General features: G+C 42.6%; 5 protein-coding genes and 2 pseudogenes across 6 annotated transcripts; 5 read left to right on the top strand and 2 right to left on the bottom strand.

Moving 5' to 3' along the window:
* Positions 1-30,581: 30,581 nt before the first annotated feature.
* On the top strand, positions 30,582-33,423 carry LOC110521643 (proproteinase E). The gene is made up of 8 exons (XM_021599331.2): positions 30,582-30,730; positions 30,910-30,998; positions 31,098-31,195; positions 31,354-31,482; positions 31,705-31,841; positions 32,700-32,842; positions 33,016-33,168; positions 33,309-33,423. Exons 1-8 carry the CDS (start codon positions 30,688-30,690, stop codon positions 33,324-33,326), a joined length of 810 nt encoding a protein of 269 aa, XP_021455006.2. The 5' UTR covers positions 30,582-30,687; the 3' UTR covers positions 33,327-33,423.
* A 14,559-nt stretch (positions 33,424-47,982) lies between these two features.
* Positions 47,983-57,829, top strand: LOC100136211 (sodium-dependent phosphate transport protein 2B). 2 transcript variants are annotated; one of them, XM_036969314.1, is made up of 14 exons: positions 47,983-48,113; positions 48,942-48,991; positions 49,098-49,217; positions 49,387-49,515; positions 49,891-50,034; positions 50,140-50,251; positions 50,471-50,666; positions 50,920-51,015; positions 52,455-52,575; positions 54,080-54,247; positions 54,523-54,639; positions 54,779-54,903; positions 55,021-55,592; positions 57,573-57,829. In XM_036969314.1, exons 2-13 carry the CDS (start codon positions 48,946-48,948, stop codon positions 55,570-55,572), a joined length of 1,926 nt encoding a protein of 641 aa, XP_036825209.1. In that variant the 5' UTR covers positions 47,983-48,113; positions 48,942-48,945; the 3' UTR covers positions 55,573-55,592; positions 57,573-57,829. The 2 variants fall into 2 exon arrangements, with proteins under 2 accessions (XP_036825209.1, XP_021455004.2); XM_021599329.2 differs by lacking the exon at positions 57,573-57,829 and having other exon boundaries at positions 55,021-56,008.
* Positions 57,830-81,205: 23,376 nt separating this feature from the next.
* LOC110522773 lies at positions 81,206-84,887 on the top strand (annotated as a pseudogene).
* A 1,560-nt stretch (positions 84,888-86,447) lies between these two features.
* On the top strand, positions 86,448-96,764 carry LOC110521641 (proteasome subunit beta type-5). The gene is made up of 3 exons (XM_021599328.2): positions 86,448-86,788; positions 87,766-88,072; positions 96,209-96,764. The coding sequence occupies exons 1-3, from the start codon at positions 86,570-86,572 to the stop codon at positions 96,496-96,498; spliced, it is 816 nt and encodes a 271-aa protein (XP_021455003.1). The 5' UTR covers positions 86,448-86,569; the 3' UTR covers positions 96,499-96,764.
* A 5,748-nt stretch (positions 96,765-102,512) lies between these two features.
* On the top strand, positions 102,513-125,779 carry LOC110521640 (cadherin-24). Its single transcript, XM_021599327.2, has 14 exons — positions 102,513-103,077; positions 109,403-110,237; positions 117,453-117,747; positions 117,870-117,989; positions 118,506-118,673; positions 120,085-120,266; positions 121,040-121,296; positions 121,392-121,528; positions 121,709-121,830; positions 122,180-122,297; positions 122,555-122,863; positions 123,099-123,291; positions 123,398-123,848; positions 123,953-125,779. The coding sequence occupies exons 2-14, from the start codon at positions 109,620-109,622 to the stop codon at positions 124,829-124,831; spliced, it is 3,849 nt and encodes a 1,282-aa protein (XP_021455002.1). The 5' UTR covers positions 102,513-103,077; positions 109,403-109,619; the 3' UTR covers positions 124,832-125,779.
* An 876-nt stretch (positions 125,780-126,655) lies between these two features.
* LOC110522772 lies at positions 126,656-135,976 on the bottom strand (annotated as a pseudogene).
* A 1,463-nt stretch (positions 135,977-137,439) lies between these two features.
* On the bottom strand, positions 137,440-140,323 carry LOC110521639 (collectrin). Its single transcript, XM_021599326.2, has 6 exons — positions 140,052-140,323; positions 139,326-139,384; positions 139,123-139,208; positions 138,788-138,904; positions 138,161-138,355; positions 137,440-138,076 (listed from the first exon to the last, which is right to left on the bottom strand). The coding sequence occupies exons 1-6, from the start codon at positions 140,122-140,124 to the stop codon at positions 137,944-137,946; spliced, it is 663 nt and encodes a 220-aa protein (XP_021455001.1). The 5' UTR covers positions 140,125-140,323; the 3' UTR covers positions 137,440-137,943.
* Between the last annotated feature and the right edge of the window lie 3,856 nt (positions 140,324-144,179).

Here is a 144,179-nt window from a genome sequence, read left to right as displayed (position 1 = left end):
CATGTTAAACACTATTATTGCACACAGTGAGTCCATGTAACCTATTATGTAACTTGTTAAGCACATTTTTACTCCTGAAGTTATTCAGGCTTGCCTGTCAAAGGGGTTGAAAACTTATTGACTCAAGACATTTCAGCTTTTCCTTTTTTATGAATTTGTAAAACTGTCTTAAAACATAATTCCACTTTTGCAAAATCTAAATGTAATCCTTTTTAAATTCAGGCTGTAACACAACAAAATGTGGAAAAGGTCAAGGGGTCTGAATACTTTCTGAAGGCACTAAACATGAAAGAGATTGCTCATTGTACCAATTCCATTTGTGTGCATTTTTATAACTACAATATTGTTTTGGGATCACTTCTATCTCCTCTCCATGGCTCATATATCCCACTCTAATTCGTTATTTTGTACAGTGACTTGTTCAGCTGTCAAAAGGCATGTCATGAGAAGTCTTAGCCTCCTCAATGCTGGTTAATTGCTTTTCTTTGTCAAAATCAAATAGATGGAAAATCTCTCACTCTGCACGTTCTAGATAGCATCTTCTGTGTCTGCCTGCTGCCTCTCCTTCGCTCCTTCACAGGCTGATATTCTGCATATAAAGCTGACACTTTCTGGAATATTCTTTTATTTTTTATTAACAACAGGAATGTGAGAGAGCATCCCTAGGGCCATGAGACAGCGGGCCAACCAGCAACCATTAATAATATGGTAAACCACCAACAACTATAAATTAACAAGACCTGTCACGAATAGAGCGTGGAAAAAAGAAGTCCAGGGAATGTTGGGAACGAACCCAAACAATAACGAGCCTCCTCACCACCACCTGTCCTTAAAGAGGTGGTATGTTGAGCTTTGCTTCACACCTTATTTGTAGGGGAGAGTGGGGTAAGTTGTGCCAAAAGGTTAGTTAAGACACTTCATGTTTCTAGAAAACCATACAAAAATGAATAATGTTACCAAATATTTAGGGAGAGATCTTTAAAGGAAGAAACCACGTAAAAAAAAGTGGAAAGCAAATTAGGTCCAAAAAACAGATTTTCACGAAGTCAAGTTAATTTATTGTTATAGGTTACATGATGTTTTTATTTAAATCAAAGTAGCTAGACTGTTTTATACATCAGTTCGGGTCTGTATAAGATACAATATGAGGTCCTAAATCTAGCATGAATTTGCATCCTTGTAGCTGTGTGGGGTAATATTATCAAAGGGTTGCTTTGGGGTAAATTGTGCCATGTGGCAAGTTGAGTCAATGGCTCGTCAATATACCCCACACAAATTCTGATGACATTTTTTCAGTTTTATGCATAGTATTTTTAAGACACCTCGCATTAGTCAAGAACAAATGATGAAAAAATGCCTTCCTAAATTTGGTTCGCACCTCTATCTGCCACAGTTTTCTTCCCAGGCGTAATGCAAGGCATTATTGCTGGGATATGAGGTTACATTTTTTTAAGTGTTTATAAAAAAAGTACAAAGTGTGGGTCCCTGTGCTCAATTTACACAGGTAATCATTTACCCCATGCACTTCTTTTTGGACAAGCTATGTTCTCAAACCTGTTATGTTCACATGATTTTCTGATTATTTCCAGGGATACACAACATCCTAAAATATATTTATAAACTCAGCAAAGAAAGACACGTCACTGTCAACTGCGTTTATTTTCAGCAAACGTAACATATTTGTGTGAACGTAACAAGATTCAACAACTGAGACATGAACTGAACAAGTTCCACAGACATGTGACTAACAAAAATGGAATAATGTGTTCCTGAACAAAGGGGGGGGGGGGGGGGTGGCAAAAATCAAAAGTAAGATTCAGTATCTGGTGGCTAATTACTGCACTGCATTAAGTACTGCAGTGCATCTCCTCCTCATGGACTGCACCAGATTTGCCAGTTCTTGCTGTGAGATGTTATCCCACACTTCCACCAAGGCACCTGCAAGTTCCCGGACATTTCTGGGGAGAATGGCCCTAGCGCTAGCCCTCATCCTCCGATCCAACAGGTCCCGGACGTGCTCAATGGGATTGAGATCCAGGCTCTTCCCTGGCCATGTCAGAACACTGACATTCCTGTCTTGCAGAAAATCACGCACAGAACGAGCAGTATGGCTGGAGGGTCATGTCAGGATGAGCCTGCAGGATGAGCCTGTACCACATGAGGGAGTAGGAGGTCTTCCCTGTAACACACAGCGTTGAGATTGCCTGCAATGACAACAAGCTCAGTCCGATGATGCTGTGACACACCGCCCCAGACCAAGATGGACCCTCCACCTCCAAATCGATCCTGCTCCAGAGTACAGGCCTCGGTGTAACGCTCATTCCTTTGACAAATAAACACGAATCCGACCATCACCCCTGGTGAGACAAAACCGCGACTCCCAAGAAAATAGCACTTTTTGCCAGTCCTGTCTAGTCCAGCGCCGGTGGGTTTGTGCCCATAGGCGATGTTGTTGCCGGTGATGTCTGGTGAGGACCTGCCTTACAACAGGCCTACAAGCCCTCAGTCCAGCCTCTCTCGTGTTGTTACACGTGGTCTGCCACTGCGAGGACGATCAGCTGTCCGTCCTTTTCATTACTGTGACCTTAATTGCCTACCATCTGTAAGCTGTTAGTGTCTTAATGACCGTTCCACAGGTGCATGTTCATTAATTGTTCATAGTTCATTGAACAAGCATGGGAAACAGTTTTTAAATGTTTTTACGAATTATCTTTGAAAGACAGGGTCCTGAAAAAGGGACGTTTATTTTTTTGCTGAGTTTATATATTTGTTAGAAACAATACTATATTTCCCTTGATGTAGTGATGCTGAATGTAAAAAATGTCTCAACATACCCCACTCTCCCCTACAGTACCATGAGTCCAAGGGAGGAGCCTGAGTGTGACCTGAGCATGGGAGTGCCCTCTCCTGTTGCGTGTTCCTTCTACAGGAGGGTGTGCCTCTGTCTCTGAACTTACATAAGTTTCAGCTGCTGGGTCATTGGTATCATAAGCCCTCAATCATTGCCATTGCTAATCACGATCAACAATTTATTTGTGTTGCTATTTATGAAACAATGCATTAAGGCTTAGACGAGGAGGAGGAGGATGTGAGTGCAGAACGCTTGTCCTTCCAGAGGGGGAGAAAAGATGATGAGACTAATGTGACGTTCTCCTTCAGGGATAAACATAATTTATTACAGGAGCAGAACAGGACAAAGTCATGTTTTAATGAGGTTGCTTTGCAAACATGATGTGTGTGTGAGGTGTGGAAGAGTTTGAATTTGCTGATTCAAAAAGTGAGTGATGCTAACATGTTGCACATAGGCCTACTGTACGTGTAAACAGAAATATCACCGTTTTGTGGTTCATTCTCCATATATCCTTGTTTAAAGAGGCAGACCCAGACATACCTCTGTCTTAGCTCCCCAGGGAAACAGGGCAGTCTGGTCTCATAAAGTAAATATAACATAGTAAATGTATATCTGTGACCCTAAAATGGTTATGATATGTTACATTTGGTATGGTTCCGTAACACAGAACATTACTTAAGGCAAAAATGAAAGGATGGTGGATGGGTGGGTGTATAATGCGAACGTCTAACAACCCGAAGGTTGCATGTTCAAATCTAATCATGGACAACTTTAGCATTTTAGCTACCTATTTGCACAGAACATGTTGCATATTTGGCAAATTTGTAGCATATAACTTTTGCAAATTCGTAACATATCACATGAATTGTAATTCGTAAAATATCATATGAAATGGATATCCACAAACATTTTTATTTTATTTAACTAGGCAAGTCATTTAAGTTCTTATTTACAATGATGGCCTACCCCGACCAAACCCGGACAACGCTGGGCCAATTGTGTGCTGCTCTAGGGGACTCCCAATCACGGCTGGCTGTGATACAGCCTGGATTCAAAGCAGGTACTGTAGTGACGCCTCTTGCACTGAGTTGCTGTGCCTTAGACCGCTGCGCCACTCGGGAGCCCTGTAAATACAGACCATATTAAAACGTAACAAATATTCTTGAAGGAATGTCTCGGATTTACATACAGAATAACATCAAATTATTTGAGACCAGGTTGAACAGGGGCAGGTGGTTACTGCTCAGGTGTTTCAGGACAGGGGCACCAAGATAAATACACTATCAGTGCCAATGACAACAGGTGGGGGTCCAAGCCAATGATCAACCACTGCCAGTGCACCTGAAGCCACTTCATTGGCTTCATTAATGATTTACATGTAACCAATGTGCAATGGTAGTCTACTCATGTTTATTGCCCTGTGAACACCTGCTCTAATTGTCAGAAAACACACGCAGCAGCATACATGCAGAGCTCGGCAAAGTTCACCAGCCACTATTTAGACAAGTGTTCAGGATATTTATGACAGGGCAGCAACTAAACCGTGGTTTACCTTTGTGAGCCAGCCAGCCAGACCTCCCTGTTTAGTGAACAAACCTGCATATGTTCCAAGGGAGCAGGTCCTTGAATAGCACTCATAAGGGGAAGAGTTGTGCATATGGCTGTGCGTAGTAATAGATTTCAACAGAGGATTATAACTGGTCGGATTTCTAGGCCACGGCCCTTTGCATGAAACATACTGCAGTCACACACAATGATTGTGATGGGGATGGTTGAGCCTGGAGAGACAATGAAGGATATAATGGTGACAAGAGAGAAGCATGTCACATGCCTGGGTCATGGCCTCTAAGGTCTGGGTCACGCCCCCAGAGCTCTGCTCCAGATGACAGCAGAAGGGATGGAAGATTCTAACCTTCCAGAATTCCAAGAAAGACATTCCACACAGACATAGGGAACCATGCGGTGGGAGAAGTATCAGGCACATTAGTGTAGGATTAATTTCATCATCATTATCATCATCATCACCTCCCCTTTATGTTCACTTTCACTGTGAAAATGAAATCAACTTTTTGATTTGATTATCTGAGGTGGCTTTTACAATACTTCTTCACTGGTAAGTGTTACTAGAAACAACCATATTGGAGTGCATTTTTACACCTCTGGATAAATAATGGACTGCATTTTGTGGAGAGGGATGAAGAAGAGAAAGCTACCTCATGTTTTCCCTCTTTTCCCTCTCTCCTTCACCTTCTCACCACAACCATCACTCTTTCTCTCACCTTTATCATTTTCTCCATTCTTTCCGTCCCTCTCTGTTTCCCTGTCTGTCTTCCCCCTTCCCTCTGTTTTTCCCCTGCATCTCTCACTGGCTGGCTATCCGACTCTCTCTGCTCGTCTCCCGTCTCCTCTTCCCTCTCGGTCACTCTCCCTCCTTCTTTACAGGAAGAGCTTCTCCACTGCAGCCATATCAGCTAACACCAATGAGAGCTTTAATAATTGATGCAGGTGAAGAAAGGGATCACATCCAGTGGTGTGAGAGAGATATCTGCTGAGGGAGAGAGAAAGGAAAGAGAGAGAGAGAGAGAGAGAGAGAGCAAAAGTGATGAGTGTGTGCTGTATTCTCATTTATGAGCAGTAGTTACACACTCCCTCTGACACTGAATATGAAGTCATAACTCTCTACACCAAGCCATTCCTCCAAATACAACCCTTCAGCCAATTTGCAGACCGTGTTGTAAAATATGATTCCCTCTGACTCCCTTGCTTGTCCATAACTTTGTATTTGCAGAGAGTGGAAAGGTGCGGCGGTGGGCCAAGTGAGCCTCCCCGCGCGGCACTGAGGCGAGCGTGACGGTAAATGGCTGCTAATTGAGTTGGTGTCTGAGCGTAAGTATCCCCCAGTGCTAACGCCAGCAGCTAGCTCAGCTGGAGAGAGAGCAGAGCAGCGAGGGGCTCCAGGCTCCACCTCGCCTCGCTGCTGCTCCCGGGGTTGGGAACTGTTTACCAAGGCAAGCAAGCATAGGGCTCGGGTTCCGTGGAGAGTGGCCAGGCCTGGATGCCGCAGCACCAGAACCGGAGTAGTGCTTTCATACGCACCAGTCTAGTGGCCCCTGGGCTCTTGTAAAATTAATAGCAATTTGAAAGGCGATGCTTGCAGAGTGGTTATGTTGCGCCTGTGTGGTGGGGTTTTGGGTAACACCTGCCTCTTACTAAGGGTTGCCCAGACCAGAACGCTCTGTGATTCCACTGAAAACATGAGCTACTTTCCGTGTGTGTGTGTGTGTGTGTGTGTGTGTGTGTGTGTGTGTGTGTGTGTGTGTGTGTGTGTGTGTGTGTGTGTGTGTGTGTGTGTGTGTGTGTGTGTGTGTGTGTGTGTGTGTGTGTGTGTGTGTGTGTGTGTGTGTTCCCAAAACATACAGTAGAGAGAAGCCAGTTCATACAGGACCACTAAAGACACATAAATGACGAGTGGTGCCAATGATATTCACTCAGACATATCTTCTCATTTTCTATTGCTCATTGCTCCCTGCCTGTGCCAGTTAGAGTTCCACTGGGACCCTCCATTTAAAAGGGATAAGGAGTCTCAGGTCTAGAGTGGGTTACCAATTAAAGAGCAAATGAAGGCAATAAACAGCTTATCTGGTTGAAAACAACCCATATGTCCTCAATATTAGTCATAAACATTTATTCTAGTGTCAAAATGTATCATAAAGTCAGTCTCATCCAAACAGAGATTTGCAAGGGCAGAAAAAAATGATGTCACATAAATGAAGGGTACTGTCCTTATATTGGGTTTATTTCAATCCTGCCCACAGCTGGCAGCACCCAAGTATCTGACCCAGGTGCACCTGACCCAATCATAATGCCCATGGTCAATTTGGTTTGACATTTGATATCCCTATGGGGCTAGTTAGGGACCATCAGTAAATTATGCTATGTACGTAGGACATTATTTTAAAATGTCAATAGCTCCAAATTTCAATTACTTAACTTCAAACCAACTATTGTATACATTTTTTTAATTCATATACAAATGTTGAAAGCATTTAATGAGACAACTAAAATATGTGCAACATGAAAATATTGTCCCATTTAAATTGTGTAATTTGTTGATGGTCCCTAACTAGCCACAGAGATAGACTAGCCAAAGTCAAACAAACTTTGCCAAGATCGCACACCAGCTGGCTGAAGTTAATTGCTGAAAGAAGTTGGCTAGCTTGCCAGCTAGTCTAGGCTACTTCCAGACCCAATATCTGGTTAGACTGTTTGAAGTCATCTAGAAAGGTGTGTGAATGTAACTGTGTATTGTTTTGGAAGAGTGAAAGTACAAAAGCTTCCCACATTTGAACACGAGACATCCATATCAAAGCTCGCCTCCAAGACCCAAATCTCGTTCTCAGTCGCGTTTCCTAATGAGGAGAATTGAAACCTAGGCTAAATCGGAAACTTCAGCCGCCCTTTACACAAACAGTAACCACTGTAGCATTTCACTTCTGCCACCAAGCCAAAGGAAACATATAAAAGCTTTGACAAGACTACATAGACAATACATGAGACCTGAAAATGACTTTCCCATGCTACTCCATGTGATGAAGAATGCATGCTCAATGCACGTCCAACAGCTTGACAGTTTATAGTAAGACAAATGGGTGTACAGTTAACATGTACGAATGCCTGTGTGTGTTAGATAGAGATAATACAGTCTAAAATGATTCCAGAAGCATGGTAGACATCTGACCTTGCTGGATGATCGGGCTCTAGACAGTGGGACATGTTTTCATGTTGTTTGGCCTTCTTTAGCACCTTCCCATTTCATACTGATTGCTTTCATTATTTTAATTGTTGTGTCACCTTAGGGGAAAGGAACTCGGGAACATTAACTCCAAACACAAACATAGATATTGACATCTGCTGCATGCTGCAAAACGGTCCACTTGGCAACCGCCTTGATGACTAAAAGCTGTAACCAGCGCAGAAAATATTTAAAGCTCAATTTATGTCTGTTTTTCATGGGGGAGGTTGTGTTTTTTATGTCACATTCTTTCACAGAAAGTGAAAAGGTGGGAGTTTGGGAGTCCTTGCGTCCATTGAGCTGGGCATTACCATGTTCTTTGATGGACTACATTGGGCCCAAAGGAGAAGGACGTAACCCTGTTTATTTAAAAGCACCAGCTTTGTGGGACCTTAAATGCTGCTCTGTCTCTGTCCCTCCGTCACCCACCATCCATTCACACCCTAAAACAAAAACCTTTGACCCCTTTTGTCTGGTGGGCTGGTAGTCCATTTGATTGGGATCTCTTTTCCACCAGGGCATTTCTTAATTGAACAAATTTTGAAGGCAAACGAGGGATGTTTCTCCCCCGAACTTGTTCTGGATTTCTATGGCATTCCGGTGGGAATCAAGGCCTTAAAGCCCCGTTGCTGTAGAGTTCCGATGGGAATCCATCTGCTTAATAGATCTCAGGCTTTCTGATCACCCCCCACTCAGATTGTTACAATTAAAACCTGTTTTCAAAAACACCAAAACAGATTCTATTGCCAACCAGATGACTGACTGGTGACTGGAGCCTGTATAGCTGAACGTTCTTATTGTAGATAATGGTTCAGGATTAAACTCTGCTCGTTTTACACTGTTAAGTCTAACTCTTTAGCTCAGCCCCTATGACCTCAGCTCATTACAGTGTAGCTATATGGACGATGTCAATCTCCTCTTATTCTAAATCATGCTAATATCTCACATTTCTGGGGTTTTGTTTAATTTAACTTCAAAACTCTATTATATATTATTAACTTCTAAACTTTCCACTTTGCAGGGAGATAGTCAGTAATCTGAAAACTGGTCTAAAGATTACTTTTAAGGGCTAATTTACTGGACGACTTTAGCAATACTGGAGATATTCAGTTGTATCTTAAACCTGTCTGCTCAAGATACAAATCTCACCCTGTCTATACAACAGAGTGAAATGTAATGTATTTGAGTAAATAGCATTGCTGGTGTTATATGTATTGTTCTGTGCATTGAGGTGCTGTATATTGGGGCATGGCAGTCTCTGTTTGTGGCAGTTTATGAGCAGTTTTAAGAGGTAGTCACAGCTCTCCTGAGACAGAGTGAAGTAGAGGGTCTGAACAGTGCCATTGACTGGGGCTAACTGCAGCTCGTCTAGAGCCAGCAAAAGTCAACAGCAGAATTACACGCTGCGATGAAGACTGGCCAATAAAACACTTCTCTGAGAAACACTGTTTTGGGTTTTCCATTTGTGACTTTTTTCCTCCCAACATCGTTTTGAAAAATAAAATCAACCACTCAGAGTGCAGAGAAGTATAAACATCATAACTTATAGATGTATAAAGTACTCTGTTGATTTGATATGTAAAATCATGGTCCTTTGTAAATATGGATGGTGAGTGGTCTTTCTCACAGACAGTAGGGGCTATAGCGTCCTTCATTGTGTCTTTATGGTCTTTTACTCCTCAGGCCTCTTGCTGTGCGTATATAGGGGCCCCATACACTGTGGCTAGGTCCCTTCACTGTGCCTCTAAGAGCCTCAGTTCCTGCAGTTTGGGCCAACTCTTTGACTTAAGGAGCGTTACATCCTACATCCTTATGGCAATTCACAGCACATTTATGGACCTTACACGCCAGTTAGGTTTTTGGAAGAAAATACCATCTATTCAACATGAGTCACATTGTGACCCACCGCAGAGAGAAAGTGAAAAAGAAAGAGGCAAAGAAAGAGAGAGAAAGAACACTCGGTAATATGAGGTGTTTTAAAACACCATCTGGAATACCCTTGATAATCGTGAAATATTGCACCGGCGTTGGGACCAGGAACTTGGTCCTAGAGCTCCTGGGCAATGTTTCTCTTAACAAGATCATAAATTACTTTGGCAGTTTGGTTCTTAAACCGGGGGCCAAGCAAGGGTAAGGACTTAACCTGAGATTGTGGCTCCCTGTATTCACTCTTGGCACTAATTGGCCAACTCAATAGCTGCACTGTGAGGCCCAGTCTGGTGAGACTAGCTTCACAGTGAAGCCCAAGGTTAGACACGTCAGCTGCACCCAAGCTGGTGATGTACTGGCTACCAGTGGAGGCTGCTGAATGGAGGACTGCTCATAATAATGTCTGGAACGGAGCAAATGGAATGGCATCAAACACATGGGAACCATGTTTGATGTATTTGATACCATTCCACCTATTCCGCTCCACCATTTACAACGAGTCCCTCCTCCCCAATTAAGGTAACACCAACCTCCTGTGCTGGCTACACTTGGTGATTCTCTAGCTGCATGGTCAGGCCCAGTCAGACTTGTTGATAAGCGTAGAACAGGAATCATGATATACTGTACCACCGTAATAGGAACACTGTATTTAGAAAGTAAACATAAGAGGAATTAACTTTTGGGTAGGAAACGTAAATAATATGTAGACCTGGGGAAAGGCAAGATCCAGGCTTAACCCCAGGGAGAGACATGATTGGTCTGTCTTGGCAAATGGGTAAGCAGTGCTCAGCTAGGAGCCCAAAAAACCAACATGATTTATATAAAGAGAGGATCAGGTCAAAGCCCACATCTGAGTTACGCGTGTTCATCAGGGACCAGTATTCACACACAGAGGGAGGAACATCTCAGCACAGCCTACTACAGGGATCAGTGTTTTGGGTTAAACTGAATATAACCTTTTAGAAGATAGCTAGCTGAGCATTCGATTATTATTGTTAGATATGTAGCGGGCTTGACGGGATGGGCAGACAGACAGACAGTCCATATGGTGGGTGACTGGATGTCATTGCAGCGAGGTGGAGGGGGTCACTGTAAGGGCATCAGGTCTCTCCTGGTGGTCTACATTACAGACACTAGGGCTGACTGTTAGGAGTGGAGAGGAGGGGACCAATCACTGATCAGAACAGGGTTATCAAGGCTTGATCGCAACTCTGAGAGACCCTGGGTTACTGAGGATGTTATGGCTATAATTGACAGCATGTTTTAAACAAGTTCTATCAAATAAACATGTGTAATCATGCACTCTACAATATGAGCCAAATTAAATCTCTGCTTGGCTTGTTTTCTGCTTTACTCAGCTCTTGTTTTTTTGTTTTTTTACTGTAAGCATTACATGCAGAGGTAAATGATATCTGGGCTATTGGAATTAAGGGTATGAGCAATTTCATTATTCAATTGCCACATCTTAATCTACTGCACATAGGGCCTACTTTGCCACAATGCGCACGCACACACACACACACACGCACACGCACACACACGCACACGCACGCACACACACACACACACACACACACACACACTTGAGCAGACCCAAGTGGTTTTTCCCCAGTCTGTTGATTCCCTGGGATCCTTTTAAGTTGTTGGTTGAGTAAGAGAATGAGTCATTCCCCTGACACACAATGGCCGACAGTGACAGCCAGTCTTCCACAGAGCCCAGATAGAAGAAGACTTCCTCTCTAGAAAGGGTGTGCCGGGTGGTTTACATTGTCTCCACACTGAGGTCCTAACCCCCTGTGTTGGCCCCCTCACCTCTCACCTCCTGTCTTCTCTAATGTGCCTTTATTGACTGTGACACACTGGCCATGGAGACGATGACCCAACGATTAAAAGAGCCCCCAAAGGAAGGGCTATTAGATTCACAAGCCACCCCCCACCATCTACCAGGGTGCGTCATGTGTATGTGCATGTGTGTGTCCATTGTATGTGCATTGCGTGTGTGTTAGCGTGTAAAGCTGTTGATCGAAACTGTGGTGATAATACCCTAACAACAATGGACGGCTGAACTGCAACAATCCCTCCGGTCCCCCATTGGGCCATGAATATTAACCAACTTGGGTACTCAAATAATCAAAGACCTTTCTCTAAAGGGATAAAGAGCAAAAATCTCAGAATAAATTACGATGACTTTTAGTAGACTATGATCACTTTTAGTAGATTATGATCTACTTTTAGCAGATTATGATCACTTTTAATATATTATGATTACTTTTAATATATTATGATCACTTTTATTAGATTATGATATACTTTTATTAGATGATGATAATTTTTAATAGATTATGATCACTCTTAGAAGATTATGATCACTTTTATTAGATTATGATTACTTTTTGTAGATTATGATCACTTTTATTGGATTATGATAATTTTTAACAGAATATGATCACTTTCAGTAGATTATGATCATTTTGAATAGATTATGATTACTTTTATTAGATTATGATCACTTTTAGAAGATTATGATCACATTTAGCAGATTATGATCACTTTTATTAGATTATGATTACTTTTCGTAGATTATCATCACTTTTAGAAGATTATGAACACTTTCAGTAAGGAGTATGTTTAGCTGTGAGAAAGATTTCTTAGCAGCTAAGGCTCTGTAGGAACACATGCAAACGCACACAAAAACACACACGTATACACACACATGCGCAAGCACACACTCACACACACGCACACACATGCAGACAGTGCAGTTCTATAAAGCTACAGTGGTGCTTTGATTGCATCACTATAGAGCCTCCTATATGGCTGTACCTGTTTCTGCTACCACGGTAACAGTGCTGTTCTGTCTGTGGCATGGAAATGTGAAGTGAAGCCCTGTAATGAAGCTGCTAATGGTCTGGTTGACCTCTGACCTTGTGTCTCTGTCAGGGTCCTGCAGTGCAACGGCCACACAAGATAATCGCTTCCACGGAGGATTCCCGGGCCTTTCAAATGTGACTTTTAGCCCTGCTCAGGAGTAACATTTTGTGAAATGCAGCTAATGCTCGCCTGTCACTTGTCGTCAGGTTTGATTAGGTCCGTGAGACGTTGTTTGTCTCGCTTTATTAGATTTACGCTGCGATGAAACTATCTGTGTTTCATTAGGACCTCCTGGAAACAATCCTCTGTGTCATTTAGCTATGGGTTACACACACGTGGGTACACACATGCACAGGCACACACACTGGGGATGAGGGGGAGTATACTCTTTCTGTTCCAACAGACTATTCTGCAACCATATACTGTATCCTGTTTTGCACTCCATATTTATCATGTCATCAGAATGCGTAGTTTGGTACAATACCTTGATTTGAGCATGTTCACTTGGATGGACATTTACTGATCTGCTTAGTGATGTCATAGCAATTGGAGGCTACTCTGAACTTACTGTCAATGAAATCTGAAAGTCATTCAACTGGTACGGCCATATTTCTGTATGTCCATGTTGTAAAAACATTTTACAGACTGGTTTCCCATCAGAAGAGCTAGAGATGTACTTGATAAATCCCTACATCAACATCTGTTGGCATGCAGCAGCTATAATCAGTAAACTTGATCAGCGTTAAACTTTTACCAGATCCCCCCCCCCCCACTCAGTCCATAGCACTTAGCCCTTTTATCTTATTTGGGGAAAGTATCAGTGTGATTTTCTGAGCGTTTGAAGAAGATTGAACAAACATGACTCCTAACCTTAAAATGATGGTGAAACTTGGAGACATTTGGGGATCAAGTGGTTGAAAATCTTTCAGGAAGTCACAGAGGGTGCGTTGAATTTTGACACTTTAGTAAGTCTTTACTCATATTAAAAGTCGGATTTATTGAATTTTCCATGTGGTCTATATTGAAATAAACTTCATTGAATATAACAGGCTTTTAAAATTACGGCACTTCGTGGAACGACACCATTCCTCATACCTTTTGTATTTTCCACTCTTTTCGGCTTTTAACCAAGTCTAAAGCCCTAGTTATTTTGTTGCTTTGACAAAGTCATTTCTGAAGATTATTATTTAATTAATGTGATTAGTGATTCATTTTAAGGTAAAAACAAAAAAAAATTACTTTCGTTTTAATATATTATATATATATATATTTTTTTATAATCGAAAGAAACATTGCACATCTAATAGTCAAATCATAGTATAAAAGCAGGTGGGATGGTTCTACTCATTTTGGACATTTTCTGGTGTTTTGTGGTGGGAAACTGTGTGGGTCAAGCATACCAGTTCATACATTTTGGGCTCCCGGGGGGCGCAGCAGTTTAAGGCACTGCATCTCAGTGCTAAAGGCATCTTTACAGACCCTGGTTCAATTCCAGGCTTTATCAACTGTCCGTGAACGGGAGTACCATAGGCCGGCGCACAATTGGCCCAGTGTTAGGCCGGGGTAGGCTGTCATTGTAAGTTAGCATTTGTTCTTATCTGACTTGCCTAGTTAAATAAAGGTTAAAAAAATAGATAGACAGGCTCAAAAGGTTTGAACAATAAAACCAATTTTTGTGAAGCTTGCATTTAATTGGCCCCCCATGTTACACACAACAAGCTTCCCTTCCCCCTGTCACAAGGGGATGTAAGGCTGATTTAAGAGGAAATCGTCAACCCTGTTAGAGTCAACCCTGGTTCTTTTTTTGGCACTTAATAGACACTTACTATGGTCCTTTTTTTATTTAACCTCTTGAGATGGGAAAACATGTTTTTTATTAAGTTGAACAGGTGCTCTTTTATGACAGAATGGTAAAATTACAAAGTTACACATCTCACAAACAAGCTTAAGAAAACCTTTCTCTGTGGATTTGATTAATTTAAACAGACACCACAAGTGATGGTGTGTTTGTCTCTTAACTAGAACACATTCGGTGAGTATGGATCAGTTACGTCATTCTTTTCTCTTATCCTCCTTTCCTCAGCTTCTAAGCATCTTGCTTGTCTAGTGTTTGAGTAAGGGTTGTTCCCCTGTCACAGCCACAGACACATATTGTGTGGTTTACAGTTTCACTGGGCTAGGTTTCCCATTGATTCTTTCTAGTGTACTGCAGTTATTGAAAGAGAACTGCATCTCCACAATGTAAGGTTCTTCAGATGGTTCAGGAATATTGTGCCTCAGCTGTCCTGCAGTTACTATTTTCTGAAGACGATGTCTGCCATTTTGCCATGTTTATCTCTATGATATGCTACACTTTCTCATTTGAAAGCAGACCTCCATCCTTGTGCTGAGTCCCAAATGGCACCTTCAGGTGTAGGATTTCTCTTACTCTTTTGTTGCTGAGAATTTTCCTGCACAGCAGGATAAAATAAATATATTGTACCTTTATTTAACTAGGCAAGTCAGTTTAGAACAAATGTTTACTTTCAATGACAGCCTAGGAACAGTGGGTTAACTGCCTTCCTGTTCAGGGGCAGAATGACAGATTTTTACCTTGTCCGCTAGGGGATTAGGTCTTCCAACCTTTCAGTTACTAGCCCAAAGTTCTAACCACTAGGCTACCCTGCCGCCCGAAACGGCTACCCTGCCGCCCGAAACGGCTACCCTGCCGCCCGAAACGGCTACCCTGCCGCCCGAAAGTAGTGTAGTGTACTAAAGGTTGAAAAAGGCATCTACAGTTTGTCATTTCCTTTAAAATGTCAGACTTGATTTGCCTTAAGAGAATATCTATCGACCCCTAAACAAAATGTCCATTATTTACAATCCACAAAATAATTCACATTTCCTGTTCCTGCAAGATTATTTTCCTGTTGTAGCAAACTGGCTCAAATTAAGATCCTACACCTGTATATAGTGCACTACTTTTGTCAGAACCTCATGGGCCCTGATCAAAATGAATGCCCTATAAAGGGAATAGGGTTCAATTTGGGCCATATGCATGGGGATATAGACCCAATGTTTGGCGTGTCATCACCTCACCTCTAACAATAAAATACTGTGGGACAACACTAAAGTGTCACAAACAACACACCTTGCTCGTTTGACTCACCTTGTTAGACTACCATTGCTGAACTCACGTAATCTCTTGGTATGAACAGGAAATCTGTAATTTTCGTAACCCCTTAGAAAAATATGAAGAAGTCCAACTATCCTCTAATGTAGTGTAATACTACAGCACATTACCACTGTATGTACTCCTGGTGAGTTACCTACTACTGCCATCTGCAGGTGGCTACTGAAGCATTTCACGGGTCCAACAAACAGTTACCTCTGCTTTCTCACCTTCATGTAATACTATATAACTCTAAACAATGCTTTGGACCTCGACAACAATAGAGAGCTGTTCACATCGAACCCAATGTTCAACACATGTTCAAGAGAGTTATTCTCGTCCTTATACGCTCACAACACTGGTGCCAGAGTACCATTGGTCCACAAACCCAGCCCAGAAGGATACATCGACAGTAGTCACTAGCTCCAGAGAGGTCAGGGCAGACGGCTGCACATGGGGCCTTCTCCGGTTGCAGGTGCCATAAAACAGTAATACTGAAACTCTGTTTGAGCTCTGCTCTCATAAATAATCTCGAAATGATTCATCGCTGAAATGTCCCGGCCGACAAATCAGGCCTCAATGCTTGTAGCACCAGCAAGTAGGTTTTAAACATATATCCTCTCAAAGGGACTTCTTTCTGAAGGAGATTTAATGAGACTGAACCTCTGGGGCTTCTCTTATTGAGAGATGGTTTTATGGCCACTCATCCAGACACTGTGGACCAGTCAGAGACCCATAAAGAGAAATAAAATCTCACCCGTTTGGACCTCAGTCTAAACATTCAGGCCATTAGCTATGTTCTGCCTACAAACAGTATTTATTTATCCATTATTTTACCAGGTAAGTTGACTGAGAACACAACCTGGGGAATAGTTACAGGGGAGAAATGAGCCAAATGTAAACTGGGGAATCTTAGGTGACCATGATGGTTTGAGGGCCAGAATGGGAATTTAGCCAGGACACCAGGGTTAACAACCCTACTCTTACAATAAGTGCCATGGGAATTTTTAATGACCTCAGAGAGTCAGGATACCCATTTAACATCCCATCTGAAAGACAGCACCCTACACAGGGCAGTGTCACCACCCTCGGGCAATAGGATATTTTTCTTTAGACCAGAGGAAAGAGTGCCTCCTACTGGCCTTCCAACACCACTTCCAGCAGCATCTGGTCTCCCATCCAGGGGCTGACCAGGACCAACCCTGCTTAACTTCATAAGCAAACCAGTAGTGGTATACAGGGTGGTATGCTACTGGCTAAAATACAAGGTACACCATATGTTACTATGATTTGGATGGTGTGTAGTAATGTCAGAACATGGAGTAAATAACACAAGGTTTAAATGAACATCATATGTACATGTGCAAATCCATTTTTTCTCAGGCGCTGAGTTAAAAGGACAAATCTACTGCCACGACAAAGACCAGGCAATTGTTACAAATTCGGCCACGCAAACCTTGGGAACATAAATCAGAGTACAGTTGAAATACAAGTACAAAGTTATCACAAGGTATACAAGGCATTCATGTCAATACTGTTACTTTTTCATTTCTTTTTGGGTCTAATTATTTTCTCACCAAAGCAGTTTGTGATGCAGTGACATGTGGAACTAATGGAACAACCCTAATGCTTTTTGAGACAGTGTCACCTTCTGGAACTACATAGGGAACATGAAGCAGGGTGACACCTTACAGTAACCTAATACTGATTTCTAGCACGGGCTGTGTTGAGGTGCAGGCTGCTGATGATGCATGAAGTGTATTGATGGTTAGCATACTGTACTATGGCAGGTTTGTGTTATGCGAGGATGATGAAGGTTTGTGGCGTGTAACGGTGCCGAGGGCATGAGGCTGATGGTGTGTGGTGTATGGAGGGTGGAGGTGTTGTTGTTTTCAGTGTAAGGTTGGTGGTGTGCAGTGGGGTATGAGGATGAATAGTTATAGAGCTACGTAAGCCGTGCTAGCGGAGAGCGTGCTGTTCACACCTTTTCTCCTCGGCTCATTGAGCTGTGATTGATGTGGCTCATAACCCAACGCGGAACATCTGCGTATCGCCAGGAGAACGTTGATTCACTTCAGTCATATCATTCCCATATTACAATACACAACTACACTGTAACATTCCCTAATCAAACACCCTTAGGAACATCCACAGGGATTAGAAGATATTAAGGAACTGCCTAACCCCTACTCCCTCACTCCACCACTATGACCAAACCCCAGTGGAATGTCTGTCTGTCCGGAGAGGTTGGTTTCATAGAGATTAGCAGAGTGATGGCCATGGACAGAAGGTCCTGTGTGAAACCTTCATCCCTGTCTGGAAGAAAGGGGCCAGACACATCCAGACACACCCTGAACCAGGGGTCCTCACTACTGGGAATCTGCACCTGCTCTGACCAGTCGCAAGCCTGACAACCACATCTCATAGGTTGACCATTACCTCAACTATGGCCTATAAAATAAACATGCACCAGTATGAGAAAAATATTGGCGATAAAGTATGGCTGATAAAAATCCATTGGAACAATGAACCATGGAATCCATTAAGTTTACCCAGGACGAGACGCTCAGTTTTAAGTCTTGATATTGCATCATCTCTCAGAATGATAAGGTATGTGTATCAACGCACATTGTATTTTCCGATTATTATAAAATATATAAACTCCACAGGGCGGTGCTTACTCCCCTGGATGGGGGCCCATGGGCCTGTCCTCTAGATAACCTTCCCTCTGTCTGAGGGAAGGTTAGGGGGACAGCAGCCAATAAGCGACCACCATGACGTCTTTTCATCAACACACATCACAACCAATCACGTGTCTGAGTCCCTGTCCGGCATGAGCGGTGCCGGCACCAGGCAGTCCAAATATCTGAGCCTGTCATCCCGGTGCCGTATACATAGGAGAGTGGTAAAATCACTAGCACATGGTTCCTAACACACACCTTCTACTGTGTTTAGACAATCGGCATGCTCCACACTCCTGACCGCTGATGCACAGATCCGAATGCTCCTAAAGAATATAAATAAATCCACCTAGGAAACATGAGACGGTATCAGGAGAGATCCAGACGTTTGTGGAGTAGTAGGGGAGAGGCAATAAAGATATATGAACTAAGAGCCAGTGTATTCCAATAGCTGTATGTACTGTATATGCCCATACAAATACAGTATATGGACCTGTATGAACGCATGTAAACTCAGTAAAAAAAGAAACAGCCCTTTTTCTGGACACTGTCTTTCAAAGACAATTCTAAAAATCCAAATAACTACACAGATCTTCATTGTAAAGGGTTTAAACACTGTTTCCCATGCTTGTTCAATGAACCATAAACAATTAATGAACATGCACCTGTGGAACGGTCGTTAAGACACTAACAGCTTAAAGACAGTAGGCAATTAAGGTCACAGTTATGAAAACATAGGACACTAAAGAGACCAACAGACCAACAGACCAAATCTGGTGCAGTCCATGAGGAGGAGATGCACTGCAATACTTATTGCAGCTGGTGGCCACAACAGATACTGACTGTTACTTTTGATTTTGGCCCCCTCTTAGTTCAGGGACTCATTATTCCATTTCTGTTAGTCACATGTCTGTGGAACTTGTTCAGTTTATGTCTCAGTTGATGAATCTTGTTATGTTCATACAAATATTTACACGTTAAGTTTGCTGAAAATAAACGCAGTTGACAGTGAGAGGACGTTTCTTTTTTGCTGAGTTTATGTATGTAATATGTATGTATGTATGTGTGCCTTGTATCATGCTTAATTTTCATTGTACTGTGTGTGTGTGTGTGTGTGTGTGTGTGTGTGTGTGTGTGTGTGTGTGTGTGTGTGTGTGTGTGTGTGTGTGCACAGTAGGCTCTTTATGTATTCGTCTAAACTTCAGGAGGGAAAAGCACTCAGCGTGCTCCAACTTTATGTCAACATATTTGTGACAATGTTTATATAACATTTACATAAAACTATAAATATGGAGGTGTATTTACCTGCTGAGACAGGAGAACGACCTTTCCCTGTGTATGCTGTGAGAGTGGGCTCTGTGCAAACGGTGTTCGACACATCGGAGTAGTGATTTGTATGTGTTTGTTTAAGGTTCAGGTTCCAGGTTGAGCTGAGTATGTGCTGCTTTCATTAACACGTTGGACGTGATGGCCGTGTGACTGACTGCATCTTCAGCTAAGGTTTCAGACTTCTACATTACGGTTAACAAACTGTTTTCATTTCACATTCAACACGTTTCCCCCCTGTCATTCCACAGTGATGGAAATTAGGGATTTTTTCCCTCCTAAAGGATCTCATTACCAGGATGGTCTGCTCTCTCTGTAGTTAAATCAAATTAAATTGTATTTGTCACATTTGCTGAATGCAGCACGTGTCGACCTTACCATGAAATGCTTAATTACAAGCTCTTAACCAACAATGCAGTTCAAGAAATAGGGTTAAGAGTGATGGAAAAGTGAGTGAAGGAAAAGCAACCAACAAGTGCTCTGCATATGTGGGAACTACTTCAAGACTGTTGGAAAAGCATTCCAGGTGAAGCTGGTTGAGAGAATGCCAAAAATGTGCAAAACTGTAATCAAGGCAAAAAAAAGGTGGCTACTTTGAAGAATCTGAAATCTAAAATATATTTTGACATATATTTTTTTGGTTAGTACATGATTCCATTTGTGTTATTTCATAGTGTTGATGTCTTCGCTATTATTCTGCAATCTAGAAAATAGTAAAAATATGGAAAAACCCTGGAATGAGTAGGTTTGTCCAAACTTTTGACTGGTACTGTAGGTCCTGGATGTCAGGAAGCTTGGTCCCAGTGATGTACTGGGCCGTACGCACTACACTCTGTATTACCTTACGGTCAGATGCCGAGCAGTTACCATACCAGGTGGTGATGCAACCGGTCAGGGTAATCTCGATGGTGCAGCTGTAGAATTTTTTGAGGATCTGGAAACCCATGCCAAATCTTTGTCGTGCTCTCTTCACAACTGTCTTGGTGTGTTTGGACAATGATAGTTTGTTGGTGATGTGGACACCAAGGAACTTGAATCTCTCGACCCTCTCCACTTCAGTCCTGTCGATATTAAAGGGGACCTGTTCGGCCCTCCTTTTCATATAGTCCACCATCTGTTCCTTTGTCTTGCTCACATTGAGGGAGAGGCACCACACTTCCAGGTCTCTGACCTCCTCCCTATAAGCTGTTTTGTCGGTGATCAGGCCTGTTGACACTGTTGTGTCATCAGCAAACTTAATGATGGTGTTGGAGTCGTGCTTGGCCACGTAGTCGTGGGTATACAGGCAGAACAGGAGGGGAATAACAACACACCTCTGAAGGGCCCCCGTGTTGAGGATCAGCGTGGAAGATGTGTTGCCTACCCTTACTACCTGGGGTGCGGTCCATCAGGAAGTCCAGGATCTAGTTGCAAAGGGAGGTGTTTAGTCCCACGGTCCTTTGCTTATTGATGAGCTATGAGGGCACTATGGTGTTGAACGCTGACCTGTAGTCAATGAACATCACTCTCACATAGGTGTTCCTTTTGTCCAGGTGGGAAAGGGCAGTGTGGAGTGTGATTGAGATTGCGTCATCTGTGGATCTGTTGGGGCCGTGCCATATGCGAATTGCAATGGGTCTAGGGTTTCTGGCATGATGGTGTTGATGTGAGCCATGACCAGCCTTTCAAAGCACTTCATGGCTACCGACGTGAGTGCCACAGGGCGGTAGACATTTAGGCAGGTTACCTTAGTGTACTTGGGCACAGGGACAATGGTGGTCCGTTTGAAACATATTGGTATTGCAGACTCAGTCAGGGACAGGCTGAAAATATCAGTGAAGACACTTGCAAGCTGGTCCGTGCATGCTTTGAGTACACGTGCTTTGAGTACACGTGATTTGAGTACACGTGCTTTGAGTACACGTGCTTTGAGTACACGTGCTTTGAGTACACGTGATTTGAGTACACGTGCTTTGAGTACACATGATTTGAGTACACATGCTTTGAGTACACGTGCTTTGAGTACACGTGCTTTGAGTACACGTGCTTTGAGTACACATGATTTGAGTACACGTGCTTTGATTACACGTGCTTTGAGTACACGTGATTTGAGTACATGTGATTTGAGTACACGTGCTTTGAGTACACGTGCTTTGAGTCCATTATTGATAGTCAGAAAATGTTTGCATGTCAGCAATCAAGTTTTCAATAATAATCACCAAAACAAATACAGATACAAACACAGCATCATATGATGCAGAATGCATCATATCGGCCGTATTTCTATATTTTGAAAGTTATATATCTTGGAAACTTGATTGCTGACATGTAAAACATTTTGGGACTATATCAACAATGGACTAATGAAACTAATACCAAAATATTATTTTGGGGTGGAGTTTTCCTTTAAGCATTGTGATGACACTTTGCGAAAACATTTAAATGAATCAGCGTTGGAGCAGCACAGCAGTGTTCCTCAGCCTGACCTGGATGGCTTCTCCCTTCCTGGTCTTAATGCTGTGGTATTAGCTCAGTTGTGGCTGATTTACGGACTCTTCACAGCACAGCATATTAAAGCGGCACAGCCTGCCAATTTGCTGGGGTGTTGCAGGTGTCACTGGGAGAGTGTGAGGTGAGCCGGAGCAGTTCAATGGCCCCATTATGAACCTAACACATGCACTGGAGAAGCACAAATATCCTGCTGAAAAAGAGCCTCTCTCGCTCGCTCTCTCCAGAACGCATCTGTTCAGTTCATAACACACAAACACACACGTTTTAGACAAGTGGGAGGGGATAGAATGAGAGAGAGAGAATGATGGTCAAAGATAAAAGTTAAAAAATGTACAAATAAAACATAATAAAAAGTCAGTTTGAATGACACTGAGGGGAAGTGTTTTTACAACTAATGTCGGTTTACCTGAGGCTGATGCCGTGCAGGTGTTTGTACATGTGCATATACACACACTCTCATTCAAATAAACACATACAAGAACACACACATACATGTAATAGTGCCAGACATGCACACAAACATATACAGTTGGCATTGCTGTTATGATTTTAGTTGTCCTTGATGTCCTTTGTTTTTATTTTATTTTGTGTTTGTTTATTTTTTAAATATATTTTATTTGCATTGTTGTTTACTGTTTTCTTCTGTCTTTTTCTTTTTTCTCTTTAGTTCTTTCTCTTGGTTGTTGGTGCATTAGGGGGTTCTTGGGGGTGGGGAATGGAATGAATTGTATTTTTTATTTTTCCACACGTTCACATGGCACTCTAACCGCTGCATAGCCTCTGCCGAGTCCCCGTCAAACCAGATGTTCCGGTTTTCAGGGGAAATGGAAAGAGAACTTCCGCTTTTGGACGTTAACAAGACGACATTCCATCTTAACTCCATATTTACTGGATTGGTTGAACAGTGCAGAAGAGATCCCCCCCCGACAGGTTTTTAAAATTCTCTTCAAGACAAGTACGTAAGGGATATAGTTTCAGGTGTTTCTTTTACGCCTGCTATGTTAGGTTAACTGCTGCCTAAGAGACTGACAAATTGAAATCGGGCTCTTTTTAAATACTACAACACAAAAGCACGTACTGGTAATGTACATACTGGGAGAATCTTTCCACAAATACACAATTGTCCTGCATACAGACAGGCACAGTCACGAAGCACCCACGCGCATACACACACACAGGCATGTACTCACGCACATACACAGATGGAGCAACAAAGTCACAGCTGGAGTGTTAATATTGTTAAGGCAGCTGTCATTTAGGAAAGAACGGCAATCAGCCATTTTGTTTGAGGAGTCATTCTGGAAACATGTTTCAGACGTCCATGCTGCTTTTACAGTATTCCCCAAATATTTACATTTGGCTTTGGATAGAAGCACCAAGGGAATTAGGACAAGAAACACAGGCGGAGCTGAGCTGTGCTGCGCGGTGAGGTTTCAAGACACTTGGCACACTGGAATTTGGTTAAATATAAACTGAATTCACAGAGGTTAAATAAGCATGTTTAAGTCCTTCTCTTCCTCTTGGCCAATGTGTATACAGTCAAACAGAGACAGGGATATAGTGCAAAAGAGCGCATGGTAAAGGTAAGGAGAAAAACAGAGAGGAAGGAGAGGCATGCTTTTGGACTGCTTTATTGTTATAACCACTGTCCCGTTCAAGGACTTCTGTCCTCCATAGGATGGAGAGAACTGGAGTTTCAGAGTAAAGGGAAGGGTGGATGGAGAGACCGATGGACGGAGAGACTGTCCATCACCTATACAATATGCAGCTTCTACATGGGTCTGTCGTGGTAAACATGTGAGAAGAGTCATATATTACCAGCCGGTCATCAGCCACCAGACCACACCATCTGTGAATCATATCAATCGTGGATCACACAGCACCTCTACTGCTCTGGTTTGGTGTCACACTGTAGGACCATCAAGGCCACACACTGATACACTGTCACCTAGAAAAAGATCGATGCTCAACATCCCCACCATCAACTTCAACATGTCACATATTTCTTCCCTGCGTGTGAAATTCCAGGGTTTTTCTTTATTTTTACAATTTTCTACATTGTAGAATAATAGTGACGACATCAAAACTATAAAATAACGTATGGAATCATGTAGTAACCACAAAATTGTTAGACAAAACAAAACATATATTTTATTTTAGATTATTCAGAGTAGCCACCCTTTGCCTTGATGACAGCTTTGCACGCTCGGGCATTTTTTTTTTTTTTTTTTAATTTAATCTTTATTTAACTAGGCAAGTCAGTTAAGAACTTAAGAACAAATTCTTATTTACAATGACGGCCTACCAAAAGGCAAAAGGCCTCCTGTGGGGACAGGGGGCTGAGATTTAAAACCCTTTTTGTAAAATTAAAATACAGGACAAAACACATGTCACGACAATAGAGACACCACAACACCACACAAAGAGAGACCTTAGACAACAACTTAGCATGGCAGGAAGACATGACAACACAGCATGGTAGCAACACAACATGACAACAACATGGTAGCAATACAGCATTGCAGCAGCACAACATGGTAGCAGCACAAAACATGGTACAAACATTATTGGGCACAGACAACAGCACAAAGGGAAAGAAGGTAGAGACATCAACAGCCACAAATGTCAGTAAGAGTGTCCATGATTGAGTTTTTGAATTAAGAGATTAAGATAAAAATGTCCAGTTTGAGTGTTTGTTGCAGCTCGTTCCAGTTGCTAGCTGCAGCGAACTAAAAAGACGAGCTACCCAGGGATGCGTGTGCTTTGGGGACCTTTAACAGAATGTGACTGACAGAACGGGTGTTGTATGTGGAGGATGAGGGCTGCAGAAGATATCTCAGATAGGGGGGAGTGAGGCCTAAGCGGGTTTTATAATTAAGCATCAACCAGTGGGTCTTGTGAAGGGTTTACAGAGATGACCAGTTTACAGAGGAGTACAGAGTGCAGTGATGTGTCCTATAAGGAGCATTGGTGGCAAATCTGATGGCTGAATGGTAAAGAACATCTAGCCGCTCGAGAGCACCCTTACCTGCCGATCTATAATCCGTAATCTAGCATGGGTAGGATTGTCATCTGAATCAGGGCTAGTTTGGCAGCTGGGGTGAAAGAGGAGGGATCACGATAGAGGAAACCAAGTCTAGATTTATCTTTAGCCTGCAGCGTTGATATGTGCTGAGAGAAGGACAGTGTACCGCCATACTCCCAAGTACTTGTATGAGGTGACTAAACCCTCAGAGGTAGTAAACACACATTACCTTAGATTTGGAGGTGTTCAGAACATGGTTAAGGGCAGAGAAAGCTTGTTGTACACTAAGAAAGCTTTGTTGTAGAGCATTTAACACAAAATCAGGGGAAGGGCCAGCTGAGTATAAGACTGTATCATCTGCATATAAATGGATGAGAGAGCTTCCTACTGCCTGAGATATGTTGTTGATGTAAATTGAGAAGAGTGTGGGGCCTAGGATCGAACCTTGGGGTACTCCCTTGGTGACAGACAGTGGCTGGGACAGCAGATGTTCTGACTTTATACACTGCACTCTTTGAGAGAGGTAGTTAGCAAACCAGGCCAAAGACCCCTCTGAGACACCCTTACCTCTTATCTGGCCCACAAGAATGGAATGGTCTACAGTATCAACAGCTTTGGCCAAGTCAAAAGAAATAGCAGCACAACATTGTTTAGAATCAAAGGCAATGGTGACATCATTGAGTTTAAGGAGCTCCTTTAGAACCTCGGACTCAGTGACCGCCTGCAGGGAGAAACTTTGTAGCGGGGCAGGGGAAAAAAAAAAAAAGATTTAGGGAGTCCCATTGCTTTAGGACTTGGTCAGGTGGTTTAAGCATGTCCCACTTTAGGCCACCTAGCAAGACAAATTCAGACTTAGTGTAAGGGGCTAGGAGAGAGCTTAGGGCAGGTAGGGTACAGGCCGGTGCTGATGGAGGACGATAACACCCAGCAACACTCAACAAAGAGCTATTTGAAAGTTTAATGCTTAAAACCAGAAATCTAATTGTTTGGGGACAGACTTGGTGGAGACAACTGAGCACTGAAGGTGATCCTTGGTATCCTTGCCCCTCCGCCGCCTTTGGAAGACCTGTCTTGCCGAAAAAGGTTATAACCAAAAAGGTTAACATCAGTGTTCAAAACACTCTTTCTTAACCACGTCTCAGTAATGACCAACACATCTGGATTGGAGCTGTGAACCCACACTTTCAACTGATCCATTTTAGGTAATAAGCTTCCAGTATTAACGTGCAGAAAACCTAGGCTTTTTCGAGAGCAGAAATCAGTGAAGCAGATATCAGAGCACACATCAGAATTGGGGCTAGCAACAGTAGATGGGCCAGTAATATAATAAGGGCACGGCAGAGGACAGGGAGAGCTTTGCAGTAATAATGTATGACATTTGAATGTGCATTAGATGGCAACAAGATCATGTTGTACAGAAATGTCATCAGGTAACATGAATACAAAGCCAGCGATAGGTGGTTAGAATAGGATGGCCAAGAGGCCGAGAGTCCATGTAACCAGTAGAGAGTCAGAGTCCCGAGTGTGGTTACAAACATAGTCTGTCCCACAGTTAGGTAAATAAGAAAGTTTATTATCAACAAAGCATGCAGGAGTCATGAGGCAAATAACATAAAGCACAAGAAAAAAATATAACGACTTGGGGGTAGCCATTGTAAGTTCAGAGTCACTCGTCTCAACAGTGCCTGTGTGCTGGAGGCGAGTGAAAACTCGGGAAAGAGGGGGGAGTGTGGCGGGGGTACCTGTACCAGACAGGGGGAGACAGGCCAGGGCAGGAAGTGAACAAAAGCGCCAGGTGGAATCCAAGCAGCAGTGCAGCAGGCAACGGGAGTAGGTGTCACACCCACTAGGGTGAAGATTTTTTCTGAAGTCAGATTTCTTATGACCACTCTGCAGATCTGCAAGATTCATGACAAAAAAAAACACTAACCAGCGCTGTTAATTACACTACTCTCTCAACTTTTAGCAGAATCTAGCCAAATACTGATGTGTTTGTCACTAACTTGCAAACTGCTCAGTCTTTATACAAAGGACTCTGTCATCTTGGTTAGATTGTGTTTGATTGGTTAGTATACGAGGGAATTTCTTCCTTCCACTCTCTCTGTCCCGGTAGGTAGAGCTGAAACACCTTCTGGCATCTCAGGGCCGGGGGCTAAACCCAGGTTTGATTTGCGAGTTAAAAGAGCAGAGATAATCACAGGGCTTCTGTCTTAAATGACCAAAGCACTTTGTGTTTATGGGTTCATTTTGCAAGCCAGAGACCCAGACTAAACCGTTTTTTAATTTGTCCAACAAGGTTTTCGTTAAGGCTCCACAGAAGATAGGGGAGAGAGGAAAGAGAGGAGGGGGGTAGAGGGGGGAGAGGGGAGGGCAATTAATCAAGCTGAAAAGTGTAGCCACAGGAGCCTCAAGGTGCCCAAATGGAGCCAGATATGAGTGAAAACACCCATTTCAGACCAGCCCAGTGGGGGACATTAACTGGGAAAGGTGCAGGGTGGAGTGGTTGTGTTGTCAGCCACAGGGGGGCCAAAAGAAAAGAGAGAGAGAGAGAGAGCACTTTGAATTTAATTTGAATGGAGAGAGGTGTATAGAAAGCCGAACTGTAGAGGTGAAGCTCCCACTTGTAGGCCCAGAGGGAGGGTGTGTTTATTTGGGTCTGTGTTTCCTTTCCTTCATGTATCCGTGCCAACTATCAAACGAGGGCATGATGGGTTTGTTATTTTCTTATAGTTCTTGTTTACTTGGCTTGAAAGCCCATGACAGACAACATTTCCCCACTTTCTTTGTAGTCTTTTCTGCCTGCCTCCCGATGACCTCACCACAGAGCTGCAATCAGAACAAGACATAAGAAAACAAAATACATTTCAGGGGGAAAAAGGCATTGAGGCAAGATAAGGCAATTAACCTGTGTTTGTTTTAGCTCTAGTGCGGATAGCTCTCCAGTTGGGATTTCCTTAAGTACACTCTTAGAAAAAAAGGGTTCCAAAAGGGTGTTCCCATAGGAGAACCCTTTTTGGTTCCAGATAGAACCATTTTGGATTCCATGTAGCACCCTCTGTAGAAAGGGCACTTCATGGAACCCAAAAGGGTTCTACCTGGAACCAAAAAGGGTCCTTCAAATGGTTCTTCTATAGGGACAGCCGAATAACCCTTAGGTTCAAGATGGCACCTTTTTTTCTAAGAGTGTATTTCAGATCCACTCATTGATAACCTCAAGCCAACGTTGGTGGTAGTAATTAGAAATAATAAGTTCCATGTTTGGCAAGTGTAGTGTAGTGGGCGTCAAGAGAAGAGGAGCCGGGACTGGAGTGGGCTCAGGTTGCACAGAACCAAACCTGACGGATCAATTCAGACTTTCCAAAACTCTGAGCTCTCGATAACCAGGAACAGGAGAGGGGGAGAGAGAAGGAGAGGGGGAGAGAAATAGAGCGAGAAGAGGGGGGGGGGATTAAATGTAAAAAAAAAAATGTGATCGGAAAACTGTTGGCAAGCCTGACAGGTGTGATTCACAAAGCCTCAACTAGACATAACACACTCTGACTGGAGCCGTCATGATGGTGCTGCCATCTTACTCTGCTTTTCCATCCACACAGACCCGTAGCCTGGTGGTGCTCATCAGAGAGCTACTGTAGACATACACAGATATAGACACAGACAAATGGAGGGGATGGTGGCAAAGCTACAAATGAATCAATTTGTCTCTATAAAAAAGGCAGGATGAAACCCTTCATGTGAAATGGGGCTGATTGTGTTTATATCTGAAATATCTGCAGTAAGCTAAGGCGTTCCTGAAGATGGACGGTGATGGATTGATGTAAGGAGGAGAAGATGTTAAGTGTAAAAAGTTGAATTCACCACTTTATTTAATTGAGTCATCCATCATGTTGAAATATATTCTGTGTACATTACAGCATACCTGAAACAGGACATTAAGGATACCAAGGATCCAGTTATAAACATGAATTTATGCCTATGAGTCATGATTAGAAGATATGGGCCCAAATCCTGTAAAATGTATCTTAAACACATAACCATGGTTGAATTTGTCCCTGTTGCCAAATATAATTACCAATCCTTCTTAAACAAGAATTTGATGTATCACCCCTTTCCTCTCCGGGGCAAACGTCTGTTGTTTTACGCATTACTTAATGAGTTTATTCCCTATACCATGTTCTAGCCTTACAATAATGACTGATATCCCTCATGTAAATAACAGGAAACAGGACATTCACCAGTTTATCTGATTTATGGATCAAAGCTGTCCATTTGAAATGATTTCCCATGCAGTCTCTGGGCTCCTAACTGCATATTCCTGTCATATCTGAAAAACTTATCAGATATACTTGGTCAGTTGGCCTTACACTGTGAAGGTTGAAGGCAGATAATTTATTTCTGTCTTAAATTACGGGTGGACATCGATCAGACAAGCTACTGCGGCTAGCCGGCTAACTGTTTCTCTCCTAGGACGCTTTGATTTACAAAGTATTTCTGAAGGTCGCCCTAATAGAGGGAAAAAATCTGAAGGTCATTTCAGCACTGCTACTTTCTGATGAAAGTCAGATGGAACTCTTGAGCAAATGTACAGTCTAATATATGGAGAATAGACAGGTAGCATGTCCCACACAGACACACACACACAGAGAGAGAGAGAGAGAGAGAGAGAGAGAGAGAGAGAGAGAGAGAGAGAGAGAGAGAGAGAGAGAGAGAGAGAGAGAGAGAGAGAGAGACAGAAGGGAGCTATCATCAATCATAAGTCTGACAAATGTTTCCCTATCGTCTATACCTGCCTAATGTGCCTAACATTAACAGAACATGTACATTAGAAAATACACCTTTCTTATTTTATATGTCTGCTCCATATATCAGTGAACAAAATATCTGACTTGGAGAATTATTATAACGCAGCGAGAAAACAAACAGAACCTTTTAGCTGTTCAGGCCAATATGGATTTGCTCTGCTTCTTTTAAAGGGGAAATGTATGGATGTGTGCTGTCCCCTCTAGAGAACACTGCTAATTCCCCCAAGGAGGAAAATATACTGTCTGGGAGAGGTGTAAAGAGGTGGCTCCAGATTCACCGGGAGCGCGGCCCGACTTACACATATTCCACGTTTTTTTATTAAAGAAAGATAAGGTTGTTACACGATTGTTTCTCTTGTATTGTACTTGGTCAATGACAGGTATCTACAGCATATGCCAGTTACAGTGTATATATCCCTGTTACCAACCTCTGGTAAACTGTGTAAACTTTTTGACAAGAGTTTGTCCCCCTCACATTAACCTCTCTCTGCTATGACCTGTCCCCCTAAATCAATTTTTCCATTCTCCTTTGCCCTGTCAGCCTTTTCTGTTTGTAACTCCAGTACAGTACAGTACAGGTTAGTGCCAGGTGAGCATCTGGGGAACAGGAGGTTCTTCCCAGCTAATATTGGCAACATGACATGATAAGTGCTCCACAGACAGCCTGGGCTGGTCACAGTGTCTGGAGCTGAGCCTGACAGTGACAAACAGACAGGACTATAAGAGCTCACTGCTGTGGGTCAGCGCTCCACATTACTGACAGACTGCCACCATGCTGGAGAGACTGGTATTCCTGCTGCTGCTGGCAGCCTACGGTGAGTAACACACTTGCCTCTGAGCACTAAGGACAGCATAATGCTAACAACCACATCATCATCACTTCTGACATGGCCATTTATGTCCATTTACGTTTGTTTCACTGTAGGATAAAAGTCACAAAAACATTTGTGTGCAAATATATCATGCTTCTAACCGTGGACTGCATGTTTCTCAGCATATGGTTGTGGTACTCCCACCTTCGAGCCCAACACCAACAGGATTGTGAATGGAGAGGATGCCCGCGCCCATAGCTGGCCATGGCAGGTGAAAACAGTGAATTACTTCCCTGCATAAGTCCATTGAACCATACATTCATCATGTTTGTCTTTACCTGTTTTACTGTCTGTGCATCTGTATCCTTAGATTTCAATGCAGGTGAAGCATGGCAGCCGTTGGCATCACACCTGTGGGGGCACTCTGATTGGCTCTCGCTGGGTCCTGACTGCTGGACACTGCGTATGGTGAGTGCCAGAATGGAAGAGTGAGGTATTACTAGAGAATGTGAGTAAAAAGAGGTCGTTGAGGTCACGAATGTGAAGCAGAATATCGGGAAAGTATAGATGTCATTAAAGAGAACTTAATGTTTCTCTGTGATGTTTGGCGTGTTCTCCCCATGCAGGCCTGGAGATGTGTACCGCGTGGTGATGGGAGAGCATGACCAGAGTGTACAGGAGGGAACTGAGCAGATCAGAGACGTGCTGCGTATCCTGGTTCATCCCGACTGGGACATCAACATGGTCGCCGCTGGGTGAGTGTCCATCTGATAGACCAAAACAATGCTGATGACACAGCAACAGCTAGCTCTTACTATTACCATCACTACCACAACTAAAACTAATGCCACTATTACCACAACCACCAATAGCAACATTATGTCTTCAAGAACAACATAGGATATTGCAACTGCAACCATAATATGCAAACTAGCATGAATGTGGATGACTACAACAACTTGGTTTTTTTCTCACAGAAATGATCTTGCCCTGCTGAAACTGGACAAGGCTCCCATCATGAATGAGAACGTTGGTCTGGCTTGCCTTCCTGAGGCAGGAGAGATCCCTGCTCATGGAGACGCATGCTTCATCTCTGGCTGGGGAAACCTCTACAGTAAGATATCACATACATCATTCTTCTCTGGTGTTACACATGATGAGAGAGAGAGCGAGAGTCCTGTGTGGTAGAGCATTGTGCTCGCAACTGCAGGATCGTGGGTTTGATTGCTGCTGGGACCACCCATATGAAAAATATATGAATGCACTAGTGTAAGTTGCTTTGGATAAAAGTCTCTGGTAAATGTTTTTTTTTTTAAATATGTTTGGCTGTGTGGATACTGTGGGCTTGTGGCATGTGAAGTTTCATTTAATGCTATATTGGCCTGTTTATGTTAAGCCACACAACACGACTTACCCAGATTCAGATGAATTCATGGATTCCGTTTTTAGATCTCATCATACAACATGACGATAGTTAGCAATGGCTCACGAAAATACCTACAACTTCCCTCAAACTGCATGCAGAGATATCCATGAGTAAGTAGAAAAAGCGTTTAGTTGCCAAAATCTCACACTATCCCTTTAAGATATATGGGGTGTGGATATATACAATATAAGGCTGTTAGTGAATATGATACATCGACATAATGTACTGTATACAGATATACGTAGGGTCATAATTTGGGCCAGTTTGCTACAGCAGGAAAATAATCCTGCAGCAACAGTAAATGTGAATTATTATGTGAATAATAATGATTGGACATATTTTTGTAGGTGTTGACATTTTAAAGTGGAATTTACAAACTTTATAAGCCTTTTTAAACCTCGAATACACTACAAGTTTGGATTTTCTGCTGTGCAGGAAAATAATTCACAGCAACAAAAGTGTGATCAAGTTAAGATCCTACATCCGAGGCCTGTGTTTATGTTCCAGTGTATAGTGTGTAACTGTACCCTCCCTGTCCTGTTCTAGCCCATGGTCCCATGCCTGATAAGCTGCAGCAGGCTCTTCTGCCCGTGGTGGGGAACAGTGTGTGTAGGCAGAGTGACTGGTGGGGAATGGTGGTGAAGGACACCATGATCTGTGCTGGAGGGGGTGAAGTGTCAGGATGCAACGTGAGTGAGGCAACAACACATCTTGAGATCATATTCATATGATAATACAGTAATATAACTGTCACCATAACCTGTATGACATAATAACCAATGTTTGTAAAACACTTTCTGTCTCTCGCCTTATCCCCCTCTCTCTCTTCCCCTCCCCCCCATGCCCTTATCTCTGTCTGCAGGGGGACTCTGGAGGTCCTCTAAACTGTAAGGGTGCTGATGGTAAGTGGTACGTACAGGGCGTGACCAGCTTTGTGTCCTCTCGTGTCTGCAACGAGGTGAAGAAACCAACCGTCTTCACCCGCATCTCAGCCTTTACTGACTGGCTCAGCAATGTAAGTCATGTAACAATACAGTTCCCTCTCACCTCTGACCTATAACATGCTCAACCACTGTTCTCAGATCTGTGTAACGCACAGCAAAGTTACACATGATTTGTAACACACAAAACATGTTTTTCCTGTCTCCTCCTCAGACAATGCTTTACTATTAAGGATCCTACTGTATCTCGGAGGCTGGCAGATGACCATCTTGTAATAACGCCATGAATACATTTTGCCCAATAAATCATATGCCCATGGTTCAGATTCTGTACCGCTTCTGTGTTCTTTATAAATTGGGGCAGGAGTCTGAGCCTGGTTGGTAGAGGAATAGTAGACTTTAGTGGCTATATCTGTGGTGAGGAATATTTTGGAGGGGGGAAATAGGTCATGTGAAAATAATGATGACCTTGTGGTCACATGCTGGGGTTAGTTAATATTTTGCTACCTTAGGCTTTTAGATATAGTAGTCTAAATTGCACGTTTTCTTCCTCAATATTTGAGTGTAGCCTATTACGAAATCCTTCATCAGCAGGGCCATAACCAGGGTCAAAGTTTTAGGTCCATCTAATAAATGTTAAGGAAGTTGAAGCCCATTCACTGCACTTCCATACAACTCTAAAAAAATGCATTATCACATTGGTTACTGTATCTTAATTCACCTCAGTCAATCTACGAACACAACCTATTAGCTATACAATTAGCATGAACATGAACTCACATTAACCAGGATTAAAAACTATAATTTAATGCGTACAGAGGGATTAAATTATAGATCTGTTGGGAGAAAAAATATTTTACTATGAAAAAGTTAACAAATTAGTTTGCAAAAAAGTTTCACAGCGAATTTCCTATAATTCTACACATTTGCCATGGGGTGGGGAGAGATGTTTGCAGTTTAAAATACAGATGTCCTGCAATTCTACACATTTTGCCATGTTAATATGATATCTGAGTAAGAGTGGCTAACAAAATTAGGTCAGGGCTCCTGGGCGCATGCCCTGTGTGCCCTGTTGGTAACTCGGCCATGATTTGGCTACTACAAGTTTAGATAGCTGGCTAACTATTTACCCATCAAATTATTGTTTTACTGACATGGGCTAATTGAGTGACTGTCAGTGAGCGACATATGACAAGAGGAAAACTGCTGATGCACAACCAAGTTTCGAAACTGCACCTTGTGTTTTCTACTCTTCTGACTCTCAACAGTAAGTTGAGACCCCACAATTACTGAGGTCCGGCCCTCGGTGTCCTCATATGCAGGCTTAGTTATGGCACTGTTCATCAGTAGGTTTACTGGAGATTAGCACGTATTCACACTCCATGAACATTTGCAATCACACTTTTAATGTGAATGTATCAAGAAACAGTAACCTGTCAGCGTTACTTTTGTCTGATTAAACTCAATTTGTGTTTTTTGCATTCCTGGAGGAGAAGTGACCCGAGTGGGCTCCCAAGTGGCACAGCGGTCAAAGGCACTGCGTCTCAGTGCTACAGGTGTCACTACAGACCTTGGTTTGAGTCCAGGCTGTATCACACCTGGCCGTGATTGGGTGTCCCATAGGGAGGCGCACAATTGTCCCAGCGTCATCTGTGTTAGGGTTTGGTCAGGGTAGGCCATCATTGTAAATAAGAATTTGTTTTTAACTACCTGCCTAGTTAAATAAATATTAAATAAAAAAAGTGGAAGTGGTGAATGACTGGCCCCCCTTCAGGGGTCACGGCTTCATTCCTCATTTTCTGCGTGATCTGAGATAAACAAGCGGCCGTCCATATAGAGCGCCTTCGAGGGAGCATTGCTGATAAATCACCGCCGAGGCCGGAGAAGTGGCAGCGTCGGCACCCTGCCATAGAGCGGGCGGGAAAAGAGCAGAGTCGGGGAGTATGGGAGGGGGCCAGTGGCGGGGGGAAGTGGATAAATTGGTGGTGATGGCTAACCTTGACTTTAAATTGCTACGACTCGCCACTGGTTGGATCAAACATGGGATGATGTGGAAAATATACACCCCCCGGCCCCACCCCTTCCCGTTTATTTTTTTCTCTGCCATTATATTACATTTTTCTAAAGCGTTGCTGTGCAGGCCTATGTGAATTGTGTGAAACGATTACCGTCAAAAGGCCTTCTGTTTTCCAGTCAGCAGTTTTCTACTCAGGCAGAACCCTGTGATCAGGACCAAGCGTTAACCGCGATGTGGTGATGTCACTTTAATTAAACCTTTGCCTCTGTGCAACCTGCAGTGCTCCCAGCACTATTATGCTACATGGCCTGATCCATGCAGGATTATATTTGGGATAACAATGGCCTATTACAGTAATTTATATTCCTAGTAGCTAGCCTATATTGTTTTTTTCTGTGGTAACCTTTTAGCATTACTTTCCTGGAGATAAACTCAAAAGTATAGGCTACATACATAACTACAACAGTATACAGTACAGTACGCCCACTTCCACATGGAAAACATTTTATCATTGGATGGAAACTTGAAACATGCCCTGAGGTGTCATGTGACAGCTGGTTGGGATATAGGTCTACACACAATGGGACTGACATAGAATTAATAGGATCTCTATGGGGATTGATCTGGGGAGAATTTCTGCTGGTTGAAGCAATGCCTAGAGTTTCTCATAGCCTGTCCTCAACCATGCTTGCGGATTGTGTGTGTATGCAGATGTCTGGATGAGTTTGGGCTGGGGGGGGGGGGGGGGGGGGGGGGGGGGGGGTAATATACTGTACCTTGTGGGGATGCAGCCTGCTGCTGGGACAAAAGGAGCTAGGCTGCACAATGCCAGGGCTGTTCTCAGAACACTATGATTTAACTGGACAAACAAGGAGAAATGTTAGTCCTAACTTGTAACTGCTATACTGTGCTCTTGCTAGGCTAAATTATGTTATTTTGTTATGAGAGAAAGTAAAGTCACCTCTATCTACCAGATGTACCACATCTCGGAAATGTGAATATATAGTATGTTAACGTTTTGCAGTGAGTCTGATTTGTGTTTTTACCAGTCATTCATCACCCTCTGCTGGTGATCACCAGCTGCTGCTATCACCAGCTCCAGCTCTAGTCAAAAAGTACAGACTAGAACGCCATGATGGCGTGATGACGGTTCTGCCCTCATATATATATATATATATATATATATATATACACTACCGTTCAAAAGTTTAAGAACACCTACTCATTCAAATATTTTTCTTTATTTTTAGTGAAGACATCAAAACCATGAAATATGGAATCATGGAGTAACCCCCAAAAATTGTTAAACAAATCAAAATATATTTTATATTTGAGATTCTTCAAATACCCACCTTTTGCCTTGATGACAGCTTTGCACATTCTTGGCATTCTATCAACCAGCTTCAACTGGAATGCTTTTGCAAGGTTCCCACATATACTGAGCACTTTTCCAACAGTCTTGAAGGATATGCTGAGCACTTGTTGACTGCTTTTCCTTCACTCTGCGGTCCAACTCATCCCAAACCATCTCAGTTTGGTTGAGGTTGGGGGATTGTGGAGGCCAGGTCATCTGATGCAGCACTCCATCACTCTCCTTCTTGGTAAAACACAAGAAACACAAGCAATGGAAATTAGACCGGCGGAAATTTCAACATCATACTTTCAAAATCTTAGCTAGCAGTCATCATCATGAATCAAGTCGACAATTTACTGGCAAATCCTTTTTTTATCCTTGTCATATGAAGATAAATAATGAAGAGAAATTATAAATAAAACGTATCAGTCATCAGCCATTGGACATATACATTACACAACAGGTTGGAAATCGCAAATTCAACAATAAGTGGTTTGGAAGGCTAACTGTAAGCATTGAAAAGCAATCACTAGCCTGCTATTCAGTGGAGTGGCTGTGTGATCCCGAATCTGGGATTAAAGGACTCTTTTCCAAGTTTAAAATGATAAACATTCAACATTGGCCATGCTGTCAATGAAGCATGTTTTGTGCGGTGCTCTAAAACAACTTTTAACTCGGAACTTGATTTCAGTGAGTTCAAGACAACTGGGAATTCCGGGAAAAACTAGTTCCGACTGGGAAATACGTTTTGAATGGTCATCCAACTCGGAATTGTAAGTCGGGAACTTGAGCTTCTTTCTACAACCTGAAGATCAATGACGTCATCATGATTCAACCTTGTTTTTTTCCCCAGAGTTCCCAGTTGTCTTGAAAGCACGATAAATCCAAAGAATCCCAGACTTTGATGACAAAATTTGCCCACAAAGGACCGCCGTGCAACCTTCCTGTTCAAGTGAGCACAACATGAGTCCAAAAATGTATTGTATGCTGCTGCATAAATTATTTGGTAAGCCAGGGAGATATACTGTATCTAAGAAAGTAATACTAAGTGTATTTTGTGTAGTAAGCTGTTAGTAGCCCATGTGCCTAACCCAAATCATTTGGTCTATCTACCCCTCTTAATTTCACTTACTGTTCTGACTTGGTGGTGCACATGTAGCCTATAACCTGTTCTGGAGAAACGTAATCATAACACTTTATAAGAGCTTTCATTGTCTGTTGATATGCCCCCTTTATTTATCAAACGGTTCTGACTTGGTGTATAGGGAGAATACTGTAAGAATGGTCCATGTTCTGAATTCTGTCGCTGTACATTTCAAAAGTGCTAAAGAAATGCTAAAATCTAAGCTAGATGCCCTGAATCTCACACAAATGATCAAGGAACCCACCAGGTACAACCCTAAATCCATAAACATGGGCACCCTCATAGATACAGTATTATCCTGACCATCTTGCCCGCCAAATACACCTCTGCTGTTTTCAATCAGGATCTCAGCTGGGTCCGCAGTCAAGCGACCACCCCTCATCACTGTGAAACGCTCCCTTAAACACTTCTGCGAACAGGCTTTTCTAATCGACCTGGCATGGGTAATCTGGAAGGATATTGACCTCATGCCATCAGTAGAGGATGCCTGGTTGTTCTTTAAAAATAATTTCCTCACCATCTTAAATAAGCATGCCGCTTTCAAAAAATCTAGAACTAAAAACAGATATAGCCCTTGGTTCACTCCAGACCTGACTGCCCTCAACATGACAAAAACATCCTGTGGCGTACTGCACTAGCATCGAATAGTCCCCATGATATGCAACTTTTCAGGGAAGTCAGGAACCAATACACATTGTCAGTGAGGAAAGCAAAGGCTAGCTTTTCAAACAGATTTTTTCATCCTGCAGCTCTAACTGCAAAACGTTCTGGGACAATGTAAATTCCATGGAGAATAAGTGCACCTCCTCCCAGCTGCCCACTGTACTGAGGCTAGGAAACACTGTCACCACTGATAAATCCACGATATCGAGATTTTCAATAAGCATTTCTCTATGGCTGCCCATGATTTCCTCCTGGCTACTCCAACCCCGGCCAACAGCTTTGCATCCCCTGCAGCTACTTGCCCAAGTCTCCCCAGCTTCTCCTTCACCCAAATCCAGATAGCAGATATTCTGGAAGAGCTGCAAAAACTGGAACCGTACAACTCAGCTGGGCTAGACAATTTGCATCCTCTCTTTCTAAAATGATCTGCCGCCATTGTTGCAACCCCTAATACTAGTCTGTTCAACCTCTCTTTCATATCATACGGGATTCCTAAAGATTGGAAAGCTGCCGCAGTCATCCCCATCTTCAAAGGGGTTGACACTCTAGACCCAAAATGTTACAGACCCATATCCATCCTGCCCTGCCTTCCCAAAGTCTTCGAAAGCCAAGTTAACAAACAGATTACTGACCATTTCGAATCCCACCGTACCTTCTCCGCTATGCAATCTGGTTTCCGAGCTGGTCACAGGTGCACATCAGCCACGCTCAAGGTACTAAACGATATCATAACCGCCATCGATAAAAGACAGTACTGTGCAGACATCAGCCGTCTTCATCGACCTTGCCAAGGCTCTCGACTCTGTCAATCACCGTGATTCTTATCGGCAGACTCAACAGCCTTGGTTTCTCAAATGACTGCCTCGCCTGGTTCACCAACTACTTCTCAGATAGAGTTCAGTGTGTCAAATTGGAGGGCCTGTTGTCCAGACCTCTGGCAGTCTCTATGGGGGTACCACAGGGTTCAATTCTCGGGCCGACTCTTTTCTCTGTATATATCAACGATGTTGCTCTTGCTGTGGCTGATTTCTTGATTCACCTCTATGCAGATGACACCATTCTCTAAACATCTGATCCTTCTTTGGACACTGTGTTAACAAACCTCCAAATGAACTTCAATTCCATACAACACTCCTTCCGTGGTCTCCAACTGCTCTTAAATGCTAGCAAAACTAAATGCATGCTCTTCAACCAATTGCTGACCGCAGCTGCCCGCCCAACTAGCATCACTGCTCTGGACGGATCTGACTTAGAATATGTGGACAACTACAAATACCTAGGTGTCTGGCTAGACTGTAAACTCTCCTTCCAGACTCATATTAAGCATCTCAAATCCAAAATTAAATCTAGAATCTGCTTCCTATTTTGTAACAAAGCCTCCTTCACTCACGCTGCCAAACATACCCTCGTAAAACTGACTATCCTACTGGTCCTCGACTTCGGCGATGTCATTTACAAAATAGCGTCCAACACTTTACTCAGCAAACTGGATGCAGTCTATCACAGTGCCATCTGTTTTGTCACCAAAGCCCCATATACCACCTACCACTGCGACCTGTATGCTCTCGTCGGCTGGCCCTCTCTACATATTCGTCGCCAGACCCACTGGCTCCAGGTCATCTATAAGTCATAGCTAGGTAAAGCGCCGCCTTATCTCAGCTCACTGGTCACCATAACAACACTCACCCGAAGCATGTGTTCCAGCAGGTATATCTCACTGGTCATCCCCAAAGCCAACACCTCCTCCTCCTTTGGCCGCCTTTCCTTACAGTTTTCTGCTGCCAATGACTGGAATGAATTGCAAAAATCACTGAAGTTAGAGACTTAAATCTACCTCACTAACTTTAAGCATCAGCTATCTGAGCCCATCCAACTACCTACCTCATCCCCATATTGTTTTTATTTACTTTTTTGCTCTTTTGCACACCAGTATGTCACTCCCTGATCATAGAAAGCTGTTTATTCTCTATGTTGGTTGGGGCATGATAGTGACTAGGGTGGGACATCTCGGTGAATTATATTTCTATGGTGGCCTTATATGGTTCCCAATCAGACGCAGCTGTTTATTGTTGTCTCTGATTGGGGATCATATTTAGGTAGCCATTTTCCCCATTGTTAGTTGTGGGATCCTGTCTACAGATAGTTGCCTGTATGCACACCAGTAGCCTCACGTTTCGTTTGGTATTTTGTTGTTTTTGTTCTGTGTTCATTTAATAAAGTAAAATGTATGCCTCTCACGCTGCACCTTGGTCCACTCATTATAACGATCGTGACACAGTATTTCTACTTGCACATCATCATCTGCACATTTATCACTCCAGTGTTAATTTGCTAAATTGTAATTACTTTGCTACTATGGCCTATTTTTTGCCTTACCTTCTTACGCCATTTGCACACACTGTATATTGATTTTTCGATTGTTATTGACTGTACTTTTGTTTATCCCATGTGTAACTCTGTGTTATTGTTTTTTTGTCGCACTGCTTTGCTTTATCTTGGCCAGGCTGCAGTTGTAAATAATAATTTGTTCTCAACTCGCCTACCTGGTAAAATAAAGGTGAAATAACAAAATTAAAAATAGTTATATTGACTACGTCATTAATATCTTAATCGAAATTACAGATGGCCTCTTATCCGCTTGTCATCCCCTTATGCCATAGTTTGTACATCTAAATTGTCATTAGAAACCACATCTGCTTCAGTAAGTCAACCATATCAGCTATGTTTTTTTTAAAGGCAGTAAATGAGACTAAATGAACTGTTTTGCTTCCAGACAAGCCTCCGCCGATAGTCAGGTGTAGCAGTGGTAAGATGTTGGGACTGCTGTTGGGACAGCTTTATGTAGGCCCTGACAGTTTGTGGGCACCATTTGTCACCGTTATAGTGCAATTCATGTGTTGTTTAGTGTTGTGTTGTGTAGTGGCTTTGCTGGCATCCCACTTCTTATAATATCTTTGCCCCACCAAGATTTACATGCCAAAATCACCACTGCTCTCAGAACATTTTGATTCAAAAAAGTGTTAAGGACTGTAATCCGTATGAGACTGGCAAGTACTGTGATAGTGGTGTAAATAGTTAACCTAGTAAACTACTTTCACCATGTGGGGACTCCCTACTGTTTAGGATGATGCTGTCAGTCCACAGTTTGAAATTGTCACAGCCCATCCAATAGACTGCATGAATGAGAGTGCATGAACAACATGAATGTTAGCTCAACTTCACATTCAGTATATTAATATAGTACATAAGGCTTTTCATAAACCTTGAAGGGAGGATGCACTTCCTGATTTGGACAAGTTTTTAAGATTGCTCATTAAGAAATGCTAGTGGCCATGACAGAAATCAAACAAGAGTTGTCTTGGGGATGTGGTATAATGTGGGAGTGTTATGTTGTTTGTCCCTCCTGAGTCACCATAGTAACAAAATAGCCACTTCCTTAAAATAGTCAGAATTAATCTGATAAATCAAGAAATCTGTCCTTAATATAGACGTTTTTGCTGAGTAGGTCTTAGTTGCACAAATGTACATCTAGCTAAGGTGTTTGGTGCTGTATTTCTCAAGTAAAAACATGTGCATTAAAAACTAGTCAGTGCACTGAATACAGTCTATCTAGCCGGGAAGGTCTGGCTGCGCGTTCAGGACTGATTTCTGAGAATAATAACATGTCTACAACTTCGTCATCTGCAAACTGTCAAACTATCGTAAATTTACACACTGTTTATCAGTGCCCAAAATCACTTGCTAGCTAGCGAAGTTCCAACTCTGTGTTTGTCAATGAAGCTAGAAAGTAGTAGCTAGCAGGCACATTGCGCAGCCAAGCCACAATCAGCTCATGAAGTGTCTGATGAGTGGCAACGTTTGTGCTTCTGTGACGTTTTTGTGCTTCGGTGACCTTTTTCACAGGTCGAGGGGGACACAAATGCTTGTGAATGGGTTTGGAATATTGAAAAGTTGCAGTTGGTATACAAGTGTGCTCTAATCCTCTCGAGCCTCCATTTTCCCCAAAAAGTGGCAGACTCGAGTGATTGACACTATCAAGCACATCAGCAAGCTTCCACTCCATAGAGGGCTTAAAGCCAAGGGTTATTTCAATATAACATTAGCGACAAGTCTGAGGCACAGCATAATGTGAAGATCTGTCTCACTGTCTGGAGGTTCTGGCTGCTATGATTGGATAGTGCGCAAGCAGCTGATGGAGTGCAATCTGCACAGCTGCTTCTCTCCTGTTAGTGGGCAATGGGCAAGGAAGTGGGCATCATCTTAATCCATACCGAACCCTCCAGTAAGTCTTGACGAACTCACTTACAAGACTGACCAAAACTATCCTATTTACACTTCGTAGTCAAATTCTGACACAATTTCTGACTCAAATCCATGCCACATAGGCCATTTCAAACCAGAGAAGTTGGTTCTAAGAGGCAGTTGACCTTTAATCCCAAACCTGAAAAGGTAAATGAAGAGGGAGGAATTCTGTCGAGTTCACAGAGTGACTGTGCGTGCTGATACGGCTAAATTGTTTTCCATCATTCCAAGGCAGTGTGGTAGGCCTTCACGGTGACCTTGACTGCAGATACTGCCTTTCTTTCCACAGCCTCTCAGGGTGAACTAGTTGAGACACTGAGAGTGTTTATGGCTTTATAGACAACTAATGGGGTACTATAGGGCTTGGTGGCCCCTGGTGATAAGGAGGCAAACTCTCTCACCCTGCCTGGACTACAGTGCCAGTGCAGCAAACATAACTACGCAGTGTCAACTCAAAGGCCCTCTGGGCAATCATTAACCACCATTCCATAATAGTACATTACCGGATAAATTAAATAAGACCATTTCAGATAGAATGCTATTTTGAGTATATAATTTCATAAGACCATTACATGCCAAAAATGTTGAGCAAGGTAACGTTTCAGCACACTTTATTGTAAATTATCATATAGTAATCTCAGTTTTAATCCTTTCAAATAAAGATTTTATTAGAGCGTGGGTGGAGGGCCAATCCATGAAGGGTAAAGGTTATGCCACAGCTCAGCTGTACCTCCCACAGAATGTGGGACTCCTTAAGTCATATGGAGAAAACTAATTGCATCAGTATCAATGGTTAATAAATGACTGAATGAATTGTAAAACACTCACATGGAAAGGTTTCTGTAGTACTTGATGTTACCTGTTCGTCATTAACCCTGTGTAAAAGTGTGTGTATTATAGGGTAGCAGACACTCAACCTCCCTTCACACTTCACATGTTGCAATATGTAGAGTGTGTAACATTCTTTTTAAAGTGGTCCTTGAAGTGGTCCTTGAAATTCTCAGAAGAGTGCAAGGACATTTATCGTGGGACAGTCTACAAACATTTGAATACTGTACATTGCATGGAGGATTGACACTGAGAGGGCACCTCAAAAGAATCCCTCCCTAGTCATACAACTTGCCACTTGTGTCACGCCTGCTCCCGCTCTTCCCCCCTGGCGCCAGGCTCCCCAGCATTCCGCACTCCTGCCATCATCATCACACACATCTGCCTTCCCTCCGTCATGCGCATCAGCGATTATTGGACTCACCTGGACTCAATCACCTCTGTCATTACCTCCCCTATATCTGTCTGGTTCCCCGTTCTGTTCCCTGCTGCAGCATTAATTGTCATATGTCCTTGGTTACCCGTAGGCTGACACTGTTCCTGTCTTGCTCTATGTCTGTTCCCGATTAAATGTTTGACTCCCCGTACCTGCTTCTGCATTACAGAATGCAGAAGCCATCTTACGAAGCATCAGGGAGTGCTGACGTTGGGTCCGGGCCCGACGCGTAAGCCAGCTCACGCCTCTGCCGGTTCGTTGGAGATTCAGTCCCAGCCGGCTTGTCCAGCACCCGTGCCTCGGACGGCCCATCAGGCTCGCCCAGGTGGGATGCCGAGTGGTGCCCCTAGGGGGGGGGGGGGGGGGGGGGGTGCAGTACACACCTGCTCCCGCTCTTCCCCCCTGGCGCTTGAGGGCTCCAGGCTCCCCAGCATTGCGCACTCTTACAATCATCATTACACACACCTGCCTTTCCCCGTCACGTGCATCAGCGATTATTGGACTCACCTGGACTCAATCACCTCTGTCATTACCTGCTTCTCATCTCCGTTGTCGTCGGTCCTTACAACTTCACTTTAAAGCTTTAATTGTGTCATAATCAAACTAAGAGGTGTATCCTTTACCTTGTATGTAGTCAAAAATACATTTGCAACCAATAAAGTTCAAACACTATCGTTTTTGATAGAACAGGATCTGGGGTGGGATAAGTCTGACGGTGCCAGACCTTAACATAGAAGGTACATTTAAAAAAGATACTGACAAAGTGAAAGTCTTACTGATTGAGTCATTTTAACCTCATTCGAATCAAGCTCAAAGGTAACTGTCACACTTACATTAGGCATATCTGGTCATTATTCCCCACATAGGAGCATATATAGGAGGTGAACGCCGCAACACTAATCACCTGTAATGGAAGATAAACTATCAACCCTACCAGGGGCAATTATCATACCGGTATCTGTTTGTATTATTTGCGTTGTGGAGTAATAGTAATAATCTGTGAGATAGTGATTAAACTATTGTGATAAGCTGTATTTATTTAAGACATTCTCATCAGTGGGCAATGGGCATCACCATGACATCATGATAAGATCATTAGATACTGTCCTAGCCACTGTATGATGTCATCGGACTACAGATATGAAAGTCTGAGGCAATATTTGTTGTGCTTCGTCCCCGTAAATCTAAGATTTGGAGGTAAATGTTGCCGTTGCTTATGATACTGTACAGTCAAGCATTAAAATGTTAAAGTTACATAATTAACAAGCCAGAGCAATATTTTGGGGCAAGAGCATCAGCAAAAGCTTCAGCAGATGACCTTGTGTTTTGCTAATTCAATTTCAGATGTCAGATCAAAACAGATAACGGTATGCTGTCCAACCAAAAATGCTTGCTATTAGAGTCAAAATCGTTGTTAATACCATGATTTAAGACATTTTCAATTGTCTTTACTATTTAACACTATATATAGAAAATAACATTATCAAAAGCAACTGGGAATAACCTTGATTGAGCATTTTCAATTGATTGGGAGTTGGCTGGTTGTGTGGCTAGGAATTACAATAGCCATTAATCACAAATCAGTCACCAATGAATTGTGTGGCATGTAGCCTTGAACTGAACTATACTTGTATGGACTCTACAAAGCATGGACACTACAAAGTTTAGAAAGTGTTCCACAAGGATGCTGGCCCATGTTGGCTCCAATGCTTCCCACATTTGTGTCATGTTGGCTGAATGTCTTTTGAGTGGTGGACCATTCTTGATAAACACGGGGAACTGTGTAGCGTTAAAAACCCAGCAGCGTTGCATTTCTTGACACAAACCTCTGCGCCTGGGACCTACTACCATAGCCCATTCAAAGGCACTTAAATATTTTGTCTTGCCCATTCACCCTCTGAATGGCACACATACACAATCCATGTCCTAATTGTCTCAAGGCTTAAACATCCTTCTTTAACTGTTCTCCTCCCCTTCATCTACACTGATTGGAGTGGATTTAACAAGTGACATCAATAAGGGATCATAGCTTTCCCCTGGAATGTCATGGAAAGAGCAGGTGTTAATGTTTTGTATACTAAGTGTATGATGGCACAAACAAGGACATGGATACCTTATCATAAATACATTATAGCCTTCCTCTCTGCAACATCCAGTAATAAACAAATGTTTTTCCAATTTTTACTTAGATTTCATCAAAAATCAACAATTGATGCAAGGGACCATCTGCTACTTAATGACATGTCAATCAAATAACATATATTGAATGTTGATTTGATATGTGTTTGTTTATTTTAATTTTAATTAAATTAAACAGGCAGGAAAATGTAGCTACAGTTCTCTTTTCATATCCCTAGTCTTAAGTCCAATGTGGGTGGTTTTCGGTGATCAAAATGCAAATTCTTAGATGATAGTTTGGTGCCCTTTCCACAAACCCAATGAACCTGTTTACATGCTGGCACACCATTTTTATGGCATCATTTTATTGCTCTCTAAGAATAACAATGAATTATGATGATATCTGTATAATCATTTACCAAGACACAAAATAATATTTGTTCCTTTACTTTCAAAAGTAATATGCTGTGTTATCTGTATCATAAAGATACAGTAGATTGGTCGAAGTGTGCGCATGTGAGCGTGGATGAGTACGTGTGTGTATATGTGTGTGTGTGTGTGTGTGTGTGTGTGTTTTAGTTTTACTATCCTGGTGGTAAAACAATGAACATTAGATAAGTGGGAACACTTCACCGATCCCCACAAGGACTATTATAGGCTCAGAGGTTAGGGTTAGGGTTACAATTATGGTTAGAATAAGAGTTAGGGTTAGATTTAGGGTTAGGGGTTAAGGTTGGTTAAGGGCTAGGGGTTAGGGAAAATAGGATTTTGAATGGGAATCAATTATTTGGTCCCCACAAGTATAGGAAAACAAATGTTTGTGTGTGTAAGTGTGAGTGAGTGAGTGAGTGAGTGAGTGAGTGAGTGAGTGAGTGAGTGAGTGAGTGAGTGAGTGAGTGAGTGAGTGAGTGAGTGAGTGAGAGAGAGAGAGAGAGAGAGAGAGAGAGAGAGAGAGAGAGAGAGAGAGAGAGAGAGAGAGAGAGAGAGAGAGAGAGAGAGAGAGAGAGGGGGAGATTTGATTAGCCAACTTGTATTCATAGTCTATGGCATAATATATTCAATTTGTCCATAAAGAGGTATTGTAAGAATATAATGTCTCCTCAGTTGTGTTAGACTGTTATAACCATGTGATAATGACAGTTAAACCCTTCACTCCTGTATGATTCAGGTTATTCAACTGTCACATACTGTCAGAGCCATAATAAGTGTCACCATGATAGTAGTGTCTATCTTATAGTCATGAACAAGCTAAGCCATAACAAAAATGAATTAGATGATAGGCCTATCTATGATATATTAAAGTGTATTGCCTATGGACCTGTGGTTGAAAACATGATAAAGTAGGCCTATGTCGATCTTAGGCACAACACATTATACTGTTGTTCTTTTCTATAATAGTCGTTAATGATTTGGCTTAACCCACAGAGACTTCTTACTGGACACTAGGTAGCCTATAGACGTTCCACAAGCTACCACCAGAGAGCAGCTTTCCTCCATTCAGAAGAGAAATAGAGACCATTACGCACAAATGTGCCAACTGACCCCCTCAACTGATTTAAAAACAAAATACATTCTGGATAGGCTACACCTGTATAAGGTTTGAATTAAATTTGCAAAGCATTTGTGAAAACTTCTACCATTTCCGTTATTTGAATAGGCCGACCCTAGTCTATTCTCAATCAAAGTGCAAATATTCTAATAGACTGGCCTTATTTATTCTAATAGACAGGCCAAAAACATTTTGAAATCATCAAGGTTATTTGGTTAGGCCTAGTTAATTTGCTATTTTTCTTTTTGGCCTGTCCTGAGATTGACGGAGGCTACTCTAAACCAGCAAAAAAACAAACAGTTTATGACAGTCATTAGCCTACTTTTTACCTAGTGAAAAAAACATTTTAAAAACCCATGCCAGAGTAGTAATATTCCGTCATACACTGATCATTTGATGTTGCCTGGCCTACATTCACTGTGGATGCTAAGGTAAGCTCACTTACTGTCAGAGAGCCCTTTTTGCTACGGACTTTGAACAGTCAGGTTGAGGTTTTCCCGCCCCAGCGCTATATAAGCAGCATGCAGGACCTCTCCAGGTAGCCAGATAGCTCAGGTGAATTCCCCTTTTCATAAGGACTGCTGCAAAAGCCAACTCCTCCACTTCAGGTGCGTATTACTACCCTCGATACTCCACATTAGAAACAAGAACAATTCAAGTAATATAGCAATAAAAAACGAATTCACAACAAACAAAGATATGTTAGGAATTGTTACCTAAAGCTGTATGTGCTTTTAGCCTCAATGCGTATTATTTTGGTTGACACTCAGCTTCACACACAGTTTGGTGCCAATGACTGGCCGAGCTTGTTCTCAAGGGTGCCATTTTTGACCGTTTTTACCTGCTTTCTTTTTTTTGTCAAATGTTGCCCAGATAACGATGATAATAACTTGTTTTGTTATTATTAGAATAATTGGTATTCATTGTATTAGTTAGCCTAGTAGTATGCCACTATTGTAGCCTATTGTTGTTTGAGAGAACTCAATTTGATCCTTGGAAAAGGAGGACTTGGAGAGCTTTACTGATTACACTTCTCTTGTGGTTTTCTTGAGGATAGTAGGCCCCTAGCCGACAGTCATATTTGTATGTCTCTGTGGACGTTATCGATGTGGACGTGAAAAGCAACATCACAATGAGTTATTCCCATGGAATAATTGACCATAATTGAAAGGAGAAATTATCCTATTTTGTAACATCTTGTGACAGGCACAAGATTGCTTGGCTATGCATTGGAGGATGAACAAATAAACATTTCAGGAACTCTTTAATAGAGGATTAAATATAAAAAGGACTGTGTTTTTGTTTTGTTTTTTTAATAACAATAGATTAATTCAAGTTAAAACTGTTTAGCCTTATTCCGATATACTTTGATGGTTTGCCACAGTACATGTTCTTCATGGTTTACCTCAAAGTAAAGTACATCATATTTGCCGTAGGGCAATGGCTCCTCGTCCAGAAGTCAGAGATACCTCGTCTCCCACTCTTGGTATGTACAGTTGGCTACTCCTTACTATCTATGACATCCACACCTCATCACCAGGCAGCACCACACACAGAGGCAACATCCACTCACAATTCTCCTAATCCCACAGATGATGCACATACGGCACCCAAAGACTCAGTCATCCTGCCAGCATATTCTACAGAGGACAAGTATGAGGATGACCCCTGGAACCTCCCTGAACTGCAGGACAATGGACTCAAGTGGTCAGGTGAGATAGATTATGGTTGTTTCTCAAATGGCACCCTATTCCTAACAAAGTGCACTTCTTTACCCTTCACTGAGATAAACATTTAGATGTTTTAAGTGAGAACCTGTGTGACTACACCAACCAAAATCTGGTTCCTCATTCAGTCTCATATCTCTCTCTTTGGAAACAGAGTTGGATACCAAAGGGAAGGTTTTGCGGGTTCTGACTGCGAGTGTCAAGTTCATTCTGCTGGTTGGATTTCTCTACATGTTCGTTTGCTCTCTAGATGTCCTGAGCTCTGCTTTCCAGCTAGTTGGAGGTAACATTAAACCCTGCTCTCTCTCTCTCTCTGTCAGAGTTGACAAAATTAATATTATGGTTTCATATCTTACTGAATCTTTGTTGATGCACGTAATCCAATCCAATCATATGATGTAATATAGAGTCAAAATCAAATCAAAGTATAAAAGCGTATGTTTGTTTTCAACCAGGTCCTGATAAGGACCGACTGTATTTGTCACTTCTTAGGTTTTAACTCTACTAATTTGATGATACTCTAATTATTATTCTCAATTACAATTGTCCTGTCATTCCATAACAAAATATCTAAATATGGGATGTTTATGGATATGAAAGTGTTTATGGAACGTTTTCATGATGAATTTGGCCTTACCTTTAAGCTGTGTCTGCATAGGTAAGGCAGCTGGGGACATCTTCCAGGACAATGCGGTGCTGTCCAACCCTGTGGCTGGCCTGGTGATTGGAGTGCTGGTCACATTGTTAGTCCAGAGTTCTAGCACGTCCTCCTCTATTGTGGTCAGCATGGTGTCTTCTGGATGTGAGTATACACACACATACAAGTACACATGGGACACACACACACACACACACACACACAAACACACACACACACACACACACACACTCTGTATCTTTATCATAGTGCTGGAGGTCCAGTCTGCAGTGCCAGTCATTATGGGAGCCAACATTGGAACCTCAGTCACCAACACCATTGTGGCCATGATGCAGGCAGGGGACAGAAATGAGTTCCGCAGGTACATCTAACTGAATCACTTTCTAAAGATTCATAACACTACAGGTGCTTGAATTCAGGCATTATATTTACTGGTAGTTACTGATCATATATTTAAATGATTTATTTAATTGGATTCTTATTGAGCAGCTATAAATATATACATTTTATTGCTGTACGATAAAGAATGTGACCTACACACTAAATTGTGAGCTGTGTAACCTAGTGTTATTTCCTCCAGGGCGTTTGCTGGTGCCACAGTGCATGACTTCTTCAACTGGCTGTCTGTGCTAATCCTGCTGCCTCTGGAGGCAGCTACTGGTGTCCTGTACAAACTCACCAAGATCATCATCGACTCCTTCAACATCCAGGGGGGAAACAACGCCCCTGACCTGCTCAACGTCATCACCGACCCTCTCACCGATGCCATCATAGAGGTAGGATCAGCGTTTTACCATCGCAATTCATGTGATTAATCTAATTTCACCTTATAAAGCAAAATACGCAATATGAGAAGTGAAAGTTATTAGAATGTATTTATATAGCTAGCAAGATACAGTACCTATACAACCCTGAAACATGTCTGAAACATTTATAAAAGATCTGTTTAATATTACATTTGAGATGATGAAGAAGTTTAGTAGGTTTTAAATCATCTTTAACTAGTCTGAAACCTTTATTTTCCTCTAGCTGGACAAAAATGTAATCAGTGACATTGCCACCGGCGACCCAGCAGCCAGAAACAAGAGTTTGATCAAAATCTGGTGCAAAACAGAGAAAATCACGGTAAGATGTTTAGATTAACGATGACCCTGTCACCAGTGTTGGGGAAAATATACTTTACCGAGATGCCAATTACTTCACACTGGAAGAAGTTACGCTACATTAAAGCTACCCTTATGAAAAATATAGTTTGCTGAAGTAAATGTACTTTGGAAATTACTTATTGACAAATTATTATATGTAAATCTCTACAAATTGCAGGACAGATCACTTTGGGGTCATAATAACAGAATGTGTAATTTAGCCTATTGAACACAAAGATATGTTTCATGTGAGAATTAGAGAGGTTTGATGCCGAAAATGAAAGGAAATTATTGCGTACTTCACTTTATTTTCTTTTAGCAAAAAAAGTAGTGGTAAGTTCCAGTAGCTAGTTACACAGTTACACGGCAATAAAGTAATTATCTACAGAAAACAATACCTAGATTTGAATATAGTTCTACTACCACCAAGCTACTGCAAAATGTAATTCAATTATTTGTTGAACTACATGTAGTTCACTACTCCCTAACACTGCCTGTCACACCAGCAACACAGGAGGTTGGTGGCACCTTAATTGGGGAGGACGGGCTCGTGGTAATGGCTGGAGTGGAATGGTATCAAATGCATGCCATTCCATAAGCTCGGTTCCAGCCATTATAATGAGTCGTCCTCCCCTCAGCAGCCTCCACTGACCTGCAATTACTAATCAGATAAGTCAAACAAGGGGCTATTTTTATACGTTTGTGATGATTGATGATTTACGAGTTTTCCGACAGTAAAAACAAGATAACGTTGTAGTATACGTGAGAGTGCTATCTCAGAAGCTCTCTTCTCAGGGTTAATGTTTGATAGATCTTCAAGTTTGGCCAGAGTGATTCTACTTATAAGTTTCAGTGCCTTACTGATACTATATCATGTCATCATGAAGGTGGTCTTTTCTTAATACAATTCTGCTTCTTTACTAGTCATGATGTCATTAAGGTCATTGTTTCCATAGGTTTTAATGACTTAGTGATAGCCATAATTACTGTGCCTTTTATCTGTATTGGCTTGTGTTTTATCAGAGAGGGAGAGGCGAAGCGAGAGGGTTTACTCTGTCCAAAATTTGTCCATGAAAATAAGGAATTTTTGTATGGAGATCAATGAGAGAGGGTTGAAAAAGTCATTGCTAATTTGCTACGTGAGGCTTATTTGATCAAATACACGTTTCGTAATGGTTAGGTTGTTACGAATACACTTATATAAGTGGACACCTGCGGCATTTCAGCAACCTTGAAAAAAAACGACTTTATATCGGAGTTGTGTCTGTTGTTCACATGCGTAACTGCCCTCTCATAAGCTAGAATGGTCTCACAAGATCGCGCCTGCTCCTGCCTGCCTTCCATCTCTGAGGAGGTGTATTTTCATTGTTAGAGCGGTCACTGGACCGTCATCTTTGTTTTTATTCTCTTCTGTTTTAGACTCTTGTGAATATAACAGTTCCCTCAGATGCCAATTGCACGACCGGTGCCCTCTGTTGGGTGGAAGGCAACAAGACATTGACCCAGATAAATGTCACTGAAACAATCAATCTAGAGAGATGTAAGTACAGCACAATCACTGAACAGCCCATGACCCTACAAAGGTCTCTACAGAGCAATTTGAATTGCCAGATACGCTAAACCAAAATTCTGTGAAACCTGAGAACCCCCCCCCCCCACTGCCAGACAAGACCACATGATACAAGGACAATGACTTCCATTCAGTCTATAAAGTGACTCGGCACATATCCTCATCTCACCCCCTCTACCTGCTCAAATACCCTACCCCACCCTCTCCACCTGCTCAAAAGGCCCATTCATCCTGGCCAGCTGAAGCACCTGAGTGGCCCAAGGCCAAATGACGGGCCAGCGCTCCCAAGTCTAACACAGCCAATCAAAATTAATACCTGTGCGCTTGGATCTGAAATCAGCCAATCAAAACAAGGGAAAGGGTCACTGCTCTCATTATGACTTGGACCAAATCCTGTTGTAATGTAACCCCCTACATTGGGTCACCACACGTCAGGGCTACGTGTAGAAGCTATGGGGGGAAAACCTGTTGACTAATCAAATCAAGCTTTATTTTTCACATGCACCGAATACAACAACTGTAGACTTTACCGTGAAATGCTTACTTACAAGCCCCTAACCAACAGTGCAGTTCAAGAAGAAGAAAAGATTTACCAAGTAGGCTAAAATAAAAAGTAATAATAAAAAGTAACAATATAAGTATAACAATAACGATACTATATACAGGGGGTACCGAGTCCGTGTGCGGGAGTACAGGATAGTTGAGGTAATCTGTACATGTAGGTGGGGGCGAAATGACTATGCATAGGTAACAACCAAACAGTGAGTAGCAGCAGTGCACAAAAGGGAGGGGCTGGGGTGCCAATGTAAATTGTCCAGTGGCGATTTTATGAATTGTTCAGCAGTCTTATGGCTTGGGCGTAGAAGCTGTTGAGGAGCCTTTTGGTCCTAGACATGGTGCTCAGGTACCACTTGCCGTGCGTTAGCAGAGAGTCTATAACAGTCCATAACAATTTTATGGGCTTTCCTCTGAGACTGCCTATTATATGGGTTCTGGATGGCAGGAAGCTTGGCCCCGGTGATGTATTGGGCCTTCACACTACCTTCTGTAGATGCAGAGCAGTTGCCATACCAGGCGGTGATGCAACCGGTCAGGATGCAGAGTTGCAGAGGGAGGTGTTTAGTCCCAGAGTCCTTAGCTTAGTGATGAGCTTCATGGGCACTGTGGTGTTGAACGCTGAGCTGTAGTCAATGAACAGCATTCTCACATAGGTGTTCCTTTTGTCCAGGTGAGAAAGGGCAGTGTGGAGTGCAATTACCATTCTTCCTATCTATTCCATAAAAACTGTGGAAGTCATGTCAGGACCGAAAAATTACCTTTTCACTAATCATATGACCTTCTCTCTAAAATCACTACATTTATTACCGTCTTTCTAATCTCACTAAAGTTGAATGACCTTCTCTCTAATCTTTCATTGTTATCACCCCTTTGTCCCATTTAAATCTTCAATAATATTTGTCATCTTCCCATGCAGGCAACCATATCTTTGTTTTTGCTAACCTGCCTGACCTGGCTGTGGGCCTCATTCTGCTGGCCCTATCCCTGCTCATCCTCTGTACCTGCCTCATCCTCATTGTCAAGCTGCTCAACTCCATGCTTAAGGGACAGGTGGCTGTGGTCATCAAGAAGGTGCTCAACACAGGTGAGCAGACATTTGGCTATCTTCTCAATCTACTCAGAATGCTGGTAGAACATACATCCTGTTTGATAGTCAGCAGTGGTACATCTTGATGTTTGATGAGCCACACTGGTACAGACACGCTGCAGCTTGAAGGTCACCTCAGGTGCTCTGAACCAAGATCAGGTACAACTATGCTGTGATCCATATAGTCACTTTGATGTTGATGTTGAAAGTAATCCTAACGTTCACTGTGGTCGCCAAGCAAATGCTTAACCTGCTGTGTCTTGTCTGTTCAGACTTCCCTTTCCCCTTTGGCTGGGTCACTGGTTACATTGCCATCATGGTCGGAGCAGGAATGACCTTCATTGTCCAGAGCAGCTCTGTCTTCACCTCTGCAATCACTCCCCTTGTTGGTGAGTAGTTTTGTAGCTTCTATCTATCCACTTACCTTTAGCTGTCTCCAATTGCATCCAGACCTACTGACTAATGTAGAGAGCACATACTCAAGTATTATTTCAGTATCATGTAATCGTTCTCCCAATTACCCAACAGGTATTGGTGTTATTAGCCTTGAGAGAGCTTATCCTCTGACATTGGGCTCAAATATCGGCACAACTACCACTGCAATTCTTGCTGCTATGGCTGCTCCTGGAGAAACACTGGCCAACTCACTGCAGGTTTGTTGTAGTAATGGTTTATTTTCATGTCAGTTTCATATTGCTCTCTGTCCACTCTCTCTATGCATCAGTGTTATTGAAGTCTTACTCACCCTGTTTGCATCTCCTCCTCTCCAGGTTGCACTGTGCCATTTCTTCTTCAACATAGCGGGGATTCTGCTGTGGTACCCCATCCCCTTCACTCGGATCCCCATCCGCTTGGCCAGAGCCCTGGGGAACCGCACAGCAAAGTACCGTTGGTTCGCAGCGCTCTACCTCTTACTCTGCTTCCTCCTCATGCCCTTGACTATCCTGGGGCTCTCCCTGGCCGGCTGGCAAGTCCTGGTTGGGGTGGCCGTACCCATCGTTGTCCTCGCCATCTTCATCATCGTTGTTAACCTGATGCAGGCACGTTGTCCTCAGTACCTGCCCAGCGGGCTGCGTGACTGGGACTTCCTGCCCCGCCCCCTGCACTCCATGGCCCCCTGGGACCGTGTGGTGACTTCAGGCATGGCCTTCTGCGGCGCTCGCTGCTGCTGCTGCTGCAAGTGCTGCCAGAGTACTGACGATGAAGAGAAGGGTTTGCAGGAGAGGAAGAAGAGTCTGGAGATATATGATAACCCAGTCCTAACCAGAGACGATGAGCCGCAAGAGACCTCCAAGGAAACTATGAAAGCCACACAGCTCTAACACAGTTAACATATCCATCTGTAAGACATATATAACCTATTTGTAACATGTATGTAATTCTCCAAGTTTGCTTTGGCTTTATGGAGTTAACCAGTCTCTGTTTCGGTGATACTGTATCATGTGGTGTAAGCCTGCACATCTTGTAGGAAAACATCACCAAAACGTCCACTGTATATACACTGAGTATACTAAACAATAGGAACACCTCCCTAATATTGAATTGCACCCCCTACCCCCCTGCTCTTTATGACATAGACTGACCAGGTGAATCCAGGTGTAAGTTATGATCTCTTATTAATATCACTTGTTAAGTCCACTACAATCAGTGTAGATGAAGGGGAGGTTGACAGGTTAAAGAAGGATTTGAAGCCTTGAGACAATTGAGACATGGGTGAATGGGAAAGACAAAATATTCAAATGCCTTTGAACGGGGTATGCTAGTAGGTGCCAGGCACAATGGTTTGTGTCAAGAACTGCAACGCTACTATGTTAGTCACACTCAACAGTTTGCCGTGGGTAGCAAGAATGGTCCACCACCCAAAGCACACCCAGCAAACTTGGCACAACTGTGGGAAGCATTGGAGTCAACATGGGCCAGCATCCCTGTGGAACCATTTGACACCTTGTAGAGTCCATGTCCCGACGAATTGAGGTTGCTCCGAGGGCAAAAGGGGTGGGGGGGAATGCAACTCAATACCTGGTCATTACGTTTAGCAGCTGCTCTTATCCACAGCGACTTACAAGAGCAATTACTGTTAGGTACTCAAGGGCACATCAACAGATGTTTCTATAGTTGGCTCGGGGATTCAAACCAGAGAACTTTCGGTGTCTGGCCCAATGCTCATAAGCACTAGGTTACCTGCTGCCCTGTTATTGATAACGCATAAATGTAAGCTAAAGGTACAGTAGATTGGTCTCCCCTGGAGGGTTGTGCTCTTTTGCTGTAGCTAGTTTATGGGAGGTTGTATAAATATATACAGTACCAATCAAACGTTTGGACAAACCTACTCAATCAAAGGTTTTTCTTTATTTTTACTATTTTCCACATTGTAGAATCATAATGAAGACATCAAAACTATTAAATAACACATATGGAATCACGTAGTAACCAAAAAAGTTAATATTTGAGATTCTTCAAAGTAGCCACCCTTTACCTTGACAACAGCTTTGCACACTTCTCTCAACCAGCTTCATGAGGTAGTCACCTGGAATGAATTTCAATTAACAGGTGTGCCTTGTTAAAAGTTATTTTGTGGAATTTATTTCCTTCTTAATGTGTTTGAGCCAATCGGTTGTGTTGTGACAAGGTGGGGTGGTGTACAGGAGATGGCCCTAAAACTTTAAGACATGATTACTTTGAGACATGAAGGTCAATGAATAAAGGATCATTTCATAACAATAACATTTCTTCAAGTGTGGTTGCATAAACCATCAATCACTGTGATGAAACTGGCTCTCATGAGGACCCCACAGGAAAGAAAGACCCAGAGTTACCTCTGCTGCAGAGGATAAGTTCATTAGAGTTACCAGCCTCGGAAATTGCAGCCCAAATAAATGCTTAATGGAGTTCAAGCAACAGACATCAGACAAACATCTCAACATCAATTGTTCAGAGGAGACTGCATGAATCAGGCATTCATGGTTGAATTGCTGCAAAGAAACCACTACTAAAGGACACCAATAAGAAGAAGAGACTTGCTTGGGCCAAAAAACACAAGCAATGGACTTGACCAGTGGAAATCTGTCCTTTGGTCTGATGAGTCCAAATTTGAGATTTTTGGTTCTTTGTGAGACGGATGATCTCCTCATGTGAGGTTCCCGCCGAGAAGCATGAGGGAAGATGTGTGATGGTGTGGGGGGGTGCTTTGCTGGATGATACTGTCAGTGATTTATTTATAATTCAAGGCACACTCAACCAGCATGGCTACCACAACATTCGGCAGCAATACACCATCCCATCTGGTTTGGGCTTAATGGGACTATCATTTGTTTTTCAACAGGACAATGACCCAGCACACCTACAGGCAGTGTAAGGGCTATTTGACCAAGAAGGAGTTACAGAGTGCTGCATCAGATGACCTGTCCTCCACAATCACCTGACAGCAGCCCAATTGAGATTATTTGAGATGAGTTGGAGTGAAAGAAAATCAGCCAACAAGTGCTCATCATATGTGGGAACTCCTTCAAGACTGTTGGAACAGTATTCCAGGTGAAGCTGGTTGAGAGAATGCCAAGAGTGTGCAAAGCTGTCATCAAGGCAAAGGGTGGCTACATTGAAGAAGGCTACTTTTAAGACTTTTTTTAGTTACTACATGATTCCATATGTGTTATTTCATAGTTTTGATGTCTTCACTATTATTCTACAACGTAGAAAATAGTCATAATAAAGAAGAACCACTGAATGATTAGGTGTGTCCAAACTTTGACTGGTACTGTACTACTGATAGTAATATGTGAAATGTATCTGATGTGCTTTTAGACAGTAGCCACCTGGGCAGGACTTTGCCCTGCATCCTTTGACCCATAGATATTTCACCTGGGAGACCAGTCCTGATTATGGTGCTCAAGCCAAGGTGCACTTCATGAGTGACTCATGGTGATAGCACTTTATAGTTAACTACTAAATCAATTGCTACAAATGGCAGCAGATCAGAAAACCAAATACAAGGTTATCATTGTTATGTTTTCTCAAATAGGCCATTTGCACGTTACCAATTCAATCTATAATTTCAGACTATGTGTTTATCGCTAAAAACAGGTCAGGTGGGCTTTTGCCTTCTAGTTTGGGGTAGATAATTAATACATAATAATCCATACTGGTCTCATAGACCAAAAAATGTATACGTACCATACGAAACATAACATATCATACTAAATGGAGTGTCTCGGATTTACTTACAGAATAATATAAAATGCTCTGAGACCACATTGCAGAATTGGAAAATTGTTATAATGGGTAGCTGATACTGTATCTAATGAGTTGATAACAGAGACTTTGGGCTTTATTCAGTCGCTTAAGCGTTACAAATTGTGTGATAGAAATGTAAAGGTCATTTCCCATTGAGGATGTATGCAGCGTTTACCGTGAATGCAGTGTCCGAGAATGCAGGAACATTGCCTTTAAATTTCAATCACGCTGTACACTGATAGGGACTGAATAGAGCTCTTTGACACTTTTATTTCTGAGAGTTCTGGCACTGGTGATAACATTGGATAGAGAGTTAAATACTCCGCTGTTTCAAATAATAGCAATAATCTTGAAATAATATGGCAATCACATGTACTATTTTTTTAATGAAAGGACAGTTTACAGGCTATGGTTTAATGCATAGCTTAGACCACGCATTGACTCAATCTTTGGTTACAATGGTTGCCCGTGGGAATATTAAGAGGGTTTGACTAAACACAAATATTATTACAAGGTGTAGGGTTGAGAGCAATTCAAAATGTCACATTTATTACTCTGGTCACAGTGCTTGTTGGCAATGAAGTACCAAGGGGGGAGGGGAGAAATACTAGAAATTATACTGCTGTTTAGTTCCTATAAATTACCCAACATAGTACCAGCTCTAACGTCACCATAACACGATGTCCTTATCTGAAAATCAGAGAGCAACAGTGAAGTACTGTATCTACATGTTCATCACAGTATGGTCGGGCATTAGTTTGTTTCACAGAACACAATCATATCTGCCTCATTCACACACATACAATACATGACCAAAGGTATGTGGACACCTGCTATTTCATAATCTCATTCCAAAATCATGGGCATTAATATGGAGTAGGTCACCCCTTTGCTGCTATAACAGCCTCCACTTTTCTGGGAAGGCTTTCCACTAGATGTTAGAACATTGTTGGATGGACTTGCTTCAATTCAGCCACAAGAGCATTAGTGAAGTCGATCACTGATGTTGGGCGATTAGACCTGGCTCGCAGTCGGTGTTCCAATTCAATTCATCCCAAAGGTGTTCAATAGGGTTGAGGTCAGGGATCTGCGCAGACCAGTCAAGTTCTTCCACACCGATCTCGACAAACCATTTCTGTATGGACCTTGCTTTATGCACAGGGGCATAGTCATGCTGAAACAGGAAAGGGCCTTCCCCAAACTGTTGCCACAAAGTTGGAAGAACAGAATCGTCTAGTATGTCATTGTATGCTGTAGCTCTAATATTACCCATCATTGGAACAAAGGGGCCTAGCGCGAACCATGAAAAAAAGTTGCAGACCAATATTCCTCCTCCACCAGACTTTACAGTTGAAGTACTACTTATGTAGATTTTTGGGGTATCTGCACTTTACTTGACTATTTATATTTTTGACAACTTTTACTCCACTACATTCCTAAAGAAAATATGTGCATTTCGAATACTCAGGCAGGACAGCAATATGGTCCAATTCACACACCTATTAATATAACACATTGTCATCTCTACTGTCTCTGATCTGGTGGACTCAATAAACAGAAATACTGCATTTGTAAATTAAGTCTTGAGTGTTGGAGTGTGCCTTCTGGTTTGCTTAATGAATTTGATGTATAGCATTTACTTTTTACTTTTACTCAAGTATGACAATTGAGTATATTTTCCACCACCATAAGTTAACCAGCATAAGCCAGTCCATATGATCGGCCTTGGACAGACAGACATTTAGGAGGGGCCCCGAAAGGAGAGATCTGTTCTAGTAGTAGCTCTTCTTTGGGGGACTCCCAAGTGGCCCAGCTGCCTAAGGCACTACATCGCAGTGCTAGAGGCGTCACTACAGATTCAGTTCGATCCTGAGCTGTAAAACAACAGGCCGTAATTGGCCCAGCGTCGTCCAGGTTAGGGGAGGGTTTGGCTTGGGGTGCTTTATTTGTCTCAGTGTACTCTAGAGACTCCTTATGGCAGGCCAGGCACCTGCAGGCTGACCTCAGTCATCAGGTAAACGGTGTTTCCTCCGACACATTGGTGCAGCAGGCAAGTGGGTGTTAAGAAGCAAGGCACTCACAGCCAAGGTAAAAATCCACGATTCCAACATGGATTGTCTACTCAGGGAAAACAGGGTGATGAAGGAGTAGACATACAAAGTCGTAGCATGTGTGAAAATATTTTTTTTTCTGGGATTCCTGAGGATGCAACTAATAATCCAGAGGGCGCGATCAGAGAATTCATGCAATCCACCTTGAAACTTCCTATAGAGACTGTAAACAAGGTGGCTTTCCACCGAGTACACAGACTTGGAGCTTATAGTGACAAGACCAAGGGTCCCCGAACGATTATCGCAAAATTTGCTAAATTTGAACACTACCAACAAAAGGAGCTGATCAAAAGCAGGGGAAGGGAGCTTAAAGGGACCAAATTCGGGCTCAATTACAAATTTCCAAGGAAGATAAACGAACGTCGTAAGAGACTGTATCCGGTACAAAGGCAACAAAGGGAGAAGGGTAAGCGTGCCTTTCTCATTCTGGACAAACTCTTTATAGATGGACAGCTATTCCGAGACAGCTCCATAACACCATGGCTGTACTAAATTCTACAGGGACTTCAGGTTACGAAAAAAAGAAAGTATGGGAACTGTAAAAATATCTGAACACTATGAAGTGGATATGAACACACACATACTCAATTACATGCTCGCTTACAAATACATACACACACACACACACACCTGATCTCGCTCTCTTCTCTCTCTCTCTCTTTCTCACTTTTCTCTTCTCTTCTCTCCCTCTCTCTCTATTGTCGAGAACTGTTTTATAATATAATATGTTTATTGTTTGTCTATCTTTTGTTATGTATTTGTCTACAAGTTGATATATGTTTACAACAAGCAAGGGAAAGATAGCAGAATTGGAGGATTTGCTGAATAATAACATATTGTATGGAATACATTTGTACTGTAGTGAAGCCGTCTCTACAGTAATGCAAGGTATCTTTCATGATCATGTGAAACATCAATTGCTATGGAAATGCAAAGATGTGTTTTTCAATGATGTTAATAGATCGTAGATCCTTTTGAATATGAAAGTGGACGAAAAAAAGAGATTTGGCTCATTAATCTATATGGTCCAAATCAGGATGATACATACGTCTTCAAAAACATTTATACCAATTTATTGAACTTACAGGCAACAAGTTATCAAATCATTATGGTAGGAGACTATAACACAGTGTTAAGTACCTCAATGGACCGTAAAGGTAATCACTCTACAAACTATCATCACCGTGGCCTTAAGGAAATCACAAATATTATGAACACATTAGAAATAGTAGATATTTGGAGACTAAAAAAACTTGACTTAGTGAGATATACATGGGTGAGACTTAATTAAGCTAGTTTTCTTGACTAATTTCTTGTCTCTTTCTCACTTGCATCAAAGGTTAAAATAGTTTTAATAGGAGACAGAATGCGATTGGATCCTCATCTAATTGGCATTCACATAACTCTTATAGATTTTCCACATGGACGCGGATATTTGACATTTTATCAAAGTTTACTGGAGGACAACTTATTTTTAAATAAGACAAAACAATTTATAACTGCATTTTCCCAGTATAATATAGGTCCAGCAAATCCCCTCATTGTTTGGGATACCTTTAAATGTACCTTCAGAGGTCATTCAATTCAATATTCATCAATAATTTTAAAAAAGCAGTTTCTGGCTAAAGAGACAAGACTAACAATGGAAATCCATGAATTAATAGTACAGGTAGATATCATTAAAACAATACTACAGAGATACAAAATAAGTTAGAGGAAAAACAAAAAGAACTTGAGGAACTTATTCAAGAACAATCTAATGTAATCTATTACAAAAATAAAGCAAACTGGATGGAATATGGAGAAAAATGCACAAAATTATTCCTGAATCTCCAAAACAGGAACGGTAACAAAAATTATTTGCAGAAACTCGTTACTGAAGATGGAGTCACCTATGATTCTCCGAATGATATTTTAAAAGAGGAAGCTATTTTCCCTCTCATCCTCTCCCACTGAATGAAGATTACGGTAAGGAATTATTTCTAAATAATATACAAAATGGAAAATTAACAAATGTACAGAAAGATCAGTACGAAGGCCAAATTACAGAGGAAGAACTTTTGAGGCTATTAAATCCTATCAGTCTGGAAGAACCCCAGGGCTTGATGGCATACCGGTAGAGGTATATCAAGCCTTTTTTGATATACTAAAAGCTCCATTGTTAGATTGTTTTAACTACGCCTATAGAAATGGTAGTCTGTCAGGTACTCAGCAGGAAGGTTTGATTTCTCTATTATTAAAACAACCCAGATGGCAAATATAAAGACCCAGTCTATCTAAAAAACTGGAGGCCCATTACACTTTAATGTATGATGCAAAAATAGTAGCGAAATGCATAGCACTCAGAATTCAAATGGTTTTACCAGGTATTGTTCCTCCTGATCAGACAGGTTTTTTTACATGGACAATACATTGGAGATAATATACGACAACTACTAGAAATAATAGAACATCATGAAACATCTAAGAAGCCAGGCCTGGTATTTATAATGGATTTTGAAAAGACATTTGATAAAGTAAGACAGAATTTTATTTATAAATGCCTGGATCTTTTCAATTTCGGTAATTCCTTAATGAAATGGGTAAAAAATAATGTATAGCAACCCCAGGTGTAAAATTGTAAATAACGGCTACTTCTCATAGAGTTTTGAATTGTCAAGAGGAGTTAAACAAGGGTGTCCAACTGTCACCATATCTATTTCGTTATGGCCAACAAAATGCTAGCTATTAAAATCAGATCTAATAACAACATTAGAGGATTAGGAATCCAAGGCCTAAAAACAAAGGTGTCCATGTATGCCGATGACTCAAGTTTTATATTAAGTCCACAAGCTAGATCCTTGCAATGTCTCATTGAAGATATACAGTGAGGGAAACATTTTTGGATCCCCTGCTGATTTTGTACATTTGCCCACTGACAAAGAAATTATCAGTCTATAATTTGAAATGGTAGGTTTATTTGAACAGTGAGAGACAGAATAACAACAACAAAATCCAGAAAAACGCATGTCAAAATGTTTATAAATTGATTTGCATTTTAATGACGGAAATAAGTATTTGACCCCTCTGCAAAACATGACTTAGTACTTGGTGGCAAAACCCTTGTTGGCAATCACAGAGGTCAGACGTTTCTTGTAGTTGGCCACCAGGTTTGCACACATCTCAGGAGGGATATTGTCCCACTCCTCTTTGCAGATCTTCTCCAAGTCATTAAGGTTTCGAGGCTGACGTTTGGCAACTCGAACCTTCAGCTCCCTCCACAGATTTTCTATGGGATTAAGGTCTGGAGACTGGCTAGGCCACTCCAGGACCTTAATGTGCTTCTTCTTGAGCCACTCCTTTGTTCCCTTGGCCGTGTGTTTTGGGTCATTGTCATGCTGGAATACCCATCCACGACCCATTTCAATGCCATGGCTGAGGGAAGGAGGTTCTCACCCAAGATTTGACGGTACATGGCCCTGTCCATTGTCCCTTTGATGCAGTGAAGTGAGGTCCTGTCCCCTTAGCAGAAAAACACCCCCAAAGCATCATGTTTCCACCTCCATGTTTGACAGTGGGGATGGTATTCTTGGGGTCATAGGCAGCATTCCTCCTCCTCCAAGCACGACGAGTTGAGTTGAAGCAAAAGAGCTCAATTTTGGTCTCATCTGACCACAACCCAGTTGTCCTCTGAATCATTTAGATGTTCATTGGCAGACTTCAGACGGGCATGTATATGTGCTTTCTTGAGCTGGGGGACCGTGCGGGTGCTGCAGGATTTCAGTCCTTCACGGCGTAGTGTTACCAATTGTTTTCTTGGTGACTATGGTCCCAGCTGCCAGCTGCCAGCTGCCGTGTAGTTCTGGGTTGATTCCTCACCGTTCTCATGATCATTGCAACTCCACGAGGTGAGATTTTGCATGGAGCCCCAGGCCGAGGGAGATTGACAGTTATTTTGTGTTTCTTCCATTTGCGAATAATCTCACCAACCGTTGTCACCTTCTCACCAAGCTGCTTGGCGATGGTCTTGTAGCCCATTCCAGCCTTGTGTAGGTCTACAATCTTGTCCCTGACATCCTTGGTGAGCTCTTTGGTCTTGGCCATGGTGGAGAGTTTTGAATCTGATTGATTGAAGAATTCCTTTAAGAGTGTGCTCCTAATCTCAGCTCGACACCTGGGAGCCAGAAATCTTTCTGATTAAAATGCAAATCAATTTATAACATTTTTGACATGCGTTTTTCTGTATTTTTTTGTTGTTATTCTGTCTCTCACTGTTCAAATAAACCTACCATTAAAATTATAGACTGATCATTTATTTGTCAGTGGGCAAACGTATAAAATCAGCAGGGGATCAAATACTTTTTTCCCTCACTGTAGATAACTTTTCTGTACTCTCTGGACTAAAACCTAATTATGATAAGTGTACAATATTACATATTGGATCTTAAAAAATACAACTTTTACATTACCCTGCAGTTTACCCATAAAATGGGCTGATGGTGAAGTAGACATACTTGGTATTCATATCCCAAAATATATAAATCATCTCTCCACAATGAATTTCAATAGAAAACTTGTAAATAGGTAAATAACTGTCTATTTACGGAAAAATTGCCTTGATTAACTCCTTAGTCATATCTCAGTTTACTCATTTACTTATGGCGCTGCCTACTCCTGATGATTCGTTTTTCAAATCAGATGAGAAAAAAATATTTAGCTTTATCTGGGGTTGCTATCGGCAACTAAAATGTGCCTGTCTATATAATGAATATGAATTGGGTGGGTTGAGATTATTAAATATAAAAGCACTAAATCTCAATCTAAAAGCTTCACCTTTACTTGAACCCCAAATGGTTCTCAAGTAGATTACTAAGAAAAGCTCATCCATTGTTTGTGCATATTGCCATGTCTCATTTTCGATTAATTGAAAATGATACTTTTTTCAAAGTATCTCTCTTTTTCAAACAAGCATTGCAGAGCTGGCTACAATTTCAATTTCATCCCCCTGAAAAGATATTACAACAAATTTTATGGCTGAACTCAAATGTGCTGGTTGATAAAATACCTGTATTTATGGGAAAGATGTTTGAGAAGTATAGTTTGTTCTTAAATTATATTGTAAATTGGAATGACAGAGATATGTCCTTCAATGGAGTTATCAGAATTGTACGGGAAGGTTGCTCAATCCAAGAGTACAACCAATTGATTACAGCACTACCCCAAAAATGGAGGAGGCAGGTGGCAGTGGGAGGAGGTAGGGAACTGGTCTGTCTGCCCAATACAAAGGATCAAAACTGGTGGAGGAATAAAAATAGCATAAATAGGAAAGTATACCAGTTTAATTTGAGGACCAGGATGTTGACAACTGTGCCATACAGATTGCAAAATAGTTGGGAAGAGTTTTTTGATGTACCGATTCCATGGTACAGGGTGTATGAGTTGATATATAAAACAACGCAAGATTCAAGACTTTGTGCTTTTCAGCTGAAAGTACTATATAGAATTCTTGCCACAAACAAAATATTGAATATTTGGGGCATAAAATCATCGAAACTCTGCATATTTTGTTGTGAGGATACAGAATAAATAGAACATTTATTTTTGGTATTGCCCTCAGGTAGCCTGTTTCTGGTCTCAGGTTCAGGAATGGCTGAAAATTCATAGAATTGATCTAAAATTGACCCTAGAAATAGTACTGTTAGGAGATCTGGAGAGACCGGGTCAGTCAATTACTAATATACTAATACTCTAAGTAATAGTATTTATCTTCAACTCGCAATCTGTTCAAATCAAATCAAATGTACTTATAAAGCCCTTCTTACATCAGCTGATATCTCAAAGTGCTGTACAGAAACCCAGCCTAAAACCCCAAACAGCAAGCAATGCAGGTGTAGAAGCGCGGTGGCTAGGAAAAACTCCCTAGAAAGGCCAGAACCTAGGAAGAAACCTAGAGAACCAGGCTATGAGGGGTGGCCAGTCCTCTTCTGGCTGTGCTAGGTGGAGATTATAACAGAACATGGCCAAGATGTTCAAATGTTCATAGGTGACCAGCAGGGTCAAATAATAATAATCACAGTGGTTGTCGAGGGTGCAACAGGTCAGCACCGCAGGAGTAAATGTCAGCTGGCTTTTCATAGCCGATCACTCAGAGTATCTCTACCGCTCCTGCTGTCTCTAGAGAGTTGAAAACAGCAGGTCTGGGACAGGTAGCACAATCGGTGAACAGGTCAGGGTTCCATAGTCGCAGGCAGAACAGTTGAAACTGGAGCAGGGGACTGGGGACAGCTAGGAGTCATCGGGCCAGGTAATCCTGAGACATGGTCCTAGGGCTCAGGTCCTCCGAGAGACAGAACGAAATAAAGAACGAAAGAGAGAAATCAAATCAAATCAAAGTTTATTTGTCATGTGCGCTAAATACAACAGGTGTAGACCTTACAGTGAAATGCTTACTTACAGGCTCTAACCAACAGTGCAAAAAGCTATTAGGTGAACAATAGGTATGTAAAGAAATAAAACAACAGTAAAAAGACAGGCTATATACAGTAGCGAGGCTACATACAGACACCGGTTAGTCAGGCTGATTGAGGTAGTATGTACATGTAGATATGGTTAAAGGGACTATGCATATATGATGAACAGAGAGTCGCAGTGGCATAAAAGAGGGGTTGGCGGGTGGTGGGTGGGACACAATGCAGACAGCCCGGTTAGCCAATTTTTTATTTTATTTTTTTATTTAACCTTTATTTAACCAGGCAGGCTAGTTGAGAACAAGTTTTAATTTACAACTGCGACCTGGCCAAGATAAAGCATAGCAGTGTGAACAGACAACAACACAGAGTTACACATGGAGTAAACAATAAACAAGTCAATAACACAGTAGAAAAAAAGAAAAAAAAGAGTCTATATACATTGTGTGCAAAAGGCATGAGGAGGTAGGCGAATAATTACAATTTAGCAGCCGTCCAATGTACTGGAGCACTGGTTGGTCGGCCCAATTGAAGTAGTATGTACATGAATGTATAGTTAAAGTGACTATGCATATATGATAAACAGAGAGCAGCAGCAGCATAAAAAGAGGGGTTGGGGGGCAGATAATACAAATAGTCTAGGGAGCCATTTGATTACCTGTTCAGGAGTCTTATGGCTTGAGGGTAAAAACTGATGAGAAGCATTTTTGTCCTAGACTTGGCACTCCGGTACCGCTTGCCATGCGATAGTAGAGAGAACAGTCTATGACTGGGGTGGCTGGGGTCTTTGACAATTTTTAGGGCCTTCCTTCTACACCGCCTGGTGTAGAGGTCCTGGCAGCTTAGCACCAGTGATGTACTGGGCCGTACGCACTACTACTACACTACTCTGACCTTGCGGTCAGAGGCCAAGCAATTGCCGTACCAGGCAGTGATGTTGCAGATGTAGAACCTTCTGAGGATCTGAGGACCCATGCCAAATATTTTTAGTTTCCTGAGGGGGAATAGGCTTTGTCGTGCCCTCTTCACGACTGTCTTGGTGTGTTTGGACCATTCTAGTTTGTTGTTGATGTGGACACCAAGGAACTTGAAGCTCTGACCTGCTCCACTACAGCCCCGTCGATGAGAATGGGGGCGTGCTCGGTCCTCCTTTGCTGTTATGCATTGCTGTTATGATTTTAGTTGTCCTTGATGTCCTTTCTTTAAAAAAAAATTATATATATTTTTTTTGCATTGTTGTTTACTGTTTTCTTGTCTTTTTATTTTTTCTCTTTAGTTCTTTCTCTTGGTTGTTGGTGCATTAGGGGGTTATTGGGGGTGGGGAATGGAATTAATTGTATTTATTTTTTATTCTTGGGGGGGACTGTGGGAGGGGTCTCGAATGGTTGAGGGACAGCTATTCGAGAACTGTGGGGGGATCTTGGAGGGTTCGGGTTCACATTTTTTGACCTAGTGGGAGATCTGTCAATGTGCTCTTGAGCAAGGCATTGACCCTGGATGCTTCTGTGTATCGCTCTGAATGGGAATCTGTTGGATGACTGGTATGATGCAGTTGTTGAGCAGCATCACTGCAAGTATATTGTATGTTTCGGATATTCAATAAAATAATTGTAAAAAATGAAATACCCGCTGTTTGGCAGGTCATGTTTCGGAGGACGCATGAACCGACTTTCGCCTCCTGAGCCCGTTGGGGAGTTGCAGCGATGAGACAGGATCGAAATTGGGGAGAAAAAGGGGGTAAATATATATATTTTTAAACAGAGCTCTCCCTTTCTTACCAACCCGCTGAGGCTTTCACTTCAGGTCCTGTGGTTGTATCCACCAAGCCAATTGGTTATCTACTGATGTTTTTAATTACAGGGTCATTACTGTTGATATTAGAGCCCTACTGGACTGTTATGGAACATTCCAACCAATAAATTAATTAATTGGAATTATCTATTTTTAAGCATATTTTTTTGAAAAACAAGTGCATCACATTATTTCTCTGCGGTAACCTAAGCTTCAATTTCCTGTCTAGAAATACAGTGCCTTGCGAAAGTATTCGGCCCCCTTGAACTTTGCGACCTTTTGCCACATTTCAGGCTTCAAACATAAAGATATAAAACAAGTGGGACACAATCATGAAGTGGAACGACATTTATTGGATATTTCAAAGTTTTTTAACAAATCAAAAACTGAAAAATTGGGCGTGCAAAATTATTCAGCCCCCTTAAGTTAATACTTTGTAGCCCCACCTTTTGCTGTGATTACAGCTGTAAGTCGCTTGGGGCATGTCTCTATCAGTTTTGCACATCGAGAGACTGAAATTTTTTCCCATTCCTCCTTGCAAAACAGCTCGAGCTCAGTGAGGTTGGATGGAGAGCATTTGTGAACAGCAGTTTTCAGTTCTTTCCACAGATTCTCGATTGGATTCAGGTCTGGACTTTGACTTGGCCATTCTAACACCTGGATATGTTTATTTTTGAACCATTCCATTGTATCCCCGAGCCAGGTCAGCAGTCTCCAACACTCTGTGTTTATTTAACTAGGCAAGTCAGTTAAGAACAAATTTTTATTTACAGTTATGGCCTACCCTGGCACTGGGACAATTGTGCACTCGAACCAGGGACTGTAGTGACGTCTCTTGCACTAAGATGCAGTGCCTTACACTGCTGCACCGCTCGGGAGCCATGGAGCATACATAAAATGAATATACATTCTTAGAAAAAAAGGTGCTATCTAGAACCTAAAACGGTTCTTCGGCTGTCCCATACTAGAACCATTTTTGTTTCCATGTATAATCCTTTCCACAGAGGGTTCTACATGGAACTCAAAAGAGTTCTACCTGGAACCAAAAATGGTTCCACCTGAAACTAAAAAGGATTATCTTATTCTTCTAAGAGTGTAGACCCTGGGCCATTCTAACAGTTCTAGACATGTCTTCTCTTCTAATGGGATCATTCTGATCCTGCCGTCCACTTAACTTCTGCTTGAATGACAGGGGATGTCCCTGTCCTGTCCTTTACTGAACGGTCAGCAGTATGTCTACGTTGTCTAGGTGGGATGTCCACTTGGCGACACAGAATCAATTCACCAGTCATGAATAACAATAAATAAATATGTCAGGAGCAGAACGGCACAGTATTCCAGTGGTGGCTAGTGTCTTTTTAAATCGGAGGACAGGCTCATTTTAATGTCTGGAATGAAATAAATGGGACTTTATCAAACATATCAAACACATGGTTTCCAAGTCATTGATACGGTTCCATTGATTCCATTCCAGCCATTAATATGAGTCGTCCTCCCTTCACTAGCCTCCTCTGATGTATTCACCTTAAGGCTTTAGCTAGAACACAACTAGTTTGTGACAGATAATCAAGTTAGCCAATAGTACCACCTTGTGGCATAAATATGTAGATAACTCATACATACAGGGTCATAAGAGCTGGAGATGTGATCATTTCACGTGGACATCAAGACGATTCACTATTACATTGATATGTAAGGGATAATCAACGAGGGACTATGCGTTCTATGGAAAATAATGAATGACGTGGAAGGTGTTTCACGACGCGCTAGCGGAGTGGAACTGTCCTCCCAGGAGTGCGTGCTAAGTCCCCTCCTGTACTCCCTGTTCACCCATGACTGCGTGGCCAAACACATCTCCAACACCATCATTAAGTTTGCTGATGACACAACAGTGGTAGGCTTGATCACTGACAACGATGAGACAGCCTAAAGGGAGGAGGTCAGAGACCTGACAGTGTGGTGCCAGGACAACAACCTCTCCCTCAATGTGAGCAAGACAAAGGAGCTGATCGTGGACTACAGGAAAGGCGGGCCGAACACACCATGACAGTCGTGAAGAGGGCACAACCAAACCTTTCCCCTTCAAGAGACTGAAAATATTTGGCCTGTGTCCCCAGATCCTCAAAATGTTCTAAGCTGCACCTCCGAGAGCATCCTGACCGGTTTCATCACTGCCTGGTATGGTAACTGCTCAACGTTCGACTGTAAGGCGCAACAGAGGGTAATGCTTATGGCCCAGTACATCACTGGGGCCAAGCTTCCTGCCATCCAGGACCTATATACTAGGCAGTGTCAGAGGAAGGCCCAAAAAATTGCCAAAGACTCCAGTCACCCAAGTCATAGACTGTTCTCTCTACTACTGCATGGCAAATGGTACTGGAGCGCCAAGTCCAGGACCAAAAGGCTCCTTAACAGCTTCTGCCCCCAAGCCATAAGACTGCTGAACAATTAATCAAATGGCCACCCGGACTATTTACATTGACAACCCCCCGTACTGAAGAGCTCAGTGACTTTCAGCATCGCACCGTCATAGGATGCCACCTTTCCAACAAGTCAGTTCATCAAATGTCTGCCCTGCTAGAGCTTCCACAGTCAACTGTAAATGCTGTTATTGTGAAGTCTAAACGTCTAGGAGCAACAACGGCTTAGCTGCGAAATGGTAAGCGACACTAGCTCACAGAACGGGACCGCCAAGTGCTGAAGTGCGTAGCGCTTACAAATTGCCTTTTCCTTGGTTGCAACACCCACTACCGAGTTCCAAACTGCCTCTAGAAGCAACGTCAGAACAAGAACTGTTTGTCAGAGCTTTATGAAAAGGTTTTTATGGCCGAGCAGCCGCACACAAGCCTAAGATCACCATGTGCAATGCCTAGCATCGCATAGAGTGGTGTAAAGCTCGCCGCTATTGGACTCTGGAGCAGTGGAAACGTGCTCGCTGGAGAACACTACCTGCCCGAATGCATAGCGCCAACTGTAAAGTTTGGTGGAGAAGGAATAATCGCCTGGAGTCGTTTTTCATGGTTTGAGCTAGGGAAATCTTAAAGCTACAGCGTAAAATGACATTCTAGTGCTTCCAACTTTATGGCAAAGGTTTGCAGAATGCCCTTTCCTGTTTCAGCATGACAATGCCCCCATGCACAAAGCGAGGTCCATACATTTTGGTTTGTTGAGATCAGTGTGGAAGAACTTTCCTGGCCTGTACAAAGCCCTGACCTCAACTCCATCGAACACCTTTGGGATTAATTAGAATGTCAACTGCAAGCCAGGTCTAATCCCACAACATCAGTTTTTGATCTCACTAATATTTTTGATCTTACTATATATATTTGACCTTTATTTAACTAGGCAAGTCAGTTAAGAACAAATTCTTATTTAGAAAGACGGCAGAGGAACAGTGGGTGCCTTGTTCAGGTGCAGAATGTCAGATTTTTACCTCGTCAGCTCGGGGATTTGTTCTAGCAACCTTTCGGTTACTGTCCCAACACTCTAACCATTAGGCTACCTGCCGCCCCAATGGAATGGAACCAAGTCCCGAAACAAATGTTCCAACATCTAGTGGAAAGCCTTCCCAGAAGAGTGGAGGCTGTCATAGGAGCAAAAGGGGGACCAACACCATATTTATGCTCATGATTCTGGAATGAGATGTTCGACTTTTGGCCATGTAGTGTAGGTTTAATTGGTTTCTGATGATCAATGGGAAATCATATCCCTCCTCTGCCAAAACCACCAATTTATATATTCCCTGGGGATTCATGAGGAAAATAATGAGTATTGATCTGTACAACTTGTGATGGTTACTTTTACATAAGAGTAATTCTGAATTATAGAGGCTTGATCATAGCATACAGGAAATGACAGTCACCTGGGAACTGCCTGCAAGGGCTGATCTGTTGTACACTGATATGGCCTGATCAACAGTTCCAAGCATGCTGCTAGATTAGTAGTAGTCGACCATCTTCAGGAAACCTGGAAACAGAGAGATAGCCTGAGTGCCAGTCTGTGCCAACTCCTTGTCACCCCTGGTCATGCCAATGACATCAATGGAGTTTGCATGAGCCCAAACAGATATGGGACCAGGCTAACAGAGAGACAGGTGCTTTATGTAAACTAGCTTTTCCACTAGTGACTCTAGGATTTGTGATGACATTGTAGTCTGTAAGACAAAAACTCACCAGAGTCATGTGGGGCATAGTTCATTGTGGAATGGTTGTAATAGATCCATTGACAGTCATAGCTCTCCTTCATTTCCTGCAATTAAAAAAGAGTGGTAACTCAGGTGTAAGTGAAGGTATCATAATGGCTTATGGTCATTCACGTCCCTTTCTGTTAAGGCCTTGTATGTCTCAAATGAATGCGTCTCTACATCTGAACTAAATTATTTTAGAATAATATGAGAGATGATACTATGAGAGATGTAACTTTGCATAAGAAAATTGGATTTAAAATGCCAGACTCCTTACCTCACATAGGTAGGCAACATTATTCTGTGCCACAACCAGACCTGTTGCTGCTGCCAGAGCATACCTCACCAGAGCCTCAACCCTTTAGGAAGAATAATCACGCACACACACGCACATACACGTACACATATACACACACACAAACACACGCACACACCGAAACATTTGAGTCTATTTTGCTTCTCTCACCAGGGAGCACTGGAGGTAGGCTTGGAGAGCCTCCTTGACCACGTATCCCAGGTAACCATTCTGCTCGCAGGTCTGTTTTAGCGTGCTGGAGGACAGAACAGATAATAAATGATACATGAAAAACCTAATTGAACCACTAAGGAGGTTCATCACATATCGAAATCAGCTGAGTATTGTTATTACATTATCATTACACCATTATTACCATGACCTACAATAACCTCAGTGATTAAAGGTTTACTCTGGCATCAACTAACTCGTTACTCATTAGACTCTAAGAAAATGTGAGGGACACTAACTGCTTCATCTGGGGATTCATAAGACATGTGTGCCTCAACAATAAGCAGGGTCATTCTCTCTCTATGCCACATTGTGACATGGCACTTATTCTTAGATATGCAAATACCCAAGACCTGTCCTTGAATTAGCTCGGTGCAGTGGACCAAACAGGAGCTCTCTTCACTCACTGAGAGGATAAAATACTAATATCACAGCCCTCTTTGTGTCCTGGGAGACCCTGTCCAGGTTTCCTGTGGACAGGTACCAGGCTGCCTCCACCGCCCCGACCAAGTGGCCATACAGGGAGGAGTACAGGGAGTACAGGAAACACACTGATTATTAGACCTTTCATAAATCTGTCAAAGGTTTTCAAATTAAAACTCAAGTTGATTTTTAAAATGAGCTGTGGTCCTACCTCATTCTTCTCTGAGTGGTTTGGGTTCTTTCCATTTGAAGTCCCCTACTTGCATAGGACATGATGCTTACCTAAAGTAATAAGATAGAGTAGTCATACATGGTTGAAGAATCCTCCAGCTCCATGGCACTCTTAGCGTACCACTTAACTGCATTCCTTCCATCCTTAGAGACACCCTTTTCACCCCAGAACAGAAGCTTTGCTAGATGTGTCTGCATAAAGGAAGAGTTATGTCATTTTCAAATGTATTCCCTTGGATCTTTCCTAACTTGACGTAGAAGACATTTCTAGCTACTGTAGTCTAGAACTAAAGCTAAATTATGTATAAGTCTTTTGATATACCTGTGATTCAACGTCTCCTCTGTCAGCTTGAAGTTTGAGAAACTGAAAGGCGTCACCTGTCTCATGAGTCAGGCTGTTCAGATGGTCCTCGTTGCTTATACGAATGTGCTGAGTTATAGATTGCTTGGAATGAGAAGAAATGTGTGGTTAACGTTATACTCATCAAACACAGTATAACTATAACAGTAACTAAAATCAATAATTTCTCTCTATAAACTCACCTGTTGCTCCAATACCATCCCTTGGTCAATAGTGGACTGTGCCCCAACATTGGAGTAGTAACCATACCCCATGTCAGTCTTTGTCAATTCCATGTCTGTGTTTGTAGCCCAAATGCATGAGGCCTTAATGGTTGCCTCCCAGTGCACCAATCAGACTGTAAATATGACCCTGAAATACACAGAGGTCATAAAAGGGTCATTCATGGGTCAGGGGTCACACATACAGCTGAGGATAGAGGTGCCATTAGTAGCAATAACAGCAGGTGACTGTTGTGCGGTCATTACCTGCCTAGTAGCCTAGTGGTTAGAGAGTTGGACTAGTAACCGTAAAGGTTGTAAGTTCAAATCCCTGAGCTGACAAGGTACAAATCTGTCGTTCTGACCCTGAACAGGCAGTTAACCTGCTGGTCCTAGGCTGTCATTGAAAATAAGAATTTGTTCGTAACTGACTTGCCTAGTTAAATAAAGGTAAAAAAAAAGTGGTGGTGGTAGCCAAAACAGGAGGGCGTCTGGCTCAAATAACTTAGTTATTTGTCTGTTGTGACAGTAGGCTATTGCAAACCTAAGCACGACACAAACAGGTTGTCTAGCAATTTCATGTAATTTCTTCAGGAGGGGAGTTACATACAGCTATTTAGGCAAGCTATACAGTATGTAGCCTACACAGCATAACAAACAAGCAAGACACGGATAGGAAAACAATAGCGATTGAATGTTCTTTTTTCAATATCATTGCAAACATCGGCTAAACAGGAGGCAGACTCTTGGCTATATGACAGCATAACTATAAAGATGACATCATCACACAAAACACCATTTTTTTTGCCCCAATGCAATGTGTAGACTTCATTTTTTTGTGTGTGCTACGGCAATATCCGTTACAACAGACAGAGAAGGTTGAAGCCTTCATATATATTTTTGGAAGGTTCTTTCAAATCGCAGCTGTTCATAAATATGAGGCAGAGACATAGGCTATATCATCATATCGATGAAATTGGTTGAGGGTTCAGAAGATGGTGAGTAAAGAGAGAAATGTGAATGTGTATAAATAACACAGAACGTGATTTGGATCCTTAGATTGGAGAAATAAGTATCCAGAGGGGTGTGGTGGGGTGAAAACTCTTTGTTTCGTAAACTCAGCCTAATTCATTATAAGTGGCAGCAGTAACTGTATGGTGTAGATACTGTACATGAAACCCCAAAAATTGGAGATGCAGTCAAACTACCTGCAGGTTATGTAGGTTTGAGTAAGGCACCTGCATGAAATGGGCAGCCTATAGGGAATATACCTGTGGTGAAGTCATCTTGCTAGGTCAAATCAAATCACGTTTTATTTGTCACATGCGCTGAATACAACAGTTGAGGAGGGGACGACGACAATGCAAATAGTCTGGGTAGCCATTTGATTAGCTGTTCAGGTTAGAGAGTGGCTTGGGGGTACAAGCTGTTAAGAAGCCTTTTGGACCTAAACTTGGCATTCCGGTACTGCTTGCCGTGCGGTAGCAGAGAGAACAGTCTATGACTAGGGTGGCTGGAGTCTTTGACAATTTTTATGGCCTTCCTCTGACACCGCCTGGTATAGAGGTCCTGGACGGCAGGAAACTTGGTCCCAGTGATGTACTGGGCTGTACTCATTATCCTCTGTAGTGCCTTGTGGTTGGAGGCCGAGCAGTTGCCGTACCATGCAGTGATGCAACCAGTCATGCTCTCGATGTTGCAGCTGTAGAACCTTTTGAGGATCTGAGGACCCGTGCCAAATCTCTTCAGTCTCCTGAGGGGGAATAGGCTTTGTCATGCCCTCTTCACGACTGTCTTGGTGTGTTTGGACCATGATAGTTCGTTGGTGATGTGGACACTAAGGATCTTGATGCTCTCAACCTGATCAACTACAGTCCCGTCGATTAGAATGGGGGCGTGCTCAGTCCTCCTTTTCCTGTAGTCCACAAAAGTCTCCTTTGTCTTGATCACATTGAGGGAGAGGTTGTTATCGTGGCACCACATGACCAGGGCTCTGACCTCCCCCCTATAGGCTGTCTCATCATTGTCGGTGATCAGGCCTACCACTGTTGTGTCGTCGGCAAACTTAATGATGGTGTTTGAGTCGTGCCTGGCCATGCAGTCATGGGTGAACAGGGAGTACAGAAGGGGAGTGAGCACACACCCCTGAGGGGCCCTCGTGTTGAGGATCAAGCTGGCAGATGTGTTGTAACCTACCCTTACCACCTGCGGGCGGCCGGCCAGGAAGTTCAGGATCCAGTTGCAGAGGGAGATGTTTAGTCCCAGGGTCCTTAGCTTAGTGATGAGCTTTGAGGGCACTATGGTGCTGAACGTTGAGCTGTAGTCAATGAACAGCATTCTCACGTAGGTGTTCCTTTTGTCCATGTGGGAAAGGGCAGTGTGGAGTGCAATAGAGATTGCATCATCTGTGGATCTGTTGGGGTGGTATGCAAATTGGAGTGGGTCTATGGTATCTGGGAGGATGTTGTTGATGTGAGCCATGGCCAGCCTTTCAAAGCACTTCTTGGCTACCGACGCAGGTTACCTTCACTCCTTGGGCACAGGGACTATGGTGGTCTTCTTGAAACATTTAGGTATTACAGACTCAGTCAGGTAGAGGTTGAAAATGTCAGTGAAGACACTTGCCAGCGGCTTTGTGAACGTTGACCTATTTAAATCAAATCACATGTATTTATTTCATTTGATTTAAACAGGTCAACATTCACAAAGCCGCGGGGCCAGATGGATTACCAGAATGTGTACTCAAAGCATGAGCGGACCAACTGGCAAGTGTCTTCACATCAGCTATCGAGAGAGTTATCACCCAGTCATCCAATACAGCTGGTGCTCTCGTGCATGCTTCAGTGTTGCTTGCCTCGAAGCGAACATAAAAGGCATTTAGCTCGTGTGGTAGGCTCACATCACTGGGCAGCTCGCGTTTGGGTTTCCCTTTGTAGTCTGTAATAGTTTTCAAGCCCTGTCACATCCAACGAGCATCAGAGCCGGTGTAGTAGGATTCAATCTTAATCCTGTATTTACGCTTTGCTTGTTTGATGGTTCATCGGAGGGCATAGCAGGATTTCTTATAAGCATCCAGATTAGTGTCCCACGCCTTGAATGTGGAAGATCTAGCGTTTAGCTCGATGCGGATGTTGCCTGTAATCCTTGGATTCTGGTTGGGATATGTACGTATGGTCACTGTGGGGATGACGTTGTCGATGCACTTATTGAAGAAGCCGATGACTGAGGTGGTATACTCCTCAATGCCATTGGATGAATCCCAGAACATATTCCAGTCTGTGTTTCCAAACTTATTTAAGTTTGCCTGCATTAAAGTCCCCGGCCACTAGGAGCGCCTCTTCTGGATGAGCATTTTCTTGTTTACTTATGGCCTTATAGAGTTGGTTGAGTGCGGTCTTAGTGCCAGCATCGGTCTGTGGTGGTAAATAGATGGCTACGAATAATATAGATGAGAACTCTCTTGGTAGATAGTGTGGTCTACAGCTTATCATAAAGTACTCTACCTCATGCAAGCAATACCTCGAGACTTCTTTAATATTAGACATCGCGCACCAGCTGTTATTGACAAAAAGATACACACACCCAGCCCTCATCTTACCAGACGTAGCTTCTTCTCTGTTCTACCGGTGCAAGGAAAATCCCGCCAGCGCTGTATTATCCATATCGTCGTTCAGCCACGACTCGGTGAAACATAAGATATTACAGTTTTTAATGTCCCGTTGGTAGGGTAATGGTAATCGTAGGTCATCAATTTTATTTTCCAATGATTGCATGTTAGCAAGTAGAACAGATGGCAGTGGGAATTTACTCGCTCACCTACAGATTCTCAGAAGGCAGCCCAACCTGCGTCCTCTTTTCCTCCGTCTATTCTTCACGTAAATGACGTGGATCTGGGCCTGTTCCCGGGAAGCAGTATATCCTTCTCGTCAGACTTGTTAAAGGAAAGAGCTTCTTCCAGTTCGTGGTGAGTAAATCGCTGTTCTGATGTCCAGAAGTATTTTCGGTCATAAGAGACGGTAGCAGCAACATTTTGTACAAAATAAGTTCAAAAATAAGGTACAACAATGCAAAGAAACGAACAAAATAGCATAGTTGGTTAGGAGCACATACATCCTGTATGTTGTTGCTGTAGTGTCCCTTGTGGGATTAATAAAGTGTATTCAATTCAATTGTATGGTACCTTAGAGCCTTGTATGGAGAAGTCTAGTCAGATTCATGTCCAGAGAGTCAGAGATGTGTGGGCTCTGAATGCCTGATCTCCCCCCAGACACCACACACACCTGAATTAGGATCTCTCCTAAACAGCAGACATGATGACATGTCCTTTATTAAATCATAAGACATAATGTACATCTCCCATAATGCACGTTGATATCCAATCATACCACGACCTATCTCACAAGGACAGCTTCATCACATTCACAGCCTAGCATAGCATCACAAGTATCAAGTGAGAGCAAAACTCTGACAAATACACAGTGACATCCTATCTGGTGAATCCACAACAAGCTGTCATGCTATGCCTCGCCTGGTTAGTGAGCTGCATCAGAGGAGTGTCATATTTACTGTTCTGATCAACGTGATGGAGGATCTTCTTGTCACACCACTGCACCAGATAGACCCACATAGACACTGTTACCCTGGGGAAAAGGAGATTAATGAGATCTTTCACATTCCATTTCCTGTGTCACTGTCACTGTTCCATGGCTGCCTCAGGGAGGAGATTGAATGGATTTGTGTCATTGTAAACTGTGATTACATCTTAGATTATGCATCCATCCTTAAGCATCCACAAAACACACCCACCCACTGGTATCATCTTCTACATATGTTTTTTTGCTGATCTTTCAAAGCGTCTTTGAAAGCATGTAGACAATAAAGTACACTTCAATGTGTACATTTTAGTCATTTAGCAGATGCTCTTATCCAGAGTGATTGGTAAAGAAGATGACTCTGACAGACATGACAGCTCTGCTTCTAGCAACTTTGCATTATCCATTTTTTTTGTGTTTTTTTTTTTTTACACACATTTCGCTACACCCTCAATAACATCTGCTAAATATGTGTATGCGACCAATTAATTATGATTTGATTTACAATTAGTCCATTCACCTTAAGTTAGCTAGGTGGGACAACCACATATCACAGTCATAGTAAGTACATTTCTCCTAAATAAAGTAGCTATCAGCAAAATAAGAGCTAGTAAGGGGAGAAAGGGTCAAATGGGTGTTAGTTTATGAAAGACTTTTTCTTTTTTTAACTGTGTGAAAACTGATCTGTTAAGTGAAATCAAAAATGTAAGTGAAATGAGGTGTCAGCCTTGAAAAGAGACACAGATCTTAGCCTACTGTAACTGACCTAAGGAGGTTAATTGGAGTCAGAAACTTTGGATGGCAGATGCTATCATTTTCAAAGTGCTAATTCACCCAACTTTTTTAGTTGAACTTTAAATGAACCCACTGTGTAAGAGGCCACAAAACTGTATAATTAATTTAGCATTATACCGGTTATAACTATTCATGTTGTTGTGACTCATTCTAGGTGACATTGTCATTACAAAAGCAGAGAGTTTGTTGTCCACAAGATTATCCAAATGATCAGCTGCCATGACAATGTAAGGAAGTTTGTCATAAATGTAAATAAAATATACAATTTAGAGTGAAGTCAGATCCAAACCTGTGTCACGACTTCCTCCGAAGTCGGTCCCTCTCCTTGTTCGGGCGGCGTTCAGCGGTCGACATCACCGGCCTTCTAGCCATCACTGATAAAATGAACATGGAAAGGTAGTGGCATGGGAGTGGTTCTGAAACAGGAGAAACAGGTAATGAATGCACTATACACAATACAACAACTTATAGCACAAGTAGAGAAACGTTTTTTTAACAAGGGAAGGACTGTATGAAAATGTACATACTACCAGCACATATTCCAACACAGCTATAAACAAAGGCAGCATACAACAATAGTAAGAACAAACTACGAAGGACAATATACAAATGGCACACAAATCACTTTGTGCACGCACAAGTTCAGAGATACCAGTCCAGCTGTTGTTGTGCAGAATAGAGATAAGCTTGCTGCTCTCTCTGTGACTGCTTGAAGGAGACAGAAAGATAACTGCCTTTGATTGGCTGATCCCACTGTGTGATTAGGCCCCTGGCAACCATGACCTCCGAGCAAACAAACGGTTTGGTCAGGACCAGAGGTGTGAAGGGCCAGTTTACGACCTTTAGCCTAGCCTGTTTTGCTCCAGAGGGGGTGGGGAGCCTACTGCGGGAGTTAGAAAGTTGCAGAGTTTGTGTCCCTTAGAGTGGGCTGTGAGATGGTGTGCTGAGAGCCTCTGGTAGGAAATTCATAACACATGGGAACCTTAAACTGTTCAAAGTACAAGTGACAGCCAGGTGAGTTTAATTGAAACACACATATACAAAAACATGATTGGTTGATTTAGACATGACCGGACTCATGTGGGCAAAGGCGGACTCTGCCTCTGGTCAGCTGCCACCTCAGATCAGCCATCCACGAGGGACACCCAGGGTAAGTCTGGCTGGACTCTTAGAGGGCGGTACTGCCTGGAGCACCTTGAATGACCTCACCAGGGACCCATGGTATGTGCTGTTGGTCCCATTGCCTTTGTCTCTATTGCCTTGGTCAAGGTGGTCCAACCAGGCTCCTCAAACCATCACATTACGGACGTCCAATGTGTGCCTGATGAAGAAGTCCTCTCTGTAGGCCATGTCTGGAGGGAATGTGAGCTTCTGAATGTGTTCCATCTCATCTTGAAGACCCGGACTCCTGTCTTGGTTTGTGTGGAGACCACCACCTCCACTTCCACCTCATAGGCCCTGGAGCACTGGTACCTAACTCGGACCACTGAGCCATCTGTCATGTCTGGGGCCTAGTCAAACTGTATGGAATCATCATGTAGCACTGTACTCTCTCCAGCTGGGGGTGAGGACGTAGACGTGGTGTGGGATGAAGACTCACATAGTGACTGGGAGTATGTCCATCATATGCTCGCTTGGTGTTCAGAAGGCCTCTCCTTGAATGGTCTGTCATAACAAACTATAATACATGGGTATGATCCTTTATCAAATCAAGAGAAATAATGAGTAAAGCCTCAGGACTTTTCCTCACTTAGTATAACTTGTTTGTAAGATTCATTCTGAGATGCCTCTGGCACTAGTGACTAGCAGTGTGTGGCTGGAATATAATCTATTTTGTTAGAATTTTTAACACTGGTATATGCATTCAGATTTAAATTGATGAACAGTGCCAGAAGCATAGTGGGCCTAGTATGGTATCTACATATTAAACATCATATGTTGAACAAATATAATATTTTAAACGAGTGACACTTAATAATCAGGAGCTTAATGTGACATTTGTGGATATACTGTAAGTTGTGAGGAAAATAAAGTGGTGTGTGGAGGTAGCCTGTAAGCATAATGATATGAATAGCTGTAATACACACACTAGCCAAATATTTACACACGTTTGCAACTAATTTAAATAGACTACCCAGAAATTGTTTGCATTCTTCAAGTCAATCATTTGTATTTCTTACCAGCAAGAACAAAATTACAACAGTGATAGCATATCCACAAGGGTTACAAGTTTTAAAAATGTTCATTTTCAAGAGTGCACTTCATGCAATTCTTGACATTCTGTCTTCCCGAATTTGTTCCAGGACTGAATCGAATGTTATTAAATTCACAATCAATTCGGGGTTAGAATTCATTGAACTTAAAATAATGTGATTTTTTTTTTGTCCAAATGCAGCTGTCTGTTGCCTTGTCTCTACTCATCAGTTCAGTGAGACAGGTGGAGTTATACGGTGCCACCTGTTCTGCAAGTCTATTGTAGTATATGCAGTGCCAGGTAGGCTACCTGACTTTTACTTTTGCAGAGAACACCTGGGCAGAGAGCAACATTTGCATATTTATAGAATTAATCATAGAAATGAAAATGAAAAGAATGGGCTTGGAAGCTCTAACCCTGGCAATTTGACTGGTACACTGATGGGCAAACTCACAATGGCTGCCTGGCATTGTGATGCAACAATTCAATCAATTTTCTATCAACTAATGCTGGATTGCCATGGTAATGTAGAAAGTGAATTCAAATGATGCGAACTGATGGGGCTCATGCAATGGAATGCATTTTTTATAATGTCAGTTGAGTTGAAAGGTACACTTCCTGCTTTTACTTTTACTTTTATCTTTGTGGTCATTCTTCGTGTAAATAAATATATGTTTCGAAGTCAATCATGGTGCCAATAATTGTTTCAATTACACCAGATGTATGTCCTTGAACCGGCTACTTTAAAATCGCACACAGAATAGCTTACAAGGATCATTTAGTTGCTAATGGCAGCATGAAGAACAGTGTTGGCCTTCAACTTCAGCTACTCAATGAGAGAGGGCAGCACTGATCTAGCCTGCAACTAAATTTTCCTAATAACTTCTTCTGTGTGCCATTTTAAAATAATCAGTTCAAGGACATACATTTGCTGTAATATAAGGAATTATTGCTACCATGATTGTCTTAAAAAATATACAATTATTTACATGAAGATTGAACACGAATATTGCCATTTTTCCATTCACTATAACGGGGATCCTGTTTTCTGCAAACAATGCCTGCAGTACCGCGGTCATTCTTGAACTTCATGGCTTCAATGAGGGGGCAGTCGTTCTCCCCTGGAAGTCACTTCATTGAAGTTGAAATTTCAAATGGTTAAAGTAAGGGGGTTTGGTAAGGGTTAGGGTAAAGTTAAGGGTTTAGGCAAGGGAATTTCCCAAGGATTCCGGATAGCACTAACCCAGTGAATTTAAATTCAGGATGAGTCATCAGGCACATAGTCTGCCTCTGTACACAGGCCAATGTGCAGCCTACTTTTTAAACACAGGTGTGCATGTTTATGGCTCAACAATAGGGAGATAGACTGAACTACAGACACAATCTAATTTCATAAATCTAAATCAACACAAGTACAATCAGCATACCAATATGATTTATGAGACAGGTATCATGTTCAGGCACAGTTTTTGATGACTGACGTGGTTTACTCCATATTTAATGCATCCCGGTAATGAGGTAACGTAATGCTATTGATGTCGCGCTACTTGTTAAGACAGTACAACTGAGGGATCATTTACTATGTAAAAATTATAATTTTTATTACATTTAAATCGGTGCATCCCCACTCTCAGAGACAAACAGACCTTGACTGACTCTCAAATTCTAAAAACATTAGAATCAATAATTGACATTGGAGAGGAAATAAATCATCAATAAATAAGTTATTTACATATTAACAGACCTGTATGGTTTCAAGGACTCTTTTCTTGCCTCCAGATGAAATTTTTCAGCTTCACTTCGAAAAGACCAGGAAAACACCTCCTTGCATTTTGGGAAGAGAACCAGAGATACAACAAGCAGTGACTTGTTGTGGAGCTACAGTTGAAGCCCACTGCATCTTTGTATTGATACCTCAGTGAAAGCCCCATACAGTTTGCCCAAATCAACCCAAACATTGCACAAAACCCCATCACGTCTGCCGACTGTGCCCTCTGGAGAAGGATTCTGACTCTGGAACTCCGGCTCTACCAGCTTCGCTATGCCAGGAGACTGTCCACAGCTGGTGCTGCCAAGCTGCTAACCCACATGATGCACCCGTTAAGGGCACTGAGCTGTGTGTGGCGGCCACTCTGTGTGGCTGTGATGGAAGAGAGGTGGATGGGTCAGGAGAAAAGATCAATGATGGGGAGTGAAACAGATGATAAGGCAAAGACAGCTGCAAGTGAACCAATCTCTCAAGCAGAGGGAGAGGATAAGAGGCAGTGCCTCTCACCAGCCATGAGTGGGCAGCACTGTTCAAGTTTCCCATTATTTATGTTAAGTGCACAAGTACAGTGAAATGTCTGCTGGAGGTAGAGGTAGGCAGGTGCTCTCTGGCCCAAGCCTGTAATATGTCTGCAGTGACGGGACACGGCTGCAGGGAAAGCTGTTCTCTGTGGGTTCCAGTTCACCCTATGCCTACTGTGTGCAGGATGGAGGGTTGCGGTGGAGGAACTCCTCTCACTGGCCAGGGAGGCTGCGCCACACATAGAGACGTGTGGAGTATTGCAGAGAGAAGGAGAGAGAAGGAGGGAAGGTAAGAACAGAGGAGGAACAGAGAGGGGGAAAGGGATGAGGAGATCGGTAGTTAGGGTAATAAAGAAGGCTAGTGTGAGGAGAGAGAATCTTAGCAGAAGAAAGAAAATAAGAAATGTATATGAGCCAATAATTGCAGCCTTTTAGAGTATTACTGAAATGAAATGTTAGACTACATTAATGTTCATCATTTTTATAAACATCAGAGGTCATGTTTTAATTTACTTTAAAAACCTTTTGGACCCGCTTGAAAGTATAATAACAACATTATTCACAATATGTAACCTAGGAAATCACATTTTAGACTTAGATTAGCTAGAAGCACTTGATTTAGAGTACTTGATTTTATCAGTCTCGGACAACTGTGACAGAGTTAAGAAAATATTTTATTCCTGATAAGTAATTTTTCTGAGAAGTCATTGATGAATGCAAGATGTCCTTGGACTGCAGAAAGAAGATTGGGCCACAAGTACAACCTGGTCCTCAGATGTCCCTGGACTGCAGAAATCAAGTTGGGCCACAACCTGGTCCTCAGATGTCCCTGGACTGCAGAGCAGAAGTTGGGCCACATCCTGGTCCTAAACTTGCGTCTGCCCCCTTCCCCCTCATCAATGAGACAAACATGGGGAGCTGAAGGATTTCCCTTGGGTCGGCTCAGGTTGCATGAGGATGAGCAGGCCGTCTCCATATCATAACACATGGTGGAGGCTTGGCACTTGTCCCTGGGCCCTGTCATAGAGGAAAACATGGGAAATCTGTGGTAAAGCTCATAGAGGTTGTCAAGGAAGCTCACCTCTGGGGTTGGCTCATCTCCCTTGTCCATATCTCTCCGCATGCTGGAGGCTCAGCGCTGGCGGTGGGGTGAAGGAGGCGCTATCTGCCAAGGGAAGTAAGTCCAGGACGTCTCTGCTGGGTACGCCGGCTCATCAAAGGACATCCATGGTTCCTTGGGGTAGTAGGGTTGAGACTTCCAAGACTCAACAGAGTCAGCAGCAGACAGGTAATCTCTGAAACGTTCCTGATATTTGTCTTTGACATCTTTGTTTGCTTTAGCAGTTCTCTGTATTTTACTGTATGTGCATGAACTCCATCTTGTCTGTGAAGTAACCACACATCAAAAAGCTGTATCGCCACAAGAATGTTGTACTCACACCTTTCCTCTTCATAGTGAAAATTGGAAATGAAGTTCTTGGAATGACAAGTTTCTTGTCTTTAGAAAATTAGACCTTAGCAACATAATTGCTATAAACCAACACTGCTTTTATGACATTATTGTGACATTAGAATTGTGATGGCATTCATTGTTTAAGTATACTAAGGGAGGTGGTGGGGGGAATGCATTGAAGTGACTATGGGTAAATCTCACTGTGTCCAGACAGAGATCTTTAGTAATAGAAAAACGACATGCATCTAACACTGCATCATTGTGAACCATCACATTTTTAAGGGTATTTCTTTATCATAGGTAAGCTAATGTTTACATAAGCCCATAGTGAACTTTTGTAATCGATATTGTGAAGTCGATAATGAACTATTGGAGGACCATCTCGAAGAAAACTGAACGAGGTGCAAAACTGCAAATCTGTGACGCATTTCCTTTACCGGCAAAACTGTTTTGATAACAACGGAAGTTGTATTTTCATCATTCTTAGTTTAAAGATGGCTCTTGCTAATGTGTTGCAGAGTGAGTCAGTAGACTTTTCAAACTATGGTCGCAAGTGTCGTGGCTTCAGCAGTAGTTTGTATGAAACAGAGTTGGGTTTGGAGTCTGTAGGGGGAGATAACCTCTCTTTCGCTGTGAGAACCGCCTGCTCTGACGGAGATGGGCCAGAAAGAAAGATACAATTCCTTCATGGCACAACCACATTAGCCTTCAAAGTAAGTGTACTCGCTACCAAATATGGTTGATAAATGAAGATGTCCCACTCGGGCCGTTTACCATTGGAAAAGAAAACATCAGTTCCGGTCTGCTTAATGGGTGGTTTTAGGCACCAACGCATTAGCGGCTGGTCTGCTTATTTCAGTTCGTTTACTGTACATAAACCAGAAGGAATGAGAGAGTGGGATGTCTCGCTTCGCCTTTTACCCGTTTGCACGATATGCTAGCTAATAAGTAACCATTGTTTGAGAGCAATTAATCGCGCGCTCACATAACGTTACAAATGGATTCCCCGTTGGCTAGCCATTTAGGTTTAAAGGTTTAATGTAAAAAAAAAAAAATGCAGAATATTAAATACATAGTTCCAAAACAAAGCTTTGCCGTACCAACGTGATGTGCATTCCATAACAAGCGCATCTCACCTGTGCTAACTCTTACTGGTCAACTGTGTACGCGATCACATTACCAGTTACCTATAACCCTGCGTACGTGTCCTTAGGCAACTGAAGATATAAACAACACATTAAATGAGCACATAAACAGGCAAAAATGACTGCTTCATGCCAATGGTCATTTTAGCTAGTCATATAGGCTACTTCTTGTTTAAACTTAGTTAGCTAATATTTTTTTTAAATGTTCCTTTATTTAATAACTAGGCAAGTCAGTTAAGAACAAATTCTTATTTTCAATGATGGCCGTGGAACAGTGGGTTAACTGCCTGTTCAGGGGCAGAATGACAGATTTGTACCTTGTCAGCTCGGGGTTGGAGCTTGCAACCTTCCGGTTACTAGTCCAACGCTCTAAACACTAGGCTACCCTGCCGCCCCAAGGGTTGCTTTAAAGGGTTGCTAGTTATTCTGAAAATAACTTTAAACAATGACATCGGAAATAATCAAGTTTAGGGTTATATAGGCCTAGCTATTACCCCTTGGCTAGCCATTGTCTAACTTCTGCCTCCATGTCCTTTTCCCCACAGTTCCAGCATGGTGTGATCGTGGCGGTGGACTCCAGGGCTACAGCAGGCGCCTACATCGCCTCCCAGACAGTGAAGAAGGTGATAGAGATCAACCCCTACCTGTTGGGCACAATGGCTGGAGGGGCTGCTGACTGCAGCTTCTGGGAGCGCCTGCTGGCCCGCCAGTGCCGCGTCTACGAGCTCCGCAACAAGGAACGCATCTCTGTGGCAGCCGCCTCCAAGCTACTGGCCAACATGGTGTACCAGTACAAAGGCATGGGCCTCAGCATGGGAACCATGGTGTGTGGCTGGGACAAGACTGGACCAGGTATGGATGTGATATGATGCTGTATAACTGGCGTCAATGTGCTAGTTTAGCAGTAATGCTTCTTTCACTGTCCCTGGCCTCTTACTGGGCTTGAACTAGTGATTATCTGCTCTGCAAACACGTGCTAGCCAGTTGCGTTGCCAAAAAGCTAGCAATTCAGCGACCCTAGTGAAGATATTTGAAGCTGTGGAGTGAGCTTATAGTACGCATAGCTGCGGGAAGTAGTTTGGGGGTGGGGATGCTGGGATTTGTTGGTGGGGGTGTGTGATGCAGAAATATTTTTTCTTAACCGGCGCTGATGTCTTTATCAGTCCGCTAATATATGACTAGTAAAGGCCCAGTGCACTACGTTTGTGATCATTTTTATAACGGAATTGATTTGAATTTGTGTTAACCAGCATTTGTAACTTCAATCTGATAATTTCCTGTACAAAACAGTTAATCTGATAATACTTGTGATATATAAAAATACTTTGATATGTTTTCCAGTTTATTGAAATACTTTGCAAATGCAACTTATTTCTATGTGTAAACTGAAATGGTCCATTCATTCCTTTTAACATTTTAGTAGATGTTCTTATCCAGAGCAACTTACATTCTCATACTTTTTTGCACTGGTCCCCCATGGGAATTGAACCCACAACCCTAGCGTTGCAAGCGCCATGCTCTACCAACTGAGCCATCACAAACCACTTAATAACTGTATTGTGCATTATTTCTCTTCATGGTAATGGAAAGTCTACAAGTATCTAACCTTAATGACCAGCCTATGTACAATACAGTAATTTACATTAAGTGGTTTGTAAGGACGGTAAATTAATACTGCACAAAAACGGTTTGTTTTCCATGTTATTTGATCAATGTAGTTTTTTTTATTTGATGTGGATGTTTTGTCTATGACCATAACTTTGCACCTTTTGATGTAAATGTTTGAGGACAAGGTTTTGTTCTTACTGTATACATTTAGAATGACAATCGCATGACAAACATTTTTCGGGGGGTGCTGCAGCACCCCTACTTCCTGCTGCTATACTAGTACGGTGTTATCGCTGTTACATCAGAGATTACCATAAACTATGTGATGAAATGTTGTCTTGAAGACTATGTTAATTTGTTTTGGCTCTAGTGTTCCATATTACATGTGTATTTGCAGGACAAAACAAAAATAAACCAAGCCAAGCATCACAAAGTTCTGCTCGCTAAATTCCTTTTCCACTGGCTCTCACTAAGTGTGCGCCTACAGAAATAAAGGCCTATAAAAAAATGTATCTATCTGATGGGATACCCAAGCTACATTCCCCCCCCCCCCCCCCCTCCCCAACATAGACAGTTTCCACACTGACAATATGCAATAACATTAGTTTGATAAAGACAGAGCATATTTTCATCAGAATCATTAAACCTAGGCCTACTCACCAAACCTATGCCATGGCCATAATTCAGTGTAGAATTGTTAAAATTCCTAGGACCAACATAATACAGTAAATCGAATGTCTGTATATCGAAAAGACAGATTTTAGTTTGTAACCCTGAAAAATGTCTTTCAATTTGCCAAATTGCGCCTCATTCCAAATTATCACTCTTTGAGAATAACTGTTCCCGACGCAATAAGCCAATCACTTCACACTCTTCTGTTCTATTCTGTTATATTACATCATATTTTCTTACCATAAAATAGGTGTTTTGACTGTGATAACGGCTGGGGAAATAAAAGCATATTGTCTGCTAAATTAACAAGGCTATGCCATTGCACAGCCATAGGCTTCTAATCAAGTGCCACACTGCTGAGGTTACTACCTTTTTTGAAGATATAATATAACCAGTTGATATTACAGTTTCAATTAATTAATCTTAAATGGCACTTGTTTTTTTTATAGACTGAAAACAAATCGTAATTGCATCATATATATGTATATGTGTTTTATCTGTAATGGTTATGAATTAGGCATTGTTGCACACTGTTGGCACATTAACTAACATATTCCTCTCAATTGTACATTTTTAGCTTGACTCATTTTGACGTTATAACTACTTACATCTGCTCCCCCGTAATGTTTTGTCAGCCATCTTTGTTGAAGAAAGCCACCAGGGACGGGTGGCTCGCATCAAATTCATTATTGGAACCACTCGATATGATTGGTCATATAAAAACCTTGGGACCCAAATGCATAATGAGTGCTCTAACTCTCCCTTGTGGTGGTCTGGAGTAATGAAGCTGTGATGCTGGGTACCTCTAAGTCCCGCGGTGTAAACTCACAACTTTTTAAAGGAGGAACCACTATAGATAAATGTGCAATTTTTTTTTCTAGTACGGCCCTCATTCTAAAAGTAGCATTTTTTTTTCAAAAATTAGATAACTAGGGATCTGAATTTTGAATTGCACACGTGAGCCACATAAAGATTGCCGTAGCCTAAATGTCATATTTCCCATGAGTTATGAATGTATGGTACATCCTTCCCTTAAAAAGGAGAGGTGCCTTTCCTCCCTATCACGCTGCATATTAAAGTTGTTGTGACTAAGGAGTGCAGTATAGACTACAATAAGAGACGGGACACACCATAACGACCACAGAACATCAGCCGCATGTCTCTCTCGTCGCGATGTGTTTTGTCCTATATTTTTATTTTTAACCCTAGCCCTCGCACGAGGTCTTTGGTAGGCCGCCATTGTAAATAAGAATTTGTTCTTAATTAACTGACTTGCATAGTTAAATAAGTTTAAAAAATTGTCTTTTCATTTCCTGGTGATTCTACATGTTGAATTGCCACCGTCCATGGACGCTCAGCCGGTGATATAACACACACAGCCGTTGGAACCAAAATGCAAAGCGTGTGCAAAGCGTGTGCAAGGGTGGCTGAAGAATCTAAAATATATTTTGATTTGTTGAGCACTTTTTTTGGTTACTACATGATTCCAAGTAGAAACCAGGAACCAATACATCAAGTCAGTTAGGAAAGCAAAGGTTAGCTTTTTAAAACATACATTTGCATCCTGTAGCTCTAACTCCAAAAAGTTCTGGAACAGTGTAAAGTCCATGGAGAATAAGAGCATCTCCTCCCTGGCTACCCCAACCCCGGCCAACAGCTCTGCACCCCCCGCAGCTACTTGCCCAAGCCTCCCCAGCTTCTCCACCCAAATCCAGATAGTAGATGTTCTGAAAGCGCTGCAAAACCTGGACCTGTACAAATCAGCTGGGCTAGACAATATGGACACTCTCTTTCTAAAATTATCCGCTGCCGTTGTCGCAACCCCTATTACTAGTCTGTTCAACCTCTCTTTCGTATCGTCCGAGATTCCTAAAAATTGGAAAGCTGCCACGTTCATCCCCCTCTTCAAAGGGTGTGACACTCTAGACCCAAACTGTTATAGACCCATATCCATCCTGCCCTGCCTTTTCTAAAGTCTTCGAAAGCCAAGTTAACAAACGGATCATTTTGAATCCCACTGTACCGTCTCCACTGTGCAATCTGGTTTCCGAGCTGGTCATGGGTGCACCTCAGCCAAGCTCAAGGTTCTAAACGATATCATAAGCTCCATCGATAAAATACAGTACTGTGCAGCCGTCTTCATAGACCTGGCCAAGGCTTTTGACTCTGTCAATCACCGTATTCTTGTCGGCAGACTCAACAGCCTTGGTTTCTCAAATGACTGCATCGCCTGGTTCACCAACTACTTCTCAGATAGAGTTCAGTGTGTCAAATCGGAGGGCCTGTTGTCCGGACTTCTGGCAGTCTTTATGGGGGTACCACAGGGTTCAATTATCGTCCGACTCTCTTCTCTGTATGTATCAATGATGTCGCTCTTGCTGTTGGTGATTCCTTGATCCACCTCTATGCAGACGACACCATTCTGTATACATCTGGCCCTTATTTGGACACTGTTAACAAACCTCCAAACAAGCTTCAATGCCGTACAATTCTCCTTCCGTGGCCTCCAACTCCTCTTAAAAGCTAATAAAACTAAATGCATGCTCTTCAACCGATCGCTGCCCGCACCCGCCCACCCGACTAGCATCACTACTTGGGACGGTTCTGACTTAGAATATGTGGACAACTACAAATACCTAGGTGTCTAGCTAGACTGTTAAACTCTCCTTCCATACTCATATTAAGCATCTCCAATCCAAAATTAAATCTAGAATCGGCTTCCTATTTCGCAACAAAGCCTCCACTCACGCTGCCAAACATACCCTCGTAAAACTGACTATCCTACCGATCCTCGACTTCGGCGATGTCATTTACCAAATAGCCTCCAACACTCTACTCAATAAACTGGATGCAGTCTATCACAGTGCCATCCGTTTTGTCACCCAAGCCCCATATATCACCCACCACTGCGACCTGTATGCACTCGTCGGCTGGTCCTCGCTACATATTCGTCGCCAGACCTACTGGCTCCAGGTCATCTATAAGTCTTTGCTAGGTAAAGCCCTGCCTTTTCTCAGCTCACTGGTCACCATAACAACACCCACCCGTAGCACGCGCTCCAGCAGATATATCTCACTAGTCATCCCCAAAGCCAACACCTACTTTGGTCGCCTTTCCTTTCAGTTCTATGCTGCCAATGACTGGAACGAATTGCAAAAATCACTGAAGTTGAAGACATATCTCCTTCACTAACTTTAAGCATCAGTTATCTGAGCAGCTAACCGATCACTGCAGCTGTACATAGCCCATCCAACCAACTACCTACCTCATCCCCATATTGTTTCTATTTACTTTTTTTCTCTTTAGCACACCAGTATTTCTACTTGCACATCACCATCTGCTCATCTATCACTCCAGTGTTAATTTGCTAAATTGTAATTACTTCGCTACTGTGGCCTATTTATTGCCTTACCTCCTTACTCCATTTGCACACACTTTCCTTTTAACATGAGTCTTGAATATTCCCATGTAAGACGTTTTAGGTTGTAGTTATTATAGGAATTATAGGATTATTTCTCTCTATACCATTTGTATTTCATATACCTTTGACTATTGGATGTTCTTATAGGCACTTTAGTATTGCCAGTGTAACAGTATAGCTTCCGTCCCTCTCCTCGCCCCTACCTGGGCTCGAACCAGGAACACATCGACAACAGCCACCCTCGAAGCATCGTTACCCATCGCTCCACAAAAGCCTTGCAGGGCAAGGGGAACAGCTACTCCAAGTCTTAGAGCGAGTGACGTTTGAAATGCTTTTAGCGCGCACCCCGCTAACTACCTAGCCATTTCACATTGGTTACACCAGCCTAATCTCGGGAGTTGATAGGCTTGAAGTCATAAACAGCACAATACTTGAAGCATTGCGAAGAGCTGCTGGCAACACGCACGAAAGTGCTGTTTGAATGAATGCTTACGAGCCTGCTGCCGCTCAATCAGACTGCTCTATCAAATATCAAATCATAGGCTTATTTATAACATAATAATAACACAGAAATACAAGCCTTAGGTCATTAATATGGTCAAATCCGGAAACTATCATTTAGAAAATAAAATGTTTATTCTTTCAGTGAAATACGGAACTGTTCTGTATTTTATCTAACGGATGGCATCCCTAGGTCTAAATGTTGCTGTTACATTGTACAACCTTCAATGTTATGTCATAATTATGTACAATTCTGGCAAATTAATTACGGCTTTTGTTAGGAATAAATGGACTTCACACAGTTCGCAACGTGCCAGGCGGCCCAAACTGCTGCATATACAGTGGGACAAAAAAGTATTTAGTCAGCCACCAATTGTGCAAGTTCTCCCACTTAAAAAGATGAGGCCTGTAATTTTCATCATAGGTACACTTCAACTATGACAGACAAAATGAGAAAAAAAATCCAGAAAATCACATTGTAGGATTTTTTTTATGAATTTATTTGCAAGTTATGGTGGAAAATAAGTATTTGGTCAATAACAAAAGTTTATCTCAATACTTTGTTATATACCCTTTGTTGGCAATGACAGAGGTCAAACGTTTTCTGTAAGTCTTCACAAGGTTTTCACACACTGTTGCTGGCTTTTTGGCCCATTCCTCCATGCAGATCTCCTCTAGAGCAATGATGTTTTGGGGCTGTTGCTGGGCAACACAGACTTTCAACTCCCTCCAAAGATTTTCTATGGGGTTGAGATCTGGAGACTGGCTAGGCCACTCCAAGACCTTGAAATGCTTCTTACGAAGCCATTCCTTCGTTGCCCGGGCGGTGTGTTTGGGATCATTGTCATGCTGAAAGACCCAGCCACGTTTCATCTTCAATGCCCTTGCTGATGGAAGGAGGTTTTCACTCAAAATCTCACGATACATGGCCCCATTCATTCTTTCCTTTACACGGATCAGTCGTCCTGGTCCCTTTGCAGAAAAACAGCCCCAAAGCATGATGTTTCCACCCCCATGCTTCACAGTAGGTATGGTGTTCTTGGATGCAACTCAGCATTCTTTGTCCTCCAAACACGACGAGTTGAGTTTTTACCAAAGTTCTATTTTGGTTTCATCTGACCATATGACATTCTCCCAATCTTCTTCTGGATCATCCAAAAGCTCTCTAGCAAACTTCAGACGGGCCTGGACATGTACTGGCTTAAGCAGGGGGACACGTCTGGCACTGCAGGATTTGAGTCCCTGGCGGCGTAGTGTGTTACTGATGGTAGGCTTTGTTACTTTGGTCCCAGCTCTCTGCAGGTCATTCACTAGGTCCCCCCGTGTGGTTCTGGGATTTTTGCTCACTGTTCTTGTGATCATTTTGACCCCACCAGATCTTGCGTGGAGCCCCAGATCGAGGGAGAATATCAGTGGTCTTGTATGTCTTCCATTTCCTAATAATTGCTCCCACAGTTGATTTCTTCAAACCAAGCTGCTTACCTATTGCAGATTCAGTCTTCCCAGCCTGGTGCAGGTCTACAATTTTGTTTCTGGTGTCCTTTGACAGCTCTTTGGTCTTGGCCATAGTGGAGTTTGGAGTGTGACTGTTTGAGGTTGTGGACAGGTGTCTTTTATACTGATAACAAGTTCAAACAGGTGCCATTAATACAGGTAACGAGTGGAGGACAGAGGAGCCTCTTAAAGAAGAAGTTACAGGTCTGTGAGAGCCAGAAATCTTGCTTGTTTGTAGGTGACCATAATTTGCAAATAAATTCATTAAAAATCCTACAATGTGATTTTCTGGATTTTTTTTCTAATTTTGTCTGTCATAGTTGAAGTGTACCTATGATGAAAATTACAGGCCTCTCTCATCTTTTTAAGTGGGAGAACTTGCACAATTGGTGGTGGCTGACAAAATACTTTTTTGCCCCACTGTACCCTGACTGCTTGCACGGAACGCAAGAGAAGTGACAATTTACCCTTGTTATAAGAAATTTATGTTAGCAGGCAATATTAACTAAATATGCAGTTTTAAAAATATATACTTGTGTATTGATTTTAAAAAAAGGCATTGATGTTCATGGTTAGGTACATTGGTGCAACGATAGTGCTTTTTTCGCAAATGCGCTTGTTAAATCATCACCCGTTTGTCGAAGTAGGCTGTGATTCAATGAGAAATTAACAGGCACTTCATCGATTTTATATACAACGCAGGATACGCTAGATAAACTAGTAATATCATCAACCATGTGTAGTTAACTAGTGATTATGTTAAGATTGATTGTTTTTTTATAAGATAAGTTTAATGCTAGCTAGCAACTTACCTTGGCTTCTTGCTGCCCTCGCGTAACAGGTAGTCAGCGTGCCATCCAGGCTCCTCGAGGAGTGCAATGTAAGGCAGGTGGTTAGAGCATTGGACTAGTAACCGGAAGGTTGCAAAAACGAATCCCCAAGCTGACAAGGTAAAAATCTGTCGTTCTGCCCCTGAACAAGACAGTTAACCCACCGTTCCTAGGCCGTCATTGAAAATAAGAATGTGTTCTTAACTGACTTGCCTAGTTAAATAAAGGTGTAAAAAAAACAAATCGGCAAATGGGTGTCCAAAAATACAGATTACCGATTGTTATGAAATCTTGAAATCGGCCCTAATTAATCGGTCGACCTCTAGTACAGACATTATTGTCATGTGTAGGAATACAAGCAAAAATATATGGAGGGGTGTGAGGGGCAAAACGTTTTTCTGTTGCCTGAGGGCACCGATGTAGTAGTAAAGGGTTAACATTTCACCTTCTAACGCCTTCCAGGCCTCTACTACGTGGACTCTGAGGGGAACCGTGTCTGCGGGGACCTGTTTGCTGTGGGCTCTGGCTCCATGTACGCGTATGGCATCGTGGACAGCGGTCTGAAGCAGAAGGACCTGACTGTGGAGGAGGCCTGTGATCTGGGTTGCAGGGCCATCTACCAGGCCACTTACCGCGACGCCTACAGTGGAGGACAGGTCAACCTGTACCACGTACACAGTGAGGGCTGGAACAGGGTGTCCCAGTCCGATGTCTTAATGCTGCACCAACAGTACCAGGCAGAAAAGGCATAGGAGGGGTAGGTGTAAAGAATGATAGCCAGAGGGACCATTCAGTTTTCGAAAAGTGTTTACACACATCCAAACTTGGCACAGTATCTGGTCTATTGAAAAATGACCTTTTATAGAATATAAGTAACTTTGCTGTCACTACACGTTCCTTACTGTGCCTGGGATAAAGGGGTGTTCCTTCTGTTAAACAGTTGCTTTGCTGACTTAACTCATATTTTTTCCCTTTTGACTGCTCTAAAGTTTTCAATAAATGTTCTCATTCATTCTCATCTTTCTAATGTGTGCTTTTTTATTGGTAGCAGAGAATTTAACAGACCAGTAATCATTTACAGATCCCATTATTGCCTTGAAGGATTAAGGCAAAGGAGATGCACTACATGACCAAAGGTATGTGGACACCTGCTCGTCGAACATCTCATTCCAATCATGGGCATTAATATGGAGTTGGTCCCCCTTTTGCCGCTATAACAGCCTCCAATCTTCTGGGAAGGCTTTCCACTAAATGCTGGAACATTGCTGCAGGGACTTGGTTCCATTCAGCCACATGCAATAGTGAGGTCGGGCACTGATGTTGGGCGATTAGGCCTGACTCGTAGTCGGTGTTCCAATTCATCCCAAAGGTCTTCGATGGAGTTGAGGTCAGGTCTCCGTGCAGGCCTGTCAAGTTCTTCCACACCGAACATTGACAAACCATTTCTGTATGGAGCTCACTTTATGCGTGGGGGCATTGTCATGCTGAAACAGGAAAGGGCCTTCCCCAAACTGTTGCCACAAGGTTGGAAGCACAGAATAGTTTAGAATGTCATTGTATGCTGTAGCGTTAAGATTTCCCTTCACTGGAACTAAAGAGCCTATCACGAACCATGGAAAACAAGCCCAGACCATTATTCTTCCTCCACCAAAACTTTACAGTTGGCACTATGCATTGGGGCAGGTAGCGTTCTCCTGGCATCCGCCAAACTTAGTTTTGTCCGTCGGACTGCCAGATGGTGAAGCATCCCAGAGTCGTCTCTTCACTGTTGACGTTGAGACGGGTATTTTGCGGGTACTATTTAATGAAGCTGCCAGTTGAGGACTTGTGAGGCTTCTGTTTCTCAAACTAGACACTAATGTACTTGTCCTCTTGGTCAGTTGTGCAACGGGGCCTCCCACTCTTTCTATTCTGGTTAAAGCCAGTTTGCGCTGTTCTGTGAAGGGAGTAGTACCCAGCATTGTACGAGATCTCCAGTCTCTTGACAATTTCTCACATGGAATAGCCTTCATTTCTGAGAACAAGAAAAGACTGAGTTTCAGAATAAATTATTTGTTTCTGAACATTTTGAGCCTGTAATTGAACCCACAAATGCTGATGCTCCAGATACTCAACTAGTCTAAAGAAGGCCAGTGTTATTGCTCCTTTAATTAGAACAACAGTTTTCACCTTTGCTAACATAATTGCAAAAGGGGTTTCTAATGATCAATTAGCTAATCCAAGTTTATCATTCTAAAAGGCTAACACAACGTGCCATTGGAACACAGGAGTGATGGTTTCTGATAATGGGCCTCTGTACCCCTATGTAGGTATTCCATAAGAAATCTGCTGATTCCAGCTACAATAGTAATTTACAATGTCTAATCTGTATTTCTGATCAATTTTATGTTTATTTTATTTATTTTTATTTCACCTTTATTTAACCAGGTAGGCTAGTTGAGAACAAGTTCTCATTTGCAACTGCGACCTGGCCAAGATAAAGCGTAGCAATTCGACACATACAACAACACAGAGTTACACATGGAGTAAACAAAACATACAGTCAATAATACAGTAGAACAAAAGAAAACAAAAAATATATATACAGTGAGTGCAAATGAGGTAAGTTAAGGAAATAAATAGGCCATGGTGGCGAAGTAATTACAATATAGCAATTAAACACTGGAATGGTAGATCGGCAGAAGATGAATGTTCAGGTAGAGCTACTGGGGTGCAAAGGAGCAAAATAAATACATAAATACCAGTATGGGGATGAGGTAGGTAGATATATGGGCTGTTTACAGATAGGCTAAGTACAGGTGCAGTGATCTGTAAACTGCTCTGACAGCTGGTGCTTAAAGCTAGTGAGGGAGATATGAGTCTCCAGCTTCAGAGATTTTTGTAATTCGTTCCAGTCATGGGCAGCAGAGAACTGGAAGGAAAGACGACCAAAGGAGGAATTAGCTTTGGGGGTGACCATTGAATATACCTGCTGGAGCGCGTGCTACGAGTGGGTGCTGCTATGGTGACCAGTGAGCTGAGATAAGGCGGGGCTTTACCTAGCATAGACTTGTAGATAACCTGTAGCCAGTGGGTTTGGCGACGAGTATGAAGCGAGGGCCAACCAACGAGAGCTTACAGGTCGCAATGGTGGGTAGTGTATGGGGCTTTGGTGAAAAAACGGATGGCACTGTGATAGACTGCATCCAGTTTGTTGAGTAGAGTGTTGGAAGCTATTTTATAGATGACATCACCGAAGTCGAGGATCGTTAGGATGGTCAGTTTTACGAGGGTATGTTTGGCAGCATGAGTGAAGGATGCTTTGTTGCGAAATAGGAAGCCGATTCTAGATTTAATTTTGGATTGGAGATGCTTAATGTGAGTCTGGAAGGAGAGTTTACAGTCTAACCAGACACCCAGGTATTTGTAGTTGTCCACGTATTCTAAGTCAGAGCCGTCCAGAGTAGTGATGCTGGACGGGCAAGCAGGTGCGGGCAGCGATCGATTGAAAAGCATGCATTTAATTTTACTTGCTTTTAAGAGCAATTGGAGGCCACGGAAGGAGAGTTGTATGGCATTGAAGCTCAGCTGGAGGTTAGTTAATGCAGTGTCCAAGGAGGGGCCAGAAGTATACAGAATGGTGTCGTCTGCGTAGAGGTGGATCAGAGAATCACCAGCAGCAAGAGCAACATCATTGATGTATGCAGAAAAGAGATTCGGCCCGAGAATTGAACCCTTTGGCACACCCATAGAGACTGTCAGAGGTCCAGACAACAGGCCCTCCGATTTGACACATTGAACTCTATCAGATAAGTAGTTGGTAAACCAGGCGAGGCAATCATTTGAGAAACCAAGGCTGTCGAGTCTGCCAATAAGAATGTTGTGATTGACAGAGTCGAAAGCCTTGGCCAGGTCGATGAATATGGCTGCATAGTAATGTCTCTTATCGATGGCAGTTATGATGTCGTTTAGAACCTTGAGCGTGGCTGAGGTGCACCCATGACCAGCTCTGAAACCGGATTGCATAGCGGAGAAGGTATGGTGGGATTCGAAATGGTCAGTAATCTGTTTGTTAACTTGGCTTTCGAAGACCTTAGAAAGACAGGGTAGGATAGATATAGGTCTGTAGCAGTTTGGGTCTAGAGTGTCACACCCTTTGAAGAGGGGGTTGACCGCAGCAGCTTTCCAATCTTTGGGAATCTCAGATGATACGAAAGAGAGGTTGAACAGGCTAGTAATAGGGGTTGCAACAATTTAAGCAGATTATTTTAGAAAGAGAGGGTCCAGATTGTCTAGCCCGGCTGATTTGTAGGGGTCCAGATTTTGCAGCTCTTTCAGAACATTGGCTATCTGGATTTGGGTAAAGGAGAAATGGTGGGGGCTTTGGTGGGTTGCTGTGGAGGGTGCCGGGCAGTTGACAGGGGTAGGGGTAGCCATGTGGAAAGCATGGCCAGCCGTAGAGAAATGCTTCTTGAAATTCTCAATCATAGTGTATTTATCGGTGGTGACAATGTTTCCTAGCCTCAGAGCAGTGGGAAGCTGGGAAGAGGTGCTCTTATTCTCCATGGACTTTACAGTGTCCCAGAACTTTTTTGTGTTAGTACTACAGGATGCAAATTTCTGTTTGAAAAAGCTTACCTTAGCTTTTCTAACTGCCTGTGTATATTTGTTCCTAACTTCCCTGAAATTTGCATATCACGGGGCTATTCGATGCTAATGCAGAACGCCACAGGATGTTTTTGTGCTGGTCAAGGGCAGACAGGTCTGGCGTGAACCAAGGACTATATCTATTCCTAGTTCTACAATTTTTGAGAGGGGCATGCTTATTTAAGATGGTGAGGAAGGCACTTTTAAAGAATAGCCAGGCATCATCTACTGACGGGATGAGGTCAATGTCATTCGAGGATACCCCGGCCAGGTCGATTAGAAAGGCCTGCTCGCAGAAGTGTTTCAGGGAGCGTTTGACAGTGATGAGGGGTGGTCGTTTGGTCGCAGACCCATTACGGATGCAGGCAATGAGGCAGTGATCGCAGAGATCTTGATTGAAAACAGCGGTGTATTTGTAGGGTGAATTAGTTAGGATGACATCTATGAGGGTGCCCGTGTTTACTAATTTGGGGTTGTACCTGGTAGGTTCATTGATAATTTGTGTGAGATTGAGGGCATCAAGCTTAGTTTGTAGGATGGCTGGGGTGTTAAGCATGTCCCAGTTTAGATCACCTAGCAGCACGAGCTCAGAAGATAGATGGGGGGCAATCAGTTCACATATAGTATCAAGGGCACAGCTGGGGGCAGAGGGAGGTCTATAGCAAGCGGCAACAGTGAGACTTGTTTCTGGAAAGGTGAATTTTTAGAAGTAGAAGCTCAAATTGTTTGGGTACAGACTTAGCCTGCAGAGTTCTGTATTACTTTCTATCTTTGCAGTAGATTGCAACACCGCTCCCTTTGGCAGTTCTATCTTGGCGGAAAACGTTATAGTTAGCAAAGGAGATTTCAGGGTTTTTGGTGGTTTTCCTAAGGCAGGATTCAGACACGGCTAAGACATCTGGGTTGGCAGAGTGTGCTAAAGCAGTGAGTAAAACAAACTTGGGGAGTAGGCTTCTAATGTTAACATGCATGAAACCAAGGCTTTTACGTTTACAGAAGTCAACAAATGAGAGCACCTGAGGGGTGGGAGTGGAGCTAGGCACTGCAGGACCTGGATTAACCTCTACATCAACAGAGGAGAAGTAGGATAAGGGTACGGCTAAAGACTATACGAACTGGCCGTCTAGCACGTTCAGAACAGAGAGTAAAAGGAGCACGTTTCTGGGCACGATAGCATAGATTCAAGGCATAGTGTACAGACAAAGGTAAGGTAGGATGTGAGTACATTGGAGGTAAACCTAGGCATTGAGTAATGAAGAGAGAGATATAGTCTCTAGAGATGTTTAAACCAGGCGATGTCATCGCATATGTAGAAGGAGGAACAACATGGTTGGTTAAGGCATATTGAGCAGGGCTAGAGGCTCTACAGTGAAATAAGACAGTAATCACTAACCAGGACAGTACCATTACTAACCAGGACAGTAATGGACAAGGAATATTGATATTAGAGAGAGGCATGCGTGGCCAAGTGAACACATGGGGTTCCAGTGAGTTGTTGGGCTGGCTGGGGACACGCCGATTCAAACAGTTAGCAGGCTAACAAGCTAACAGTTAGTAGGCCGGAGCTAAACAAGCTAGCAGCTAGTAGACCAGGGCAAGCTAGCAGTTAGCAGGCCGGGTTAGCATGGGCTAGCAGTTAGTAGACCAGGGCAAGCTAGCAGTTAGCAAGGGCTAGCAGTTAGCAGACCGGGCAGGCAAGCTAGCATTTAGCAGACTGGGTTAGCCAGCAAGCAGTTAGCAAGGGCTAGCAGTTAGCAGACCGGGCAGGCAAGCTAGCAGTTAGCATGTTATTTTAATGGACAAAAATTCTTTATTTTTTTTTAAACAAGGACATTTCTAAATGACGGCAAACTTTTGAACAGCAGTGTATATTTATTTTAATTCCGTGAAAACAGCCATAGTGCAACTCTCCCTTTTTCAAGGCTGAATTAATGTACCAGGAAAAGTAAGGTTCAGTACACAGACCAGACATAACAATTACAGCCACCAGGGGTTCCATGCACTTGGGAAATTGTGCAGTCTTGCTAAAACAGTTTTTCCCCCTGTGTACACATGTCATGGTTTACTACCACATTAGTATAGGCCTAATATATGTATTCAGTTTTACTCAACTCAGCATATTCTTTTGTCCCTCTTTCAACAGCTATTGAAGAGACAATTGAAGAGTAACTGATGGGGAGAGGACTACTGCTGAGCATTCTTATTTAAGAGTGCAAGGCTGCAAGCTGACAGACTATTTTCCTGGCACTAAAACTATTTAACTTTCCCATGACAAAAAAAAGATCACATTGTTTACGTTTGGCTGATGCATGCAACCACTGGACTGCAGTGATAATATATACTGGATCACAGGCGTTAGGATGAGAAAGTACAAGAATAGGATACGCATTCACAGGATGCAAAGCAAACATGCCCACAATTACATTGTGGCATGAAGGCTGAAAAAATAGTAGCCTACAATATCCCCCAAAACGAGAATCAAACTGTCAGCCGCGCGAGAAGGATAGGGTCTGTGAGGATAGAGGGGGAGTGATATGTCATTTACTGGAACAGTCTCACGAGCACCAGAGTGAGAGCGCGCGCTTAAAGGCACCCAGTGAAGAACACCGGCTTCCCCACTTTGGAATCTAGTTGTATTTCATTCAGCGCGTTTACTTAAATCGCTGGTAGACGAAGGAGCTACCCAATTATATCTGTTTTAAAAGGTAAGATTGAAATTCGCATGAGAAAAATGCATCGGGACAAAACGTTTTCTTTTTCATAATGGGATTCTGTTTTATTTGTAGCTTACTTTCACTGTAGCCGATGCATTTTACGGAATAAATGGGGTATCAGTTATTCAATTTATTATAGCTGCTGTTGACAGTCTTATACATGCGAATAAATATTTATTCCAGTGTCGATACATGTGCCATGGTGGTGAATCTGACAAAAAAACAAAATTGTGTGGCGCGCGCGCCTATGTCAAATACAATGTGCATACGAATGTTTGTCTTCAGATGTCAGCTGTTTTAGCAGACATAATAATGTAGACATAATACAGAGTTATTCAGGAGATCCGTTGGAAGGGACCAAACTGCGGATGGTCTGGTTGACTAAACTAAGCGCGGAGATTTGACATATGGTACCTATGGGTTTCCACAACCACAAATATCGTAAACCTTAATGAAAAAAATAAAAAGCTTTTTGGTCCTAATTAAGCTTAGGGTTAGGCATAAGGTTAGCACTGTGGTTAGGTTTAAAACCAGATTTTAAGAAGATAAATTGTGGAAATAGGTGGGCTTTATGACTTTGTTGCTGTGGTAACTAGTAACGACTGTTTTAATGTGATAGTCAGCTTCCCTTCCTACCCAGACAAGTCACTATTACGCTGAACAAAAATAATATAAACTGTTGGTCCCATTTATTTATTTTACCTTTATTTAACTAGGCAAGTCAATTAAGAACAAATTCTTATTTTCAATGACGGCCTAGGAACAGTGGGTTTTTGTACCTCAGCTCGGGATATGAACTTGCAAACTTTCGGTTACTAGTCCAACGCTCTAACCACTAGGCTACCCTGCCGCCCCATGTTTCGTGAGCTGAAATAAAAGATCCCAGAAATGTTCCATACACACAAAAAGCTTATTTCTCTCAAGTGTTGTGCACATATTTGTTTACATCCCTGTTCGTGAGCATTTTAGCCGTTGTCAAGATAATCAATCCATCCATCTGACATATGGCATATCAAGAAGTTGATTAAACAGCATGATCATTACACAGGTGCACCTTGTGCTGGAGACAATAAAAGGCCACTCAAATGTGCAGTTCTGTCACACAACACAATGCCACAGATGTTTCAAATTTTGTGCAATTGTCATCATGACTGCAGGAATGTCCACCAGAGCTTTTGCCAGAGAATTAAATGTTTATTTCTCTAACATAAGCCACCTCCAACAGCGTTTTAAAGAATTTGGCAGTACGTCCAACTGGCCTCACAACCGCAGACCACGTATAACCAAGCCAGCCTAGGACCTCCACATCTGGCTTCTTCACCTGCGGGATTGTCTGAGGGGCGGGGTGCTGAGGAGTATTTCTCTCTGTAATGAAGCCCCTATTATGGGGAAAACTCATTCGGATTGGATGGCCCTGGCTCCCCATTGGGTGGGCCTGGCTCCTAAGTGGGTGGGTTTATGCCCTCCCAGCCCCACCGTTGGCTGCGCCCCTGCCCAGTCATGTGAAATCCATAGATTAGGGCCTAATTTATTTATTTCAATTGACTGATTTCCTTATATGAGCTGTAATTAGGGCTGTGGCGGTCATGACATTTTGTCATGCAAATAACTGCCGATCTCACGGTATTTGACTGTTAATTAACAAACACATTTAGCATCTCCGGCTTCCACGCATAGCCTATGGCGCACCTATGGAGCGTCTACATTATAAAAACGTCTAATAAATACTTTTAATATAGCCTACACCATCACAATACGTCAATGATTTATTTTAGGCCGGTCTAAAGAAACAATATGATATGAAGGAAATGTAGCCTATTTCAGAAGAACAGAATAACATACTCTGAGTTGTCATTATGTTAGGCCCTAATCTGGCAATGCCATATAGCTGTGGGCTATACTAGTTCATTTAACAGGCATGAATAGTTTATAATTCCCGTGGCATTATTTTATATTGTTTTACAGTGAGAACAATAAAATGGAACAGCTGAATAAAATAGAAAGGATAGTTTCCCCAAATGATTTGAAGGATTGCGCACACGCGGCTATTCTGTGTTCAGTGGTGAACAAAGAAACAGGTCCTCCTGTATGCTTCATTTAGAGTTATTAATGCAACTTTAGTTGTGATACCAACGTTAGGCTATATGTTTTGATTTTCTAATACATAATAATAATTTGAAGAAAAGTTGCATAAAAGGCATGCACTCTGCTCTGTTTCTTGCACAGGCTGCACATACTGGGCATCATTCACAAGTGATAGTATTCTGACTCCAATCAGACTACATACACTAAATAATATATGTGTGAAATTAGTTTGGATTTAGAATGGGCCATTATTATCTGTTGGAACAGGTGCAGGGGGAGGAAAGCATTGTCATCCGTATGCACCTGAATAGCGAATGGAGGACGCTTTTCCCATGGTTCATTTTCATGCCAGCCAGGCAGGCTACTCTGGTTGTAAAGAGAAACAATGTGCTTAATATTAGGAAAGATGAGAAATAAATATAATAGGCCTAGCGTATAGAAATCTGATTGGATCCTCTTTTTAATAGAGGCCATCAAAACTCTGTTTTCTCATGCAATTGCATATATCATAGTCTGTAGAAATGTTGCGCAACATGGGTTCATAGGAACACTTATTTAATTCCATGCATCAATCAGCTATGAGGAGCTGTCTGTCACTGAGCAACAGGTGATATTTTCCGCTCAAGCTCTGAATGCCAGGGCTCTCATGAAGTGTTTGATTTGATTTTTGATTGCATTTGCGTTGATATCATAGTGATTAGAGAGCGCTGAGTACAAGACCATTAGCGACTGTCCGTTAGCAAGTTTGGTAGGCTACTAATAACTACCAGTTACCGCCTAGTTACCGTGACTAAATGGTCACATGGAATTTGACTGTGGTCATGACTCGTGACTGCCAGTGTGGCGGTTATATGGTCACTGTAACAGCCCTAACTGTAACTTAGCAAAATCTTAGAAATTGTTGCATGTTGCGTTTTATATTTTTGCTTAGTACAGATGTCCATCCATGTCTGAGGACATCATCAGATGAAGTGGAAACCGGCCAACAGTGCCTTAGTGGCACTTGGAGATGGTGGATGGGCGTAAGCATCTGCCTCTGGTGCAAGATATTTTTCTTATAAGCCTATCCCAAACCTTAACCCTTACCTTAACCATTCAGAGTTAATGCCTAACCTTAAGATTTTGAAGTTAATGGCTAAACTTAACCTTAAATACTTGGAAATTTGAGGTTTGGAACAACTTCGAAATTAAACGTTTGAGAAACATGGATGAATGTCTAATTTTAACATGAGACTGTGAGAGCTTGTTGTCCTTCCTGGACTCGTGCGTTGTGGAGCGCGCGCAAAAAACGCTCACCTGCAGACCGCACTGGTTCCGCACGGATTTGCGCTCGCGTAATGAAAATGATGAGCTCGCCTCCGCGTCGCCAGTAGCTCGGAATTGTTAGCGTTGCATTCATTATTATAGTTAGACCAAGTGTGTAAATCACATTAACATGCGTCAGAGGGGTCACAGCTCCAGAATTCTCTAACAAGACAAGGTTGTGCTCCAGGCTGTTCAGTGTAGGCCTATCTACAGTATGCTAATGAACAGCTTTGAAGAGTGTGTGTGTGTGTGTGTGGCACAAGAGGAGAGGAAGTAGGGAGAGAAATAACAGACCCTTAGAATAAGACACCATGTACCATTTGCACGTCAACAACACTTTGACTTTGGACATCAAAAAGGAGAAGAGAAGATCATTATCAGTCATTTCCACTCGGCACATAATACACACACACACACACACGGCCAGTAGATAGTCCCCATTCACCGGAGTCTTTGTTGAACTCATTAATTTGTCAAGTGAATGTACAGCTGAGTCATAAACACTAACACATTGTTAGAGCGAGCACACGGCTGCCACAACACAGCACTTTGATTGGGAGGTTGTCATACCACTTAAGCTTTGACTGACTGTCTGAATGTCAGATGTTGACAATAGCAAGATGAGTGATGTGCTGAGTACAGTCACAGTGAGGCCTCATCAGTTTGGTTTGGACAGAATGGGAGGACTGTCTACACACAGAGAGAATGAGAGAAGGTGGTAGAGAGAGAGAGAGAGGCAGAGCAGTCTTAAAACATTAAGATGAATGGAAGGAAGAAGAGAATGTCAGGGAGACGCACGGGTGGAGCAGAATCTCTGCCTGTCTTCGTTGCTTAAGCCAGCCAAGCTCTCCCTTCATCACATACCCCCTCTCTCTTCTCTTCTTCCTCTATCTCCCTCGCTCCCTCTCTCTTTTCCCCTCCCTCCCACTCCTCCCCCTCTCTCTGTATATCTCTCTCTCTGTAGCTCTCTCTCTACCCCCCCCCCCCCCCTCTCCTCTCTCTCTATATATGTAAAGGCTTGACATGCACAGTCTATTTTTAATAAAAATGAAACAGCTTTCTTGCAGTGAAGCGAGACACAGAGTGAAGTGAGACTGAAACAGCGATTTGCAATTTAGGCCTGTGTGACACTCATCATCCCCCTCCGAGCCAGCAACAGTAAATTCGCCCTCAGTCTTTCATTGCCTATCTATCTCTATCGCTCTATATCTCTTTCCAGCAATCCCCTCACACATGTTTCTCACTAACACTTACATCTCAAATGCTGAAAAATAATATTAAACAACATGTTTTTTCTGTAATTGTGGAGCAGTAGACATGAGAGCAATATGAACAACACTAAAGCTAACTGTTTTAAAATGGGCCAGGAAGTACTATTAATGGATTCAAAGATGCAGCATTATACAGAAGAAAGGGAATGGCTGTAAAAGCTTTAGTGGAGATACAGTATATGGGATGGTTTAAAGATGAGGGAACAGACACATCGCCTCAGAGAGACTGAGTGCACATCTGGCATTAATATTGATGAAGTGGCATTAATGTGTGCAAAATACAAAAAAAGAGCATTATTCCTTTTAAACAGTTAATTTTTCTCTTCGGCGAAATAATTCATGTGGAAGGGAGGGGTAGAACAAAGTCGAATATATAGCTCAAATTAGTTCTTTGTTATCAAGCGTTAAGAAACTAGGGCAATTGCTGAATGGGTATGAATGAGGATTCTGTTCCTGTCGTAAACATAAAAACATTTAATAAATTAAACATTCTGATAAATATTACACAGTCATTTTGGGTTAATAGTGTTTTAACTTAGGCCCTCATGTGCATCTAAATTAATGGTTTTGTAATACAATTGCAGATGTTTTAATTACACAGTAAAATGGAGCTCAGATAAGGCTATTCAATATAAACATAGGATTTGGGCATGCCAAGTCAGGGATTGTAGGTTGGCAGCCATTCTGTTCTTACAGACAGAAATAAATATGTACGATTGTATATGAGTGTGTGTTAAATGAGAGAGAGGGAAATGTAAAGAGTGACAGTGACAAATTCATACACACACAGAGAGAGAGAGAGAGAGAGATATTTATTACACATTTTCAGTCTTAAGTTGGTGACAGCCTTCATTGCACAAAGCCTGCAAGATCGATGGCCGGGGTCTGACTCTAATACTAACGAAACTCGGATCGTTAAACTTTTGGGAAATGATGACAGAAATTGATTAAAATATGTATGAGTCCAATTAATCTTTGAAGGGGGACTTCTTCCACTACTTGGCATTGAGGCATGAGGAGGCCATCTTTAGGACGACATCAATCATCTGATGGAGTGGCAATTGTGTCTGACACAGTAAAGTAGTGGAGCTGTGCCCCACCCTCTGCCCTTCAGGCCCAAACTCAGCCTCCAGAGACAAATCTCCTTTACATGCATTATAATGAGCTCATAACCTAACACAATAGTCCCATGTGCCCCATTCTGTCAATGAGTATTCAGTGACGCTTTAAACCAAAAGATGTAATGCTTTGTTACTAGTTACGAGAATCTATGAGCCCTTGTAATGTTTTATTATGTTATAAATAGATAATAGGTATTTGTATGCTGAAATTTTACAACAGACTGAACATAGCCTCTTGTGTTCTATAAGCTGATGACTGTGGTGTCTAATCCTTCAAATTCACTAAACACTAAAAGATGGACAAATCTCCACATAGACTGTATGCAAAAACACAGTGCAGACAGTACAGACTATTGCAATATATTCCCCACAAAGTGTAGTTGTAAAATGGCAGCCAGTTCTCCTCAGGTCTTGAGGAGTTAATGAGAATAGTGTCAACATCTCTGCATGTCTTCATGCCTCCTGCACCTCAGAGCTGTTTGCTCTCCTTTTAATTAAAACAGCTAAGATTACTCTAATTATCTCTCTACTCAGGTAATCCAGCTCCGCTCTGCTGCGGCCGTGGGAGGGAGTCCTGCATCATGTGTACAGCAGAACGGGAATGAGGTAGTGTGAGAGTGAAAAGTAAACCAGAATAAAGACTGACCCTGCGGATAGCAAAGGAAATCACAATGTGGGGAGAAGACAAACAGAATCCAAGGAGAGGATCAAAAAATCTCTGAATAGAGTTGACTAACACACCACCTCCACTATGACCACCCCAACGGTGCTTCTTCTAGTTTTGGTTTGTATGTGGGAGGAGCAGCCAGGATGTAGTTCACTAACTGTTAGTTTACCGATTACAGCTCAGAACAGCCAGGAAGACCTAATTGAACTGAGGGCTGCAGAAAACTCTCTGGTGAATCATGGTCAGAATGCTGAGGTTCTTATGACAACCCACATCCCACTGACTCCTGGATTAACAGACAAAGAAAAGAATGGCGTGGATGAAATAGTACAGATATCAACTCAAACTCCAGACTTTACCCTTCAAACCACTTTGACTCCTGGAAAGATATGGAATGTAATTACATCCAAGAGTGACCATGTGGATAATGGGGATGTTCACACTCAGTCACTTGAGGCCCGGCATTCCATGGAGGCAGAGGCCAATGGAGACCCCAAGCATCATGTGAAACTCCAGACTGTCTCGCATCCAGAGTTCAGAGTTCTCCCAGAGAGTATCTCTGGGCGGGGCTTAGTCTCTCAGGGGGAGGGGTTAACTCTAACAGGGGTGGGGTCTCGCTCTCGTCCTAAGCGGAGCTGGCAGTGGAACCAGTTCTTTGTCATTGAGGAGTACAGAGGACCAGAGCCAGTGCTCATCGGACGGGTAAGACCTATTCACAACCAATGTCATTAAAGTACAGTATGATTTCAGTGTTATCAGAAATATCCATAAATGTATCTTTGGTAAATTCCTAGAACAACAGCCTGAGGATATAGCACACCAGGTGTTCCCAAACTTTTTCACTCAAGCCCCCCTTCTAGCATTCATGGTGAACATCCGGCACCCCCCACGTCTATTTCTATAGGCACAAGCACTGTTTATGACACATACTGTTCACACCCCTCTTGTTGGCAGAGAGACAATTTTGCAGATTTAAAGCTTATTTCCTACAATTCTACACATTTTGCCATGTCTTAAATTAATGTATGTGTTCATGTGATGTTTGATTGACCCAAACATTACAACAAAATTTATGGGCTAAAAAACCGAGCTAAAAAGCATTAGCTGACACGGGCTAGTTGATCGGGAAATTATCTCTCTAAGGCCTGCAATGACTGACATGACAAGGAAAACTGCTGATGCACCACCCAATTCCCGAAATAGCACCTTGTGTATTCTACTACTACAATTTCCAGGAGTAAGGGGGGCGGGGTGGTCCTTCGCACACCCCACAGTTTGGGAACCACTTCAGTACACTACTAGTCAGTTGACATACTTTACTTCATTAAGGTTAGCCAATAAGTATGGTAGGTCGCACCACACCAACAACACCACAGAGCTGACAGGAAGTCAGTGTTCAGCCAGTGTGATGATGAGATGATTGGAGGTTTTAAATCAGAGCACACCTGAACCATCTAGATCTGTGGAAGTTACTTGTAGCACTTCACAGGCAAAGTGTTGGGCTGCTAATGCATCTGTTGGCAGCTTTAGTGTGTGTGTGGATTATATTAGCTGTGACGCTTACAGGGAACTCTGCCAACTCACAGTAGCAGGCAGCGTACTTTATTGTGACACCACAGTTTGGAGCCTCCCCAACCAACACTGTGTTCACATCGTAAATGTTTCATCTTCCTCTCTGCCTGTTATTGATACAGTCAGGGAGGGATGTCAGTGTGGTCGGTGGAGACACTCTTTCTTGTTGTTGTAGTAAGTGCGCAAGTCTGATTCAGGGCTTGAGATGGCTAGGATGTTGCTTGGATGTTATGTCAAACATGTTCCAGCTCGTTAGGGCTATGAGTTTGATAAGATCATACATACATCAATGCCCAGATTCACATACATGTGTAGAGTGTGTGTGCTATGCCGTTTGAAAGACCGTTTGCTAGAAACGGTGAGCGGGGGGGTAAGATACATCATGGCAATGAATGAGAATTTTACTGGGAGAGAAAATCACCCAGGTGAAGATGGACTGAAGATCCCTGCCACACTGTAAGAGCAAGGAGAAGAGAACATTGAGATGAAAGAGAGTGGGGGAGAGAGACAACTGCATGGGGAAAGTAGCCGTCTGGGAATTCTATCAGAGATCATTTCAACAACAAAAAAATACATGTTTTTATGGATTGGTTAAGTTTCAACTCCACAGAGGAACTTTTTTTTGCCATGGCGACTGATGCACAGCAGGACTGAGCTAGCAATTAGATTGAGACTAGGAGGGTAGGGGTTGGTGAGAGACGGTGTGGGGGCTAGGAGGGAAGGGTGTTAGGAGAGTAAGATAGGGAAGGAGACTGACAAAGATGTCTCTCGTGGTGATGTATGGGATCCGAATCAAAGCAGATTTAAGGAGGAAGAATATATAGCATTTCTTACTGTCTGTTATCGTGTGTTTCTTTAATCCCTAACTGCACGCTCAACTACACACATACACACACACTGACTCTCTCTCTCTAACACACATATCACAGTTGCACACAGACACACTTGGCTGTATACACCCAGGGTTTATGAATTACAGTTGACATGTATACCAATGTTTTTATGCACCATTTTGGTATTCTTGGCTAGAATAAATGCACAGCTATGTGATTAAAGGCCTAGGGGCCATAATACATTCTTATGCTTGCTCTCTCCAGGCTTATGTCACATAATAATATTAACAATTTTCCTTGCCCATGGCTTGGCTTGTGGGTAATTCTCATGTGAAAAATATAATAACCACAGAGACCACAAAGCTGTTTCCATATGAAAGAACCTACAGTATATATACAGACCTTAATTGATGTGAAAACCTGCAGTAATATTGCTCCGCAAATATCAAACAACCCATGCTACTTACTATGGTTAAAATAATCAGTTGTGGTTCATTAGACAGAGATTGTGTTGGTCTAAGATGGAGGGTCTGCAGCGGAGGGGAGGAAAGGATGGATGTGAGTAAGCCTAGTGGATTATGAGCATGTGCAGAAGTGCCTTAAGTGGAGCAAGATGTGAAGGTTCCTGGTCAGAAAGCCTTCCTTGTGTGATGAAGGCTGAGTAATCTCTTTAGCTTTCTATTTCTGTGTGTCTGGCCTTTTACCCACCAAGCTCCCTGTAATATCCCCCTACTGCTATTAAATACTGAACAAGCTAGCACTCTTCACTGCAAAGTAAAATGGGCAGACACACAGAGACAGGTAGACAGATAGAAAGAGAGAAACAGATGGGCAGATGGACTGTCAGAGGTGCACTCTCAGAAGGGGAGACACATTTCACCCCAATAACTACCGTGGGATATCAAATCAAATTGTATTTATCACATGCGCCGAATAAAACAGTGAAATGCTTACTTACAAGCCCTTAACCAACAATGTAGTTTTAAGAAAAATGCCTCACCCCCCAAAAAACGAAGAGATAAGAATAACAATAATATGCGTCAACAGCAACCTTGCGTTATCATTAACAGCAGACTTGTGCATTTCCACAGTGAAAACAATGTACTGAGCAAATGTCAAATTGGCTTTTTACCAAAATACCTTATGACAGACCACGTATTCACCCTGCACACCCTAATTGACAAACAAACCAAAACAAAGGCAAAGTGTTCTCATGCTTTTTGATTTCAAAAAAGTTTTGACACAAAATGATGGAAAGCGGTGTTTGGGGAAAAACATACGGCATTATAAAATCCATGTACACAAACAGTAAGTGTGCGGTTAAAATTATCAAAAAACACATTTCTTTCCACAAGGCCTTGGGGTGAGACAGGGAAGCAGCTTAAGCCCCGCCCTCTTCAACATATATATCAACGAATTGGCGAGGGCACCCAGCCTCACCCAACTAGAATATGAAGTCAAAGGTCTACTATTTGCTGATGATCTGGTGCTTCGGTCCCCAACCAAGGAGGGCCTACAGCAGCACTTAGATCTTCTGCACCTAGATCTTCAGCGATGACAAAAATAATGGTGTTCCAAAAAAGGTCCAGTCGCCAGGAACACAAAAACAAACTCCACCTAGACACCGTTGCCCTAGAGCACACAAAAAACTATACATACCTCGGCCTTAACATCAGCACCATAGGTAACTTCCACAAAGCTGTGACCGATCTGAGAGACAAGGCAAGAAGGGCCTTCTATGCCATCAAAAGGAACATAACATTTTATATACCAATTAGGATCTGGCAAAAAATACTTGAATCAGTTATAGAACTCATTGCCCTTTATGGTTGTGAGGTCTGGGGTCTGCTCACCAACCAAGAATTCACCAACCCAAACTGCCGCTCTTATGGGTCAGAATATAATGATGTAATTACGTGGGGAAGGTCTCTGTGGATTCTCCGAGTGGACCATTCAGGCTGCTCTATGACGCACTTCTCCGATGCAACTCTCTGGCCGTCCTCACGATGTCAGTGTCCTTTTGGCTTAGGAGTCTGTTCCCTCGCCCTCTCTCTGGAAGGGCTCTTCTGAGGACAGACCGCTCTGTAGCTCAGAGCTCACAGCGTAGGAATGAAACAGTGTAGATACCACGATTCGATGGGAGGTGGAGGCTAGGTGGTTCGACTTGAATTCACCCGCTTAGACACAGCTACTCATCCGTAGCTTGGGTAGAAAAATATTTCTTTGTCTTCAAACTTGTGTTGCATTTTGGGTTTGTTGACTTTTTATACCTCGACTGCAGCTTGGGTCACTTAGTCTCATCTGTTAATTCTTCACTCACAGGTTTTATGACCTCGGGTCAGACGTGGGCGTAACCGCCTTTAGGGCAATTCTCTGGGCGTACCAAGTTAAGGGCAAGGCATTTTACTCAAATCCAATTTTAGGCAACTAACTTTACATTTCATCTTTACCAAAACATTCTCTTTGATTTGGACATTTTCCACACAACATACAATGTATAAACATTAAACATATACTAGGAAAACTCTTAACGTTACAATGTTTTCGTAATAACATCATCTATTAACCTTTAATAACAAAAAAAAATGACATACATTTTCATATTCCATCTATCGTCATGACGACCATTGTGGCTGACAGAAACCATTGTTCCAAAGTCCCTTTATTGCATGTTCAATGTTCTGAGGTTGGTTCTCCATATTGAGAGGACACAGGAATGTTGTGTGGCCTAAGATTTACCAGGGGCGTGAGGGGTCATAAAACCCCCACATCTTCAGACCCCTAGATCTCTCCTCCTCTGATATAATCTGTAGGGTTGCGGTCTCCTGTAACCTGACCTGGTCAGGATAGTCATGACAGTGAGCATAGCCTTGCTATTGAGAAAGGCCGCCATATGCAGACCTGGCTCTCAAGAGAAGACAGGCTATGTGCACACTGCCCACAAAAGTGTAAACTGAGCTGCACTTCCTAACCTCCTGCCAAATGTATGACCATATTAAAGACACATATTTCCCTCAGATTACACAGACCCACAAAAAATTCGAAAACATATCCAAATTTGATGAACTCCAAAATATATTGGGTGAAATACCAGAGTGTGCCATCACAGCAGCAAGATTTGTGACCTGTTGCCACAAGAAAAGTGCAACCAGTGAAGAACAAACACCATTGTAAATACAACCCATATTTATGTTTATTTATTTTCCCTTTTTTACTTTAACAATTTGCATATCGTTACAACACTGTATATAGACGTACAGTGGGGCAAAAAAGTATTTAGTCAGCCACCAATTGTGCAAGTTCTCCCACTTAAAAAGATGAGAGAGGCCTGTAATTTTCATCATAGTTACACTTCAACTATGACAGACAAAATGAGAAAAAAAATCCAGAAAAACACATTGTATGATTTTTTATGAATTTATTTGCAAATTATGGTGGAAAATAAGTATTTGGTCACCTACAAACGAGCAAGATTTCTGGCTCACAGACCTGTAACTTCTTTTTTTAAGAGGCTCCTCTGTCCTCCACTCGTTACCTGTATTAATGGCACCTGTTTGAACTTGTTATCAGTATAAAAGACACCTGTCCACAACCTCAAACAGTCACACTCCAAACTCCACTATGGCCAAGACCATAGAGCTGTCAAAGGACACCAGAAACAAAATTGTAGACCTGCACCAGGCTGGGAAGACTGAATCTGCAATAGGTAAGCAGCTTGGTTTGAAGAAATCAACTGTGGGAGCAATTATTAGGAAATGGAAGACATACAAGACCACTGATAATCTCCCTCGATCTGGGGCTCCACGCAAGATCTCACCCCGTGGGGTCAAAATGATCACAAGAACGGTGAGCAAAAATCCCAGAACCACACGGGGGGACCTAGTGAATGACCTGCAGAGAGCTGGGACCAAAGTAACAAAGCCTACCATCAGTAACACACTACGCCGCCAGGGACTCAAATCCTGCAGTGCCAGACGTGTCCCCCTGCTTAAGCCAGTACATGTCCAGGCCCGTCTGAAGTTTGCTAGAGAGCATTTAGATGATCCAGAAGAAGATTGGGAGAATGTCATATGGTCAGATGAAACCAAAATATAACTTTTTGGTAAAAACTCAACTCTTCGTGTTTGGAGGACAAAGAATGCTGAGTTGCATCCAAGAACACCATGCCTATTGTGAAGCATGGGGGTGGAAACATCATGCTTTGGGGCTGTTTTTCTGCAAAGGGACCAGGACGACTGATCCGTGTAAAGGAAAGAATGAATGGGGCCATGTATCGTGAGATTTTGAGTGAAAACCTCCTTCCATCAGCAAGGGCATTGAAGATGAAACGTGGCTGGGTCTTTCAGCATGACAATGATCACAAACACACCGCCCGGGAGTGGCTTCTTAAGAAGCATTTCAAGGTCCTGGAGTGGCCTAGCCAGTCTCCAGATCGCAACCCCCATAGAAAATCTTTGGAGGGAGTTGAAAGTCCGTGTTGCCCAGCAACAGCCCCAAAACATTACTGCTCTAGAGGAGATCTGCATGGAGGAATGGGCCAAAATGCCAGCAACAGTGTGTGAAAACCTTGTGAAGACTTACAGAAAACGTTTGACCTCTGTCATTGCCAACAAAAGGTATATAACAAAGTATTGAGATAAACTTTTGTTATAGACCAAATACTTATTTTCCACCATAATTTGCAAATAAATTCATTAAAAATCCTACAATGTGATTTTCTGGATTTTTTTTCTCTCATTTTGTCTGTCATAGTTGAAGTGTACCTATGATGAAAATTACAGGCCTCTCTCATCTTTTCAAGTGGGAGAACTTCCACAATTGGTGGCTGACTAAATACTTTTTTGCCCCACTGTAATATGACATTTTGAAATGTTAATTTTTAATTTCAATTTAGTTTATTTTCTATTGCCACTTGCTTTGGCAATGTAAACACCTTTCCCATGCCAATAATGCCCCTTGAATTGAATTGAGAGAGAGAGGGTGACAGAAAGACAAAGGTAGAGATACATAGACAGGCAAACAGATGGATTCAGAGAGGGAACGAAAACAGACAGATGGACAGAACAGAAGACGGACAGAGCGACGTTTGGGGGCCACTGTCCACAGTCATGTGCTCTCACCCCCTAACAATCCCCCGGTGGCCTATTTGGTCCAATGAGTTAATTAGCTGTACGCATCAGTACACATTCTGGCCCCCTCTGTCCCCTTCACACCTGGTGCCGTTCAATTCACACTGACTGAACACCACATCTTGGACTTGATTCAACCGCTGATTTCACAAACTATTGTTTAGGTAGATGATCAATTATGCTAATGAGGGATGCATTTTCTGAGTCAGTGGTGGCTTGGACACAATATGTCAAACATCAAAGCATAAGTTCAACTGTAAACCCTCTTTTTAGAGAAAGGATCATAGAGAACTGAAGCCACTCATTAGGCAAGGCTCAATGCAGAATCCATAGATATTTTATGACTTTATACTTCTCTCTCTATACACATATATCTCCTGCAGCTGCACACAGATATGGACCGAGGTGATGGGCGTACCAAGTACATCTTAGAAGGAGAGGGGGTGGGGTCTGTGTTTGTCATCGATGGGAACACGGGCAACATCCACGTCACCAAGTCCCTGGACCGAGAAGAGAAGGACCAGTACCGCCTCATCGCCACAGTAACCGACCGCCAGACGGGCCACGCCCTCGAACCCTCGTCCATGTTCATCATCAGAGTGCAGGACATCAATGACAACCCTCCTGTCTTCCAGAACGAGCCATACAGCACCACCGTGCCCGAGATGGCCAATATAGGTATTACATGTGAAAGACAGAGCTTCAGTCTTGATCTGTGATTTACATTACAGTCTAGACAAGCTGCCTCAAGGGCTTGTTAGTCATTCCTGAAGTCTCACCAATCCATCTCTCTCTAACAGGTACATCCATAATCCAGGTGACAGCCACGGATGCAGACGACCCTACGTATGGTAACAGTGCCAGGCTGGTGTATGCTGTGACCCAGGGCCAGCAGTATTTCTCTGTGGATCCTCAGACAGGTCTGGTGGGCCTGCAATGCAGACTCTTATCAAGCTACATGTTAACCATATGGTAGCCATGCTGATGAACTGACACTACAGTATGCCCCTTTGATGTGTAAAAATATCACATGGTGTAACTTCTGTGGTCTGTGTGTATTCTGTGTACTCTACATAAATCAGCGGTCAGCAACAGGTAGCCTGCGGTCCAAAATTTGTTCTAATAAAAAAAGAGAGATATGTAATCATGTCTTAATGTAAATACAATCTCCTTTTGGGCTTAGTTGTGTTCAATTTGTAGTCTAAAAATATTATAATTATGTTCTGGCTCCCCCGAACATCCGCTCCGACAAAAACAGCCCGGGGTTGAATCTTGTCGCCTACCCCTGACATAAAGGCTTGTGACATAGCTATATGTGACATTAAAGCAGGTGACTCATCCCACTACAGCATTTAGGTCTGCTTGTCCCTTCAGCTGTGATGTAATGTAATGCATCATGTGCTTATTTACTGTCCCCTCATTTTCCTCTCTGCCAGGTGTCCTGCGTACTGCTGTAACTGACATGGACAGGGAGAGTCAGGACACCTATCTGGTCGTCCTTGAGGCCAAAGACATGGGGGGGCACCTGGGGGGGATGTCAGGGACGACCACAGTCACTGTGAGGCTGAGTGACGTCAACGACAACCCCCCTCACTTCAGAAAGAGTGAGAACATTACAGTTATGATTTTGTTATTGGCCATTGTCATACTATTGCGGTTATGGCTTTCAACTTCTATAACTCCAGCTGAAACATTCTTAGGACATATTTCTGTATTCTCTCTCTCTCTGTGCGTGTTTCTGTGTGTGTCTGCGCGTGATTTTGCGTGTGCGTGTGTGTGATCTCGTGTGTTTGATTTTGCATGTGTGCTTGTCTGATTTTGTGTGTGTGTGTATGTGTATGATTAGAGTGATGAAATGCCTTGCAATGTGGCACTTGTGATGGTGCACTGATCTCTCGCTGCTACTAACAGCACCTTTAGGATCTTCTCTGCCAGGATTGTCACACAGCAGCGCTGTGCTTATAGTGGATTTTGAAGCCATTTTATGGAGTGTTCCTTGATGTGTGCATATGGCTCGTGTTTCCTCATTGCAAGCTAATGATTCAATTCCATGAATGAGCTGCTTATCTCTTCTTCCTCCTCCTCACCGTCATCTCCATCACCACCTGAGTTGATAACATATTATGAGATTTCTCAACACGAAGCTCCTCCTGAAAAACAGTGAGAGATCATGAAGTCTTTTCTTATCCAAGCGCTTCTGCATTCTATTCCATTCATATTTTATCTGCCAGCCAGTTGTTTCTGCTCCAACAGACAGTGGAATCACTACAGAATGTAACATTCTCAGTCATACAATACATTCTTCTGTAATATATGTCCTTCTCTCTCTGTCACACTCTCCCCTTCCTCTCTTTCTTGACTCCCCCCCCCCCCCCCCCCCCCCCCCCGCTCTCTCTCTCGCAAGCAATTTCCTAATTCCAAATGCACAGTATTTATTGGGCACTATAGCTGTCCTACTGTAGCTCACTGTGGGCATGTTCATGATTCTCTATCTGACACTGATGCAGAGTGAGTCTAAACAAATGTATTTATTTCATCTGTGGAGATAGAGACGTGTGTGTTGAATTCGCAAAGCTTTGAATTATTAACAAGTGTCATTAGATGAAGGTGTGTCCTTTCCATACTGTTTAGAGGGAGACCATGGTAGGAATACCACAGTTAGTCACTTACTGTGTAGAATCAAAGAGAGACAGGCAGACTCATCGCCGAGAGCCAGGCAACTGCCAAACCCTGTCACAGACTACTGCACTTTGGCTGCCGTTTCCTTGGATACAGGACACTCGGAGAGAAGTTTGTCTTTTGGTTTTCATCATTACTGTAAACATTTTCCCTGAGGACTACTGGAATGACTACTCTCATTTTAGAATCTAAATGGTATGTCTATGCCCTGTCACTCATCTGTGTGGTCTCTCTCTCTTTCTCTCTCTCTCTCTCATTCTCTCTCTCTTTCTCTCTCTCTCTCTCTCTCTCTTTTGCTCTCTCTCTCATTCTCTCATTCTCTCTCCCTCGCTGTAGGTGCCTGGTCGTTCTCTATCTCTGAGCTGGCAGCACCAGGGGTGGAGGTGGGTCGCCTCTCGGCCACAGATGCTGATCTGGGAGAGAACGCCATGCTGGAATATACCATCCTGGACGGAGAGGAGGGGGACACATTTAACATCACCGGAAGAGACCAAGAGGCTGTCATTGTGTTAAACAAGGTGAGCAATAAGTTATATAGCTCTTAATCAGACTCAAGTCAAAAAACATCCACAATGGTGTAAAATGAGAGGCTAAACTAAGCATTGCTCCTCCAAGCTACTCTAACCAGGAAGTTAATTCAGTGAAAGACATAGAAAACAGCAGGACAGTGTTGCCTGCAGAGACTTCAGTCAGCAACAATCAGGTCTGATAACAGTATTTGGTCTGGAAACAGTATTTGGTCTGGAAACAGTATTTGGTCTGGAAACAGTATTTGGTCTGGAAACAGTATTTTAACGTTTTTTTCCTCAGTCATTCTTCCTAGCAATCCTGTTGTGTGATTGCAGGCAATGTCACACACTTAATTAACTTAAACATAACATATCTCACCTTGGTTTGCTTGGAAATAGACAAAAAAAGAGATCCAAATACCCTGGAATTTATGCACAGCTATTTGAAAAATGGAAGATTCCATCTAGCAGTTGAATTGGAAATCGCCAACCAGAAAATAGGTTGTGAGCCTGTGTTTTCCTCTGTGTGGTGTTGAGTACATGGGGCATCGCAAGCTCCATTTAACAAAGTGTGTGAGATGAGGGTGAGAGTATGAGATAGAATGTGGGAATGATGAATCAACATGGGAGCAAATGAATTATGGAACAAGGGTAGGGGAAGGGGCACGATGAAAAGAAGAAGAGAGTGTTCGAGCAAAGGAGAAAGAGAGAATTAGACAAAACTGGTTATAGGGAAGGACATAAGCCAAATCTAATTGGTTGTACTGTATTTCTCTCCTCAGCTGCTCGACTATGAGAGGTGCGGTTCCTACTCGTTCTCAGTGGAGGTTATGAATCCCATAGTGGACGCACGGTTCCTACGGAAGGGTCCCTTTAAGGACCGGGCGAACGTACGGGTCATGGTCCTCAACGCAGACGAGCCCCCACGCTTCTCCCGGTCACGTTACCGTCTAGATGTGCCTGAGAACTGTCCTCCTGTCTGCAGCGTGGGTCGGGTATCTGCTGTGGACCCAGACACGGGTCAAAGCTCCAACATCAGGTAGCCTACACTCAGCCAGTCAGTCCGTCCGTCAGTCAGTCAATCTGTCCTTCACTCACTCACATTTTCTCCCCCCACCCCCGTCACTCTCTCAGGTACTCTATTGACCCTCAGTCTGACCCTGAGGCTCTGTTCCGTATAGCATCTGACAGCGGCCTTATCACCACGGTGATGGAGTTGGACCGGGAGCGCGAGCAGTGGCATAATATCACTGTCATCGCCACACAGAGAGGTATGAGGCTCTCCCCCCCTTCTCCTCTCAGCTTCAGCCGCCCCCAGGAAATACACGCACTCTGGCTTAGTACAGTCATGTTTTCCCCCCATATCACTCATTGTAGCCCTGGGGTGAGAGCTGTGAAAAGCTGTAATGAAGTTGATGTTGAACTCACCAGGCACTCCTTCCCTGTTCCAGACAATCCTAACCTTGTGACCAGAGTTGTGGTTGCCATAGAGACACTGGACCAGAATGATAATGCACCAGAGTTGGACAGGCAGTACACAACGTCTGTGTGTGACTCCAGTACCCCTGGACAGGTCAGTGCTGCTAACACTTACCTACAGTACGTAACTCTGACACTGCACTTTATCAGTCTATCTATCTATTGCCCCGCATGCTGATAACCATAATGCAATTTTTTTACTCCACTCTTTAGAGGACAATTCTCTTTAGAAGTCTTTGCAGATTTCCTATTCCTTTTAATGTCTAATTCTTATTAAATTGGAACTGATGTCAGATCACTGTGTCCTGTTTCTCTAGCCTGCCATTGGCTGAGTTCTTTTCCTCTAATGCCATTGGCTGACTTCTTTTTCTCCAATGCCATTGGCTCAGTTCTGTGACTGTGAGGTCCAATAGAAGTCCTCCTCTCTCTGCTCTGTCTCCCAGGTCGTTCAGGTACTGCGGGCGGTGGATAGGGACCAGGGAGGACAGGACGCCACAGTCCACTTCAGCATCCCTCCAGAGTCCAGTTCTGCTCTAAACCTCACCATCAGGGAGATTGGAGGTGCCCTCTAGCAATATCAACCTCCGTGTCAAACTGTCACCCTCCTCAGCCCTCTGCCTAATGCATGTCAAATCAGGAATTCTGCAACGGGATTCTTTTTTTTGACATGCTTGATGACAGTGTGCCTACATCTCATAGTATAGCCTGTATAGCCTGTCAAACTTCTAATATTAATTGCAACTGGAGAATGGCATTCCTGTACCAGTGACCTGACGACTGGCTTGTGTTTCTGGTGTTACTGTCTCATTTAACCCCAGGTGCCACAGCGAGACTGGTGCTCCAGTCGGCCCTGCAGCCCCTCGCTGGCTTCTCCTCCTCCCTCCTCACCCTGTACGTGCCCATCGTGCTGCGGGATGGGGCGTCCGGCCTCACCAACACCGGGACGGTCACCGTGACCGTGTGTCCATGTCTGAGAGGAGGCATGCAGGCCGAGGAGAGGGGCAGGCAGAGGGACAGGGGCTGGGAGAGACAGACAGTATGTCTGCCCCTGCCCTCCGCCTCTCCATCACTCATCTTCAGTATGGTCACCTTGCTGGCCCTGCTGGCCTGTGTCACCACCCTGCTGGGTAAGACTCTCTGTGTAGTAGGACTACTGTCAAATTAATGTATAGTACATGCCCGTTTGTACTGTTTGCACTATACTGTATGTCTGTCTGTCTATTCGTTGTCTGTCCTTCTATCTGAAGATCTGTATCCCATGAAATGGACAGCAGTGTGTGGTATTTACAATCATGTACCTCTCTCCCTCTCTCTCTCTCTCCCTCTCTCCCTCTCTCCCTCTCTCCCTCCCTGCCTCCCTAGTGGTGTGTACTCTGTCTCTGTCTCTGCGGCATCAGAAACGAGACTCCCTCTCCCCATTTGAGGAGGATGATGTGAGGGAGAACATCATTACCTATGATGACGAAGGGGGAGGGGAGGCAGACACTGCTGCCTTTGACATCACCGCGCTCCAGAGCATGCACAGAGTACAGCGCATGCAGGACAGCAGGAACATGTGAGCTGTGACGTTGGTTTGTGTAGTGTGTGTGAGGGCATGTGTCTGGTTGTGTGTACTTGCGTGCATGTGTGTTCCTCTGCCTTATGCTCATCTCTTCGCCCAGATGGTACACCCAGCAGAATCAGGCCAGGGCTAGGACGTACAGCTGGAGCCGGACCCCACACTCTGCTTTGGACCCCAGGCATCCAGGCTCAACCCCTGTGTACGGACACCTCTGCTACAGCATCCACACCCTGCCTGTCCTCAGAGACCTTCCCGAGGGGCCCACTCCATTCCAGTCGGGTCTGCAGCTGGCCAAACTGATGGAAACCTATGAGCTTCCTGGCCATCAGATGGGTAACGTTAATAATTCCCTAGTCATCCAGAACCAGGGCACATTTGATCTGCTAGAGCCTGGAACGGTTCATCTCAATCCTGCTGAGCCACGGTTCCCCGGCAGAGAAGGACCAGAGAGCATGATGGCTGGCAGCAGACCCACAGAGAGAGAGGGAGGCAGGGAGACCAACACTGACAACCAGCAACAGCAGCTGCATCCGGACCAGGGACCAATCAGGGTCAGATATTCACTTTCATATATAATGGGTGTAATAATGTTGTTATTATCTCCCTCAGAAGTATTTATAATTCCTCATAAAATCATTGTGTATTTCCTCCCCAGACACAGCCTGAGTCTGTACTGACAGATGAAGCACTGGTTCTGACCTACTCTGTCCCAAATGGCTCAGGCTCCCAGAGTCACAGCAGTAGCATCTCTTCCTCAGAGCAGCAGGAGAACAAGACAGAGTCCTCTCCCTCACAGACCACCACCACCACTGGAGCTTCCAGCTCTGCAGTAGATGACACAGACACAGATTCCTCTACTCTCCCCAGCTCAGAGAAGAATGAAGACACTGTTGGTGTTGGCCAAGTAAATAGCAGTCACACCCACACTAACACACTGGGGGAGTCAACATACAGCATTGTGGGTTCACTAAACCAGGGCAGTGGAGGGATACCTGTGACTGGGACTACTTTGTATCCAGGCAGTGCAGAATTCCTGAACATGTACGTGCTTGGTAGGAGCCTCTCTGGAGGCATGCTGGGATACGGCAGGGGGTGGGGCTGTGCCCGGGGACTGGTGTCTAACAGGGCAGGGGCAAAGGGTGGGGCTAACTGTAACCCCTCCCTGCCTTTGAGGATGGAGGACTTCCTGAAGCACCGTTTGGACCAGGTGACTGACCTATCCCAGCCACCCTACGACTCACTGCAAACCTATGAGTTTGAGGGGGGGGACTCCCAGGCCGGGTCACTGAGCTCACTGGAAAGCGAGGGCGAGAGGGAGGAGGAGAGAGGGAGGGAAGCAGTAGATGAGTTGGACCAGAAGTTCCATAGGCTAGTGAAGATAATCGAAGAGAGGGAACAAGAAAAGGAGTGTGAGAGAAGTTCAGTGGAGGAGACGACACGGGCAGAAGATAGAAGCCAGAGTTTCGATGTCAACGAGATGAGCAAAACAGAGAGTGTTGATGAAGAGAAAGAGGTCTCAAGGTGGGATTTTTAGAGAACCTGCTAATCAAAGAGACTGAATATGAGTTTGGAGAGGAGAGAGAAACACTCCAATAGATGCAATTTAAAAGCAATACGGGGGTGTTATGCACGACTTCAGAGAGAAAATTGTTCTGTTCTGTTCAATGACTAAACTTCCTGCTTGTTGGCTATGCAGCATAGCTGAGACATGTCGGAGGATCCATCAGCACATCTCATAAACTCACCCTTGTGTTTATTAAACAGTATATCAAAAATGTCACTTTTAGACTTTCCTTGTAACTGATATGAATAATGCACCTAGGCTTTCTACACTGAAGTTATGAAAAATGCACATTCTGAAATATTGATTCCCAGCCCTGAAAGCTGCATTGTTGGAAAATAGGCCTCATGAAAAATTAAAGGGAATTGTGATATTTAATGTTGATAGTTAATTAGGTGCACTCTCACTCAGAACACTGTTGTTCCCAAAGGCGACATTTAAACATGGATAACTGAGTTGAACTAATTCTAAAAAGCATACCAATTCCACACTTCTACACTTGCACACACACAGACACACACTTATAGAGCTAGTAAGGGTGAATCTGTGCACATTACATCCAGTCAAATGAAAGCTGTTCAGGTGATGATATTATGTCACAATCAGGAGGGAGCTCTTCAGAATTGCATAGACTTTGACACCCAGGCTATGTCCCAGTAATTATAATCACAGTAATAGGTTCTATGAAACACTATGCAATTTGCACACTGACTAGACATAATACGTCTTTGAAGAAAGAAGCCTTGTAGAAAGTTGAATATGTTTCCTACTATAGCGACATGATTATGTGCACACTGTAAATATCATCCTCTGCAATGTGGTGATTATTGGGTGGAGGATTTCACACAGACCACGAAAGTGTCCCTTTATGAGAAACACTGTCATTATTTCATCATTTGTAGTGATTAAATGGTTGGTGTTAAAGAAGATGTCTGTTGTGCCACGTTATTTCCCACATGATAGTTTTCTAAAATAGTTCAGCCATAAACCTGTTCATTGACCGATCTATTACTCATTTCATCTTTGCAATCCGTCGAACTGCACAATCTTGCTCGTTCTTTAAACACTGACATGGAATTGAGTAAGTTTACGCACGCAATCGTACCGTTTTAATCTACTATTCATAATTTAACTAAAGAATGATTCATATGACCACCAGTCAATATTTCCCCCAAAAGATATTGAGATTGAGAACACTGTACGGCTCATTTGTACTACTATTGCAAAAACGAATTGCTTTTAGAATTTTTCGATTAATGTGTGATGACTACATTTAGCCGAGACCTGGGGCCTTGGCCAAACTGCTGTTTGTTCGTCCCACCAGGCTAACCAAGGGAAATTAAATCTTAATCAACCAACTATCTTAATGAGAATTCGATTTGAACTTGAGAAATTTGACAAACAATCTATAGCTCTCTGGGGTGAAAAATGAGGTGTGGAGATTGACCCGGGGCTTACAAGAAGAACAGAGATGGCAACGAAGAAGAGGAATAGAGAATGGACCTAACAGTAAATGAAAGAAAGGACGAGTTGAGTATTTACATCAATTCCAAACTAATGACAAAATATGAGGGAAGTGATTACCATGACTGTACAGTTGTGTTTTATACAGTATAAAACACATATATTGCATGGCTCTGGCCAATCTGATCCAACATTATGTTGGTTATACACATAAAATGTGTAGTAATGTTGAAAACAGTGAAGTGCTGATATTTAGGTTTGTGGCAGTGCAACACTGCCCACAGAGGTCAAGTCTATGTATTGCATCAATGCGTCAACTCTGTCCTCAAGTACTCATTTTGCACCCTGGGAGAACTGTAGAATCTCTTCAACCACTAGTCTCATAGTCACTCTTTTAGGAACCAGAACACACTGCACACCTGAGGGTAAATTAAAGTAAAGTTACTCGTCTTGTTATCTCCTTTGGGAGTGAACGGTTTATGCAACATACTTGTGTGACGACCCTCCCACTCTGTCTGCCAAATTCTTTCTCTTTGTTCTTGTTGGTGGGCGCAGCCGGGAGGGTCGTCAGCGAAATGGGACACACCTGGGCCCAGGTGTGTCCCAGGGATAAATACACCTTTCCCCCATACATTGAGGAGACTCTCTTCATGCAGACACACTGTTGTTTTTGGTTGTGGCATTTTGAGGCGTCTTTATGTTCATTTGTTTTGGCATCTCTCAACACGCCTCATTATCACCATCTGTGCATGCATCCACTCACACTACTGACTACACATTCCATTATTACTTGGATATAGTTTACTTTATTTAATGAAAATGTTTGTCTCCCTCTTTGTTATGGGCTTCGAGCCGGTTATGTAACAAGTGGGGGCTCGTCCGGGATCATAAGGTTGGATGCTAAACATTTTGGCGTTTAGTATTTTGTTGCATTATGGGTTAATGCTAATTGGGTTAATGCTAATTGGGTTAATGCTAATTGAGTTAATGCTAATTGGGTTAATGCTAATTGGGTTAATGCTAATTGAGTTAATGCTAATTGGGTTAATGCTAATTGGGTTAATGCTAATTGGGTTAATGCTAATTGGGTTAATGCTAATTGGGTTAATGCTAATTGGGTTAATGCTAATTGGGATGCGCTTTGGCTGATATTCACTGCCTAGTCTTATAAGTGTACGGCATAGTGCCTTCGAGGTGATTTTGGTTGTCCGATGATGTCATCAAACAGGCTTGGAAAGTATGTAAGTAGGATTACTACTAGTGTCGTTAGGCTAACTGATATTAGTATTTTGTTGGGGAGAAAACGTGAAGTCACTGTTTGATAAACACTGGAGGTGCTTTGTTTGCATCTCTTGTTACAACTTTCTTTGAGTTGCGCTGTTTGGTAGGCCCAGGGTTGGTTGCCTTTGTTTGTTTGGTAAACTTGCCACTGCGGTGGTTAGTTGGTTGTATGCTGCATCGGAGAGGCTCTTGCTATACTCGCTGTTGGGACATCGGTCCGAGAAGGTCAGTTCAATCCCCTGTGTACCTCAGTGGGAGATTTGGGTAGAGTAGTGCTATTTGCGACCCGGAGCTATAGCCTGTCTTTTCCCCTGTTAGGCTTAGCGACATGTTCCATTTTGGAATACGTTGGGCGTCGCAAATTCGCACCAAGACTAGGGTTGCGTTATTGTCGGATTTGGAGAAGCTCCTGATATAGCTCATCTCTCTCCTGTGGTGCCCAGTTTGATTGGTGCTTCTCTTGTTGTGGTTTGGTCTGGTGTGCTCAGCAGAGGGGCAGAGCAAAATTTTTTTTGCAGCTACTTGTGACTATGGCGTCTAATGTAGACAAGTTCATTCGCGTTCCATCAGAGGAACTGTTAGAAATTAGTGAAATTAGTGATATACATCAAAACAATTATGTTAGATTGATATTGAAGGCCAATCTGATGGAGATTGGCATACTCGTAGGTATCACTGGGGCAGACTCTGCTGAGGAATCGCCACCTCCCCAGCCATCTCCCCATTTCACTTACATTGGGCGCTCCATCTGTTAGCCTAGTAGTCTTTTTCAGCTGTTACAGCTAGAGCATGATCGTGTTAAGCATGGAAAGGAATTGGAACTTAAACAGGATTTGGAGCATGCTGATTGTGTTAAGCATGAAAAATAATTTAAACAGGATTTGGAGCGTGCTAAAATCAAGCTGCAACAAGAGTGGCTAGAATTGGTTAGAGAAGGAAAGCTCTTGGGGGAGAGTTTGCTTAGGGAAGGTGACCCTGATTTAGCTAGGGGTCGCTCGTTCGTGCCCCGGACACATATGATATTGTTGGAAACTTACAGCTGAGGATGAGGAGGACACTAAGGCTTATTTTCGTTTTTTGACTGTTGCTTACGCTAGGAGTTGGCCTAATTCTGATCTCACTTTAATGTTGCAGTGTGTGTTGACTGGTAAAGCGCAGGAAGCATATTCAGCTCTTGGTGTAGCCGACAGTCTCAGCTATGCTAAGGTTAAAATGGCTGTGCTACAGATTTACGAATTGGTTCCTGAGGCTACCGTGAATGATTTAGAACTTTAAAAAGGGATGATAAACAGAGTCATATTGAGTTTGTGCAAAAGTTATCTTCACAGATGAATCGCTGGTGTTCTGCCTCTGCGGTTACGACTTTCCAGGGGCTGATTATGCTAGAGCAATTTAAGGACACAATCCCTGATCGAATAGCCACGTACATTAGCGACCGAAAAGTGAAGACTGTCTCTGAAGCTGCGATTTTGGCAGATGAGTATGTTTTGACTCACAAAAGTGGCTTTGCAGAACCAAGTAGATGTGGCCAGGGCAATAAATGGCAATGTCCGTACTGTGAGACACCTAAGACAGAGCTACAGGGAGACAGGATGGACAGCTGATCATCCTTGCAGTGGCAGGCCACGTGCAACAACACCTGCACAGGATCGGTACATCACACCTGCGGGACAGGTACAGGACGGCAACAACAGCTGCCCAAGTTACACCAGGAACGCACAATCCCTCCATCAATGCTCAGACTGTCCTCAATAGACTGAGAGAGGCTGGACTGAGGGCTTGTAGGCCTGTTGTAAGGCAGGTCCTCACCAGACATCACCGGCAACAACGTCGTCTATGGGCACAAACCCACCGTCACTGGACCAAACAGGACTGGCAAAAAGTGTCTCACTAGGGGTGATGGTCGGATTCTCGTTAATCGTCGAAGGAATGAACGTTACTCCGAGGCCTGTACTCTGGAGCGGGATCGATTTAGAGGTGGAGGGTCCGTCATGGTCTGGGGCGGTGTGTCACAGCATCATCGGACTGAGCTTGTTGTCATTGCAGGCAATCTCAATGCTGTGTGTTACAGGGAAGAAATCCTAATCCCTCATGTGGTCCTCCTCCTGCAGGATCATCCTGACATTACCCTCAAGCATGGCAATGCCATCAGCCATTCTGCTTGTTCTGTGCGTGATTTCCTGCAAGACAGGAATGTCAGTGTTCTACCTTGGCCAGAGAAGAGCCCAGATCTCAATCCCATTGAGCACGTTTGGGACCTGTTGTATCGGAGGGTGAGGGCTAGGGCCATTCCCCCCCAGAAATGTACAGGAACTTGCAGGTGCCTTGGAGGAAGAGTGGGGTAATATCTCACAGCAATAACTGGCAAATCTGGTGCAGTCCATGAGGAGGAGATGTACTGCAGTACTTAATGCAGCTGGTGGCCACACCAGACACTAACTGTTCATTTTGAGAGGACGTTTCTTTTTTTTGCTGAGTTTTGTTGACTTTATTTAATAAACATATATCTCCATGTTGTCTCCCTTTTTGTTAAAAGCTACGAGCCAGTTCGAAACAGTTGCTAAGTTGCTATACTCCAAAACAGATGTCATGACACTCTCATGGTATAGAATAATTTTGAAATCATCGATATATTTTCTCTGTTGTGTATGTATTTGAATGACTTTGGAAGTTAGAGTGGACTTCATGAAGTTCTAAATTGGTTTGAGATTATGTACTTTATGGAGGTGTAAAGTACCTAGTCGAATGACGTCTTTGATGTTCCTGTGTTCAGCATCAAAGAAAGTCATCTCACTGAAACTTGAGTCCACTGTCTGCCTGGAGCCTGAACAAAGACACAATGACAGTGAGTTCCACTACAAACACACTTTGACGACCAGTTACCCAAGCATAAACACAAACATGAAAGAATGTTGCCGAAAAGGGTAGCTGCCGTTTCTGCTATTGTGTGTTTTTTTTTTTGCGCTAATCCTAACTTTTTTTTGTACATAAAGTTTCTGCCATCGTTTCCTATGACCCAAAACCGCTTCTGGACAGTTGTCACTAACCTCGATTTGAATGACGATTTCTTCTTGAGTCAGTGACGCAGGAAATACTGCACACCCCGGACCAGGAACTAAACCTCGAGACTCGGAAAAGGCGGCGCAAGAGAGGCCAGCGTGTGGGCACCCTATCGAAACTATGTTGGCGTGTAAATAATCTGCCTCTATCCTCCGTTCTATTGGCGAACGTACAGTATAATCACTGGAGAACAAATTGGACAAGCTCTGTTTGAGACTATTCTATCAATGGGACCTGAACTGTAATATCCTGTTTCTCTGATCCTGTTTCTATGCATCGTCAAGACCGTACAGCAGCGTCGGGTAAGGTTAGGAGGGGAGGGGTATGTCTTTCAGCTGGTGCCCGATATCTAATAAGGAAGTCTCATGGTTCTGCTCGCATGAGTTAGATTCCGTCACGATAAGCTGTAGACCATAATATACTGGACAAAAATATAAATGACAAAATGTTAAAGATTTTAGTGAGTTAGAGTTCATATAAGGAAATCAGTCAATTTAAATAAATTAATTAGTCCCTAATCTTTGGATTTCACATGACTGGAAATGGAGATATGCATCTATTGGTCACAGATACCTTTTAAAAAATGTAAGGGTGTGGATCAGAAAACCAGTCAGTATCTGATGTGACCACCCCACATCTCCTTCGCAAAGTGTGGATCAGGCTGTTGATTGTGGGCTATGGAATGTTGTCCCACTCCTCTTCAATGGCTGTATGAAGTTGTTGGATATCGGTTGAAACTGGAACACGCTGTCATAAACGTTGATCCAGAACATCCCAAACATGCTCAATGGGTGACATGTTTGGTGAGTATGCAGACCATGGAAGAACTGGGACATTTTTAGCTTCCAGAAATTGTGTATAGATCCTTGCGACATGGGGCTGTGCATTATCATGCTAAAACATGAGTTGATCGCGGCAGATGACAGGCACGACAATGGACCTCAGGATCTCATCACGGTATCTCTGTGAATTCAAATTGCCATAGATAAAATGCAATTGTGTTCGTTGTCTGTAGCTTATACCTGCCCATACCATAACCCCACCGCCACCATGTGGCACTCTGTTCACAACGTTGACATTAGCAAACCGCTCGCCCACATGACATCATACACGTGGTCTGCCAGTTGGACACACTGCCAAATTATTTTAAATTATGTTGGAGGCAGTTTATGGTAGAGAAATGAACATTAAATTATCTGGCAACAGCTCTGGTGGACATTCCTGCAGTCAACATGCCAATTGCATGCTACCTCAACTTGAGACATCTGTGACATTGTGTTGTGTGACAAAACTGCACATTTTAGTGGTGTTTTATTGTCCCCAGCTCAAAGTGCACCTGTGTAATGATCATGCTGTTTAATTAGCTTCTTGATATGCCACACCTGTCAGGTGGATTATCTTAGTGAAGGAGAAATGCTCACTAAGAGGGATGTAAACAAATGTGTGCACAAAATTTGAGAAATATGCTTTTTTGTGCAGTATGGACAATTTCTGGGATATTTTATTTTAGCTGAAACATGGGACCAACACTTACATGTTGCCTTTATATTTTTGTTCAGTGTATTTCACAAGAGAGTTTTCATCTATATTATATATCTATTTATCACCACAAATTGTTGCTGGCACTAAGACAGCACTCAACAAACTGTATAGGACATAAGGACACAAACAAAACAATAACATGCTCTTCCAGAGGAGGGGCTCCTAGTGGCCGGTGATTTTACTGCAAGGAAACTGAAATGGGTTTTTACCTCATTTCTGCAAGCATGTCACATGTGCAACTAGAGGAGACTAAACTCTAGATCACATTTACTCCACACACACAAACGGTTACAAAGCTCTTTCGCCCTCCATTTGGCAAATCTGACCGTAACTCTATCCTCCCACTACGACCTCCGACGAGCCATCAAACAGGCAAAGCAAAAAATACAGGACTAAAAACGAATCCTACTACCCTGGCTCTGATGCTCCTCGGATGTGGCAGGGCTTGCAAACTATCACAGATTACAAGTAACCTGAGCCTACCAGACGAGCTAATTGCTTTGTACGGCAGCTTTGAAGCAAGCATGATAATAGAGCCGATGTGAGTAAGACCTTTTAAACAGGTCAACATTCACAAGAACAGACGGATTACCAGGACGCATAGTCAGAGCATGCACTGACCAATGGCAAGTGTCTACACTGCCATTTTTCAACCTCTCCCTGACCCAGTCTGTTATACCTACATGTTTTAAGCAGACCACCATAGTCCCTGTGCCCAAGAACACCAAGGTAACATGTCTAAATTACTATCGCCCTGTAGCGCTCACATCTGTAGCCATGAAACACTTTGAAAGGCTGGTCATGTCTCACATCAACACCATCATCCCAGATACCCTGGACCCACCCCAATTCACACACCGCCCCGAACGGATCCACAGATAACGCAATTTGAATTGCACTCCACACTGCCCTCTCCCACCTGGACAAGAGGAACACATATATGAGAATGTTGTTCACTGACGACAGCTCAGCATTCAACACCCTAGTACCATCCAAGCTCATCACTAACCTAAGGATCCTGGGACTGAACATCTCCCTCTGCAACTGGATCCTGGACTTCCTGACCAGCCGCCTCCAAGTGGTGAGGGTAGGCAACAACATATCAGCCACGCTGACCCTCAACACAGGGACCCCTCAGAGGTGCGTGCTTAGTCCCTTCCTGTACTCCCTGTTCACCCATGACTGCGTTGCCCCCACGACTCCAACAACATCAAGTTTGCTGACGACACGGCGGTGGTAGGCCTGATCACCGACGATGATAAGACAGCATATAGGGAGGAGGTAAGAGACCTGGTAGTGTGGTGCCAGGACAACAACCTCTCCCTCAACGTCAGCAAGACAAAGGAGATGATCGTGGACTACAGGAAACAGAGGGCAAAGCATAGCCCATTCACATTGACAGGGCGGTAGTGGAGCGGGTCGAGAGCTTCAAGTTCCTTGGTGTCCACATCACTAAGGATCTATCATGGTCCACACACACCAACACAGTCGTGAAGAGGGCACGACAACGCCTCTTCCCCCTCAGGAGGCTGAAAGTAATTGGCATTGGGTCCTCAGATCCTCAAAACGTTTTACAGCTGCACCATTGAGAGCATCTTGTCTGGCTGCATCACCGCTTGGTATGGCAACTGCTTGGCATCTGACCTCAAGGCCCTATGGAGGGTAATGCGTACATCACTGGAGTCGAGCTCCCTGCCACCCAGGACCTGTATGCTAGGCAGTGTCAGAGGAAGGCCTTAAAAATGGTCAAAGTCTCCAGCCACCCAAGTCATAGGCGGTTCTCTCTGCTACCGTACGGCAAGCAGTACCGATGCACCAAGTCTGGAACCAACAAGACCTTGAGCAGCTTCTACCCCCAAGCCATAAGACTGCTAAATAGTTAGCTAAATAGTTAACCAAATAGCTAACCGGACTATCTGCATTGACCAGATAGTCAACCTTTCTGCACTAACTCTTGACTCATCACATACCCTGCTGCTACTTTTTATTATCTATCCTGTTGCCTTTATTCATAGTTCTATGTACATATCTACCTCAGTTACCATGTACCCCTGCACATCGACCCGGTACTAGTACCCTGTGTGTCTATATGGCCACGTTATTGTTACTCATTGGGTATTTATTATTACTTTTATTATGACGTGTTATGACTTTTCTCTATTTTCTCTCTCTCTGCATTGCCGTAAGTAAGGATTTCACTGTTAGTCTACACCTGTTGATTATGAAGCATGTGCCTAATAAAATGTGATTTGATTTGAAACACACAAACACACACTTCCATTCTCCAACTAACAGTATTTGTGTTGAAGACAGAATAATCGTTCAGGACCGGTGGCAGTGGTCGTATAATCTCAAATTTAGATGTGTACTTTTTGAAGTAAGGGACCTTTGACCATGGGTATATTTCCTTGAAGGATATGTATTGGTTGAAATTGGTTGAAATTTAAGAGAGACAACAGCTGATTGGCTCCATCCACCTCCCCTGTGCTGGGGAATAGAAGGAAATTTTAATAATTTCAAAGAATTGCCCATCTAGAGGCTAAGAACATAAATTGCCATTGTCTAAACAAGTTTTACATAGATATTTAATCAGATTATAAAATAAAATAGCATGCAGTTGATCCCTGTGTGAACTAACCGTGATGCCACTCCAGTCTGGATCCCCTGGTCATGTAGAGAAGTGAGTATGTCCATTGTTTCTTGGGACAGTTAGATTTTCTCTCCTCTTGCATCCAACACCACTCCCCTGTAGGGAAAGACGTGATATTATTATAAATCTGAAAAGACATGGCTGAAATGTAATTTGTGTAAGAATTGGAGAGGATTTAGAGAAGAACATAGCCTAAAGCCATCACTAGCTTGCAACTCATCAATCAATTTCACGATTTTTGATCGGGAAACTCACACATTGCCTTTGAAGTGGTGGGTCCACATGGGTATCTACCCAGAAGGGCCAAAGAGTATAATCTGAGATAGGGAGAAAACAAAAACAAAGCAGATGAGATGGAGGATGAAGGGTACAGAAACAGACCGAAACACATGACGGTTAGCTAGACACTACTTTAGCTGTGACAGTCTTCTTTTTCTGCTCTGGTTTTAGCTAGGTATGATATTTGTCAGTGTTCTTTCTCTTTAACGAACATAGCTAGTTAGCTACGTGGCTATCTAATGTTAGCTAGCTAGCTACAGTTAGATACAGTATATATCTAGTCAGCTAGCTTTTCAATTTACCCAGGTCAAAAACAACAAAGCTATTGTTAGCTATTTCCTGAGTTAAGAAGTTACATTTTCAATTATATATTAGTCAAACGCTAATAACAATCCTCAAATGTATTGAATCATCAAAATTGTAGGACTAGCTAGCTTACACTGTCGCTTTCCAATGTGGTTGTTTTGGTGTTCTCAAATCAATTCATCACAGAAGCTTTCCCTTTGTAACATGTTGTCCTTTCTGGTGAGGGATCAAAGGTACTTGAACAGCACACTTGAGTTTGTTGCCAGCTGCATTAGAGTTGCTGATGCTGATGCTACATTTGATCTAAATAAATACAAGGACCCAGAGTTGGAACTGGTAGAAGACCTACCCATCAGAGATATTTAATTAAGGAAGATAAGAGCCACCCATTTAGCCATTTAATTATTGCTGAGGAACTGGTTTAGAACAGCGTGTAAAATTCAAATCGTGTTACATTTGACACCTCATCTACCACATATGCATGTGTAATTGCAGCCACTGACTGAATGTGTTTCTGTGTTCCATCGTGTGTCCATGACAAGGTAAAAATCTGTCGTTCTGCCACTGAGCAAGGCAGTTAACCCACTGTTCCCCGGGCACCGAAGACGTGGATGTCGATTTATGGCAGCCCCCATCACCTCTCTGATTCAGAGGGGTTGAGTTAACTTTTGGAAGACACATTTCAGTTGAAGGCATTCCGTTTTACAACGGACGAGGTATCCCCCTTTGCCTTTAATCATTCTCCATGTGCTGTAGCTGAATAAAGAGGTAGTCCTTAATGACGTTTAACCTGTTTTAATCTCAACAGACTAGAGAGGTTGAAAGAGAGATTCCGCAATAGCCAAGGAAGAGACATATCTAAATGACAGTTTATTTGTATTTCCTCTGATTCACTCAATAGATTTTCATAACAAACAATATAAAATCAAAATGGGTGCTCTTTAAAACAATGACTGGAAATGTACATATTCGACATTTAAACCCATCTGTTCTGGTGTTCTTCTTCATTTGATCACATTGTGCAAAACAAAGCAGTAAACAACTTCAATAGGTGGTTAACGCTTAACTAGATGCTGGAGCTAGCGAAGACATTACATCAATCATTTCTTAGTTACATGTAAATCAATTATCATGGTGGTTCTCCTCCTTCTCGGATATATTTGTGCCTCTCTGTCAAATCAAATTTATTTTATATAGCCCTTCGTACATCAGCTGATATCTCAAAGTGCTGTACAGAAACCCAGCCTAAAACCCCAAACAGCAAGCAATGCAGGTGAAGAAGCACGGTGGCTAGGAAAAACTCCCTAGAAAGGCCAAAACCTAGGAAGAAACCTAGAGAGGAACCAGGCTATGTGGGGTGGCCAGTCCTCTTCTGGCTGTGCCGGGTGGAGATTATAACAAAACATGGTCAAGATGTTCAAATGTTCATAAATGACCAGCATGGTCGAATAATAATAAGGCAGAATAGTTGAAACTGGAGCAGCAGCACAGTCAGGTGGACTGGGGACAGCAAGGAGTCATCATGTCAGGTATTCCTGGGGCATGGTCCTAGGGCTCAGGTCCTCCGAGAGAGAGAAAGAAAGAGAGAATTAGAGAGAGCATATGTGGGATGGCCAGTCCTCTTCTGGCTGTGCCGGGTGGCTGTGCCTCTCTGTTGCTACGTTTTCATTATTTTCAGATTTGTGATTGATATGAAGTACTCATGATTTCTAAATGAACAAGATCACTGTTTATTAAGGGATTCTATTATTTGACCATTATTTTGAAATATACATTAAAATTGTTGACCAGATGCCACCTACTCGGTTTGCAGAAATGCTTAACTAAAGCCATGGATAAAACAGAACTGAAAGGTGTTGTGTTCGCTATAGCCTATCTCAAAAGCAGTTTTTTTGAACTTACAGTGAGCTCCAAAGGTATTGGGACAGTGACACATTTGTGGTTGTTTTGTCTCTGTACTCCAGCACTTTGGATTTTAAATGATACAATGACTATGAGGTTAAAGTGCAGAATGTCAGCTTTAATTTGTGGGTATTTACATCACTTTCGGGTGATCTGTTTAGAAATTACAGCACTTTTTGTACATAGTCGCCCCCATTTTAGGGGACCAAAAGTATTGGGACCACTTCACCTATGTGTATTATTAAAAATAGTCCAAAGCATGCAATGATTACATCAAGCTTGTGACTTTCCAAATTGTTGAATGCATTTGCTGTCTTTCATATTATTTTGTGCCCAATATAAATGGTAGCATCCACATTAATGTAGAAGTGTTTAAAAATATATTCTATTCTTATTTACAATAAAAGTGACTCCAAAATGACACAATACATTATTTACCATTTATTTATATTGGGCACAAAATCGTTTTAAACACAACCAAAATAAACAGCAAATGCAGTTTTAAACTGTAGACACAGTGCATAAAAGTCTATTTGTAATGGTTTTTAATGTCTCTTGGCCCATCCTGTGCTTGCTTGGTAGCATTTTACAGGGGAAGCCTTTACAGCTTTGTGAAGCGATCGTCATCTGTGAATCCTCTGTTGTAGATGCCGTCCAGGACGTTGCCATTCTCCACTCCTTTCACCTGCATGTCCTCTTCATCCTGCCCATCCTCCATCATCCCTTTCTCTTTCCTGGGTTAGAATGAGCCATAGTTCAATAGCAAAACACAGCATTATCAACAGAGAGACAGAAGTGTTGTCAAAGGGTGGACTCACCGTCTCTTTTGAAGCAGAGAGGATACGAGCAGGGCGATGATTCCAGCAAACACAGCCCCTATGACCACTCCAAACACGATGAGCCAGGGAGGGGTGTCAGGGTTGACTGGCTCTGCCAGTGTGGGGTGGATGCCCAGAAACTCCAGAGTCCTATCTGTCAGGAGGAAGGCGTTGTTGATGCGATGCCTTGACATGCTATTAGACATGGGGTGGCAGGGTAGTGTGGTGGTTAGAGCGTTGGGCTAGTAACAGAAAGGTTGCAAGTTCAAATCCCCGACCTGACAAGGTACAAATCTGTCACTCTGCCCTTGAACAAGGCAGTTAACCCACTGTTCCTAGGCCGTCATTGAAAATAAGAATTTGTTCTTAACTGACTTGCCTGGAAAATAAAAAAAACATGGACTGGGTTACTTTAAGTCCAATTGGTAAATCTCACCTTTTACAGGTCTCTGAATCTGTGTGAATACCACATGCCTTGTGGTTCAGATTATAAGCATAATATCTATTTTCTGTTTTATCTATCAGATACTCAGGTGGCTGTTTACGTTCACCTTTTTACTTCAGAGTTCAGTTCATCTACAGGTGTATACCAGGATATTTTCCTTTTAAAGTAGACCAAGAAATTACCTCACAGCTTTCTCCACATCTGCCTTAGGAATAAGCATGGTGGAGTTTTCTGGTGATGTCACCACAAACCAGAAGGACACCCTCAGAGTCTGATTACACACGATAATGTTGTCGACACTGGAAAAGTCCCACAAACAACATAATGCCATGAATGCCATGTTGTCAGCATTACACCAACACACCAGGAATACATTTTTATTGACTTGAACAGAAGTCATACAATATGCACACCGGAATGCTGGAAATTCATCTTTGCAGGAAGTGAAAAAACATTATGCTGTACAACACTGTGCTTTGATTTCAGTTTTAATATATGGCACAAGTTTAGTTCTTACTTGTAAGTTTCTGTTTTGTAGCACCTCCTCATGGCAAAGGCCATAGTTGCTCGGAAAAGGAACATTTCATTCTCATTCCATTCATACTGCAGACAAAAAAAGGACATTTCATCACCCAGCACAATGTAGTTCTAAATGTTGTATTTAAAACTTTTCATATCGGACCCATGATGTGAGAGAACACTTGTAAGAATAGTACGTACGGCCTGATTTCCCAAAGCAGTTTTGATGCTGATTCGCACTCTGTAGCCATTTGATGCATCTACAGACAGAATAAGACTCATCTTGATGAGTGATTCTCACCCCCGTCTTAAACACATTTGAATCATCTTTGGATTCACCATGAAACATTGAGCGTACAAGAACACACTTTCTTTTAGAGGACACAAACACGTGGGCTTGAATCACATGGGTTGATAGGTAGAAAATAGTCCAACAAAAAAAGAAACAGGACAATGAAACCAACAGTAAATAGGACATCCCTCACAAAGTGTTCCTCAAACCGTCCTGATAAAGAACTATCTGTACAACCATACAGTATTTACTGTGTGTCCACTCAAACATTCACTGTTGAACTAGAAACCTCTATGTAGTACATGACAATGCATAAACAACAGAACAACATCAAACACCCTTTAAATCATGAAATTACTCATTATAACCATACTCATCCACGTGAACTTCTTCCTCGAGAAAACTCTGATCAGCTGACAAGTATTGCACAGTCTCTCTCTCCCTACATTAAACTATAGATATTTGGCGAACTAGATAAAAGAAACATTCAGGGACACAATAAGAGGTTGTAAACATAACATTTTGTGACACTAATATAAACTAAAGAATGACAACCAACCAAACACAAAAGCAATAAAACAAGTAGAAATTGTGAGGACATAAGCGTCTTCTTTAGATCTATCTGAGTAACTTACTAGGCTGGCAGAGGGTTTGTGCTAGGGCTGGTGCCCCCGCCAGGTAGAGCAGAACAAGGATCCTCACCAACATCCTCTATGGATAGGAACACAACTAAGACAGAATCTCCTGTGCTGCTGGTTCAGTCAAAGTCCCAGTGGTCAGACATTAATGAGAAGAACAAAGTCAACAACGGAATTGGAATCAAACAGGGGGTGGCCACTATGGTTTAATGGTTAAACGATGACACAGCTGCAAGCTACAACTCTCCCGGCCCAACTTTAAAAAAAGTGAACAGCCCTATAATAGTCATCCCCAGCAGTACAGTTAGCTTGCCCAGAGAGAAGAGTAATACAGCAACAGTAATGTGTGGGCAGCTGTGTGGGCAGCAGTGAAAGCACTAGCTACTGTTTGTCCAAGCCTCAGAGAAGTGGAAGAGGTTTGATAGAGTGAGAGGGAGGCAGATGTCATGAATATAAACACACAGACCCAGTCTGCTTCTGTTTACCCAGTGGGCCTGCTGTACAGCATATACACCACCTTTCTGTTTGCCTTGCTTGTAGCTTTTCAGTTCCAGTAGCAACCCCTTCCTATCATTTCCTTCTATTGTTTTAAATTTGTGTCCATGTTGGGGTTTAAGGGGTATTTGGCCAGACACAGGAATATATTTGACATTAATGAAACAATATATCCTAGTTAACAAACCACGAGTAGGAAGTTTGTAGAAACGATTAACATATTTGTACTACCTTTTCTAACCAGGGGAGCTAACACCTTCAGACTTACTCTCCACCACAGGTCACAGAGAGGTCAAGAAAGATAGCGCCTCTCTTCTGGGTGTTAATAGTTAATAACTTTCATAGTGTCAGTCAGTGTATGTCCCAAATTGCATTATATTCCCAACATAGTGCACTGCTTTTGATCAGAGCCCTATAGGGCATAGGGTACCATTTAGGAAACAACCTCAGTATCTGTCTTAGGAATTCTTCTACAGTGCCATGAAGGTAAACCTAGTGTAACATGACACTTTTACGATTCAGGCAATGTGTCTTGATTAAGCATTCACACTTCCCTGGATACATTACCTATAAATGTAGTACATTATTCACCAGTGAAGGTTTTTGTCAACACCATTTTTAGTTTAATAATTAATTGTTCATGAGAAACATGGGTTTACACATTACACTTGGTCTTCTTGTTGAGGATCTACTGATTGCCGGCTACAAACAACAAATTAGCTTTAAACTGGTGTACTGCAGGGGGCCTGCAATTTATTTATTTAGTTAAATATTTTGCAGGATTATTTGAGAAAAAAATATTTTATTAACATCGCTAGCTGCAACAGAATATTATTGTGGATACCGTTTTTATGTCTCTGCGTCCAGTATGAAGGAAGTTATAGATAGTTTCATGAGCCAGTGCTAACAAGCATCCACAGAAGTCTAAACTAGAAGTCTATTGGAACAGTAAGCATGCTGGTGTCTTGAAGTCGTCTAGGCTAGCTAGTGCTAGCCAACTTCTTTCGCCAATTAGCTTCCGTCGGCTGGTGTGCATCTGTGACAAAGTTTTATCTCTGGTGCTAATTAGAGACTGTCAATAAATTACGCAACTGCGACAATATTTTCATGGTGGACATCTTTTAGTTGAATCATGAAATGCTGTAATTATTTTTACATTCATTTCTATATATCTCATGACTAAGCAATTAGCCTACTAAAATGTTCATCTGCCTCCATAAAGATAATTCAAATACACAAGCAAACAATAGGCAATGAGTTGACGTTGTCTAGCAAGAATTGCTCTGAGAATTGTCTATATCAAAGGCAGATATTTAATTAATATTGTACAATGAATGAATTCACATACAAGGCATAAAGCTTAAGTTACAAGCATTAACAAGCATTACAAGGCATTATTCAAAGCATATAGAGTCTAAAGTTAACTTACAAGACAACGCATGAACAAAGAGATGCCTAGGCCTCTGGCCTAGGAAATGAGAATTGATCATACAACCTTCCTCCATGGATGGGATAGAGGATAAGAGAGACAACAAAGGCATCTAATTCCATTTATAACATCTGAAGGTGTAACTCTTCAACCCAAAACCAACCACCATTGACCAATCACACAATAACAAGTTTACAGAGTAACAAGGCCCAATCTCCACAGGGTGTAACAACATCTAAAGGCTTGTATATATATATATATTATTTAAGCTTTATTTAACTAGGCAAGTCAGTTAAGAACAAATTCTTATTTACAATGACGGCCTAGGAACAGTGGGTTAACTGCCTTATTTTTTTTACCTTGTCAGCTCGGGGATTCGATCTAGCAATCTTTCGCTTACTGACCCAACGCTCTAACCACGAGGCTTCCTGCCGCCCCTTAATGTCTTAAAGTAATATAGAAAAATAACGAAAAGCCCTGGAATGAGTCGTTGTGTCCAAACTTTTGACTGGTACTGTACACATAGATAGTTTCCGAGTCCTGTTTAGGGGACAAGTTTCAGATATATACCAGACATGGATACTAGCATTATTCTATCACACATTCAATAGTCAGTCCTCTGGATACTGTAACAGAGAAACATTTTGGGCCCTCGGAGGGGGAAGAGCTGACTAGGCCTTAGGGATTGTCCTTTGTGCTTTTGTTGTGTTCTTGGACTATTTGCCATGCAGCTTCAGGTGACAGAAAACGCATAAATTAGGGCCTAGCCTACAAATCCCCCTGGCTTTGTGTGTTGCTCAGATTGGTTGGCTTGGTCAATGGTATTCTCAAAGTTTATTAAGTATGAATCAGATGGATATAAAATTTAAGGAATGGCCTTTAAATGCATAATTCAAGTAGCACTATCACAAGTGTTAAATTGTACCTTATTTTTTGAAAAACAGAAAGTTAAATTGAAAAAGCCTCTCCCCACTGGGAGGAAGTTTGCCTTGAAAATATGAAAAATATTTATGAAAACAAATCACCACAAGATCAATTCTTAATATTATGTTCTGTTTCTAATAATATAAGCTTAACACTTCATGTTAAGCCACAATGTAATAACATGTTCTGTAAGACAATTGAATAACAACATTAAAGGTAGTGACACATATGCCTATGTGTATTAAGAATTAGCATCAATCAATATTAGCATTAAAAAAACATATATTTGGTTGCTAAATGATATCCATGTTCTCGGCTGACATGTCATATTTTCTGCCAATAGTTCATAAAAGCAATTGCAATTTCAAACTGTTTTCTAAACCAGCTTAGTAAATGTGTTGAAATGCTTTTAGACCCAATCAGGAAGTAGAGATGTAACTGAATCTTTAAACATGGATTAAATGGAATGTGACTAGTCACTGTTCTGTCTCTGGAGACAGAGCTGTCATATTTAACTAAATGTATTTCAAACCTGACAAAATCACATTCAAAGATGAATTAAAAAACAATGCTATCTTTAGCAAGTCACCTTCTATCAGATGAGGAAAATAAAACTTGGGAGTGAGATCCAAAACTCACCCAGTGCTTGTGCAATTCAAATATGAATAATTCAGTAGTTTGTAAACCCAATCTGTGCCCCCCCCCTCCCCCATTGAACACACACACACACACACACACACACACACACACACACACACACATCCATAGTTGGGTGTCATCAACAGGAAGAGTTAACTTTATTTGCCCCATCAACATTAGTCTGATCCTTTGCACAACCACATAAACCAATTTGTCTAGCATTGTGTGTGACAAAGTGAGAACAGTTACATTTAATGTGGCCACCTCACAAGGGTTGAAATTGTTTCGGGCCAAACCTAAAACAAGGCATGTTAGCTGTGTGTTAGTAAACTCGTCAGTGTAAATCTTGAGCAAAACGTTGGGTTATTCTCAATACAGGAGAGAAACAGTCAACAAGTAAGACGTGGAGCATGTAACGATCATGGAACACATATCCTAGACAAACGTAGGGCAATATGGGACAAAGTGGAGGAGTTGCCTTGGCTTCTATCAGTCACTCTTCTTTTGAAGAGGGATAATCATATTCTCTGATTAAAAACGCATTCAAATCTACTGCTTCATATTGAGAGCTGAGTTTGGTATGGAAAACCAGCAAGGCCAATGTGATTCTTTTTTATCTTACACATAAAAGGGGAGTC

This window comes from Oncorhynchus mykiss, chromosome 30 (assembly GCF_013265735.2).
Source record: "Oncorhynchus mykiss isolate Arlee chromosome 30, USDA_OmykA_1.1, whole genome shotgun sequence".
Classification (NCBI taxonomy): domain Eukaryota; kingdom Metazoa; phylum Chordata; class Actinopteri; order Salmoniformes; family Salmonidae; genus Oncorhynchus; species Oncorhynchus mykiss.
Note: the sequence above shows the minus strand (reverse complement) of the source record. Positions and strands in the feature narration are given on the sequence as shown.

Bases quoted from the DNA above. Each gene is read 5' to 3' on its own strand.
- LOC110521643 (XM_021599331.2), top strand. From the start codon at position 30,688: ATGCTGGAGAGACTGGTATTCCTGCTGCTGCTGGCAGCCTACG. The intron at 31,196-31,353 runs GTGAGTGCCAGA...CTCCCCATGCAG, and splicing joins ACTGCTGGACACTGCGTATG to GCCTGGAGATGTGTACCGCG. The intron at 31,483-31,704 runs GTGAGTGTCCAT...TTTTTCTCACAG, and splicing joins ATCAACATGGTCGCCGCTGG to AAATGATCTTGCCCTGCTGA.
- LOC100136211 (XM_036969314.1), top strand. From the start codon at position 48,946: ATGGCTCCTCGTCCAGAAGTCAGAGATACCTCGTCTCCCACTCTTG. The intron at 50,667-50,919 runs GTAGGATCAGCG...ATTTTCCTCTAG, and splicing joins TCACCGATGCCATCATAGAG to CTGGACAAAAATGTAATCAG. The intron at 52,576-54,079 runs GTAAGTACAGCA...CTTCCCATGCAG, and splicing joins AACAATCAATCTAGAGAGAT to GCAACCATATCTTTGTTTTT.
- LOC110521641 (XM_021599328.2), top strand. From the start codon at position 86,570: ATGGCTCTTGCTAATGTGTTGCAGAGTGAGTCAGTAGACTTTTCAAAC. The intron at 86,789-87,765 runs GTAAGTGTACTC...TTTTCCCCACAG, and splicing joins CAACCACATTAGCCTTCAAA to TTCCAGCATGGTGTGATCGT. The intron at 88,073-96,208 runs GTATGGATGTGA...AACGCCTTCCAG, and splicing joins CTGGGACAAGACTGGACCAG to GCCTCTACTACGTGGACTCT.
- LOC110521640 (XM_021599327.2), top strand. From the start codon at position 109,620: ATGACCACCCCAACGGTGCTTCTTCTAGTTTTGGTTTGTATGTGGGAG. The intron at 110,238-117,452 runs GTAAGACCTATT...TATCTCCTGCAG, and splicing joins AGCCAGTGCTCATCGGACGG to CTGCACACAGATATGGACCG. The intron at 121,529-121,708 runs GTATGAGGCTCT...TCCCTGTTCCAG, and splicing joins TGTCATCGCCACACAGAGAG to ACAATCCTAACCTTGTGACC.
- LOC110521639 (XM_021599326.2), bottom strand. From the start codon at position 140,124: ATGTTGGTGAGGATCCTTGTTCTGCTCTACCTGGCGGGGGCACCAGCC. The intron at 139,209-139,325 runs GTACGTACTATT...TTTTGTCTGCAG, and splicing joins CTGCTTTGGGAAATCAGGCC to TATGAATGGAATGAGAATGA. The intron at 138,077-138,160 runs GTGAGTCCACCC...ATTCTAACCCAG, and splicing joins TCTCTGCTTCAAAAGAGACG to GAAAGAGAAAGGGATGATGG.